Source organism: Somniosus microcephalus, chromosome 2 (genome assembly GCF_052327205.1).
Source record: "Somniosus microcephalus isolate GS21.2 chromosome 2, FLI_Smic_1.0, whole genome shotgun sequence".
NCBI classification, from domain to species: Eukaryota; Metazoa; Chordata; class Chondrichthyes; order Squaliformes; family Somniosidae; genus Somniosus; species Somniosus microcephalus.
Window position 1 is genome coordinate 255,187,116 of NC_140988.1, and position 144,179 is coordinate 255,331,294.

General features: G+C 46.2%; 1 protein-coding gene across 1 annotated transcript; it reads right to left on the reverse strand.

The window, feature by feature from the left end:
- Positions 1-17,676: 17,676 nt before the first annotated feature.
- ppwd1 (peptidylprolyl isomerase domain and WD repeat containing 1) lies at positions 17,677-67,415 on the reverse strand. Its single transcript, XM_085971181.1, has 11 exons — positions 67,164-67,415; positions 56,128-56,230; positions 53,712-53,815; positions 35,033-35,153; positions 31,133-31,580; positions 28,994-29,184; positions 26,796-26,985; positions 22,801-22,982; positions 20,706-20,787; positions 19,779-19,961; positions 17,677-17,932 (listed from the first exon to the last, which is right to left on the reverse strand). The coding sequence occupies exons 1-11, from the start codon at positions 67,282-67,284 to the stop codon at positions 17,789-17,791; spliced, it is 1,869 nt and encodes a 622-aa protein (XP_085827307.1). The 5' UTR covers positions 67,285-67,415; the 3' UTR covers positions 17,677-17,788.
- Between the last annotated feature and the right edge of the window lie 76,764 nt (positions 67,416-144,179).

The following is a 144,179-nucleotide window of genomic DNA, read 5'->3' on the forward strand; positions in this document are numbered from 1 at the left end:
AAAAAATAACTAAAAGATTGATTAAGAAAGGGAAGATAGATTATGAAAGTAAATTAGCAAAAAATATAAAAACAGATAGCAAAAGTTTCTATAGTTATATAAAAAGAAAAAGGGTGGCTAAAGTAAATGTTGGTCCCTTAGAGGATGAGATCGGGAAATTAATGGTGGGAAACATGGAGATGACAAAAACGCTGAACAAATATTTTGTATCAGTCTTTACGGTAGAGGACACTAAGAATATCCCAACATTGGACAAACAGGGGGCACTAGGGGGGGAGGAGCTAAATACGATTAAAATCACTAAGGAAGTGGTACTTGGTAAAATAATGGGACTCAAGGTGGATAAATCCCCTGGACCTGATGGCTTACATCATAGGGTCTTGAGGGAAGTGGCGGTAGGGATTGTGGATGCATTGGTAATAATTTTCCAAAACTCCCTGGACTCAGCAAAGGTCCCGGCAGATTGGAAAACTGCTAATGTAACACCCTTATTTAAAAAGGGTAGTAGGCAGAAGGCTGGAAACTATAGACCTGTTAGCCTAACATCTGTGGTTGGTAAAATGTTAGAGTCCATTATTAAGGAGACAGTAATGGGACATTTGGATAAACATAATTTAATAGGACAAACTCAGCATGGTTTCATAAAGGGGAAGTCATGTTTGACAAATTTGCTTGAGTTCTTTGAGGAAGTAACATACAGGGTGGATAAAGGGGAACCAGTGGACGTAGTGTATTTAGACTTCCAAAAGGCATTTGACAAGGTGCCACACAAAAGATTATTGCTAAGATAAAAAAATCACGGGATTGGGGGTAATGTTCTGGCGTGGGTGGAGGATTGGCTCTCTAACAGAAAGCAGAGAGTTGGGATAAATGGTTCATTCTCAGACTGGCAATCAGTAACTAGTGGTGTTTCGCAGGGGTCAGTGCTGGGTCCCCAATTCTTTACAATCTATATTAACGATTTGGAGGAGGGGACCGAGTGTAACATATCAAAGTTTGCAGATGATACAAAGATGGGAGGGAAAGTAGTGAGTGAGGAGGATATAAAAAACCTGCAAAGGGACATAGACAGGCTAAGTAAGTGGGCAGAGATTTGGCAGATGGAATACAATACTGGAAAGTGTGAGGTTATGCACTTTGGCAGGAAAAATCATAGAGCAAGTTATTATCTTAATGGCAAGAAACTGGAAAGTACTGTAGTACAAAGGGATCTGGGGGTCCTGGTGCACAAAACTCAAAAAGTTAGTATGCAGGTGCAGCAAGTGATCAAGAAGGCCAATGGAATGTTGGCTTTTATTGCTAGGGGGATAGAATATAAAAACAGGGAGGTATTGCTGCAGTTGTACAAGGTATTGGTGAGACCGCACCTGGAATACTGCATACAGTTTTGGTGTCCATACTTAAGAAAAGACATACTTGCTCTCGAGTCAGTACAAAGAAGGTTCACTCGGTTAATCCCGGGGATGAGGGGTGGTCATATGAGGAGAGGTTGAGTAGATTGGGACTCTACTCATTGGAGTTCAGAAGAATGAGAGGCGATCTTATTGAAACATATAAGATTGTGAAGGGGCTTGATCGGGTGGATGCGGTGAGGATGTTTCCAATGATGGGTGAAACTAGAACTAGGGGGCATAATCTTAGAATAAGGGGCTGCTCTTTCAAAACTGAGATGAGGAGAAACTTCTTCACTCAGAGGGTGGTAGGTTTGTGGAATTTGCTGCCCCAGAAAGCTGTGGAAGCTACATCATTAAATAAATTTAAAACAGAAATAGATAGTTTCCTAGAAGTAAAGGGAATTAAGGGTTACGGGGAGCGGGCAGGAAATTGGACATGAGTCTAGGTTTGGAATGGTCATGGCCCTGTGGGTAGTGGAGCGGGCCCAGGGGCCGTGTAGCCTGGTTCTGCTCCTATTTCTTGTGTTCTAATTCTGTGTTAGATTTCAGGAGATGGTTTTATTCCTGTTCCTGGCTGGGGTGGAGATCGCCTTTACAGAAGGTAAGTACTGTAGAAAATATAGGGACAGAGTGATCTCCTGGACGAGTTTCGATCGCCTAGATGGGTCGGAGAGGAATTTCCCAGATTTTTTCTCCCAAATTGGCCATTGGGTTTTTTATCTGGTTTTTCGCCTCTCCCGGGAGATCACATAGGTTCGGGTGGGATGGAGAGTGATAGAAGATTTGAGGTTAGGATCAGATCAGCCATGATCTTATTGAATGGTGGAGCAGGCTCGAGGGGCCGATTGGTCTACTCCTGCTCCTATTTCTTATGTTCTTATGTTCTTAGAGAGAGAGAGAGGGGGAAGGAGGGAGAGAGAGGGAAGGAGAGAGAGACAGAGAGAGAGGGAAGGAGAGAGAGAGGGAAGGAGACAGAGAGAGAGAGGGGGGGAAGGAGAGAGAGGGAAGGGGAAGGAGAGAGAGGGAAGGGGAAGGAGAGAGAGGGAAGGGGAAGGAGAGAGAGGGAAGGGGAAGGAGTGAGAGGGAAGGGGAAGGAGAGAGAGGGAAGGAGAGGGAAGGAGAGAGAGAGGGAAGGAGAGAGAGAGGGAAGGAGAGGGAGGGAAGGAGAGGGAAGGAGAGAGAGGGAAGGGGAGAGAGAGGGAAGGAGAGAGAGAGAGGGGGAAGGAGAGAGAGGGAGAGAGGGGGGGAAGGAGACAGAGACTGAGGGAAGGAGACAGAGAGAGGGAAGGAGAGAGAGGGAAGGAGACAGAGAGCGAGAGAGGGAAGGAGAGAGAGACAGAGAGGGAAGGAGAGAGAGAGAGAGAAGGAGAGAGAGGGAGGGAAGGAGAGAGAGGGAAGGAGAGAGAGAGGGAAGGAGAGAGAGGGAAGGAGAGAGAGGGAAGGAGAGAGCGAGAGAGAGGGATGGAGAGAGAGAGAGAGGGAAGGAGAGAGATAAGGAAGGAGAGAGAGAGAGGGAAGGAGAGAGAGGGAAGGAGAGTGAGAGACAGAGAGAGGGGGAAGAGAGAGTGACAGAGAGAGGGAAAGAGAGAGAGACAGAGAGAGAGGGAAGGAGAGAGAGACAGGGAAGGAGAGAGAGAGAGAGAGGGAAGAAGAGAGAGACAGAGGGAAGGAGAGAGGGAAGAGGGAAGGAGAGAGGGAAGAGGAGAGAGAGAGAGGGAAGAGGAGAGAGAGAGAGGGAAGAGGAGAGAGAGAGGGAAGGAGAGAGAGGGAAGGAGAGAGAGTGAGGGGGAAGGAGAGAGAGTGAGGGGGAAGGAGAGAGAGGGAAGGAGAGAGAGAGGGAAGGAGAGAGAGTGAGGGGGAAGGAGAGAGAGAGAGAGGGAAGGAGAGAGAGAGGGGGAAGGAGAGAGAGAGGGAAGGAGAGAGAGAGAGGGAAGGAGAGAGAGAGAGGGAAGGAGAGAGAGAGGGAAGGAGAGAGAGAGGGAAGGAGAGAGAGAGAGGGAAGGAGAGAGAGAGGGAAGGAGAGAGAGAGAGGGAAGGAGAGAGAGAGAGGGAAGGAGAGAGAAAGAGAGAGAGATGGAAGGAGAGAGAGAGAGAGGGAAGGAGAGAGAGAGAGAGAGAGGGAAGGAGAGAGAGAGGGAAGGAGAGAGAGCGATGGAAGGAGAGAGAGAGGGAAGGAGAGAGTGAGGGAAGGCGATAGAGAAGAGAGGAAGACACCCCGGGGAAGGGCTGGACTCAGAGCCTGGCGGGTGAAGAAGGGCGGCCGCCATTTTGTGAGGTCGGCGGGAAGTTTGTATTGCGGCGGCCGAAGGAAGGAAGAAGGTGAGCTCTCCCCCCCTCTCCCACCCCTTCACACCTTCCCTCCCTCACCCTGTCTCTCTCCCTCCCCTCTCTCTCCCTGCCGCGCTCTCTCTCCCCTCTCTCTCTCCCTGCCCCTCTCTCCCTGCCACTCTCTCTCCCTCCCCCTCTCTCCCTCCCCCTCTCTCTCCCTGCCCCTCTCTCTCTCTCTCCCTCCCTCCCCACGCTTTCTCTCTCTCCCTCCCTCTCGCTCCCTCTCCCTTCAACTCACCTCGGTACCAGAACGGAGTCAGTCCGACACCGGGAGGCCGGGTGCCCATCGCTCAGAAGCGAGCCCGGGGTTCCTCATGTTTAACCAGGTGGGCCTTTGGACCCGGTTGGCCGGGCGGCAGTTGAAGGCCTTTCGCTCCGGACTCCCGTGTCCGAGAGCCCGGCGGGTGAAGAAGGGCGGCTGCCATTTTGTGAGGTCGGCGGGAGAGGGGGGGGGAAGGAGAGAGAGAGAGAGCGGGGGAAGGAGAGAGAGAGAGAGGGGGGGAAGGAGAGAGAGAGAGAGGGGGGAAGGAGAGAGAGAGAGAGGGGGGAAGGAGAGAGAGAGGGGGGGGAAGGAGAGAGAGAGAGCCGCCGCTCCTCCGGTTGATGTGTTGCGGGCCGACCCCTGATGAGTGCCCGATCCGCTGAGCCGGAGCCCTCGCCGCTGCTCCCCTACTCGCTGTCTCTCGGGCCACGTGGTTCTCTATTTTCCCGCGCAGCCGGCCAGAGAGAAGAAAAACAAAAGAGATGAAGAGAGACGCGACTGAGTGAACGATCTAATTTAAAGCAGCCTCTCCCCCGCTAAAAGGTGAGAGCCGGAGGGAGATTTTGCGGGTGAAGAAGGGCGGCCGCCAGCACTTCAGGCCCGGCTGGTCTTTAATGGCCGCCACTCACCTCAGCTCAGCTCCCGCTCGGCAATTTGAAGGATTAGGCCCTACCCACAGACGCCATGAAACGCCCCCCAATTGGTCAACCATCACGTCACTCAATGCTAATGAGCGGTAGGATTGGTCAACCGCTAATGAGCGGATTTTTGAATGTTTTTTGTATGCTGTCCGAACAATTTTTGTCTGACCAAAAAGTAAATATGCCTATGACACTCCCCTGATCATAACCTTTCTTTTGATATAGCATATGTGTAGGTATGCTCTATAACTTTTGAGTGTATAGCGGACACACAGACAGACAGACAGACAGATAGACAGACAAACCAACTGTTTTATATTATACTAGCTGGAGTGCCCGGCAGTGCCGAGGGAACTCATGAACCCTGTGGCATGTTTATAAAACTGTTTTTTAAATTGTTGGGATTGAAGAACTCTTCCTAAGCACCCAGGAGTGATATTGCATTATTCACAAAGTTTCAGTGTATGAGTTGAATAGGGAAATAAAAGATTCTATCTGAGGCATTTAGAGGTCAGTTTAGAAATCAACAGTGAACATTTATTCCAATAATGTAGAACAATAGAACATTTGACAATATGCTGGAGTTACAACCAAAGACTGAGTGAATACTCCCTCTGGTAAAGGTTTGCAAACCCAATAGGGTAGGTATTGTACAGAGTGATTCTGTAATCTTGTAGTAGGTATACAACCTCTCAGATCTTGAAAAGTGCTGTTGAGTGCTTCAAGTGCCCTCTTGTGGGCCTTTGTACACTCATCCCACACAATGAGTTTAGACTTTTGAAGCAGCTCAGCAGCAGCAGTTCCTTTGGCAATGTGACACACTGGGTGTTGTTGTCTTGTCAGATCCAGAGGGAGAGCAAAGGTTGAGTGGGCAGTGCGACCTCCTTGGAGAAGAGTTGCAGCGATTCCTGATGAGGCAACAGCCAGTGCAATGAATCTCTTAGAGCGAAGGATGGCCACAAAGAGATTTGTAGCCTTTTGGGGAGTAAGACAGAGCAGCTTCTGTCATCATTGCATGCCAATGAATGTCATCCTGAATGAGTCCTCTCCTGCGGCAAGCTTTTATAAAGGAGGCACAGAGATGGCCAGTGAGAGTTTTGAGGTAATTAAATGATGTTGGGCCAGCAACCTCATGGAGGAGTAGACGAAGGTGAAAGCACTCTGCATTATTGGAGAGCCCGTTGATAGACAACATTTTCTGTTTCCTGAGGGTGTTAAAATAAACAGATTCCTTGATACACCAACTGTTGAACATGCCACGTACAACTGGCCATGTGAAAATCAGGGCGTGAGTAAGTTGATGCCAGCAACCTTCAAAGTCTGCCCCTGTGCCTTGTTGATTGACATTGCAAAAGAAATTGTCACAGGAAACTGTTGCCGTTTGAATTGAAATGGCAAGTCAGTTGGTATCATTGGAATTCGAGGAATGAGAACATCCTCCCCTCTGGCACAGCCTGAGATGATGGTAGCCTCAATGAGATTTGGCATGAGCTTTTTGACTGCCAGTCTGGTTCCATTGCACAACTTTGGTGGATATATGTTTCTTAGGAGGATGATGGGGGTGCCTTCCTTCAGTACCAGTTTGTGAGGAGGCGTTCCTGAAGGCTGCAATGAGTTGAGGAACTCAGTGGGGTAGTGTACCGCATCAGCACTGTCACAAACAATATCGACGCTTTTATAAATTTGCTCTTGGCCAGGGAGTTTTTGAAGAAGGAGCATGTTTATGTTTTTGACAGTATCATTCCTGGGTGCAAGTATTGACCATTCACACAGCCACTTGGGATCTTTGAAGTGATTGAGGAGGTCTGGATACACCTGTGAGATCAACTCATCAACTGTTTTGACTTGACTGCCAAAGCCTGGAGGAATTGTAATTTGACCACTGCTGTCAATTGGCAAGTTTCCTTCTCCCAATTGTAGCAAAAGTTGCGCAAAGGATTCTGTCATCTCGTCACCATGCATATGAACACATGTTTGTGGTCAAATGGACTGTTTGCACATTTGGCCACAGATGGGCTGCCTTGAGACATGCATTGAGTTCATCTGCTGGAGTTCCTCTGGGGACAACTGGCAGGATTTGGCGGAAATCACCTGCCAGCAACAGGGTGGTGCCACCCATCAGCCTATTGTTGCCTCTCAGATCTTGAAGAGTTCTGTTGAGTGCTTCAAGTGCCCTCTTGTGGGCCATTGTACACTCATCCCACACAATGAGTCTACACTTTTGAAGCAACTCAGCAGCACCAGTTCCTTTGCTAATGTTACACACTGGGTGTTCTTGTGTTGTCAGATCCAGAGGGAGAGCAAAGGTTGAGTGGGCAGTGCGACCTCCTTGGAGAAGAGTTGCAGCGATTCCTGATGAGGCAACAGCCAGTGCAATGTATTCCTTAGAGCGAACCATGGCCAGTAAAAGATTGATCAGGAATGTCTTTCCTGTTCCACCAGGTGCATCGAGGAAGATAATGCCACCTGCATTGTTTTCCAGCATATCCACAACCAACCTGTATGTCTCTTTCTGGTCTGGAACCAATTTAGGTTCAGTGACGGTGACAAAGGAGGTCAGTTCCTCAACATTGTAGGTGGTTTCCCTGAGGACCTCTCTGCTGAGACCTGGAGAATCATTCCTATTGGGAGATGGAAGGTTCAACTTAGTCAGAGACTTGCCAGCCAATGCCAAAGTCTTGTCCTCCAGAAGGATCAATACCTGATTGTACATTGCATCAGTGAAGTTCAGCATCATTGTGGGGTTGGCTGTCTTGAGTTGGTGTAAGATGTCTTCTGTGAGGCTGTCTTTGTGATCTTCCCACAACTGCATCGGGTTGGAAGGGCTGCAGAGGGCAATTATAATGGCAAAGAGATTTCGTAGCCTATTGGGGGAGTAAGACAGAGCAGCTTCTGTCATCGTCACATGCCAATGAATGTCATCCTCAATGAGTCCTCTCCTGCGGCAAGCTTCTTGAAAGGAGTCACAGAGATGGCCAGTGACAGTCTTGAGGTCATTGAATGATGTTGGCCCAGCAACGTCATGGAGGAGTAGATGAAGGTGAAAGCACTCTGTGTTGTTTGGATGGACCGTGTAGACTCTGCCAAGTGCATCTGATGAGTACACCCCTGTATGACCAGGAACTTCCTTCTGACCTGCTCCAGGGCGCCGAGCCCGCCATGTCTTGTTTGGCTGCCAGGTGTAGTACTTGGGCACCTGATGATACAAAAGTGTCTTGGCAAAGTCATTCGTTTGGCACAACTCAAAGAATGCTGTAAGTTTTGTCTTTGGAGGTTCCTCGGCATGTTGGCTGGCATTTCCTGGTCGGAATAAAACCCTTTGTCCATTTTGCAAGTGAACATCCAATTTAGTGACAGTGGGGTAATGGTTGTGGATGTCAAATCCAAAAGTTCGCCAGGCTGCCTCATTGCTGCAGATGTAACGGCCCTGGTGTGCCATCAATAACTCAAAGACAAGGAGTTTAAAGGATTCAACTGAAGGCTTTTAATCACTAAGAACATTGCAGGTCTTTCCACATCAGGTTCGTCTGATAGAATGACTCATACAGTTCTTGAGACCTTTATATGACAAAAGACAGGGGCATAGCCAATACACACAATAGGAAAAAGGGGGTGGTACACACAATACAAAGCAGGTAAAACACAGGGGCTGATGAAGGCATATATTTCATCACAGGCCCATCAGATGTGTGGTGATCTCATCATTTTGATTCTGCTGTCCAGCCGGTTGAAGATCAAAGACAGCTTGGTCACTGCCCTTATGGATGTACTTGCACACATATTTGATAGACTTAACTGAGTGGCAGTACTCCACATTGATGTGACATTTGAAGAGCCTGGATAGGAGTGGACAGTAAGGAACAATCCAACGGTTGTCAACTTCAAATGTCTGTCTTTGCTGTGTTCTCTGATTTGACGGACCAGGTTGACTTGAGCCGCTAGATTTTTGAGTTCGCATTCTTATCTCAGTGCTGAAACCTCCACTCTCTTTGCCCCTTCTCCTGTACAAAGGATAGCCATCATCCCCATGCTGAGTTTCTTCGCGGAGTGGCTTTGGGTACCCTTTTGTACATGCATTGTTTTTCATGCAGGGAGAAGAAGGGTTGTGTCGCCCACAAGGACCATGAATAATATTTTTTACAACAACATCAAAGAGGATTGGATCCTGGTCCTTATCGGGTAGCTCTGCAGAGATGAAGGAATCAACTTGATTGGGGTGGATCTTTGCCTGAAGCCAGAGTAAAAGATGAACATGAGGAAGTCCTCTCTTCTGCCACTCAATGCTGTACATGTAGCAATGGTGTGCACTAAAAAGTTTGCCCACAGTCAGGAGTTTGAGCAGTTTTTTAACTTTGAGGTTGAAGACCCGTGCTATGAGCTCATGCCTTTCAGTACCAGCTTTGGGTGGGAACTCCTGCCATTGGGGATTGCAAGTCATGGTGATGAAGAGGTCAGGCCTGCCATAGTTTCTGACATAGGTCATGGCATCTTGCGTGTGCTCATGCATGTACCTAGGACCTCCAACGAAGGTGGATGGTAGGATGACCAGTTGACCAATGTCCTCAGTGTTGCTATCATTGGCCACAGCATCTCGTAAGTGTATATAGTCTGTGACTTTCAAATGATTTTGGTTATTCCGGAACCAATGAAGCCGCTCTCCTATTTTTGCATACATGTCAGTGAGGAACTGGTGGAGAAGTTCTCCACACTGAAGCAGGTGGTTTGAAGCAGTTTGTCACTCCATCAGCCTGTATGAATAGAATTCCATGGCAGAAACCATCTTTTGCCTTTGGGCTGTAGGTGGCACACCAGTTTTGGGGTCAACATGTGGGATCTTGTTATAGGCATCGTATCCATCTTCCCCATGGCAAAACAAAAGCGGGTATTGCAGAGGATCATATGACCTGTGAAGCTCAGAAATTCTTTTGAGTGGACCACCTCTCATATGCAAGACAATGTCCCGTTGTTCAAATTCTTGGCCCACAATGACAATGGCTACTTCATTGGTGGTTGGAGCATCGAAGCGTCGCTCATGTTCACCTGCAGGAGACTTGTCAGCTTTGATGACAACTTTGAGGTCTTCATTTGTTGTTTTTTCAATGGCTGTTTTGAAACTCTTTTTACATATGGGCTTTGCTGATGAAGCATGTCCTGTAACCCAAGCAAAGTTTGAAGCTTGATTTGGTGTTGTTGTGCGGGGAGAACAGCAGCTTCCCTGCAGCGATTGGCTTGCTCTTCGTCATCACCCAAGAAGTAGATTTGGAGAAACTGAGGTCTTTCGTTTGGTAGAGGAAGTAGTGAGCCAGCTGTATGGTACAGATGTCCATGAACTTTAAAAGTTGGGCAAAATCCTGATTCACGCACTCTGTTTGCACCAAAAGAGGTCATTGCAAAGCAGTTGTTGTACTTTCTGATGTGAGTGAGGAAATGTGTTGAAGCTAGATTTAGGCCGAACAGAAGTGAGTGTAGGGGTTCAGGCGGAGCTGTTAGTGTTGGAAGTTTAACCTTTCCTCCATTGCAGCATATCCCAGCAATTTCCCCTTCCCACTTCAGAGCGCCACAGTGAGGGCAAATGACGGTCATCTTGCCAATGATGACTGTGGGGTCTGCTTCATAATTGATGGTGGGTGTATAGGAGAAGGCTGCTCCGAGCCAATGACTCCAAATGTCAGCTCTGGCAATGCCCCTGCGTCTATTGTCGGCCTGGCGACGTGCCTGACTCTGGTCAGTAGTCTCTGAGGCTCTGGCTTGGGTATGTCTTGCCTGGTCAGCAACTTGACGTGCCTGAGTCTGGTCAGGAGTCTCTGAGGCTCTGGCTTGGGTATGTCTTGCCTGATCAGCAGCTTGACGTGCCTGAGTTTGGTCAGTAGTCTCTGAGGCTCTGGCTTGGGTATGTCTCGCCTGGTCAGCAACTTGACGTGCCTGAGTCTGGTCAGGAGTCTCTGAGGCTCTGGCTTGGGTATGTCTCGCCTGGTCAGCAGCTTGACGTGCCTGAGTCTGGTCAGGAGTCTCTGAGGCTCTGGCTTGGGTATGTCTTGCCTGGTCAGCAGCTTGACGTGCCTGAGTCTGGTCAGGAGTCTCTGAGGCTCTGAGAGCCTTTTTTCGGTATGCATCAGAAGTGCTGCGTCCAACTCTGCTACGTTTTCTTGGAGGCATGCTGTTATGAAAAAAGAAAAAATAATAATTATATATATATAAATGAGTTTGTCTGTCTGTGTGGGAAGGAGAGAGAGAGGGAAGGAGAGAGAGAGAGAGAAGGAGGGAGAGAGAGGGAAGGAGAGAGAGAGAGAGGGGGAAGGAGAGAGGGAAAGGGGTGGGGGGAAGGGGTGTTGGGGGGAAAGGTAGTGTTTGGGGGGAAAGGTGGTGTTTGGGGGGAAAGGTGGTGTTTGGGGGGGGAGGGGTGTTGGGGGGAGGAAAGGGGGGGAGGGGTGTTGGGGGGAGGAAAGGGGGGGAGGGGTGTTGGGGGGAGGAAAGGGGGGGAGGAAAGGGGGGGAGGGGTGTTGGGGGGAGGAAAGGGGGGAGGGGTGTTGGGGGGAGGAAAGGGGGGGAGGGGTGTTGGGGGGAGGAAAGGGGGGTGGAGGGGTGTTGGGGGGAGGAAAGGGGGGAGGGGTGTTGGGGGGAGGAAAGGGGGGTGGAGGGGTGTTGGGGGGAGGAAAGGGGGGTGGAGGGGTGTTGGGGGGAGGAAAGGGGGGAGGGGTGTTGGGGGGAGGAAAGGGGGGAGGGGTGTTGGGGGGAGGAAAGGGGGAGGGGTGTTGGGGGGAGGAAAGGGGGGTGGAGGGGTGTTGGGGGAGGAAAGGGGGGTGGAGGGGTGTTGGGGGGAGGAAAGGGGGGAGGGGTGTTGGGGGGAGGAAAGGGGGGTGGAGGGGTGTTGGGGGGAGGAAAGGGGGGTGGAGGGGTGTTGGGGGGAGGAAAGGGGGGTGGAGGGGTGTTGGGGGGAGGAAAGGGGGGTGGAGGGGTGTTGGGGGGAGGAAAGGGGGGTGGAGGGGTGTTGGGGGGAGGAAAGGGGGGAGGGGTGTTGGGGGGAGGAAAGGGGGGGAGGGGTGTTGGGGGGAGGAAAGGGGGGTGGAGGGGTGTTGGGGGAGGAAAGGGGGGTGGAGGGGTGTTGGGGGGAGGAAAGGGGGGAGGGGTGTTGGGGGGAGGAAAGGGGGGGAGGAAAGGGGGGTGGAGGGGTGTTGGGGGGAGGAAAGGGGGGTGGAGGGGTGTTGGGGGGGGAAAGGGGGTGGAGGGGTGTTGGGGGGAGGAAAGGGGGGAGGGGTGTTGGGGGGAGGAAAGGGGGGTGGAGGGGTGTTGGGGGGAGGAAAGGGGGGTGGAGGGGTGTTGGGGGGAGGAAAGGGGGGTGGAGGGGTGTTGGGGGGAGGAAAGGGGGGAGGGGTGTTGGGGGGAGGAAAGGGGGGAGGGGTGTTGGGGGAGGAAAGGGGGGGAGGGGTGTTGGGGGGAGGAAAGGGGGGTGGAGGGGTGTTGGGGGAGGAAAGGGGGGTGGAGGGGTGTTGGGGGAGGAAAGGGGGGGTGGAGGGGTGTTGGGGGGAGGAAAGGGGGGAGGGGTGTTGGGGGTAGGAAAGGGGGGGAGGAAAGGGGGGTGGAGGGGTGTTGGGGGGAGGAAAGGGGGGGTGGAGGGGTGTTGGGGGGAGGAAAGGGGGGTGGAGGGGTGTTGGGGGGAGGAAAGGGGGGTGGAGGGGTGTTGGGGGGAGGAAAGGGGGGTGGAGGGGTGTTGGGGGGAGGGGTGTTGGGGGGAGGAAAGGGGGGGAGGGGTGTTGGGGGGAGGAAAGGGGGGTGGAGGGGTGTTGGGGGAGGAAAGGGGGGTGGAGGGGTGTTGGGGGGAGGAAAGGGGGGAGGGGTGTTGGGGGGAGGAAAGGTGGGGAGGAAAGGGGGGTGGAGGGGTGTTGGGGGGAGGAAAGGGGGGGGAGGGGTGTTGGGGGGGGAAAGGGGGTGGAGGGGTAAGGGGGGTGGGGGGGAGGAAAGGGGGTGGAGGGGGAGGAAAGGAGGGTGGGGGGGTGGAGGGGGAGGAAAGGGGGGTGGGGGGGTGTTGGGGGGAGGAAAGGGGGGTGGAGGGGTGTTGGGGGGAGGAAAGGGGGGTGGAAAGGGGGGTGGAGGGGGTGTTGAGGGGAGGAAAGGGGGTGGAGGGGTGTTGGGGGGAGGAAAGGGGGGTGGAGGGGTGTTGGGGGAGGAAAGGGGGGTGGAGGGGTGTTGGGGGGAGGAAAGGGGGGTGGAGGGGTGTTGGGGGGAGGAAAGGGGGGTGGAGGGGTGTTGGGGGGAGGAAAGGGGGGTGGAGGGGTGTTGGGGGGAGGAAAGGGGGGTGGAGGGGTGTTGGGGGGGGAAAGGGGGTGGAGGGGAGGAAAGGGGGGTGGGGGGGAGGAAAGAGGGTGGGGGGGAAAGAGGGTGGGGGGGAAAGGGGTTGGGGGAAAGGGGGTTGGGGAAAGGGGGGGTGGGGAAGGGGGGGTGGGGTGAAAGGGGGTGGGGTGAAAGGGGGTGGGGAAGGGGGGGTGGGGTGAAAGGGGGTGGGGTGAAAGGGGGTGGGGGGAAAGAGGGTGGGGGCAGAAGGGGGGTGAGGGAAAGGGGTTGGGGGAAAGGGGGTGGGGTGAAGGGGGGGAAAGGGGGTGTGTGGGGTGAAGGGGGAAAGGGGGTGGGGGAAAGGGGTTGGGGGGAAAGGGGGTGGGGGGGAAAGGGGGTGGGGAGGAAAGGGGGGGTGGGGTGAAGGGGGGTGGTGGGGTGAAGGGGGGGGGTGAAGGGGGGAAAGGGGGTGGGGGTAGGGGGGTGAAGGGGGGAAAGGGGGTGGGGGTAGGGGGGAAAGGGGTGGGGGGTGAAGGGGGGAAAGGGGGTGGGGGAAAGGGGGTGGGTGAAGGGGGGAAAGGGGGTGGGGGGAAAGGGGGCGGTGGGGGGAAAGGGGGGGAAGAGGGAGGGTGGGGGAAAAGGGGGGGTGGGGGGGAAGAGGGAGGGTGGGGGGGAAAGGGGGGCTGGGGGGGAAAGGGAGGGTGGGGGGAAAGGGGGGTGGGGGGAGGAAAGGGGGTGTGGGGCCTTGTTGACCCGGAGCCCTGCTCGCTGTTGGTCGGGCTCTCGGGCCGTGTGGTTGACACCGCGGGGAAGGCCGTGCGCGGCGGCCCCCGCTCCGGACCGCCGCAGCAGCTTGCCTGCGGCCGAGCCGAGGGGGGGGAAGCCCGAGAACCCGGCCCACGGCCGCAAATGGAGCCGAGCCCCGGGACTGGGCCGAGGGGGGGAAAGGCCGAGTCCCCGGCCCGTGGCCGATACATCTCCCTGTCTGGGCCGGGGGCCTGGGACTGGAGTTGCGCTGCCGGTGGTTGGAGAAGCCTAGGCCCCGGGCCCCCGCACTGACATGGCCCAGCCGAGCCCAGCGCCCCGGGCAGCCCGCGCTCTGCAGGCACCCCTCGGCCACAGGCCACAAAGCACCGAGGGAAACGAAAATGGAGGGAAGGAGAAGCCTACTCTTGGAAGGTGAGCCACTGCCGCTCGTTCTCCGTTTGTCTGTCGGCCATCTTTGTCGGGTTTTTTTTGTGATCAGGCTGCTCTTTGTAGATTGTGTGTTTTAAAGGGAATTGATTTTGGGATGTTCTACCTTTTAATACCTTGAAACATGAAACTTAAAGTACTTATAAAACATTTTTGGTTAAAGCTTTGTATGGGGTGAGCCGTCGCCTTAAACTGTTGCAGTCCGTGTGGTGAAGGTACAGTGCTGCTCGGGAGTTCCAGGATTTTGACCCAGCAATGATGAAGGAATGGCAATATTTCCAAGTCAGGATGGTGTGTAATTTGGATGTGGTGGTGTTCCTATGCACCTGCTGCCCTTGTCCTTCAGTTATCATGGGTGACTTTAATCTACATATAGATTGGGTTAACCAAATTAGTAACAATACTGTGGAGGAGGAATTCCTGGAGTGTATACGGGATGGTTTCCTGGACCAATATGTTGAGGAACGAACTAGAGATCAGGCTATCTTAGACTGGGTATTATGTAATGAGAAAGGAATAATTAGCAATCTTCTTGTGCGAGGCCCCTTGGGCCAGAGCGATCATAATATGATAGAATTCTTCATTAAGATGGAGAGTGAAGTAGTTGACTCGGAGACTAGGGTCCTGCATTTAAATAAAGGAAACTACGATGGTATGAGGCGTGAGTTGGCTAGGATGGATTGGGGAATGTTACTCAAAGGGTTCATGGTGGATAGGCAATGGCAAACATTTAAAGATCGCATGGATGAACTACAGAATTTGTTCATCCCTGTTTGGCATAAAAATAAAACAAAAAAGGTGACTCAACCGTGGTTAACAAGGGAAATTAGGGATAGCATAAGATCCAAGGACAGGACTTATAAATTGGCCAGAAAAAGCAGTCAACCTGAGGATTGAGAGCAGTTTCGGATTCAGCAAAGGAGGACAAAGGGATTAATTAAGAGGGAGAAAATAGAGTATGAGAGTAAGCTTGTGGGGAACATAAAAACTTACTGTAAAAGCTTCTATAGATGTGTGAAGTCAAGCGTAGGTCCCTTGCAGTCAGAATCAGGGGAATTTATAATGGGGAACAAAGAAATGGCAGACCAATTAAATACATACTTTGGTTCTGTCTTCACAAGGGAGGACACAAATAACCTCCCAGAGATGTCAGGGAACATAGGGTCTAATGAGAGGGAGGAACTGAATTAAATCAGTATTTGTAGGGAAATGGTGTTAGGGAAATTGACGGGATTGAAGGCCAATAAATCCCCAGGGCCTGATAATCTACATCCTAGCGTACTTAAGGAAGTGGCCCTAGAAATAGTAGATGCATTGCTGGTCATCTTCCAAAATTCTTTAGACTCTGGAACAGTTCCCATGGATTGGAGGGTAGCTAATGTTACCCCACTATTCAAAAAAGGTGGTAGAGAGAAAACAGGGAGTTATAGACCGGTAAGCCTGACATCAGTAGTGGGGAAAATGCTAGAGTCCATTATAAAAGATGTAATAGCAGAGCACTTGGAAAACAGTGAGAGGATCGGACAAAGTCAACATGGATTTACAAAAGGTAAATCGTGCTTGACTAATCTACTGGAATTTTTTGAGGATGTAACTGGTAGGATAAGGGAGAACCAGTGGAGGTGGTGTATTTGGACTTTCAGAAGGCTTTCGATAAGGTCCCGCATAAGAGATTAGCATGTAAAGTTAAGGCACATGGGATTGGGGGCAAGGTACTGACTTGGATAGAGAAGTGGTTGGCAGACAGGAAGCAAAGAGTTGGAATAAACGGCTCTTTTTCCGAGTGGCAGGCAGTGACTAGTGGGGTACCGCAGGGATCGGTCCTTGGACCCCAGCTATTCACAATATATATAAATGATCTGGACAAGGGAACTAGATGTAATATCTCCAAGTTTGCAGACGACACAAAGCTGGGTGGGCGTGTGTGCTGTGAGGAGGATACCGAGAAACTCCAGTATGATTTGGACAGGTTGGGTGATTGGGCAGATGTACTATAATGTGGATAAATGTGAGGTTATTCACTTTGGTGGCAAAAAGAGGAAGGCAGATTATTATCTGAACGGCAATAGATTGGGAGAAGGGGAAGTGCAACGAGACCTGGGTGTCCTTGTGCACCAGTCGCTGAAGGTAAGCATGCAGGTGCAGCAGGCGGTTAAGGCGGCAAATGGTATGTTGGCCTTCGTAGCAAGAGGGTTCGAGTACAGGAACAAGGATGTCTTGCTGCAGTTGTACAGGGCCTTGGTGAGACCACACCTTGAGTATTGTGCGCAGTTTTGGTCGCCTTATCTGAGGAAGGATGTTCTTGCCATGGAGGGAGTGCAGCGAAGATTCACCAGACTGATACCTGGGATGGCAGGAATGACGTATGAGGAAAGATTGGGTCGATTGGGCTTATACTCACTGGAGTTTAGAAGAATGAGGGGATCTCATTGAAACTTATAAAATTCTAACAGGACTAGACACAGGAACGATGTTCCTGATGGTCGGGGAGTCCAGAACCAGAGGTTACAGTCTAAGGATAAGGGGTAAGCCATTTAGGACAGGGTAAATAAAAGTTTTAATTTTGTATTTCTCAGCTCACAATCCCACGGGTAATATAACAGACAGTACCCAATATCCAATCTCTTGTTTAACTGCAATCAATTGCTGAACCATGGTTGTTGACCATGAATTAGCCTGTGAAAAATCATCAATGGGCTCCTTAACATCCCAGTACAATTTCCATCAGTGATCAGCAACCACCATGATACAATTTGGGAGACATCTCACACCCATCTTCATTTGTCCTTTATTGTGCCATTCACAAAATTGCAACTTCAACCCAGTATCACATTGCCAAAACTGATTGAGAAGCAGAGTCTCCAATCCAGGTAGGATACTGATCTGTAAGTACATCCACTTCTGGTTATGAGTCTTCCATGCAAAATCCCCTCATGATAGTTAATAAATGCAGGCAGATAACCTACCCTGGTAGGATTTCATTCGTCACATCTCCATATAGTTCTTAATTAATTTTTTATGTGGTTCTCTTGTAATTGTATGAAGTATACCTATCTCTAAACCCAAGAAAATAACAACAGTAGAATTATACATGATAGGAAAGGTGATTACATGAAAGCATCTTGCAGCAATATTACTAGTTCTTTGCTATAAGCCGCAGCGCCAGAGAACCATCCTGAGGCAGGTTGTAACACTTCACTACAGAGGGGACACAAACCAGGTCTGTGCCTACTATTTGCACATATGGACACTGACTTAAATCATTTCACTGCAGATGGTTGCCTAGTGCAGAGGCTGTTAAGTTGTTGTACTTTAATAGGACCCATGACTTTACTGTATGAAAACAAAGTAATTTTGGTTTCTCAAAATCGCTTTGCATTTTTGTTGTAGGAGGAAAAAACATTTAATTCTAACTCAGTCAACATCACACATTGGAGCAGGTTGTGAGTAGAGGACCAAAGGTAAAATGATCATCAGGTCAATTGAAAGTCACAGATGAAAAGGAAGCAGCACCACAAGCATCACTGTCTAAAGGACGTGATTTTCCATTCTGTGTTATTTATTGGCATGGCACAGATAAACATTCAAATGCCTTTGTAAAAAAAGTTTATTTTTTAAAAAAGTTACAAAATTACTTTCACAAAATGGAAACATGCAATCTTCAATTACATCTTAAATTTTGTTAAACTGGTACTTCTGTTTTATTTTATAGTAATATTGATAATGCTGATATCTTCATAGGGCTTGTCTGTTTTTGGGTTACACTTCACATTGGCAATCCTCTGGACCACTTCCATTCCTTTTGTCACACGGCCAAAAACGGTATGTTTGTTGTCAAGCCATGGCTAGAAATATCAAAACAGAAATTGAAGCACTTTCTTCCCCTTCCCCCCCGGAGGGCTATTAAATTCTATGCATTAACATTTCAAAACAAAAATGATCCATAACTTAATTTAATATAGAAGCTTCACAAATCATACCACTTAAAGCCCCACATAAACAATGGTCAAGTTTATATAAGCAAGAGATCAAATAAGATAGCAATTGGGGTGGGGAGGTGCGGGTTGGGGGAAGAAAAAGGACATAGCCAGAGGCTCTATTTTACCAAGATATTTTCTGAACTTTGAGCATGTCACACTGACACAGCAACAAAGATGCTCTGCATTGTGTTTTTGGGTCCTTTCTTACTCTTTACTATTTTGGCTCTTATATCACTCTCACAGGCAAGCCTCAACTCCCCATACCTTTAAGAATGTTTATCACACCTTCAAGATCTAGGTTAGCTTTTAGCAATGTGCCTGGGATATCGAACAACACACACTCACAATAGCAAATACTGCAGATGCTGGAAATAACAGAAAATGCTGGAAACACTCAGCAGGTCAGGCAACATCGTGGAGAGAGAAACTCAGAGTTAACAGTTCGGGTCGATGACACTTCATCAGAACTGGAAAACGTTAGAGAAGTAACAGATTTTTAAGCAAGTGTGGGGCAGGGACAGGGAGGTGGGGAGGAAAGAACAAAGGGAAGGTCTGTGATACGCTGGAAGGCAGGAGAGATTAAAGGACAAAAGGGATGATGGTGCAAGGCAAAACGAGGTGGTAATGGGACAAGTTAAAAAATAAAAGATGAGTCTAGATGAGGTGTAAATGACGATGGTAGAATTATCAACAGCTGTAATGTGAAGAAAAAAAAGGGGAAAAAACATATAGGGGCCGAGGTTATAGTCTGAAATTGTTGAACTCTATGTTAAGTCCAGAAGGCTGTAAAGTGCCTAATCGAAAGATGAGGTGCTGATCCTCGAGCTTACGTTGAGCTTCGTTGAAACAGTGTAAGAGGCCGAGGGTGGAGAGGAGCAGAGAATTAAAGTGACAGGCGACCGGAAGCTCGGGGTCAGGCTTACGGACTGAACGGAGGTGTTCCGCAAAGCGGTCACCCAATCTCGGTTTGGTCTCCCCAATGTAGAGGAGACCACATCGCGAGCAGTGTGAACAACACACTGTTTGGTAATTATCTTTAAGCTATGGAATTTATCTTATGCCTCCAAAGGATCTCACATAAAATCTCATTTCAAGTTTAAAATATTAAGTGAGCGTATTAACGAACTAGCAAATCATCTAAATGATATAAAATTATATATTTACAGTAGAAATTCTATAATCTAAGTTTGAATAGAAAAAAGTTACAATTTAATTTTAAGTTATTCTTTTATAATATACACAGTGCTTGCAATCTTTTCTGACTATGAGTTAACTAGTTTTCCATTTCTTTTCCCACGAAGATTCCAATTGGTTTGACTACTACCAACAGCCACTTGTATATCCTTTTGCTGCTATATGCTTTTAGATTTTCACAAATGGACTTAAAAATAATTGGCCAATACACATTCTAACTGTATAGGACCAGAAAATACCACTGCAATCCATCTAGCTGGTCTCAGTGACAGTAGCAGACAAGTAGTTACATAACCCAACATTGCTATGAAGCACTGGAATCAGGAAGTAAGTTTCCCAAGTGTTTTTAGAGTGGCAACGGTCATTTTAAATTAGGAAGTGTATCTGTATCATTTTCTTCAAGAGGGTGTATTTTTCACAGGTTAGGGTTTTTCAGATATTCAATTAAATCTAGCATTATTAAGCAATAACATTCAATTCTGAATAAAAGCAAATGAGATAAAGTGTAAAGACTTACTGTAGGTACAACAGTTACAAAGAACTGGGATCCATTACTGTTAGCACCTGCATTGGCCATGCTGAGTGTATAAGGTCGATCATGCCTCAAGGTTGGGTGAAATTCATCTTCAAATTCTCCTCCCCAAATACTTTCTCCCCCCATCCCTGTGCCAGTTGGATCTCCAGTTTGAATCATGAAACCCTATGAAAAGATACATGAATTCAAATCATCTTTGCAGATGCTTTAAATATACAGTCTTACATTTACTACGTCTTTAACTTGACTGATTCACCACCCAATAACAAAATGGAGTAATTTTGACATTTTGCTTTTTAAATCTAGTCAAGCTTCATTACAACAAATGCCCCACTGCAATATTTCTGTTTTCATTATAATTAGCAGAAATGTTTTGACAATGAACCACTGAGAACTTTAGTCTCTTGAGGTTTTGTCTGCTTTGATGCAACTTAGGACTATTGATTTTAGTGCTTTTAAATTTGTGTGGTTTAAAAGGAACTGATGCATCAAAGTCTCCTTGGTCTTATTCTGCTCTCTCACTCAATTACACAATACACCTGAATTGCACTAATTTCTGGATCCCCAAATCATATAGTTTTATATTAAACTTTTTATTGTCCATACTATTTTAAAATGAAAATTGCATACAATCAAGTAGTTTAACTGTACAAATCACCCAATCAAGCAATGTCAGCATCCAGCGTCAACACATTGTATTTTAGGTTAAACTGTTAGGCTTAGTCCACCTTGCCCCAGTAGTCATAGAAATTCATCCAAGAATTGGAAAAATGTTAAAATAGAACCACCGTCTCCCCGCAGGAAGTTCTATATCAATAGTTTGCATATTTCATTTTAATAAAAATAAGGCATCAGTTTTCTAAATTACAGCATGGAGTTTAGCAACACAAAAGATCCAGTCAAAAATACCTTAATGATACGGTGAAATACATGTCCATTGTAATATCCATTTCTGCTGTGTACACAGAAATTCTCCACAGTTTTTGGACACCTGCATACAAGAAAATAAACAGTACTGGTTACTTTTGCCAGAAGCATTGCATTAAAAGGAAGAGGGACCAGAATTGATGGGGCATCTCATTGAAGCAGACAAAATTATTACAGGGCTTGATAGGGTGGATGCTGGGAGAATGTTTCCCGTGGCTGGGGAGTCTAGTGCCAGGGGCCACAGCCTCAGGATAAAGGGTAGGCCATTCAGGACTGAGATACGAAGAAATTTCTTCACACAGGTGGTGAATCTTTGGAATTCTCTACCCCAGAGGGCTGTGGAGGCTCAGTCATTGGGTATATTCAAAACAGAAGTCGATAGATTTCTGACTAGCAAGGGCATCAAGAGATATGGCGATAAGGCCGGTGAATGGAGTTGAGGCAGATCAGCCATGATCTCATTGAATGGCAGGCCAGGCTCGAAGGGCCAAATGGCCTACTCCTGCTCCTATTTCTTATGTTCTTACGTTATGATCATTTAAAAATGGAAAAGTGCTCTTTACTTCGCCCCCGCCCACCCACCTCACAAAAAAAGGTGTAAATAACTCTAATTTTACTACTCGAGAAGATCAATTACAATTGTGCTGGATTCTCACGATGCCAGTTTTTCCATAGAAACATAGAAGATAGGAGCAGGAGTAGGCCATTCGGCCCTTCAAGCCTGCTCCGACATTCAATGAGATCATGGCTGATCATCCAAATTCAGTACCCTGTCCCTGCCTTCTCCCCATATCCCTTGATCCGTTTAGCCTTAAGAACTATATCAAACACCTTTTTGAATATATTTAATGATTTGGCCTCAACTGCCTTCTGTGGTAGAGAATTCCACAGGTTCACCACTCTCTGGGTGAAGAAATTCCTCCTCATCTCAGTCCTAAATGGCTTACCCCTTACCCGTAGACTGTGACCTCTGGTTCTGGACTCCCCCGCCATCGGAAACATCCTTCCTGCATCTAGTCTGTCTAGTCCTGTTAGAATTTTATAAGTTTCAATGAGATCCCCTCTCATTCTTCTAAATTCTAGCGAGTATAAGCCTAATCGACCCAACCTCTCTTCATACGTCATCCCTGCCATCCCAGGTATCAGTCTGGTGAATTTTCGCTGCACTCTCTCCATGGCAAGAACATCCTTCCTCAGATAAGGCGACCAAAATTGCACACAATACTCAAGGTGTGGTCTCACCAAGGCCCTGTACAACTACAGCAAGACATCCCTGCTCCTGTACTCGAATCCTCTCGCTATGATGGCCAACATACCATTTGCCTTCTTAACCGCATGCTGCACCTGCATGCTTACCTTCAGCGACTGATGCACAAGGACACCCAGGTCTCGTTGCACCTCCCCTTTTCCCAATCTATTGTCGTTCAGATAATAATCTGCCTTCCTGTTTTTGCCACCAAAGTGGATAATCTCACATTTATCCACATTATACTGCATCTGCCATGCATTTGCCCACTCATCCAACCTGTCCAAATCACAGAATCACAGAAACCCCACAGTGCAGATAGAGGCCATTTCGGCCCATCGAGCCTGCACCGACACATATCCCACCCGATCCCTGTAACCCCTACATCAACACATATCTCACCTTATCCCCGTAACCCCACGTATTTAATCCCCCTAACACTAAGGTCCCATACTGGAGTTTCTCGGCATCCTCCTCACAGCACACTCACCCACCCAGCTTTGTGTTGTCTGCAAACTTGGAGATATTACATCTAGGAGGAGCAATTGCTTTTTTTTTTTTTTTAAATACAAATTTAAGGAGGGAAAACTTTAGATTGTAAGTATAATCCTCTTCTGGCCCAGCACAGAACATGGTTTTAAGTTAAATCAGAACAGACTTTCCATGCATGACTTCTTAAAGCAAACATTTAACTTGATAACACTCTGCAGTCCACAAAGTTGAAAATTGCTATATAATTTACCAGCTTTTTTTTTTTAAGCGCAAAAATGAACCCAGTTGAGTGTGTCAAATTTCACAATAAAATAGCTCTAAATACACCAGTAAACTTACTCAACAGGGAAGAGCTTAACATGCACATCTCCCATAGTGGTGTGGATAACTGCACTGTCTGAAACACGCTTAGGGCCATCTGCTTGTGTGGCAGCCATGACCTCCTCCTTGGAGGGTTTCTCATTGAAGACATCTCGATCAGACTCCGCACTCTTCGTGTCCTCTGGTTCCCTCTTTGTAAACTTTAAATAATAAAGTCATACAAGTAACAGCTTAGTTACAGAACACAGTTAAAAACAGTAAATTCACTATTATGTATAAAACAACTACTTGTGTTAGAGCTTTAGGATATCCAAACTGCAGCCTGTGGACACATGGCTCTGGAGTGTCAACATGATTTTATGAAAGGAAAATCGTGTTTGACAAACTTACTAGAGTTCTTTGAGGATGTAACAAGCAAGGTGGATAAAGGGGAACCAGTAGATGTAGTGCATTTGGATTTCCAGAAGGCATTCGATAAGGTGCCAAATAAAAGGTTACTGCACAAGGTAAGAGCTCACGGGGTTGGGGGTAATATATTAGATTGGATTGAGGATTGGCTAACTAACAGAAAACAGAGAGTTGGGATAAATGGGTCATTTTCAGGTTGGCAAACTGTAACTAGTGGGGTGCTACAGGGATCAGTGCTGGGGCCTCAACTATTTACAATCGATATTAATGACTTGGAGGAAGGGACCATGTGTATTGTAGCCAAATTTGCTGATGATGCAAAGATAGGTGGGAAAGCAAGTTGTGAGGAGGACACAAAGGCCCCGATTTTCGGGCAGCTGTCGGACGGCTTTTCATGCGGCCGTGGTCCGAAAATCGCGGAAAAAGCGGGTCGGGACCCCCCCCCCCCCCGCCTATTCCCCGCCCCGTCCGACTTTCGGACCGCCGTTTCCACGCGCCCCGCATCAGTCCCGCCCGCCGCTGGCGGGACTGCTCGTCGGCACACTAATCACCAATGATCACCTTGTTAAGGACGATTTTCCCGTGCCGTTGCGACTTTGGGGCTTTCCCCACCTGAAACCCGCCTGCGGGGAACCCCGCCGATGAGAGCTGGCGTGAAAACAGCTGGCTTGCTTGCTTGCAGCAGCAGGTCGCTGAGGGCAGAAGATCTTTAAAGAGGGCTGCAGGACCTTGTTGATCAAGGCTTGGGGGAACTATTTGAAGCCTTAGGAGCAGCTGCAGAAAGTTGGAGCCTCACACACTTCTTCAGTGTGAGCTCGTGGGAAGCCCTTCTCACCACCCTAACTCAGGACCTCCTCAACCGAGGCATCTGCTAGAAGCATGGGAGGCCTTTGGCACCTTCCCTTCCTGGCATTAGAGGATCTCCAACAGCAAAGGTGGCAGCAGCAGAACCAGGAACAGCAGGATGATTACCAGGAGCACCAGGCTGCTGCTCACTTACCTGAAGCTGCACAAGCCAGAAGGGGCCAGCGCTTGGAAGTGGCTTGAGAGCACCTTGCTGCGCTTTAGGGGGCCATGGGGACCCGTATCTGCACTGGCAGTCCTACTCAGAAGGACTTCCATGAAGATCTGGTTTCTCTGTTCAACAGATGGCCAACGCTCAAGAGATGTCATTCTCTTATGAGCACTCACCATGTTTTCCGTATGCTGGCGAGTTATCTCCTCCATGGAGGTTGCCAACCTTTCCATGGTGCTGCGTTCATGCACCAATGACTCCACAAAGGCTCTGCTCATGGTTGCTATGGACTCCTCCATTCGCTCCACACTCGAAACGACCCTGGAGACAAAACCTGCCAGACTCCTGCATCTGTGCATGGAGATCCATCACCTCTTCTCTTGCGGATGGACCCACAGGCAGAGGGTCGAGATGCAGCGCAGCTGAGCTGAGCTGGCAGAGCCCTGCGCCCTCCGATGAGGACTCTCCACTGCTGTCCCTGTCTCCAGAATCTGCTGAGGCTCACTTGTCAGCTGTGAAACACCAGGTGACAATACTACTCTATGTCCCAAAGGTCCCCCCCGAGGTGTGAGTGTCTGCGCTGGTGCTGGGTGCGCTTACTTCTGCTGATGCTGCACCCTCAGAGGTTGGAGCTTCCTCTGAGGAGTCTGGCTGCACAGCCTCTTCCTCCTCCACAGTGAGGACGGGGGCTCTGGATGGTACTGTGGGGGAGTAAAGGAAGGAGTTACAGATGTAATGCCAAGGTTCCTCTGGTGACTCCCAGCGAGTTGGCATCTGCTGACACCTGCATCCATGCAGCATTGTTCTCAGTGGGAGGCCTCTTCCTCCCTGACCTAGGGAAGAGGACCTCCCTGTGGGCCCTAACCCCGTCCAATAATGCCTACAGTGAAGCCTCGTCGAATTTGAAGGCAGCTCGGGGTCTGGCACTGGCCACAGCTGCTACAGGCTCCTCTGCCATCCTGTATGGTTCGTTTGGAAGCCTTCAGAGGATGCAGTGCTTGCCATGGACCTTGAAAGCACCACGAATGATGACATCATACTGTGGGGATTTCTGACTCGATTTAGACAATTAGCAAGGCTTCCCACATGCTGGGAATTAATTGGCCAATTGAGGGAAAATTGCGTGGGGCTGGCTGACACTTTTTTATGTGCCAAAGAGTCTGCAAAGGGATGTAGATAGATTAAGTGAGTGGGAAAAAATTTGGCAGATGGAGTATAATTTGGGAAAATGCAAGGTTATTCACTTTGGTAGGAAGAATAAAAAAGCGAATTATTATTTAAATGGAGAGACTACAAAATGCTGCCGTACAGAGGGATCTGGGGATCCTCGTACATGAAACACAAAAAGTTAGCATGCAGGTACAGCAAGTAATTAGGAAGGCAAATGGAATGTTGGCTCTTATTGCAAGAGGGATGGAGTATAAAAGTAGGGAAGTCTTGCTACAACTGTACAGGGCGCTGGTGAGACCACACCTGGAGTACTGCGAGCAGTTTTGGTCTCCTTATTTAAGGCGGAATATACTTGCATTGGAGGCAGTTCAGAGAAGGTTCACTAGGTTGATTCCCGAGATGAAGGGGGTGTCTTATGAAGAAAGGTTGAGCAGGTTGGGCCTATACTCATTGCAGTTTAGAAGAATGAGGTGTGCTCTTATTGAAACATAAGATTCTGAGGCGGCTTGACAGGATAGATGCAGAGAGGATGTTTCCCCCCGTGGAGGAATCTAAAACTAGGGGGCATAGTTTCAGAATAAGGGGTCGCCCCTTTAAAATAGAGATGAGGAGGAATTTGTTCTCTGAGGGTTGTGAATCTTTGGAATTCTCTACCCCAGAGAGCTGTGGAGCGGAGTCATTGAATATATTCAAGGCGGAGATGGACAAATATTTGAGCTACAGGGGAGTCAAGGGTTACGGGGAGCGGGCGGGAAAGTGGAGTTGAGGCCAAGATCAGATCAGCCATGATCTTATTGAATGACGGAGCAGGCTCGAGGGGTCAAATGGCCTACTCCTGCTCCTAGTTCTTATGTTCTTATGAGCCCGGGCAATCCAGCCCTTGAAGCCCAAGCAACTCGTCTGATTTGTGTGTGTTCCTTAACCACTGGTATGGCCAGTTTGAATTTTATGGGCTAATCATTACTCTGTTGCCTCATTGTTAGATTAAATCCTAAATCAGAGCATCAATGTCTGGTAGTGTGAGTATGTAAATTAATGTTAATATTGATTTAAATCCTAAATCAGGGCATCAATATCTGGTAGTGAGAGTATGTAAATTAATGTTAATATTGATTTAAACTTTGTATGTGGCCCCCAACAAAAAGCTTGGACACCCCACCCACAAAGGATCCACATCACATTGCCATTTCATCCCATACATATGGTACATCAAAAGTAAAAATTGGAAACAGTTATGAAATAAGAAATGCATGCAACAGTCAGTTAAAAAAAAAGCTATTCTGCATCATGGAATCATAACAATTTTAACACAGGTGTGCAATGAAACCCTTTTCTGAAGTGTTGGAAAGGAAAAAAAAGTTAAAACTTGTAATACTACTGAAATTACTGACCAATTTGCATATCATGAATTCCCACCTACCATATAAAATCGATTCTTTTTAAATGCTGTACAGAATACAGTTGGGTCTTGTTGAACATTTTGTAGCACAGGGTTGTCAGAAGCTTTCATCTCCATGGTCATTACAACCTGTGCCTGTTTGGCTGCACCTTGGAACAAGGCCAGCTGCACCACCCGGATATTTTCTAGTTTACCCAAGATTCGTACACATCTTAAAAGAGGGAAAACAGTTTTTATTTATTTTTCAAATGACACCATCACAATACATTCATATTACCATAGCACTTAAAAGCATGGCAAAATATTATCCCTCACCACCTTTAGTTTCAGTGCATTATTTTAAACCCCTCTATAAATGTCCTGTTATTACTTCTGTGCATCTTACTTGAGCTGTGACTTGGAGAGGAAGCAAAGAAACATAATGCAATAGGAAGGACACAATCAAAAACAAACATTCCAATTGGCTAACCTGAACCAAGGAACAAAATCTTGTGTTTTTCTTTCCTTTGAAGACCACTTTCACTAAGGTGGGGCTAATACTCGTGTCAATTCTGTTCTGGACTTTTTTTTTAAAATTCTCTCTTTACCCTGCATTGTCACACCTCCACTGGCTCCCTCTGCTCCTGCAAATTGATTTCAAGATCCTCATGTTCAAATCATTCTATGACCTCGCATCACTTACCGCACCAATCTCCTCTGGTTGTACATCCCCACATGCAGCCTCTGCTTTCCCAACTCCAGTTCGCTCTTCATTCCCCTCCCTCCACTCAACCATTGGTGGCCACGCTTCAGCCACTATGCTCCTGCTCTTTGAATTCTTAACGGAAATATCTCCTCACTTTCAAAAGCCTTTTAAAAATCTATTTGCCATGTTTTTGCCCACCAACTTTTCTGTTTCCTTTCTCCCTCCTGCTCAGTTTCCACTTTTTCCTCTCATGCAAAATGCTTTTAGGTCTTTCTGTATTTGAGGAGCACTAGGAACATGGGAACAGGGGTAGGCCATTCAGTCCCTCAAGCCTGCTCTGCCATTCAATTAGCTCATGGCTAATCTGTATCTTAAGTCCATTCACCTGCCTTTTTTCCCAGATCCCTTGACATCATAAGAACATAAGAAATAGGAGCAGGAATAGGCCACTTGGCCCCTCGAGCCTGCTCCGCCATTCAATAAGATCGTGGCTGATCTTGGGCTCAAAGCCACTTTCCTGCCCACTCCCCATAACCCTTCACTCCCTTATCTTGCAAAAATCTGTCTATCTCCACCTCTCTGGGGAGAATTCCACAGATTTACAACCCTCAGAGAAGAAATTCCTCCTTATCTCAGTTCTAAAAGGGCGACCCTTTATTCTAAAACTATGCCCCCGAGTTCTAGATTTCCCCACGAGGGGAAACATCCTCTCTGCATCTACCTTGTCGAGCCCCCTCAGTATCTTATATATTTCAAATAAGATCACACCTCATTCTTCTAAATTCCAATGAGTATAGGCCCATCCTGCTCAACCTTTCCTCATAAGTCAACCCCCTCATCTCAGGAATCAACTGTGTGAATCGTCTCTGAACTGCCTCCAATGCAAGTATATCCTTCCTTAAATACGGAGACCAAAACTGTACGCAGTACTCAAGGTGTGCTCTCACCATACCCTGTATAGTTGTAGCAAGATTTCCCTGCTTTTATACGCCAACCCCCTTGTAATATAGGCCAACATTACATTTGCCATTTTGATTACTTGCTGTACCTGCATGCTAATCTTTTGTGTTTCATGCACAAGGACTCCCAGGTCCCTCTGAACTGTAGCATTTTGTAATCTCTCTCCATTTAAGTAATAATTTACTTTTTAATTTTTCCCACCAAAGTGGATAACCTCGCACTTTCCTGCATTATACTCCATCTGCCAAGTGTTTACCCACTCACTGAGCCTGTCTATATCCCTTTGCAGATTCTTTGAGTCCTCTGCACAATTTGCTTTCCTACCCATCTTTGTATCATCTGCAAACTTGGCTACATTACACTCGGTCCCTTCATCCAAGTCATTAATGTAGATTGTAAATAGTTGAGGCCCCAGCACCGATCCCTGTGGCACCCCGCTAGTTACCGTTTGCCAAATTACCCATTTATCCTGACTCTCTACTTTCTGTTAGTTAGCCAATTCTCTATAGGATCAGACTAGTTGCATCCATTATAAGGATAATATTCAATATTTTTTAATTTCGTGGCTATATACCTGTTTGTTTCTATATTTATTACTTTGATTCCCAGCATTGTACCATAAAGTACAAAATGTCCAGTTTCATCAAAAATGATGTTGGTTAGCCTTATTCCATCCACTTTTTCCAGTTCTCTTTCAACAGCCATACGCCGGCCAAACTCCATGTCAGGAAGCTGTTGTCTCATCTGTTGTAATTCTGTGAACATCTTAAAAACATTAAAATAAGAGTTCAATTCATGGATCACTGAATTCTATTACAGAATAATTGTAAATGAAGATTCTTCAGAAATCTTAATACAGGAAACTTTCGTTTAACCGGAGGTTAAATGTCCGGAAAGCTCTATCTACCGGCAAAATTCAGGAGCCATTTCCTATAAGTTTTTTTACTTCTTGTTGCTTTTTTTTTTTCCAGTCAGGCTCTGCAAGGTCTAGCTGAAGCTGTTGCTTAGCTACAGAGACGCTTTTAAGCTGCGGCCGACTGTTTTGAAGCTGTTGCTAAGCAACAGGGTTTGTTGATTCACACGGAGCTCAAAAGCTCCGTATGTTTTAACATTAGCGCTGGTTTCTACGGCAGTTTTGATGGTACAGCACCAGCTCGGTCCCATCAGTGCCGGATACCAGAAAGTTTCCTGTATGAACTACAGACCTGGTAGAATGTACTGAATAGATCTACAGAACTTTCAGGGGTTGGGGGAAAAGCTGCCGAGACTTCCCTTCAGCAGGCAGTGATGAAAATAAAATATCACATGTAAGCTTTTAACTTCAACACTTCTGGGGATTAATGACCCAGTTATGCTGCAAGTGCCAGTGTACAGCAATCTATAGATGCCAGTGCCGAGTTAAACTGCTGGTTCCACATCTCGCTGATCAGAAAAGCAGAATTGCACACACAGGCACTGGGCTCTGCTCACTAGCATCCAAATGCTGTTTTTTTTTATGTTAGCAAAGAGCTGACAGGACTGTCGACTCTGCTGCATGACAGTTAGAAATAAAGCCCAGGAGACCACCTGGGAACTTCTTAAAGTTTGCTTTGCAGCAGATACAGTTGCACTAAAGACAGTACCAAGCTGAGACTACCTCAAGGTGGTCTCGCACTGCTTGCCAAAATGGAAGTCCCATCTGTGCTGCAATTTCACCCCTGAATTATACGAGATGATCAAATGGAAAACATTAAAGCAGAGAACAGGAGCCAGGGCAAATTTACAAAGCAAATGATAGCTCCCAACCTGCATGCAGAAATAAAAGCTCCATTTGTCAACAGGGGTATCCTCACAGACTAAACATGAACTCAGTGGTGCACTTATTACAACAATTTGCATGCCATTGATGTAGAAACACATAGGGAGGTGCTACATATGCAAGGTGGAGAGAAGCAGTCAGACATAGCGCAAGTACTGGAAAAATCAAAGATAGTGACTGAAGGGAGGTTGTAAGTATCAATGAAGACTTCGAAGGTGGGAAAGAGTATTAGGAAGAGAATTCCAGCGTGCAGGGGAAAGATAGCTGAAGCCTTCGCCACCAATTATGGCCCAGCTGGAAAAGGGATGCAAATTAGACCAAGGTCAAAAGAATGGAGGGTGCAAAATGGAACACAGAACACTAAATTTATTCACTGCAAGATTATTGCTTGCAACAAGCAGCTGCTTTAAATGTGTGCTCCAAGAGATCCAACATGGTTATCAGATGATAATATGGTCACTGCTGAAGTTCATGTGTATGGACAGTGGGCAAGGACAGGACTGGACTTAGCTCAAATGCCCTCTTGTGGTTGAGCAGCATGCCAACACACACTGTCCAGGCTCATGGATGAAATTGATAAGGGTCTAACATGAAATTACTTTGGACAATCCTAACCCCATGTCTGGCAAATGCAAGAGCACAGCATAGTGCTGCATAAAATCCAGGACAAATGGGGCCTAAATTGGCAATCTCAGAGACAGTTATGGATGGTTGCTGAGAGATGGAAAAAAAAAGTTAAGTTGCATTATGGATAGCTCAAACACTGGAATGAAGACAGCTTTAGGACAGATTGTACCCGACCCCAGTACATGCAGTGCTGGCACCAGGTGACAAAAGCAGCCCATCCCCCATTACCGACATGCCTCATAATGAGGGGAAAAAAAGTTAGATTCTTAAAAATAGTTTTTCACTTACTGCAAGGGATTCATCAAACACCCTCATGAGCTTTCCAGTCAAAAACCTGAAAATCCGTACTTTGCGGTCAGATCCAATGGTAGCCATTTTTTTCCCATCGGAGGAGAATGTGATGCTTATTGGATATGATTTATATTTTGCAAACTCATACAGGTCTGTATCTGTCTTGTACTCCCACTCCACATTTTTGGGGAACTTGTACTCAGTTGGTGGCCCAGTCCAGTATTCCAACATTCCTGATTTGTCAGTCGATACTACAACCTTGTAGATAGAATTTAAGTTGATCTCACTGAGAGAACAACTATGCAGTTTTTCAAATACATGGAGTGGCTGGTTGCTTCCTCTGGCATCATATACAAAAATCTTTCCCGTGACTTTTTCCGAACATGCCACAGCAGATATAGCATCTCCTGGTGAGTAAATCCACCCACACTTACCAGGATGGTACCTGCATAAATAAAAGTAAGTTATAACTCTTCACTTAATTCTAAACTCATTATTGGTTTTCTCATCTACTTATTGATTATATACTATTGAAATTTCAGTATTCCAATCTTTAAACACATATCTGGAGAAGCAAAATACGTCAGAAAAGGCACAATATTTTACCAATGTTCAGACTAGTGGAAATAATTAAAACAAATACCTAGCATCAAAAACAGACTTACAAAATAATTTGAGAAAAGATTGTTAGCAATGTTTAGTGCCACTAGACATTTCTACCCTGCTTTTAAGTCTTGAAGCACTACTTTAATGCCAAGACCTTTTACTATACCTTAAGCCCCTGAAATATAAATGCAAGTTAATCAAAATCTGTGGGTCAATCCTGGAGCTACCCCATTTAATACTGCTGGACAGCAATAATGTACTTAAATTGCTTATCCTAAATTACACCAGTTTTAACTCCCCAGACTGGTGATATGAATTGACAGACACCAAAGAAGGGTAAAATAGGATACTTGAGCCAAAGGCAAAATACTGCAGATGCTGGAAACCTGAAATAAAAACAGAAAATGCTGGAAATACTCAGTAGGTCAGGCAGCATCTGTGGAAAGAATGAACGTACGTTTCAGATCGATGACCTTTCGTCAGAAGTGAAAATGTTACAAATGTAACATGTTTTAAGCAAGTACAGAGGCAGGGAAAGGGGAAGGCAAGGAATGAACAAAAGGTAAGGTCTGTGATAGGGTGGAAGGCACTGATTAAATGACACAAGGGATGCTAATAGGACAAATAAAGAAGCAAAAAATGGGTCTAGAGGAGCTGTAAATGGCAACAGCAGAGTCATTACCAGAACCTGTTGTCCCCAAAAAATGGGAGCCATGGCAGAAGGTTTTAAAGTGCCTAACAAAGAGGTGCTGTTCCTCGAGCTTCATTGGAACAGTGTAGGAGGCCGAGGACAGAGGTCAGAGTGGGACAGAGAATTAAAATGGCAAGCGACCGGAAACTCAGGGTCACGCTTGCAGACTGAACGGAGGGGTTCAGCAAAAAGATCAGTCAATCTGCGTTTGGTCTTCCGAATGAAGGGGAGACCACATCGTGAGCAGCGAATACAGTATACTAAATTGAAAGAAGTACAAGTAAATTGCTGTTTCACCTGGAAGGAGTGTTTGGGGCCCTAAACGGTGGGAAGAGAAGAGGTGAAAGGGCAGGTGTTTCATCTTCTGCACTTGCATGGGAAGGTGCAGTGGGAAGGGGAGTGGGTGCTGGGGATGACGGAAGACTGAACCAGGGGGTCGCAAAGAGAACGGTCTGTTTGGAATGCTAAAAGGGGAGGGGAAGATCTGTTTGGTAGTGGCAGAAATATCGTAAGAAGATCCGTTGAATGTGGAGGCTGGTGGGGTGGAAGGTGAGGAAAGGAGAGCCCTATTATGGTTCTGAGAGGGAGGGGAAGGGCAGAAGTATGGGAAATGGGATGGGCACAGTCGAGAGCCCTGTCAACCACGGTGGAGGAGAATCCTCGGTTGAGGAAAAAGGAAGACATATTGAAAGTGCTGGTATGGAAGTTGGCATTGTCAGAACAGATACGACGGAGACGGAGAAACTGGGAGAATGGGAATAGAATCCTTACAGGAAATGGGTTCGGAGGAAGTGTAATTAAGGTAGCTGTGGGAGTCAGTGGGCTTATAGCAGATATTGGTTGACAACCTATCCCCAGAAATGGACACAGAGAAGTCGAGGAAGGGAAGGGAACAGTCAGAGATGGACCATGTGAAGGAGAGGGCGGGGTGGAAATTGGAAGCAAAGTTGATAAAATTTTCCAGTTCGGGGTGAGAGCAGGAAGCGCCACCGATACAGTGATCAATGCACTGCAAAGAGAGGTCAGGGAGGAGACCCAAGTAGGACTGGAGCAAAGCATGTTCCACATATCCCACGAAAAGGCAGGTACAGCCAGGACCCATATGGGTTCCCATAGAGACACATTTATTTGGAGGAAGTGAGAGGAGTCAGGAGAAGTAAGACCAAGTTCAACCAGGCAGATACATAAGCCACCTGTTTTTTTTGTAGGGAGCCGAACTGCAGAAGAGAGAATAGAAAAAAAAGAGAATGGGGCTATAGATAGACATAGATATAGAGTGACAGAGGATGAGAGATGGCAATAGATTGGGAGAAGGGGAAGTGCAACGAGACCTGGGCGTCCCTGTGCACCAGTCGCTGATGGTAAGCATGCAGGTGCAGCAGGCGGTTAAGGCGGCAAATGGTATGTTGGCCTTCGTAGCGAGAGGGTTTGAGTACAGGAACAAGGATGTCTTGCTGCAGTTGTACAGGGCCTTGGTGAGACCACACCTTGAGTATTGTGTGCAGTTTTGGTCGCCTTATCTGAGGAAGGATGTTCTTGCCATGGAGAGAGTGCAGCGAAGATTCACCAGGCTGATACCTGGGATGGCAGGAATGACGTATGAGGAGAGATTGGGTTGATTGGGCTTGTACTCGCTGGAGTTTAGAAGAATGAGAGGGGATCCCATCGAAACTTATAAAATTCTAACAGGACTAGACAGACTAGATGCTGGAAGGATGTTCCCGATGGTCGGGGAGTCCAGAATCAGGGGTCACAGTCTAAGGATAAGGGGTAAGCCATTTAGGACAGAGATGAGGAGGAATTTCTTCACCCAGAGAGTGGTGAACCTGTGGAATTCTCTGCCAAAGAAGGCAGTAGAGGCCAATTCATTAAATATATTCAAGAAGGAGTTGGATATATTTCTTAAGGCTAAAGGGATCAAGGGATATGGAGAGAAGGCAGGAACAGGGTACTGAATTTGGATGATCAGCCATGATCTCATTGAATGGTGGAGCAGGCTCGAGGGGCCGAATGGCCTACTCCTGCTCCTATCTTCTATGTTTCTATGAGAGGATGGGCAGAGAGAGAGAGAGAATGGAGATAGAGAAAGAATGTGGAAAAGAGAAAAAGAATATAGATTTTGATGCAGGATTTTAAACATGCAACCATTTTTTGCTGTGTTGACCAACATTTGTACAAAGGCAGTGGCCAACCATAAAAATGGGTAGCCATGACCACTATAATTTAGCAACAATACCTAACTATCAGCTGCTGATAGTTTGTATTGGGAAATCTTTTCCCTGTTGGTAACAAAGTATAATTGTTCCAAGTTATTTTGAACTCTAAGCAACCACCATGATTAATTTTGTGAAACAGCTGTTCCATTTCATTCCTCTATTCTTAAAAAAAGTGCACTGGTGGCTAACAATTTTTTTTTATTAAAAGAGTAATTTTCTGTTCTTAGATTTTAATATGGACAAGCAGCATCAGGAAGCATACGCCACGCTGAGTTTGTGCAACTTCCATTTTAAAAAGTATTAAAGCATTACTGTAATACTACTAAAAGCATTGTTTTTAAACAAGGAAAAAGATACAGTAGTCTATAATTTTTGTTTCCTTACCCTAATTTGAGCATGTTAATCATATCAAAGTTCACTACATCAAAAATCTTCATTGCCTGGTCATCACCAATAGAACAGAATAGAGCTCCTTCTGCACTAACATCAATAGATTCAATAACTCCTGCATTTAAAAAAAAGATGAAACACAAATGAGCCTGTAGTACTAACTCATGCAACATCTACTGAAGTCATTTGGCAGCTGACTGTTCAGTTGTTTTTCTTGTACCTGCAACAATTGTACCTATTACTGATCATTTCACAAGATTATTTCCTTTTAAAAGTCAGCATTTTTCAAACTCGGCTCAACATTAGCTACCACTCCACAATTTCACCCCCACTGCTTCAGCTGAAGTCCATTCCATGTATTGATCACTGCAAAAAACTTCTTGATATCAGTTCTAAATTTGCCTTGTACTAGTTTGAACTTGTGTACGCTTGTCCTATTCTTGCAATTTAGCTTGAAGTAATATTCCAGATCTATCTTTTCCATACCAGTTAATATCTGACATATCTACATGATTAGCCCTCAATCAAATCTACCAAGTCCCCATGATCTCTCTCACCCTCAGTTATTTTTTTTTTATTCGTTCATGGGATGTAGGCATCGCTGGCAAGGCGATGCCTACATCCCTAGTTGCCCTTGAGAAGGTAGTGGTGAGCCACCTTCTTGAACCGCTGCAGTCCGTGTGATGAAGGTACTCCCATAGTGCTGTTAGGGAGGGAGTTCCACGATTTTGACCCAGTGACGATGAAGGATCGGCGATAGACTTCCAAGTCAAGATGGTGTGTGACTTGGAGGGTGTTAGATCCGTGTGTTAATGGAGACACGGAATGCAGGAGTTGATTTAACAAGTGTTTACTGAACAAAGTCTGGAGGTGAACTAACTACACAAGACGCTATACAGGCTTATATACCCGAGTGGTCACTACTGGTACTACAGTACACAGGGGCTTCAAAAACATAGTTCCTCTTAAAAGGTACATACACTACAGTTCCTCCCTTTTTAGATAAATAGTACATAACATTTTAAGTAATCATTAAATAACATTTTTACAAGAACAATAATCTACACATTTGCTGAAGTTAATCAATTACAAATTCAGTCTCTCTGGAGGCTTCCTGACTCGGTCCGGATAACGTCTCGGTGGTGTAGTAGGTTTCGGTGGTGTAGTAGGTTCTTTTGGCAAGGTCGATTCGGCTTCAATGCCAGTGTCGGGTTCATCTGGTTCCAGTATCACCGGATCGGAGGTAGATACTATGGGTATCTCTGCTTCATCACTAGGCGTATAGAGTTGTGGTGTAGGTTGTCCTTTCTCGGATGACTATGATCTGGTCAGCATGGCGCCTTATTATGCTTTCTCCAATGTCCACAGTATACATCAGCGGTCCTAGTCGTGTGCAAATAGTTCCAGGCTGCCATTTCTCGGTACGGTAGTCCTGGGCCAAAACTGGTTGACCTATCTGGAAGGTTCTAGTTGGCCTTTCATTCATGCTTTGAAATTGCCGGTTCTCTACGTCCCTTCTGACGTTTGGCTTGACCAAATCCAGCCGGCATCTTAGTCTACTATTGAAAAACATCATGGCGGGGGTTTGGTTTGTAACCACGTGTTGCATTCCTGTACGCAAACAGGAAGTTATCTACCTTATGTTGTAGATTTATGTCTTCATTACCCATGGCCTTTATGGCCTTCTTGAAGGTCTGGACAAACCTTTCAGCTAATCCATTGACGGCGGAATGGTATGGGGCAGACGTGTAGTGCTTAACCCCATTGTTTTTTTAAGAACTTCCTGAATTCTTCGGATACAAATTGCAGTCCATTATCAGAACAGATCTGTTCAGGCAGCCCATTCCTGGCGAATATGGTCCTTAATACTGTGATGGTTTTTTCCGTGGTGGTGGAGGACATCTTTATTACCTCCGGCCACTTGGAGTGTGCATCCACCGCGATTAAGAACATTGAGTCCATAAATGGACCAGCAAAGTCGATATGTACCCTTTGCCATGGAGATGAGGGCCACTCTCATGGATGTAGAGGGGCTTGTGGTGGGGCGTTTTGGACCTTCTGGCATCCTAGACAGCTCTTGGTCATTTCTTCGATGTCTCCATCGATACCTGGCCACCACACAAACGCTCTGGCTAAGTTCTTCATTTTCACTCCACCCAGATGCCCCTCGTGAAGCTCCTTTAGCACTTTATCCTGGAGTTTGGGTGGAATCACCACTCTGGATCCACACATCAAGGTTCCTCGGCACACTGACAGCTGTTCTCTTCTTTGCGAGAATGCTGGCAACAGTGGTTCGCCATGTGCTGGCCATCCCTTCACCGTTAAATCGTAGACTCGAGAGAGAGTCGGGTCATTTCTCGTTTTCTTTTCAATGGTAGAATTTGTCACCGGTAGACATTCCACTTTGGTCGAGTGGAACATCTTCACTGGGTCCACTGTAGGCGCCTCTTCTACCGTTGGCAACGGTAGGCGCGATAACCCGTCAGCATTCCCATGCTGTTTTGTTCCTTTGTATTCTATGTCATATTGGTGTGCCCCTAGGAAAAGGGACCACCTCTGTTGCCTTTGCGCTGTCATAATGGGAACGCCCTTTTTAGGGTTGAATATGGAGACGAGGAGTTGATGGTCAGTCAACAAGGTAAATTTTTGTCCGTGTAGGTAATGGTTGAATTTCTTCACCCCCCCACACCAGGCTGAGTGCCTCCCTGTCGATCTGGGCATAGTTACGCTCAGCTGAGTTCAATGAGCGTGACGCAAAAGCTATCGGCCGCTCCGAGCCATCAGGGAATCTATGCGATAATACCGCTCCCACGCCGTAAGGGGATGCATCGCACGCCAGTCTGATTGGCAGTGATGGGTTGTAATGAGCCAACACTTCCCTGGACGTGATCAAGCCTTTGAATTTATGGAAGGCACGTTTACAGTCTTCGCTCCATTTCCAAACTACTCCCATTTGTAGCAGTGCGTTAAGAGGGTGCAGAACCGTTGACAAGTTCGGTAAAAATTTATGATAGTAATTTATTAATCCCAGGAACGACCTTAATTGCAAGACATTTTCAGGCGCGGGGGCTTTTACGACCGCTTCAATTTTTTCAGGTGACTTATGCAACCCTTCTTCGTTAATGACATGGCCACAATATATTTGTTTCAGGAAAAATTCGCACTTGGGGCAATTTGCTCGTAGGCCCCGTTCTCTCAGCCTCGTGAGCACCTGCTCCAAGTTAGCAAGGTGCTCGTTGTCGTTTTCTCCTGTTACAAGGATGTCGTCTAGGTAGCATTGAGTCCCCGGAATCCCTTGCAGGACTTGCTCCATAGCTCTTTGCCAGATAGCCGGAGCTGATGCCACTCCGAAAACCAGTCGATTGTACTGGTACAGGCCTTTGTGTGTGTTTGTCGTGAGATACTTTTTAGAGGCCTCCTCAACCTCCATCTGTAGATATGCCTGTGCTAAGTCAATTTTGGTGAAACGTTTCCCTCCGGATAGTGAGGCGAAAATATCTTCTATTCTCGGAAGAGAATACTGTACCGTGTGAAGAACCGGGTTTACAGTCACCTTGAAGTCCCCACAGATGCGAATTTTTCTCTGTTCTTCAGATTTATCATTATTCAACGTTTTCTTCATGACCGGGACGATGGGTGTTGCCCACTCGCTCCAATCTACCTTGGATAACACGCCTGCTTTTTCCAAATTCTCCAGCTCTGCCTCGACGGCTGGACGAATTGCGTATGGCACCGGCCTTGGCTTAAAAAACTTGGGAATTGCCGCATCTTCCACTTTTATTGAGGCGGTGGCACCTTTCAGGGTTCCTAGTTCCTGTTGAAACACTTCTTTGGCGTTAGCCAAGATTTCTTTTAATTGTCCAGGTACGACGTCATCATCATTTTTTTTCTTACTGGTCACCGTCAGTGCCTGAATGGAGTGCCAGTCTAAACGTATCTTTCTGATCCATTCACGTCCCAACAACGGTGGACCACCATCTTGCAGAACGTATAAATACAACTTCTGTATTTCCTTGCCGTTGTATACAACAGGCACCCTTATTTTCCCTCTGGGGTATACTTTCTGCCCCGTATATGTCTTCAAGATAATGGATGTGTCTTTCAAAGGTATATGCGGAAATAGCCGCTCGTAATCCCGTCGACTCATGACGGTCAGAGCTGATCCTGTATCTAGCTCCATTTTGACTGGGGACCCCGCTATCGTGAGGGTAACCCAAATGGTCTGGTAATCTTCTTTGGCAATTACATTATGTAATTTGAGACAGCTTAGTCTCTTGTTTCCGGAGTCGCTATCGCTCTTCTGGTCTTCGGAGCTACTGTCCGTCATCATTTGTACCTTTCTGTACTTTTCCTTATTGACCGTTTTACTGTCAGCGGATTTTTTTCCAGATCTGCATACACGTGCAATGTGTCCCATCTTACCGCATTGCCTGCATGATTTGTCCTTGAACCAGCAGTCCTTCTGGTCATGGGTGGATCTGCCGCAGCGATAACATCTCTCGAAACCCCGTGTCATTTCATGGGTGCCGAAGTCCTGTGGCTTTTGCTGTATCTCTGCAGCTCCTCTTGCTGCTGCTTCGTATGATACAGCCACACTGAAAGCCTTGTCCAGTGTCAAATCTTTCTCAGAAAGTAGTCTTTTCTGTGTTCCTTCGCTTAGGAGACCGCAGACAAATTTGTCTCGTAGAGAATCTGCCAGTCCTGCCCCGAATTGGCAGTGCTTTGACAGTTTTCGTAATTCGGTGAGGTAATCAGCGTTACTTTCATTCTTGTGCTGATTCCTCCTGAAGAATTTGAATCGTTCCGCTATCAGCAGCGGTGTTGGGTTTAAGTGCTCCTGTAAGGTATCAACAATCTCCTTAAAATTCTTGTCCATCGGTTTGGCTGGAGTGATCAAGTTTCGTAACAGCCCATATGTCCTTGCGCCCATCAGATTTAGAAGTACCGATGCCTTTTTATCATCCGCTACTTCATTCGCCTTGCAATATACCTCCACTCTTTCCACATATGTGGTCCAATCCTCTATATCACTATCGAAAGCAGTAATATTGCCAGTCTTCGGCATCCTGAAAATCAAAAATGGCACCTCCCGCGCTTTTCCTTCTTCCCCGCCGAGTCAAGATGGCGCCTCCCGCGCTTTCCCGCCGCTGCCAACGCTGTTCTCCGCGGTTCCCGTTGCGACCTGCAGCTTTTCGCGGTATTTCTATTTTTCTTCTTTTTTTTTAAATAGATCTTTTAAACAGTTTCTCCGTTACTTGGAGAACCGTTCCCGTCGTGGAGCGTACCCTCTGGGACTTTCCCCTCCCTCTGCTCAGTCCGAACGCCGACCTGCTTTGCAGCACCGGCCGCCTCCTGAGTGTTCCACCCTCTGTCTCTCTTTGCTTCTGCTTTCCGACTCGCTGCAGAGCCACCCGATCGAGCCCCAGCCCAGGAAGGATCAGTGCACTACCTGCCACCAGCCCGTTTAGCTGGTAAAACCACAGTTTTTTTATTTTTATTTTTTTTACTTGCTTCTGGCTTCGACCTTCGTCTGAGGAATCGATCTCCTTGAGGTGCTGCCAAATTGCAGGGAAGTTCGTTTCTAACTCGTCGCCACTGTTAGATCCGTGTGTTAATGGAGACACGGAATGCAGGAGTTGATTTAACAAGTGTTTACTGAACAAAGTCTGGAGGTGCACTAACTACACAAGACGCTATACAGGCTTATATACCAGAGTGGTCACTACTGGTACTACAGTACACAGGGGCTTCAAAAACATAGTTCCTCTTAAAGGTACATACACTACAGAGGGGAATGTGGAGGTGGTGGTGTTCCCATGCGCCTGCTGCCCCTGTCCTTCTAGGTGGTAGAGGTCGTGGGTTTGGGAGAGGCTGCCAAAGAAGCCTTGGCGAGCTGCTGCAGTGCATCTTGTAGATGGTACACACTGCAGCCACGGTATGCCGGTGGTGGAGGGAGTGAATGTTTAAGGTGGTGGATGGGGTGCCAATCAAGTGGGCCGCTTTGTCCTGGATGGTGTTGAGCTTCTTGAGTGTTGTTGGAGCTGCGCTCATCCAGGCAAGTGCAGAATATTCCATCAAACTCCTGACTTGTGCCTTGTAGATGGTGGAAAGGCTTTGAGGAGTCAGAAGGTGAGACACTCGCCGCAGAATACCCAGCCTCTGACCTGCTCTTGTTGCCACAGTATTTATGTGGCTGGTCCAGTTAAGTCAATGATGACCCCCCAGGATATTGATGTTGGGGGATTCGGTGATGGTAATGCCGTTGAATGTCAAGGGGCGGTGGTTAGACGCTCGCTTGTTGGAGATAGTCATTGCCTGGCACTTGTGAGGCATGAATGTTACCTGCCACTTATCAGCCCAAGCCTGAATGTCGTCCAGGTCTTGTTGCATGCGGGCATAGACTGCTTCATTATCTGAGGAGTTGCGAATGGCACTGAACACTGTGCAGTCATCAGCAAACATCCCCATTTCTGACCTTATGATGGAGGGAAAGTCATTGATGAAGTAACTGAAGATGGTTGGGCCTAGGGCACTGCCCTGTGGAACTCCTGCAGCAATGTCCTGGGGCTGTGATGATTGACCTCCAACCACCACAACCATCTTCCTTTGTGCTAGGTATGATTCCAGCCAGTGGAGAGTTTTCCCCCCCAGATTCCCATTGACTTCAATTTTACTAGGGCTCCTTGATGCCACACTCGGTCAAATGCTGCCTTGATGTCAAGGGCAGTCACTCTCACCTCACCTCAGGAATTCAGCTCTTTTGTCCATGTTTGGACCAAGGCTGTAATGAGGTCTGGAGCTGAGTGGTCCTGACGGAACCCAAACTGGGCCTCAGTGAGCAGGTTACTGGTGAGTGCTGCTTGATAGCACTGTCGATGACACCTTCCATCACTTTGCTGATGATTGAGAGTAGACTGATGAGGTTGGATTGGATTTGTCCTACTTTTTGTGGGCAGGACATACCTGGGCAGTCGGATAGCTGCCAATGTTGTAGCTGTACTGGAACAGCTTGACTAGAGGCGCGGCTAGTTCTGGAGTACAAGTCTTCAGCACAACAGCTAGGATGTTGTCAGGGCCCACAGCCTTTGCTGTATCCAGTGGGCTCAGCCGTTTCTTGATATCACGTGGAGTGAATCATAGAAAAATAGGAGCAGGAGTAGGTGGATGGTGGAAAGGCTTTGGGAATTCAGGAGGTGAGACACTTGCCGCAGAATACCTAGCCTCTGACCTGCTCTTGTTGCCACAGTATTTATGTGGCTGGTCCAGTTAAGTTTCTGGTCAATGGTGACCCCCCAGGATGTTGATGGTGGGGGATTCGGCGATAGTAATGCCTTTGAATGTCAAGTGGTGGTGGTTAAGACTCTCGTTTATTGAAGATAATCATTGCCTGGCACTTCTGTGGCACGAATGTTACCTGCCACTTATCAGCCCAAGCCTGAATGTCGTCCAGGTCTTGTTGCATGCGGGCATGGACTGTTTCATTATCTGAGGAGTTGTGAATGGCACCGAACACTGTACAGTCATCAGCGAACATCCCCATTTCTGACATTTTCCCAATGCGCAGCACCTTACGCTTAACTATACTAAATCTCACCTGCTACTGCTCCACCCACTAACATATTTTATCCAATTCATGTTGTATTTCCTAAACTGCATCCTCCAAATTTGGGCACCTCTCCAAATTTGGCATAATTTATTGCCACGTGTATGAAGTAATAGAAGGGGAACTCTTCCAATATCTAGATTCTAGCAATAATTTATTTTCATTTCATCTACAATGGAGGTAATCTTCAGGTTGCACAACAATCATTAATTGCTTTGGAGAGATCACTAGAAGCCTTTAGTTGCAAAATTGCCACTGACAATACATGACAAATAACAAATGCCAATACAGAAGCATTTTTATATAAAGTTTCATTAAAGCTCTTTTTATTTGCTATTATTTTATTTTCTGTGTATTAAGTGCATAAAAAGTGAATGAAGGGAACTGTGGCAAAGATAGTTGCCACACAAAATTGACCCTAGTGGGTGCCAAGACACCAGATATGTATTTGTTTGTGTGCCAATGGGCAAACACACCAACTTGCCACAGTCAAACACAAGTTAAGTTTTCTTGGCCCTGGCTCTGTTGTACTTATTTAAAAAATGTATGTTTAGAACAAATACAACACTCTCAAAGATACAGTATCTCTGCATATTCAGGAAAGATAGGCAAAAAGGAAAAGGAGGTGGGGTAGCATTGCTGGTTAAAGAGGGGATTAACACAATTGTAAGGAAGGATATTAGCTCTGATGATGTGGAATCTGTATGGGTAGAACTGAGAAATACCAAGGGGCAGAAAACGTTAGTGGGAGTCGTATAAAGACCTCCAACCAGTAATGCGGAGGTTGGGGATGGCATTAAAAGGGAAATTAGAGAAGCGTGCAATAAGGGTACAGCAGTTATCATGGATGACTTTAATCTACATATAGATTGGGCTAACCAAATTAGTAACAATACTGTGGAGGAGGAATTCCTGGAGTGTATACGGGATGGTTTCCTGGACCAATATGTCGAGGAACCAACTAGAGATCAGGCCATCTTGGACTGGGTATTATGTAATGAGAAAGGATTAATTAGCAATCTTGTTGTGCGAGGCCCCTTGGGTCGGAGCGATCATAATATGATCGAATGCTTCATTAAGATGGAGAGTGAAGTAGTTGACTCAGAGACTAGGGTCCTGAATTTAAATAAAGGAAACTACGATGGTATGAGGCGCGAGTTGGGTAGGATTGATTGGGGAATGTCACTCAAAGGGTTGACGCTGGATAGGCAATGGCAAACATTCAAAGGTCGCATGGATGAATTACAGAATTTGTTCATCCCAGTTTGGCATAAAAATAAAACAAAAAAAGTGACTCAACCGTGGTTATCAAGGGAAATTAGGGATAGCATAAGATCCAAGGAGAGGGCATATAAATTGGCCAGAAAAAGCAGTAAACCTGAGGATTGGGAGCAGTTTAGGATTCAACAAAGGAGGACAAAGGGATTAATTAAGAGGGGGGGGGGGGGAAATAGAGTATGAGAGTAAGCTTGCAGGGAACATAAAAACTGACTGTAAAAGCTTTTATAGATATGTGAAGAGAAAAAGATTGGTGAAGTCAAGCGTAGGTCCCTTGCAGTCAGAATCAGGGGAATTTATAATGGGGAACAAAGAAATGGCAGACCAATTAAATACATACTTTGGTTCTGTCTTCACAAAGGAGGACACAAATAACCTCCCAGAGATGTCGGGTAACATAGGGTCTAATGAAAGGGAGGAACTGAAAGAAATCAGTATTTGTAGGTAAATGGTGTTAGGGAAATTGACGGGATTGAAGGCCGATAAATCCCCAGGGCCTGGTAATCTACATCCTAGGGTACTTAAGGAAGTGGCCCTAGAAATAGTAGATGCACTGCTGGTCATCTTCCAAAATTCGATAGACTCTGGAACAGTACCCATGGATTGGAGGGTAGCTAATGTTACCCCACAATTAAAAAAGGTGGTAGAGAGAAAATGGGGAATTACAGCCTGACATCAGTAGTGGGGAAAATGCTACAGTCCATTATAAAAGATGTAATAGCAGAGCACTTGGAAATCAGTGACCGGATCGGACAAAGTCAACATGGATTTACAAAGGGTAAATCGTGCTTGACTAATCTACTGGAATTTTTTTGAGGATGTAACTGGTAAAATAGATAAGGGAGAACCAGTGGATGTGGTGTATTTGGACTTTCAAAAGGCGTTCGATAAGGTCCCGCATAAGAGATTAGCGTGTAAAGTTAAGGCACATGGGATTGGCGACAAGGTATTGACTTGGATAGAGAACTGGTTGGCAGACAGAAAGCAAAGAGTTGGAATAAACGGCTCTTTTTCCGAGTGGCAGGCAGTGACTAGTGGGGTACCGCAGGGATCTGTCCTTGGACCCCAGCTATTCACAATATATATTAATGATCTAGACGAGGGAACTAGATGTAATATCTCCAAGTTTGCAGATGACACAAAGCTGGGTGGACGTATGTGCTGTGAGGCAGATACCGAGAAACTCCAATATGATTTGGACAGGTTGGGTGATTAGGCAGAAGCATGGCAGATGCAATATAACATGGATAAATGCGAGGTTATCCACTTTGGTGTCAAAAACAGGAAGGCAGATTATTATCTGAATGGCAATAGATTGGGAGAAGGGGAAGTGCAAAGAGACCTGGGTGTCCTTGTGCACCAGTCGCTGAAGGTAAGCATGCAGGTGCAACAGGCGGTTAAGAAGGCAAATGGTATGTTGGCCTTCGTAGCGAGAGGGTTTGAGTACAGGAACAAGTATGTCTTGCTGCAGTTGTACAGGGCCTTGGTAAGACCACATCTTGAGTATTGTGTGCAGTTTTGGTCGCCTTATCTGTGGAAGGATGTTCTTGCCATGGAGGGAGTGCAGCAAAGATTCACCAGGCTGATACCTGGGATAGCAGGAATGACGTATGAGGAGAGATTGGGTCAATTGGGCTTATACTCGCTGGAGTTTAGAAGAATGAGAGGGGATCTCATTGAAACTTATAAAATTCTAAAAGGACTAGACAGACTAGATGCGGGAAGGATGTTCCCGATGGCTGGGGAATCCAGAACCAGGGGTCAAAGTCTAAGGATAAGGGGTAAGCCATTTGGGACAGAGATGAGGAGGAATTTCTTTACCCAGAGAGTGGTGAACCTGTGGAATTCTCTACCACAGAAGGCCGTAGAGGCCAATTCATTAAATATATTCAAGAAGGAGTTAGATATATTTCTTAAGGCTAAAGGGATCAAGGGATATGGAGAGAAGGCAGGAACAGGGTACTGAATTTGGATGATCAGCCATGATCTCATTGAATGGCGGAGCAGGCTCGAGGGGCCGAATGGCCTACTCCTGCTCCTATCTTCTATGTTTCTATATATTTAACTCAATTTCACCAGAAAAGAAAAGCTATTAATCTCAACTAGATCATTAGGTGCAGCAATAAGGTGGGGCTGAAATGCCAAGATTAAAGGAGACAGAAGCAACCCATACTAAGGGCATAAGGCATCTACATGGAACAGTGTTGGACAACAAAGGGAATACAAGGAGATAAAGAAAAAGGGCTGGCACATATTTATCCCAGCAACCACCATCATACAATTTAAATAAAATAGGTGGTTAATATGCTCTACTAAACCAGTCATCAGGCAAGTAGTATTTTTTTTGGCTAGACAGTGAAATTTAAATAAATAAAATTGTATTAGTGCTGGGAAACTGATACTGAAGGATTGCTCTTTAACAGACTGCAACTGGTTTTCTTCTTCACTACACAAACCATGTTGGCTTAACAAAACATTTTTCAGATAAAAATTAAAATACTAGTAGAGCTCCTGTGGTATTGCGCCTGCAGCTTTTGATGTCTACCATAGTCCCACAGCATTAATCCTAAACAATAGTTTGCCTGTTGCTGCAATACAGCAAATGTACTCAAGCAATTTACCACGTGACTGGATCTTAACCAATACTGAAGGAGACACTCTTCAGATATATTCGTAATATAATTTACAGACCACTTTACAAAGCTTGTCTAAGATACAAGTCACTGTTAGTCCCTCTCCAAACCTGTATTGCCATTATAATGTATTTAATTGTTTACTACCGCTCGCAATTAAACTCTGATTGACTGGAGGTTGTGTTTACTGAACAATTAGACTTTCTGGCCTCAATGCGAAACAGTTCCACTTCAGCAGCAGAATAATACATTGTGCATTGCATGATAAAACCACTGCCAATATAAAGGATTGGTAAACAAGACTGGCCATACACACAGCATATCAGGACTTCCTGTCTCTAATTCCCACCCCTCTTCCAATCCTGCGTATCATGGAAAATTAAGGGGAAAAAAACACCCAGGGTAACCAATTAAGAACATAAGAGCTGTGAATGTAACTATAATTTGCATGCAACTTCAAAGCATTAACTCCAACTTTAAGGTAACTTCCCTGTAAAAACAACAATGTAGGTTACCACATCCCAGTGCAAACACAATGGGCCTGAATTTGCGTTCGGAGGCTTCCCGCGGGCGGATGCCTCCGAACTGCAATGAAAGTACGAACCTACCTGATGGTCCTGGATCCATGGAGACTCACGCTCCTGGGCCTCTACGCGTATGCATGCAGTTCGCAAGCGCTCTTGGGCCGGCCCAACCAATCAGAATTGGTTATGCTTATCGCAATTTAATTTACGTACGGAATCCCCTTAAGTACAATCGGAATCGCTCAAAAAATACATTTTTACAGCAGTGAAATAAAAATCATTACTTTTTTAGTTCATCAAAATACAATTTAGTTAAACATTTAAAACAAAAAAATTATTTTTTGAAAAGTAAATTTAAACATTTCTCAAGGGGCCAAAAATAAACTTATTTTACAGGTTTTTGAATGTTAAAATGATTTTTAAAAATTTATTTTAACATTTATTTTCAACCTTACACGGGTAAAATGCCTTACGCCTGCTTTTGCCAGGTGCAAGAGTTTCGTGGGCATTCGCCGGGCAGTAGTTGGTCAAATAGCCCAACTCTCCGCCAGTGGAAGTCCATTTCCCGGGATGTGGAGGATGTGTCATTCCGGGTTTTCGCACATGTGTAAACCCGGAACTTGCGAGGCACTTACGGCCACATATGCACCGTGTACGCGGTCATAGGCCCTGGAAAATCTGGGCCATGGTTACAAACGACTTTAGAATCCTGCATTGTTTAATAAAAATGTTGTAATGTATTCTAAATGCATTAATTTTATTTATGCTTTGCTCAGAACTCAAAAATGTCAGCAAAACAAAATGATTACTATTATCAGAAATTCTGGAAGGACCAACATTATTCAAGTTTTCAGACAAGTTCTGAATTTATTTAAACAGAACCAGTTAGTGATACATTAGTATTAATACACTAGATATATGGCAAAGGAAAGATGTAAATCGGCTAAATGTTTTAAGTTTTTTGGCTTATTTAATAAAAACCTATACTAAAGAGCTGCTCCCTAATCTTAGATGGAGAGATTTAGTTATATAAAATAGTCAGTAAAAGTTACCACTGTTAAGTCTGTGTGTTATATTGCGAATTACTACACAGACCACAAGAGTAAACTTTAACAGGACTTTACTGGTTGAAGGTCAGGGCGGAACTGCCCAATAAATCATTACACAGCACTTATATACCGGTGTGGTCACCGCCGGTGTTGCAGTATACAGCAGCCAAGATAAAGTAGTGCAACTCTTAAAATAGTTCTCTTAAAAGGTGGAACGGTTACATACACTACAATCCTCCCTTTTTAGCTTACAATATACCTATTCCCCATTAAACATAACATCATAACATATATACCCAACTTCATGTAAAAAACAGTTCACAGATTCAGTCTCTGCGGGAAACAGTTCACAGATTCAGTCTCTGCGGAAAACAGTTCACAGATTCAGTCTCTGCGGAGGCGCCTCCTGACTCGGTCCGGATAACGCCTCGGTGGTGTAGTAGTTCTCGGTGGTGTAGTAGGTTCACGTTGCTGGGGTGACTCATCCAATAGTCCTTCACTGGACTTAACAGCTTGAATTTTCGTAACTTCAGAACCAGCCTTGCTGACTTCTAAAGGCTCGAGTCCCTTGGGAAGTTTTCCTACTTCCCTACTGATTTGGCTCAGTTCAGAGGGACCACGTGCGTGACCTGGAAGGGGTGATAATGGTTCAGATGAGTCATCATCTTCATCATCATGGGACAACTCTCATGAATATACTAGATTGCTGTCCTCCTCAGTATCTACGTCCTCCAAATGGTTTATTATTTCTATTTTTGGAGCTTCAACTGTGAGTGTGGCTGCGGTCTGTGCATTACTTGATTTGCAGCTATATTCACCAGAGTCTTTGAGTGTGAGATTTGTAATGGTAAGTTCTATCACATTCTTATTTTGTTTAAATTTGTAACGGTCAGAAGATTCGATTAAGCTCTGGTCTTTGTACCATCTGACCATCTTGGGAGTAAGTGTAAACTCACAGCTCAAAGTAGCAGAATGCTTCTCTTCCACTGTAATGTTCTGTAGTTCTTTGACTACCTTTGACGGAGGCTCTTTAATAGTCAGCCTTGCCTCAGATTTTGATTTCCCTGCAATAAACTGCAGCAAGCCGGTTAACTTACAAGTTGTTTTTTTTCCCCCAGAGTGAGACGATGAATAGTGCCACGATGCTCAATGTCCACATCTTCAGAAGCATGAGGAATTTCACCATTTAGTATCCATTTTGGAGACTTCACGTCAGCAACTGAAAGCTCACACTCAAAAATAGCGTCACTTGGCTCTGACACTTCCACATCACATATGGGTTTAATGATGGCAATTGATTGCTCTTCTACATATAACTTTGCTGTGCTTTGGTCATCTATGGCGTCGCACATGTAGTTGCCTTCATCTTCAAAAACGACATTATTAATAACGAGCTTCCTGTACACATCTTCACTCACAATCTCATATTTATTACTGGGGTGAATCTCTTTGTCTTTGTAATACCACTTGACAGCAGCATTTGACCTGGAAACCTTGCATTCGAAAATGACACGATGTTTCTCCATGTTAATCTTCTCTCTCAAGGGTTTCACAATTTTAACTGGCAATTCTTTAATTCGAAGCAAAGCTCTGGAAGTAGCGCTTTCAGCAACAAACTTGATCTCTGCAGCATCTTCAGTTTTTGCCTCTGCCCCCAATTCCCTGAGTGGCTTATTACTGCTGACACTGCTCACAAAAGGGTGCTCTTTCTTCTTAGCTTTCAACTGATCGATGAATTCGACATATTCCCTTTCTTGCTCAGCTTTGATTCGTTTGGCCTCCTTGCGCAGACGGTTTGCGTGTTCCTGCTCCATTTTCTCAATCAGCTGCTTCAGCTGTCTTTCCAGATTCTCCCACTCTGTGTCAAAGAACTTTTTCTTTGCATTCATCTCTTGCTCAAAATGGTGAATCAATTGTTCCAACTGCTGTTGTAGTTTGAAATTGAGTTGAGTTCGAGCCTGGTGTTCCTCAGAAATGTGCATGTCTGTAGACTGGACAGACTCAGAATTCTCTGTCAAACTATGTTGTTGTTGTTCGGTGGAAATCTGTTCTGATACTTTGTTCTCTTCTGAAGCATTTATGCACTCCTTCGTTTTTCCATCATTAGTCTGCAAGTCCATTTTAGACTTGTCTTTTGCACATGGGCTGGTCTTACCATCATCAGTTCCAGAGTCTGAGCTGATTGTCTTCACCGAGTTCTCACTCTCTGCTTTGTCCCTGTCACTGTTGCATATGCCCTCATCCAATATTCTGGACAATCGTGCAGGTTTGACATTTTTCTTTCCGGAATCTACCGTTATTGCTTTTAGGGAGTGCCAGTCCATATTTATTTTCCTGATCCACTCCCGTCCCAGAAGTGGTGGACCTCCCTCAGGTAGTACATATAAGTCCATTCCTTGGTGTTCTTTGCCCTTGTGTCTCACCTTGACTTTTATCTTTCCGATGGGGTATACTCTTTGCCCCGTGTATGTTTGCAATACTATCTTCGTATCCCGTAGGGGAATGTGTGTGAATAACTTTTTGTAATCTTGTTTATTCATGACCATCAACGCCGATCCGGTGTCCAAGTCCATCTTCACGTGGACTCCTGCTATCTGCAGTGTGACCCAAATAGTTTGTCGGTCAGCTTTCTTACTCACATTGTGAATTCTCAGACTACCCAGTTCCTTGCTGTTGGAGTCTGAATCCGAATTCTGTTCATCCGAACTCTTCTCAGCCACCTTGTGTACCTTGCTGCACTTTTCCTGCGGTGACTTTTTTTTGTTGCTGGTCTTCTTTCCTGACCGGCATACTTTAGCTATGTGACCAAGCTTGCCACATTTTCTACATTCCTGGTTTTTAAACCAGCATTGGTTCTGATCGTGTGTTGTCTTCCCACAACGATAACATTTCGTTGTACCCGAAGCCATTTGATCCACGCTGAGTACCGCTGCCTTCAGCTGCATTTCCGCAGTGCCTCTCGCTGCGGCTTCGTGCGATGCTGCAATAAGGACAGCCTTATCAAGTGTAAGATCGTTCTCTTCGAGCAGTCGCTTTTGTGTTCCTTCCTTCGACAACCCACACACGAACTTGTCTCTCAGTGCCTCTGTCAGATTTCCCCCAAACTGACAGTATTTCGCTAGTCTACGCAGTTCAACCAAGTACTCCGCGTTGCTTTCCTCTTTCAGTTGCGTTCTCGCATAAAATTTAAATCGTTCCGCTAACATCAGCGGTGTGGGGTTCAAATGATCCTTCAGGACAGCAACAATATTAGCGAAAGTCTGATCCGCCAGTTTAGCTGGTGATAGAAGATGCTTCAATAGCCCGTATGTCTTCGCACCCATTGAGTTTAGTAAGGTTAGTGCTTTATCATCATTTGATATTTTATTTGCCTTACAATATATCTCTATGCGTTCTACATACGTGGCCCAATCTTCCACATCGGGATCGAAATCGTTGATGTTACCACGCTTAGGCATCTTCGCAATCTTTTTGAGAAACAACAACGAATTTTTTTCTTTAACTTTTTTTTTTTTAAATGGCGGTTTCCCGCGCTTGTCTTCTTCCCCACCTACTTTCAAAATGGCGGTTTCCCGCGCTTGTCTTCTTCCCCGCCTACTTTCAAAATGGCGGTTTCCCGCTCGTCTTCTTCCCCGCCTCCGAAAATGGCGGTTTCCCGCGTTTGCCTTTCTCCCCCGCGGCTGTCTCTTGTCACTCCCGCTCGCTCGGTCTCAGTCTCCCTCGCTCGGTCTCCCTCGCTCGGTCTCGTTCTCCCCCGCTCGGTCTCCCTCGCTTGGTCTCGTTCTCCCCCGCTCGCTCGGTCTCGTTCTCCCTCGCTCGGTCTCCCTCGCTCTCCCGCTCGCTCGGGCTCTGTCTCTCCCGCTCGCTCGGGCTCTGTCTCTCCCTCAGCGGTTTTCAATCGTGCCTCCCAGCCCCTCTCGCAGTCCGGTCCTTTCCTCCCCCGGCTGCGGCTGAGTTCTCCGCGGTTTTCTTTTATTTATTACCTCCCGCGCCTTACGATCCCGGTCGCAGCGCCTCGCGGCCTCGGTAGCTGCCCGGCCTTTATCCCGTCGTGGTCGAGCTGTCTCTCGACGCTGTTGCGTCTCCCAGCCCGCTTGTAGCCCGGTCTCTCACACCGGCTGCGTTCCCGCTTGTAGCCCGGTCTCTCACACCGGCTGCGTTTGCCTGCACCGCGGCTTCTGTGCCCTACGCTGCCCCAGTCTCAGCGCCTCTGGCCCCGACTTCTGTCCGGCTCCTTTCCCCGGCCGTGGTCGAGTTCTCCGCCCTTATATCCTCCGTTTTTTTAAAATTTTCTCCCCTACTCACAGTCAACGTGGCCGACTTGCTTCTCGTCGCTGATCGGCTCACTCACCACCGTGATAGAAGGGACGATCACTGCCTGTTGCTGATGGAAGGCTTCGTGTCAGAATTCTTCCTTCTTCCTTTGCTCTGCAGACTCGAGTCTTCTCTCAGCAGAATGACGAGGGCGGATGCCTCTTCTCGACGCCCGTTAAACTGCCTTGGATGTATCTCTGCCGCAGGGTAAGATCGAACTCGTCGCCACTGTTAAGTCTGTGTGTTATATTGCGAATTACTACACAGACCACAAGAGTAAACTTTAACAGGACTTTACTGGTTGAAGGTCAGGGCGGAACTGCCCGATAAATCATTACACAGCACTTATATACCGGTGTGGTCACCGCCAGTATTACAGTATACAGCAGCCAAGATAAAGTAGTGCAACTCTTAAAATAGTTCTCTTAAAGGTGGAACGGTTACATACACTACAACCACCGCCTGTAGTGGGTAACAAAATATTTATTTAGCTTCCAGAAACCAATTAAGATACTTACTTCACTGTTTGAGCTGGTAGCATCTGTCCAGTATTTTCAGTGGCAATATGAACTCTTCCTTCACTTCAAAATCCCAGCCTCGCTACAGAGTAACCTCTGAATTGCCATGTATAATGTCAAAGATCTGCTAACTTAGTGTTTTTTAAAAATTTGTTGGTATGATGTGTCTTTATTATTAACAGAAGCATTATTTCAGAACAAGGACTCAAAGCAGCTAATCCCATTAAGTAGTCGATTGAATTTTTATTAATTAAGTTACTGGAGTAGTCAATCTTGCTGTCGGTAAAAGCAATTCTAGCAATTACTTCAGTTAAGACAGCCTCAGTCTACATTTGTAGCATGAAATTCCTATAATGTTGATAGCACTAAATAAAATTTCTTCTAGATAAATGCATAAAAAGGAGTACCCACCTCCTTTTACTTCAACTCCCAGAGTAGAAATGGGATAACTCCACAAGATCCACTTACACTTGCATTGTATATGGAATTGTGCACCTGGAGCTCAACCCGTCAGCCAGGCTAGAGCAAGATAGAAGTTTCATGTTGGGTATTTTCTACCTGCATGTTAGCATAGAGCCACTAAAGTCTCAACATCGAACTGCCATTTGTTTGCTGCAGTTTTTTTCTTAACCTGTCCTCTATACTTAAAAGGATAAAAATGTGACTATCCAAAGAAAATTTTATATTTTGCATCGATATTAATTTTAAATTGCAAAATACATGTATAAAACTTAGAATACCAGAGCATTTTTACCTAAATGACTGCGAAAATGTTTAACAAACTCAATCCCTTCATCATCTTTCTTCTTCCAGAACTTGACATGTCCATCCTGACTGGCAGTTATGATGAAATCTGTCCTGTATGTTTACAAATCAAACAGTAATAGGTTAGTAAGCTTGTCAAACATTGGAAAATTTACCTCATTGTAGAACTGTACTATAGAAGGGGAAAACCTTCAGCAACTTAACTGCAAAAGAAAAATATCAATGCACCCAATTAACAATAATCAAAAAACACAAGTTAATTGCAGTTTTACCTATGCATCTTCGGCTCCAAAGTCTCTGCTGCCTATGTTTAGAATTTTTGAACAATTTACGTCAGGGTCAGAAATAATGACCATCAACACCAATTTGGGCCATGGCACCCAAAGAAAACACACACATAACTAGTTGTGGTTGTAACTGCTTGGAATTGTATCATAAGTGAATTTAATATATCTGTAATTGTATATTTTTTTTTAATCCTTTAAGATCAGGATGCTTTTTCCAATGCTGATTTAGAGCCAACTGTTGCATCTAAGGGGAAAGATGCTGAAAAGAAGTTCTGGGGTATTCTATACAACAATTTGCATTTATACAGCACTTCCAACATAAAAAGCTTTACATGGAACATGGAGTGTTGTTTGGGGGGGGGGGGGGAAAGAGAAGAGAGAAAGGAGAAAATATAGGAATAATAAGGGACAGGATGCCAAGACATGGAGGGAAGAGATTAGGAGAGGTGACCTAAAGCTCGGTTTTGAGACGATTGTAAAAGGGTGGAGAGAGGAGAACGGGGGGTTTGAGAGAGGGAATACCAAGAAGAAGGGCCAAAGTGGTCGAAGGCTCTGTAGGATGAAATTACAGGGGATGCACAAAAGGGCAGAGTTAAAGAACCGAAGGGTGCAGGGTGAGATACAAGGCTGAAGGAGTTTAGAGATAGTCCATAGAGGGATTTGAAGATGAAGACTTTAAATTTAATGCCCTGGAGGACTGGGAGCCAATGTAGGTCAGCAAAAATGGGTGAGTGGGACTTAAGTGTGCGACAGGATGAGGACGCAGGTTGGAGCTTACAGAATGTGGAAGATAGGAGGTGAAAAAAGACATTGGGCTGGATTTTCATTGAGGAGGGTAGGAGGCGGGACTACAACTTTCAGGGTTGTAGTCCCACCTCCATCGAGTTGTAGCCAACCCACGCGATTTTGACTTGATTGACCTTGTGGCCAATTAAGGGCCACTCAGCAACAGGTGACGTCACAGATTGATATTTCATCTGTCAAGACCTTTTGACAGATGAAATATCAGCGTTCGACAGCTGTTTGAAGCTGTCAAACACTGAATCTGTACTCCAAGTTAATTCCTTCCTCTCAGGATGATTTAGAGATCTCTCCAGAACAGAAAGCTGAATGCTGCAATTTTTGACAGATCACAGCCACTCTGCTTTCTGTGTCGGTGAGATGAGGGACACCCGAGACCTGAAGGAAGGAAGGTTGCAAAGGTAAGTAAAACTTCTTTAAACACTTTAAACACACCACACACACTTACCTCTGCTCTCATGCACCCATCACGCACCTGAACACTGGACATCTCGACCCCTCCAAGCCCTTCAGCTCGACGGCCCGCCTCGCTAACTTGGGAATCCCACACTTCAAGAATGAAAATAGGGATTAGGCTTAAAAACTGCCCATTAACTACCTGTTAACAGGCAGTTAATTGGCACTAATCCGCTTCCCGCCTCGGGGAGGCAGGTCCCAGTGCGGTCGGGTACCCGCCTCCTTTGAAACTGGCATGGAGGCGGGTTGGGGGCGGGATGGGTTCGTGCCCCCCCTGATTTCGGGATTTTAACCCCCCACACGCTTCCAATCCTGCCTCCACAGCTCAATGAAAATCCTGCCCATTAAGAGGGGCTTGAGCTTGGGACAGCAGTAAGCGAGAAGGTAGGCTGAGGAATAGTGGCAAGTGAGATAAAGTATTGACTGAGGTATAATGCTGGAAAAGGGGCTGATGAAAGGAGGTATGAGTGAATGGGGATGGGGGAGGGCAAGAGAAGACAGAGCAGAGCCTGGAAATGGCCGTAAAATGGAGTAGGGGGCTTGGGTCCATGCAACACCCAATATGTCCAAATGGAAAGAGGGTAATCTTAAATTACATAGATCAATAGCAGAGAGATACAAGGGAAACAAATCAAAACAAAGAAACACCAAGAGAATAAAATGTAATTGACTACTCAAACAATCATCTGATCATTTGGCTGCAGGAATACTTGTGTATTGTGCAAAACAGCAGAGAACATAACTTAATCCCACACCAAAACAAATTCCAAAATAAATACTCTACAACAATACACATCAAGTCACTTGAACTCCATATCAATTCCAGTTTTTTTTGGGGGAAAAAATGAAAGCAGGTCTTACCGGGTGCACTCCATGTGTGTTATGACATCTCTGTGCATGTAGCTACGCTCATACATTGAAGCACTGGGCAGGTTGTCCAGATACACATGTTCAAAATCAAGAACTGGAAAGAAAAACAAGGCAAATGTATTTCCAATTTTATCAGAATTATATAATTAATAATGACAGGTACACCAACCAAAACCCAAAGGGGCACAAGTAGCATCCATTCTATATTAGGACTCAGTTCAACCACCTTAAGAATATATTAAACAAATATTTTCAAAATAGCTTTATTCACTTGGGAAAAAAATGAGTCGCTCAGCTTTGTTAATTTGCTCCTAAATAAATCCATACCTGAAGGAAATGGTTACAAGTTAAAAGCTCAAAAGTTGAATATTTTAATCCATTTTCCACAAACCTCAAAAACTGCAATCTGCTGTAAAAAAAAAGGAACGGACCCTTTGTCGTAAGCCTAACTTAGACAAACTGTAGTTACCATCCAGATGGGAGGGGTACTGCTGCGCCCATTTGTGATGAAATGAAACTCAGGTTAAGAACTGGGTTAAAGATTGAAATTCCAAGGGCAAACACGGCCAGAGAAAATTGAATTATGGATCCTAAGTTAGGAAGAACCCTGCTGCACTTTTTGTGCTGCACTTCATAATCTAGCTCCAGAATCTTATTTTTTAAATTCCATCCCAGTTAGGTCCTCACAACAATGTGTTCCCAAGACTCTGCCAATACTAACCATAACCAATCCTGTCGGCCAAGCTTTCAGTCACCCCTCCGAAGCGCTCTCTTCCTGGCTTGATAACTATTTTCCTTCCACCTAACTGTGAAGTGCCTTGAGATTTTTATTTACATTAATTAAAGGGAAGGTATTGTTATAGCTCTAGGCTTGGTCCACTTCTATGTTTGCCTAAAGCAACATATTTCCGAGTTAAACTGGCCATTGACACCTAAGATTTTGTTCATGCAAATTTAAAAAGACAAATCAGAACCGCTGCTTCCTCTTATTACAACGATAACTTCCTTCAATATACTTATAGATAACTACACCACTGCCATCTGGTGGCAGCACATTACAACCACAAAGGATATAATGATAATATAGAATCATAGAATAGTACAGCATAGGAGGCCATTCAGCCCATCAAATCTGCGCTGGCTCTTTCGAAGAGCAATCCAGTTAGCCCCACTCCCCCACGCTTTCCCCATATCCCTGCAATTTTTTCTCCTTCAAGTATTTATCCAATTCCCTTCTGAAGACTGCTATTGAATCTGTTTCCACCACCCTATCAGGCAGTACATTCCAAATCCCAACCACTCGTTGCGTAAAAGTTTTTCCTCATGTCGCCTCTGGTTCTTTTGCCAATCACCTTAAATCTGTGCCCTCTCGTTATCACCCCTTCAGTCATTAGAAACAGTTTCTCTATCTAAACCACTCATGATTTTTAACACCTCTATCAAATCTCCTCTTGCCCTTCTCCGCTCCCAGGAGATCAACCTTGGATATTGAGCTGTATGAGGAGATTTGGAGGTGATAACTGAAAGTGTGGTCAAAAGGAAAACTTTTTAAAGTTGGGAGAGGAGCTTATTAGGAGCGATTAGGGAGTTCAAGAGGGTAGGCTGAGGCAGCTGACTACTCGATCACCACAGGTGGAATTGAGCAGGATTAAGAGACCAAGCAAAATACTGTGGATGCTGGAAATTTGAAATAAAAACAGAAAATGCTCGAAACACACAGGTCAGGCAGCATCTGTAGAGAGAGAAAGAGAGTTAACGTTTCAGGTCGATGACTCTTCGTCAGAACTGGAAAAAGTTAGAGATGTAACAGATTTTTAAGCAATTGTAGGGGCAGGGAAAAGGAGGAAAGAACAAAAGGGAAGGTCTGTGATAGGCTGGAAGGCAGGAGAGATTAAACGGCAAAAGGGATGATGGTGCAAGGCAAAAGGAGATGGTAATGGGACAAGTTAAGACACAAAAGATGACTTGATGAGGTGTAAATGGCAATGGCAGAATCATCAACAGCTGCCATGTAAGAGGAAAAAAAAGGGCCAAGGTTATAGTCTGAAATTGTTGAACTCGATGTCGAGTCCAGAAGGCTGTAAAGTGCCTAATCGAAAGGCGAGGTGCTGTTCCTCGAGCTTACGTTGAGCTTCGTTGGAACAGTGCAAGAGGCCGAGGGTGGAGAGGTCACAGTGGGAGTGGAGCGGAGAATTAAAGTGACTGGCAACCGGAAGCTCAGGGTCACGCTTACGGACTGAACGGAGGTGTTCCACAAAGCGGTCGCCCAATGTAGAAGAGGCCGCATTGTGAGCGGTGAATACAGTATACTAGATTGCAAGATGTACAAGTAAATCGTTGTTTCACCTGGAAGGAGTGTTTGGGGCCCTGGACAGTGGGAAGGGAGGAAGTAAAAGGGCAGGTGTTGCATCTCCTGCGCTTGCACGGGAAGGTGCTGTGGGAAGGGGAAGGGGTGTTCTCTGTCCTCAGCCTCTTATACTGTTCCAACGAAGCTCAACGTAAGCTCGAGCAACAGCACCTCATCTTTTGATTAGGCACTTTACAGCCTTCTGGACTCAATATCGAGTTCAACAATTTCAGACTATAACCTTGGCTCCTATTTTCTTTTTCTTTTTTCCCCCCTCTCACATGACAGCTGTTGATCATTCTGCCATTGCCATTTACACTTCATCTAGTCATCTTTTGTTTCTCAAATTGTCCCATTACCATCTCCTTTTGCCTTGCACTGTCATCCCTTTTGTCTTTTAATCTCTCCTGCCTTCCATCCTATCACAGACCTTCCCTTTTGTTCTTTCCTCCCCACCCCCCTCTCCCTGCCCCTGCACTTGCTTGAAAATCTGTTACATCTCCAACTTTTTCCAATTCCGAAGGGTCATCGACCTGAAGCGTTGACTCTGTTTCTCTCTCTACAGATGCTGCCTGACCGGCTGAGATTTTCCAGCATTTTCTGTTTTTATTTCAGATTTCCAGCATCCGCAGTATTTTGCTTTTGTATTAGTGTTTAATTCACTGCCACTTCTCTTCTAGGAATGCTCACCGTGAAAAAGTTCTGCTCTTCTCTCTGACAGGATTTCCGTTTGTCTCTTTTACCTTGTTCATCTTCATTGCTTTGTTTCCCTTCTTGTGTTTGATCAGGTATCTACCAAAACTTGCTTTCACAGCCACATCTCTTTCCTCAGCAACTGTCTCCGACTCCGACTTATTCCACGTGTATTCCAACTGAAATTCCACCCTTCATGTTTTGGATCCACCCAGGATTACAGATATCTCCGAGATATTCAGCATTCCTTGAACCACTGCTCTCGCCGCATCCCGAGATCCGCGCTCAACACCTCTCTCTTCAGCAGCACCGACTCACTCTATCTCAAAGCTGTCCTGGTCCGCAGTTCCATTTCATCCTTCGCCTCATCCGGCGCTTTAACAACAAATTTATTTTCTTCCTTTCAGGTGTCAAGGATCGTAAGCTTCAACAACTCTTGGACACCAACGCCCTCCGGAACATTCTTCCCTTTCACTTTCCTCTGACCCCATCCCTTCTTCCAATCTCACCCCCTGCCGTGTTTTCACTATCCCCTCTGACCTTCCCTTCTCTGACCCCGAACAATCAGTCCTCAGCAAAAGCCTGAGCTTCATCCACTTACGACCCCAACTCGATGAATTTCTAGTTTGGCAGGACGCTGAGCTCTTTTTCCGTTGCCTTCATCTCCGTGCCCACTTCTTTGGCCAGGAGTCTTCTTTCCACACAGCTGACGCTTTCTCCCGTTTTCAGAATTCTTGTTCTACCTGGACCCCTCCCTCTGGCCTCTTAACCTCTCTAGATCTTTTCATTGCAAACTGCCAGCGTGACATCGGCTGTCTCAATTTCTCTGCTCCCCTCACTCACTCCAACCTACTTACCTACCTCCCTCTGAACTTGCAGCACTCCATTCTCTCAAATCCAACCCCAACATTGTCATTAAACCTGCTGTTGTTGTTTGGCTGAATGCCAACTCTCCGACACCTCCTTCTACCTCCCCCCTGGACCACGACCCCACTACCGAACATCAAGCCATCGTTTCCAAGATTGTCACTGACCTCATCTCCTCTGGAGATCTTCACTCCACAGCCGCCAACCTCATAGTTCCCCAACCCTGCACAGCCCGCTTCTACCTCCTTCCCAAGATCCACAAACAGGACTGCCCTGGTAGACCCATCGTTTCAGCTTGTTCTTGCCCCACGGAACTTATCTCGACTCTATTTTTCCTCCCCTTGTCCAGTCTCTTCCCACCCGCCCTCTGCCACTTTAACAGTTTCCAGGCTCCAACCATCTCCTTTTCACTATGGACGTCCAATCCCCCTACACCTCCATCCCCCACCAGGATAGCCTGAGGGCGCTCCGCTTCTTCCTTGAACAGAGGCCTGACCAGTCCCCATCCACCACTACCCTCCTCCGCCTGGCTGAACTTGTTCTCACATTGAACAACTTCTCCTTTGACTCCACTCACTTCCTCCAAATTAAAGGTGTTGCTATGGGAACCTGCATGGGTCCTAGCTATGCCTGCCTTTTTGTGGGATATGTGGAACATTCTTTGTTCCAGTCCTACTCAGATCCCCTCCCTCACCTCTTTTTCCGGGCAATTGATGACTGTATCGGTGCAGTTTCCTGCTCTCGCCCTGAACTAGAAATTTTTCACTTTGCTTCCAATTTCCACCGTTCTCTTACCTTCACATGGTCCATCTCCGACTCTTCCCTTCCCTTCCTCGACTTCTCTGTCTCCATTTCTGGTGATAGGCTATTGACAAACATTCACTATAAGCCCACTGACTCCCAGTTACCTGGACTACACTTCCTCCCAACCCGCTTCCTGCAAGGTCTCTATTCCATTCTCCCAGTTTCTCCGTCTCCGCCGTATCTGCTACTGACGATGCCACCTTCCATACTAGTGCTTCAGATATGTCTTCCTTTTTCCTCCATCGAGGTTTCCCCTCTACCGTGGTTGACACAGCCCTTGACCGTGTCCGTTCTACTTCCTGCACTTCTGCTCTCACCCCTTCCCCATCCTCCCAGAACCACAATAGGGTTCCCCTTGTCCTCACCTTTCACCCCACCAGCCTCCACATTCATTGGATCATTTGCCGCCATTTCCGCTACCTCCAGCATGATCCCACCACCAAACACATCTTCCCCATCCCTCCCCTTTCACCATTCTGAAGGGACCTCTCCCTCCACAACACCCTGGTCCACTCCTCTATCACCAACAGCCCTTCTCCTTCCCACGGCACCTTTCCATGCAAGCGCAGGAGATGCAACACCTGCTCTTTTACCTTCTCCGTTCCCACTGTCCAGGGCCCTAAACATTCCTTCTAGGCGAAACAGCGATTTACTTGTACATCTTGCAATTTAGTATACTGTATTCGCTGCTCACAATACAGTCTCCTCTACATTGGGGAGACCAAACTCAGATTGGGTGACCGCTTTGCTGAACACCTCTGTTCAGTCCGTAAGCATGACCCCGAGCTTCCGGTCGCCTGTCATTTTAGTTCGCCGCTCCACTCCCACTCTGACCTCACCGTCCTCGGCCTCTTACACTGTTCCAATGAAGCTCGAGGAACAGAACCTCATCTTTTGATTAGGCACGTTACAGCCTTCTGGACTCAACATCGAATTCAACAATTTCAGACCATAACCTTGGCCCCTATTTTTTTCTTCGCACATGGCAGCTGTTGATGATTCTGCCAGTGCCATTTACACCTCATCTAGAGTCATCTTTTGTTTCTTAACTTGTCCCATTACCATCTCCTTTTGCCTTGCACCATCATCTCTTTTGTCTTTTAATCTCTCCGGCCTTCCATCCTATCAGACCTTCCCTTTTGTTCCAACCTCCCCTCCTCCCTTTCCCTGCCCCTTCACTTGCTTAAAAATCTGTTACATCTCTAACTTTTTCCAGTTCTGACAAAGGGTCATTGACCTGAAATGCTTACTCTATTGCTCTCTATAGATGCTGCCTGAACTGCTAAGTATTTGCAGCATTTTCTGTTTTTATTTGAGAGACTAAAGGTTGGGGGTCAAAGGACAGAAGGGCAAGGATAAACAAGCATATTTTTTCCATCTCTGGTTATGATGCTGGAGGAGTATAGAAAGTGCAGGGGTGCAATTAAAAAGGAAATTAGGAAAGCAAAGAGAGGGCATGAAAAAATTGACAAGTAAAATCAAGGAAAACCCAAAAGATGTTTTATAAATACATTAAGAGCAAGAGGATAATTAAAGAAAGAGTAGGGCCTATTAGAGACCATAAAGGTAATGTGTGTGTGGAGGCGGAAGATGTGGCTATGGTTCTTAATGAATACTTTGCGTCTGTTTTCACAAGAGAGAGGGGCGATGCAGACATTGCAATCAGGGAGGAGGAGTGTGAAATATATCCCAGGCTGTTAAGAGAAGCAAAAGAGGAAATAGCGGAGGCTCTGACCATCATTTTCCAATCCTCTCTGGCTACAGGTATGGTGCCGGAGGACTGCTAACGTTGTACCTTTGTTTAAAAAGGGAGAAAGGGATAGACCGAGTAATTACAGGTCAGTCAGCCTAACCTCAGTGGTGGGAAAATTATTGGAAAAAGTTCTGAGGGACAGGATAAATCTTCATTTAGAAAGACACAGATTAATCAAGGATAGTCAGCATGGATTTGTTAAAGAGGTCATGTCTGACTAACTTGATTGACCCTCCTTGTTACCTCCTCAGAAAATTCAATGAGGGCAGAGCGTTTGATGTAGTGTATATGGATTTTAGCAAGGCTTTTGATAAGGTCCCACATGGCAGACTGGTCACGAAAGTGAAAGCCCATGGGATCCAGGGCAAAGTGGCAAATTGGATCCAAAATTGGCTTAGAGGCAGGAAGTAAAGGATAATGGTTGATGGGTGTTTTTGTGACTGGAAGGCTGTTTCCAGTGGGGTTCCGCAGGGCTCAGTACTGGGTCCCTTGCTTTTTGTGGTATATATCAATGATTTAGACTTGAGTCTGGGTTCGGAATGGTCATGGCCCTGTGGGTAGTGGAGCGGGCCCAGGGGCCGTGTAGCCTTGTTCTGCTCCTACTGTGTTCTAATTCTGTTAGATTTCAGGAGATGGTTTTATCCCTGTTCCTGGCTGGGGTGGAGATCGCCTTTACAGAAGGTAAGTACTGTAGAAAATATAGGGACAGGGTGATCTCCTGGAAGAATTTCGATCGCCTAGATGGGTCGGAGAGGAATTTCCCAGATTTTTTTCTCCCAAATTGGCCATTGGGTCTTTATCTGGTTTTTCGCCTCTCCCGGGAGATCACATGGGTTCGGGTGGATGCAGAGTGATAGAAGATTTGAGGTTAGGATCAGATCAGCCATGATCTTATTGAATGGTGGAGCAGGCTCGAGGGGCTGATTGGCCTACTCCTGCTCCTATTTCTTATGTTCTTATGTTCTTATGAATGTAGGGGTATGATTAAGAAGTTTGCAGAGGATACTAAAATCAGCTGTGTGGTTGATAATGAAGAAGAAAGTTGTAGACTGCAGGAAGATATCGATGAACTGGTCAGGTGGGCAGAACAGTGGCAAATGGAATTTAATTCATAGAAATTAGGTAATGCATTTTTGGGGAGGGCTAACAAGGCAAGGGAATACACATTAAATGGTAGGACACTGAGAAGTGTAGAGGAACAAAGGGACCTTGGAGTGCAGGTCCACAAATCCCTGAAGGTAGCAGGCCAAGTAGATAATGTGGTTAAGGCGGCATACAGAATACTTGCCTTTATTAGCCGAGGCATAGAATAAAAGAGCACGGAGGTTATGCGTGAACTGTATAAAACACTAGTTAGGCCACAGCTAGAGTACTGTGTACAGTTCTGGTCACCACATTACAGGAGGGATGTGATTGCACTAGAGAGGGTACAGAGGAGATTTACCAGGATGTTGCCTGGACTGGAGAGTTTTAGCTATGGGGAAAGATTGGATAGGCTGGGGTTATTTTCTTTGGAAGAGGAGGCTGAGGGGAGACCTTATTGAGGTGCATAAAATTATGAGATGCCTAGATAGAGTGGATAGGAAGGACCTATTTCCCTTAGCAGAAGGGTCAATAACCAGGGGGCATAGATTTAAAGTAATTAGTAGGAGGTTTAGAGGGGATTTGAGGGGAAATTTCTTCACCCAGAGGGTGGGGGGGGAGGGGGTCTGGAATACTCTGCCTGAAAGGGTGGTAGAGGCAGAAACCCTCACCACATTTAAACAGTCCTTGATTGTGCACTAGAAGTGCCATAACCTACAGGGCTACGGACCAAGAGTTAGAAAGTGGGATTAGGTTGGATAGCTCTTTTTCGGCCGGCGCGAAATGGCCTCCTCCTGTGCTGTAAATTTCGATGATTCTATTTATTAAAGCAAAATTTAAAAACCCTATTAACTGCCTTCCTGGCTAAATCAGCTGAACATTCAGGAAGCTCCTGAGAGATCTGTTCTTTCAGACATTTATAGTATGGCATAAATGTTGTGTATCGGAACATCTGACCTCTGCTTGCCACTTCCCTCATAACTGACTCACAGAACCTAAATTATACATGTATCTAAAGAATTTAAATTCACTTCTATAGAGCTCTCAACATGGAAAAGACAGACGTGCATTTATATGGTGCCTTTTATGACCACCGGACATCTCATAGCACTTTACACCCAATGAAGTACCTTTGAAGTGTAGTCACAGTTGTAATGTAGGAAATGTGGCAGCCAATTTGCACACAGCAAGCTCCCACATACAACAATTTGATAATGACCAGATAATCTGTTTCAGTGATGTTGATTGAGGGATAAATATTGGCCAGGATACCAGGGATAACTCTCCTGCTCTCCTTCGAAATAGTGTCCTGGGATCTTTTACATCCGCCTGAGCAGACAGGACCTCGGTTTAACATCTCATCTAAAAGACGGCACCTCCGACAGTGAAGCATTCGCTCAGTACTGCATTGGAGTGTCAGCCTAGATTTTTGCGCTCAAGACTCTGGAGTGGGACTTGAACCAGCAACCTGAATCAGAGGCGAGAGTGCTACCCACTGAGCCACAGCTGACACTTAACAACAGCGTTATACACATGGGACAGCATTATTAAGTGACATGCATCAAAACGGATCAAATCATTAAGGCAATGCCCCATCCTCCTTTAATACCTCTCCTCCACTATCCACATCCATTGGACTAGCACTGCATGGCTTCTACCTATGTAATCATGGGCAGATCATCTCTAGCAATACCAAAACAAAATACTGCAGATGCTGGGAATCTGAAATAAAAACAGAAAATGCTAGAAATACACAGGTCAGGCAGCATCTGTAGAGAGAAAAACAGAGTTAACGTTTCAGGTTGATGACCCTTCATCTTTTTCCAGTTCTGACGAAGGGTCATCGACCTGAAACATCAACTCTCTGTCTCTCTCCACAGATGCTGCCTGACCTACTGAGTATTTCCAGCATTTTCTGTTTTTATTTCATCACCAGCAAGAGCTGCACTTCCCACCCTGCAATGTAATCTCTGGAATCTTCCAGATTCATCCTTGGTCCCCCCTCCTCTTCCTCATCTGCATAATGCCCCTCAGCAACATCATCTGTGGACAATGGGTCAGCTTTCATACGTATACAGAAGATACCCAGCTTTACCTGCTCACCATCTCTCCTGGCCCTTTGATTGCCTCTGTTCTGTCAGATTGCTTGCCAGATATCCAGTCGTGAAGGAGTCTGAACTTCTGTCAACTAAACATTGGGAAGACTGAAGCCATCACCAAAAACTTTGTATCCTCATTCTGACTTCATAACCCTGGCCACCATCTCAGGATGAACCAGACTTTCACAACCTTAGCACTCTGCATAACCACAAGTTGAGTTTCTGACCTCATATACTGTCAGTCACAAAAACTGCTTACTTCCAACTTCATAACATTGCCCACCTCCACCCCTACTTCTGCCAATCTGGTACTGAAGCTCTTATTCATGCCTTTTTCCATCTCCAAACTTGACTATTCTGGCCAGCTTCCCATCCACCATAAACATCAGCTCATCCAAACTCTATTGCCCATATCCTAACTCACACTCCTGTCCATGCTGACCTGCATTGGCTCCCAGTCCCCCAAAGCCACTAATTTAAAATTCTCAACCTCATGTTTAAATTCCTTCATGGCCTCCACCCTCCTTTTGCCCCACGGTTGTGCCTTCAGCCCTCTAGGTCCCACGATCTCAAAATATCACCCTAAACCTCTTGATCTCTCCACTTTTTCTCTCATTTCCACATCAGCTGTGTTACATCTCTAACTTTTTTCAGTCCTGACGAAAGGTCATCGACCCGAAACGTTAACTGTTTCTCGCTGCAGATGCTGCCTGACCTGCTGAGCATTTCCAGCATTTTCTGTTTTTATTTCAGCTGTGGCTCAGTTGGTAGCACTCTTGCCTCCGAGTCACAAGGTTCCAAGTCACAAGGTTGTGGGTTCAAGCCTCACTCCAGAGACTTAAGCACAAAATCTAGGCTGAAACTCTTGTGCAGTATTGAGGGAGTATTGCACTATTAGAAGTGTGTCTACCGCATGAGGTGTTAAACCAAGGCCCCCATCTGCCTTCTCAGGTGGACATAAAAGATGCCAGGGCACTAATCAAAGAGCAGGAGAGTTATCCCCGTGTCCTGGCCAATATTTATTCCTCAATCAACATCACAAAAACAGATTATCTGCTCATTATCACATTGTTGTTTGTGGGAGCTTGCTGTGCATAAATTTTCTAGTTGCCACATTTCCTACATTACAACAGTGTACACTTCAAAAGTACTTCACTGGCTTTAAAGCGCTTTTGGACGTCCTGAAGTCATGGAAGGTACTATATAAATGTAATTTCTATAAGGCGCTCCCTTGACTAACTTTCCTAATTTAATTATAAAGTGGAGGCTGTTGCTGTTGGGAACAGTATTCAATCTAATGTGGATCATGTGTCAGGCCGGCCTCTCAAACTGCGTTACGCTAGCGGACACTGAGCGACTGCAGCCGGACGGGCCCAGCTACCTTTCCGTTTCTTTACGTGCACAGCCTGGGAGGGGAGCGGCCCCACCCACTCCTCGTCCGCCGACTCCGACCCGCTTTCCTCTGCCGACTGCTCTCGCTTCTTCGTCGTCGCTGCCGCCATATTCTGGTAACATAATAACCTCTAACCTTTACCGCCAGACTGAGTCAAGCTGATTGGCATTTAAAAGAACCATAGAGCGGCTGAAGGGGCGGAACAACAAAGATCACGGCCCACGGAACCCGAGCGACGGTTCAGCGCGTCCCGGGGGCGGGATCTCGTGTATTAGCGCGGGCGGGGGGCGGGGCCTCGTGTATTAGCGCGAGGGGGCGGGGCCTCGTGTATTGGCGGGGGCGGGGTCTCGTGTATTAGCGCGAGCGGGGCATCGTGTATTAGCGCGGGCGGGGGGCGGGGCCTCGTGTATTAGCGCGGGGGGGCGGGGCCTCGTGTATTAGCGCGGGCGGTGGGCGGGGCCCCGTGTATTAGCGCCTGCAGGGGGCGGGGCCTCGTGTGTTAGCGCGGGCGGGGCCTCGTGTATTAGCGCGGGCGGGGGGCGGGGCCTCGTGTATTGGCGCGGGCAGGGGGCGGGGCCTCGTGTATTGGCAGGGGGCGGGGCCTCGTGTATTGGCGCGGGCGGTGGGCGGGGCCTCGTGTATTGGCAGGGGCGGGGCCTCGTGTATTGGCGTGGGCAGCGGGCGGGTCTTGAAGAAGCAACTTTTACTTTGTTTGGTCCCATCAACACTCTTTCCCTCGACCCGACCTAACCTCACACGAGACCCAGAGCCTGTACATTTCTATATTCAGGAGGTGCACAAAATTGGCCAAGTGTGACGTCCTGAACGTTTTGTTTCATTCCTAAAGGGGAAGTTCTGATGTCCATTGCTATTGACCCACAGCAGCATAGCTGAGGTTGGAAACTGGATGAACATAATTATATGAACTCCTGTCTAAACTCCATGGAACCGTGCTACGTTAGTATGCTGACCTTGCACTGTGTGTGTAGCACTGCAATAGTTCAATGAATTACGTAGAATTTACAGCACAGAAACAGGCCATTCAGTCCAACTAGACTATGCTGGCATTTATGCTCCATAGGAGCCTCCTCCCACACGTCTCCCTTTAACCCTATCAGCATACCCTTCTATTCCTTTCGCCCTCATGTGCTTATCTAGTTTCCTACATTACAACAGTGACTACACTTCAAAAGTACTTCATTGGATGTAAAGTGCTTTGGGATGTCCAGTGGTCATGAAAGGTGCTATATAAATGCAAGTCTTTATTTTCTTTCCCTTGAAATGCATCTACACTATTCACCTCAACTATTGCTTCTGTTAGTGAGTTCCACATTCTTACCACTCTTTGGGAAAAGAAGTTTCTCCTGAATTTCCTATTAGATTTATTGGTGACTATCATATTTATGGCCCCTAGTTTTGATCTCCCCCACAAGTGGAAACATCTGCTCTATGTCTACCCTAGCAAATCCTTTCATAATTTTAAAGACCTCTTATTATGTCCGTGTATGATTGAGACACGGACAGCAGGAGTTGAACAAAACAAGTCTTTACTGAATGAAGTCAATCGGAAACTGAAACTACAGAGGCTTACTAGCGCCTTTTATACAGGGGTGGTCACTGCCAGTACTGCAGTCTGAGACCAGTTATTCTCTTAAAGGTACATACACAACAATTCCTCCCCTTTTAGATAAACAGTACATAACATTCATTTAACAACTAAATGATAACTAATTACAATCACAATTACGGTTGCTAGATACATTGGTTGAGTTTAAGCAATTATAAGTTCAGTCTTTGAGGAGGCTTCCTGATTCTGTCTGGATAACGCCTCTTTGGGGTATCAGGTTCTTCTGGCAAGGTTGAGTCGGGATCAATGTTGTTTGGTTCATCTGCTTCCAATATCACGGATTCTGCGGTAGCTGCAATTGGTACGTCGATTTCATTGTCAGGTGTATCAGATCGTGGTGTGGAGTTGACGTTTTCCAGTGACTCTAGAATCTGGTCAGCATGGCGTCTTACAATGCTCTCTCCAACGTCCACGGTATACATGAGAGGTCCTTGCCGTGTACAAATCGTTCCTGGCTGCCATTTCTCAGTGCGGTAGGCCCGGGCCAAAACTGGTTGACCTATCTTAAAACTCCTGGTCGGCCTTTCATTCATATTCTGAAACTGTCTGTTCTCCACATCTCTTCGAACGTTTGGCTTAACCAAATCCAAGCGGCATCGTAGTCTTCGATTGAAGAACATCATGGCTGGAGTTTGGTTGGTAACCGCATGTGTCGCATTCCGGTAGGCAAACAAGAAGTTGTCCACCTTGTGTTGTAGGGGTAAATCTTCATTACACATTGCCTTGATAGCCTTCTTGAATGGTTGAACAAACCTCTCGGCCAATCCATTAGTGGCTGGATGATATGGGGCAGATGTGTAATGCTTAACGCCATTGTTCTTTAAGAACCTCCGGAACTCTTCAGACACAAACTGTGGTCCATTGTCAGAGCAAATCTGTTCAGGCAGCCCATTCCTGGCGAATATGGTTCGTAAAACTGTGATAGTTTTTTCTGTGGTGGTTGAGGACATTTTTATTACCTCTGGCCACTTTGAATGTGCATCCACCGCAATTAAAAACATCGAGTCCATGAAGGGACCAGCAAAATCAATGTGCACCCTTTGCCATGGAGATGAGGGCCACTCCCATGGATGTAGAGGAGCTTGTGGTGGGGCGTTTTGGACCTTCTGGCATCCTGCACAGCTCTTGGTCATCTCTTCGATTTCTCTATCGATTCCCAGCCACCACACAAACGCTCTGGCTAAGTTCTTCATTTTTACCCCACCCAGATGACCCTCATGAAGCTCATTGAGCACTCTATCCATCAACTTAGGTGGAATTACTACTCTGGATCCACACATCAAGGTTCCTCTGCACACTGACAGCTGTTCTCTTCTCGGCGAGAATGCTGGCAGCAGTGGTTCGCCATGTGCTGGCCATCCCTTCACCGTTAAATCATAGACCCGTGATAGTGTCGGGTCATTCCGTGTTTCCTTTTCTATGTTTGCATTCGTCACAGGGAGACATTCGACTATGGTCGAGTGGAATAACTCCATTGGATCCACTGCGAGGTCTCCTTCTTCCACCGTCGGCAACGGTAGGCGTGACAATCCATCAGCATTCCCATGCTGTTTAGTTCCTTTGTACTCGATGTCATATTGGTGTGTCCCTAGGAAAAGGGACCACCTCTGCAGCCGTTGCACTGTCATTATCGGTACGCCCTTCTGAGGGTTGAAAATGGAGACAAGAGGTTGATGATCGGTTAGTAGAGTAAATTTTTGACCGTGCAGGTAGTGATTGAACTTCTTCACTCCCCACACTAGGCTGGGGGCCTCTCTGTCAATCTGGGCGTAGTTACGCTCGGCAGAAGTTAACGAGCGTGACGCAAAAGCTATCGGCCTCTCTAAACCATCAAGGAATTTATGTGACAGTACCGCCCCAATGCCGTAGGGAGACGCATCACACACCAGTCTGATCGGCAGTGCTGGGTTGTAGTGAGCCAATACTTCTCTTGAAGTGATTAAATCCTTACTCTTCTGAAAGGCCCGCTTACAGTCATTGCTCCATTTCCATGCTACTCCCGTTCGCAGCAGGGCGTTCAGTGGGTGCAGAATTGTGGACAAATTCGGCAAAAACTGATGGTAGTAATTCACCAATCCGAGGAATTACCTCAGTTGCGACACATTTTCAGGCGCTGGGGCCTTAACAACCGCTTCAATTTTGTCCGGGGACTTATGTAACCCCTCTTCATCAATCACGTGGCCACAATACGATATCTGTTTCTTAAAAAACTCGCACTTGGGGCGGTTGGCTCGTAGCCCATGTTCCCGTAGTCTAGTGAGCACCTGTTCTAGGTTGTTAAGGTGTTCACTGTCATCTTCACCTGTCACAAGGATGTCGTCCAAGTAACACTGAGTCCCCGGAATCCCTTGCAGGACTTGTTCCATCGCTCTTTGCCATATCGCCGGAGCCGATGCTACTCCGAATACCAATCGATGATACTGGTAAAGACCTTTGTGAGTGTTTATCGTGAGATACTTCCTAGAGGATTCTTCAACCTCCATCTGCAAATATGCTTGTGCTAGGTCAATTTTTGTAAAACGCTTCCCTCCAGACAGTGAGGCGAAGATGTCTTCTATCCTTGGAAGAGGATATTGTACTGTGTGAAGGACTGGGTTCACCGTCACCTTGAAATCCCCACAGATGCGAACCTTCCTTGGCTCCTCAGACTTATTGCTTAACGTTTTCTTCATGACAGGAACGATGGGTGTTGCCCACTCGCTCCAGTCGACCTTAGATAACACACCTGCCTTCTCCAGATTCTCCAGCTCTGCCTCGACGGCTGGGCGAATTGCATATGGTACCGGTCTTGCTTTGAAAAACTTGGGAATTGCATTCTCTTCTATTTTTATCGAGGCGGTTATGCCTTTAAGAGTGCCCAGTTCTTGTTGAAATACCTCTTTGGCGTTAGCTAAGATTGTTGACAATCGTCCAGGAGTGACGTCTTCATCTTTTTTACCGTCCACCGTCGTTGCATGAATGGAGTGCCAATCTAAGTTTATCTTCCTGATCCATTCACGTCCCAATAACGGTGGTCCACCATTTGGCAGTATGTAGAGATACAATTTCCGTATTTTCTTGCCGTTGTATTCGACAGGCACCCTTATTTTTCCTCTGGGGTATACTTTTTGCCCCGTATACGTCGTCAAGACGATGGATGTCTCCCTCAAGGGTATGTGTGAGAATAGCCGCTCGTAGTCTCGTCGATTCATGACGGTTAGCGCTGATCCTGTATCCAATTCCATTTTAACTTGGGACCCTGCTATCGTGAGGGTGACCCAAATGGTTCGGTGATCCTCTTTTGCGATTACATTGTGAAGTTTGAGACAGCTTAGTCTCCTGTTCCCGGATTCACTATCGCTCATCTGGTCTTCGGAACTACTGTCCGTCATCTTTTGTACTTTCTTGTACGGTTCCTTAGTAGCCTTTTTGTTGTCGCTGGTCTTCTTCCCAGACCTGCAAACTCGTGCAATGTGTCCCATCTTTCCGCATTGCCTGCATATTTTGTCCTTGGACCAGCAGCCCTTCTGGTCATGGTTAGTTCTGCCGCAGCGATAACATTTTGCAAATCCCCGTGTCATTTCGTGGGTGCCGTATTCCTGTGGCTTTTGTTGAATTTCCGCAGCTCCCCTGGCTGCTGCTTCGTACGATACTGCCACGCTGAAAGCCTTAACTAGCGTCAGCTCTTTCTCTGAGAGTAACTTCTTCTGTGTTCCTTCACTCAGGAGTCCACAGACAAATTTGTCCCGTAGGGTATCTGCCAGTCCTGCTCCGAACTGGCAGTGCTTTGATAGCTTGCATAGTTCCGTAAGGTACTTAGCATTGCTCTCATCTTTATGCTGAGTTCTCCTGTGGAATTTAAATCTTTCTGCTATCAACAGCGGTGCAGGGTTTAGGTGTTCCTGTAGGACAGCAACAATTTCGTTAAAACTCTTCGCCTTCGGTTTGGCTGGAGTAATCAGTTCCCGCAATAGGCCATACGTTCTAGCGCCCATTAAGTTTAGCAATACCGATGCCTTTTTCTCATCGGCTATTTCGTTTGCCTCGCAATATACCTCGACTCTTTCCACATATGTGGTCCAGTCCTCTATTGTATTATCAAAGGCAGTGATACAGCCAGTCTTCGGCATCTTGAAAATCTAAAATGGTGCCTCCCGCGCTTTGCCTTCTTCCCCGATTTAACAAAATGGCGCCTCCCGCGCTTTGCCTTCTTCCCCGCTGATTAAGATGGCGCCTCCCGCGCTTTGCCTTCTTCCCCGCTGTTGCTAGCGCTGCTTTCCGCGGTTTCCGTTGCAACCCGCAGCTCCTCGCGGTTTCCTGCGCGTTTAATATTTCTTTTTTTAATTATTTTCCCGTCGTGGAACAACCCTGTGGGACTCTTGCCTCCCTCTTCTCGGGTCTGTACGCAGCCCGGATTCGTAGCACCGGCCGCGCCCTGTGTGCTCCACCCTCTCTCCTCTTCCCGACAACGCTGCTCGGCCCTGTTGCAAGCCACCCGCTCGAGTTCGCGACCGCCGCAGCCCAGGAAGGATCAGTGTACTACCTGCCACCAGCCCAATTAGCTGAAGCACTGTCGACAGGAACCAGGCCCCGCTTTCGACAGCTTCTCCAGCAATCTTCAACTCTGCTGACTCAGGGGCGGATGCCCACGGTCGACGCCCGTTTCTACTGCTTCTTTCTTCCTTCTGGCCTCGACCTCTGCTCACTTCGCTTCAGGAATGGATCCCAGGAGGTGGTGCAGACTGTAGGTAAGTTCGTATCTGCTCGTCGCCAGTATTATGTCCGTGTATGATTGAGACACGGACAGCAGGAGTTGAACAAAAGAAGTCTTTACTGAATGAAGTCAATCGGAAACTGAAACTACAGAGGCTTACTAGCGCCTTTTATACAGGGGTGGTCACTGCCGGTACTGCAGCCTGAGACCAGTTATTCTCTTAAAGGTACATACACAACACCTCTATTAAGTCACCTCTCAGCCCTCTCTTTCCCAGAGAAAAAAGCCCCAGCCCATTCAATCTTTCCTGATAGGTATAACCTCAGAGTTCTGGTATCATCCTTCTTCAGTGCCTCTATATCCTTTTTTTAATATGGAGACAAGAACTGTGCACAGTACTCTAGGTGTGGTGGCATCATTGGTGCACTTCAATTAAACAGGATGTACTTGGGATGGTTTTCTACATTAAAAGACGTTATATAAATGCAAGATGTTCAAAATGGCAACCCAGTTCTATAACATTGCGATGTTACAGAGGTGGAAGTAGGCAGTCTTTGTGATGGGGAGTATATGGGACGGAAACTCCGCTGAGGATGGAATAGCAGGCCAAGATTGCAAACAGTTTGGTTGAACCTGAGAGTGACCAGGGAGGGAGATAGATTGGTGGCAAAGGTACAGATTTTGTGGCAAGGGTAGAAGACAATGGCTTGGCTATTACCAAAATTTACTTGGAGGAAATTGCAGCTCATCCAAGACTGGATGTCGAAAAAGCAGTCTGACAACTCAGAGGAAGTGAAGGGGTCACAAGAGGTTGTGGAGTGGTAGAGCTGGATGTCATCAGCATACATGTGGTAGCTGACCCGATGGGCTGGATTTTGTGAATGGAGGTGAGTTGGAGGTGGGACAGCTGCTTGTCCTGTCAATGGCCAGCCTCCATCCTCGCCTGACCAACCAGAGGGATTTTTCCCTGATTGACCTTGTTAAGCCCGCCCTGTGGGCTCAGCAGGCCAATTAGAGAGGAAGTCACTGACAGATAACGTCAGACGTGCCATCTGTCAAGACTTCTTGAAAGAAGAAATGTCAGCATTTGACAGCTCTGTGAAGTTGTCAAACACTGACATTCTCTTTAGTTTGATGAGTCCTTGTGTTGAGGACTCATCAAACCGTTCAAATTTGTAAATTTCACATGGTTATTGGAACGGAGGTTCCAACAGCCATTCTGTGAAATTGACAAGCAGCATGTCGGCTCTCCTGATCCACCGCGGCTAAAGGCTGTATGAAGAAAACAAGGTAAGTGAACACTTTTTTAAACTTATCACTCACCTTGCATACTTACCACTCCACACTTGCACCCATCACTCACCTCTACACCTTACCTCCAGGTGCCTCCAACTGCCGCAGACCTCCTCCACGTCTCCTCCAGCCCGGTGGGGTTCACCGAGGTCGGGAAGCCTTCACCTGTGAAAGTAAAATGGCACTAATCCTTTTTTCTGCCTGTTAACTTCCTGTTAACAGGCAGTTAAAACGATTAAATGCCTTTTCCGCCTCCAGGAGACAGGATAACCAAAGCTGCACATCTTCCTGCCTCCTGGCAAAAGGGCACAGAGGCGGGATGGGGGTGGCTTTGCCATCCGCCCCCGCTTTCTCTGAGTTTACCGGCTGTCCCGCCTCCATGCTCGCCTCCTCGGGGCTTGGAAAATCCAGCCCATAGTCTGTGGATGACGTCTCTAAGGGGCAGTATGCAACAAACACATTTCTGATTTTATAGTGTTGGACTTAGGAAAGCATCAGTCAAATGAGCATTTCTTTTATATTATAGGTTGCTTCTTATTTGTTGCATCCTTGGTGAAAATGTGAATGGACTTTCTTAATAACTACAGTATTTATGAAATGAAAGATCATGGTTAGGAGACTGCAAGACTGTTACACAATATCTGTTCTACAATATTATGATTTCATATTGTTTACATAATTTTGATCTTACATGGCAATTATTTCCTGCAAATAACTGCTAGCTGTAGTGAAACATTTTGATCAAAGTACAGTGAAAGCTGTGAACAAGGACACATGAAGAATCCCATGACATGCATATTGTACCTTTAAAAAACTGAAGGGTGAAATGCCACTGTTAAGAATTAATTGTTTCTAAGAACATGAGACTAGATTAGTCTGCTTCCTGTTCTTTAATTGTTTGTTTGGCTGCATGTCAATTCAGATTTTTTAAGTTGTGAACTAATTGGTAACCTCGCATTTTCAATGTTGCGAAGAATAGTGGAAGGCCAGAGAATTGGGAAACTTTTAAAAACCAGCAAAAGACGACTAAAAAAATGATAAAGAGAGAGAAGATAGCTTATGAGAATAAGCTAGCAAGAAATATAAAAACAGACAGTAAGAGCTTCTACAGGTATATAAAAAGGAAGAGAGTAGCTAAAGTAAATGTTGGTCCCCTAGAGGAAGAGTCTGGGGAATTAATAATGGGGAACAGGGAAATGGCGGAGACCTTGAACAAATATTTTGTATCGGTCTTCACGGTAGAAGACACTAAAAGCATCCCAATAATGGATAATCAAAGGGCTATTGGGGTTGGGGGGACTTAAAACAATCGCTATCACTAGAGAGAAAGTACTAGGCAAACTAATGGGACTAAAGGTGGACAAGTCCCCATGGCCCGATGACATGCATCCTAGGCCTAGAAATTGAGTGGGCTTAGCGCCCAATTAGTGGCGCTAGAGGGCCTTGCGCCGGACTTATAGCCGTTTTGCAAATTGACTTGGGCCTTACCATCGGCGTTAGCTGGTAGCGCTGCGCCGGCACCGATGACGTCATCGGTGTGCGCAGCGTCCCGGTTGCCGTGGTAACCCGGCCCCAAGCCCAAATTCAGTTGCGCCCGCCTCGCCCGTGGCAGGCGCAACTAACGAATGTGAAAAGTGTTCTTACACGCCTTTGCGCCGGCGCATAAAGGTGGAGCGGTGGCCGGCCGCGTTCCCGGCGGCCGCCTGCCCGCACCTCCCTTCCCGGACTCCTGCATCACCCCCCCCGCGGCCCTGATGAGTGTGTGCTGCGAGCCCGGCACTTCCCCGAGGTGCCGGGCTCAGATGTCGGGGGAATCCGCCAGACAGTTGTCGGCTGCAGGCAGCTCCTCCTTAACAGAAGGAGGAGGCCTGCAGTTCCCCAGCCTGCCGCACTGCATCGGGTGCCGCAGCGGGGGATTAGCACCGGGAAACCCAATTCAACGCCCGTTTTCAGGCGCTAAAACCCTCCTTTAGCGCCCGCCGCCCTCTGGGGCCGGCGCAACCGAATTTTCGTCGGGCGCTGCCGCATTAACGCTGGCGCAAAATTTCTGGCGCTACAGCCCTGGTGAGCCCACAACCCAATTTCTAGGCCCTAGAGTCTTATTGTGGATGCATTGGTTGTAATCTACCAAAATTCCCTGGATTCTGGAGAGGTCCCAGCAAATTGGAAAACCGCAAATGTAACGCCCCTATTTAAGAAAGGAAGGAGACAGTAACCAGACAACTATCGACCAGTTAGCCTAACATCTGTCATTAGGAAAATGCTGGAGTCCATCATTAAGGAAGTGCTAGCAGGACATTTAGAAAATCATAATATAGTCAAGCAGAGTCAGCATGGTTTTATGAAAGGGAAATCATGTTTGACAAATTTGCTGGAGTTCTTTGAGGATGTAACGAGCAGGGTGAATAAAGGGGAACCAGTAGATATCGTGTATTTGGATTTCCAGAAGTAATTCAATAAGGTGCCACATAAAAGGTTAATACACAAGATACAGGAAACTTTCAATTAACCAGCCACTAAATAACCGGAAATGTCGGTTAACCGGCAAAATTCAGGAGTCGGTTCAGGTAGCTTTTTTTACTTTTAGTTACTTTTTTTTACTCATTTCTGGCTGTGCAAGCATCTAACTGAAGCTGTTGCTAAGCTACAGAGACACTTGCAAGCTGTGCTGATTGTTTTGAAGCTGTTGCTAAGCAACAGGGTTTGTTGCTAGATACGGAGCTCAGAAGCTCCGTATGTTTTAACTATAGCGTTCCGTTATCTGGAATTGTTGATGAACCGGCAACACATCGGTCCCGTCCGTGCCGGATACCAGAAGGTTTCCTGTAAGAGCTCACGGGGTTGGGGGTAATATATTAGCATGGATAGAGGATTGGCTAACTAACAGAAAACAGAGAGTCGGGATAAATGGGTCATTTTCAGGTTGGCAAACTGTAACTAGCGGGGTGCCGCAGGGATCAGTGCTGGGGCCTCAACTATTTACAATCTATATTAATGACTTGGATGAAGGGACCGAGTGTAATGTAGCCAAATTTGCTGATGATACAAAGATAGGTAGGAAAGCAAATTGTGTGGAGGACGCAAAGAATCTCCAAAGGGATATAGATAGGCAGGAATCTGGCAGATGGAGTATAATGTGGGAAAATGCGAGGTTATCCACTTTGGTAGGAAAAATAAAAAAGCAAATTATTATTTAAATAGGGAGAGATTACAAAATGCTGAGGTACAGAGGGATCTGGGGGACCTTGTACATGAATCACAAAAAGTTAGCATACAGGTACAGCAAGTAATTAGGAAGGCAAATGGCCTTTATTGCAAAGGGAATGGAGTATAAAAGTAGGGAATTTTGTAAATACAGCCCATACACATGTATAGATATGTCCATCTTGATGATATCATTGTTCAAGGTTTGAGAATAAAGTGCTTTAACTGTGCTAAAAATGTACCAGCTAGTACCTTTATATTATATGAACATAAAACAACGTCAGACAGGAAAAGACCAACTGGTTTATCCAGCCTGTCTATACAGTTATTTTCTTAATGCGTTGCTTATGCTTTACTATACTAATGGTTCAGATTTCATCAGAAATGTTTGCAGGAATACTTACATGGATAAATGTTTTACTTAATTAAAGAACAGCTTTTTGTTAGAATTGGATCACCTCCAAAATGGCCATTGTTAACAGACTGGAAAAGCAAAGGTCCCTTGCAGTCAGAATCAGAGGTGTTAGATCTGTGTATCTTGATGGACAACAAGACTGCAGGGAACGATTCAACAGGTGTTTACTGAATGAGGGTTACTCTAGAACGAACTGTACAGATCACTACTCAGGGTTTATATACAGGTGTGGTCACTGCCGGTACTACAGTATACAGGAGCTGTAAAAAGTAGTTCTCCCTTTAAAGGTACATACATTACAATTCCTCCCCTTTTAGATTAACAGTACCATAACACTCATTTAACAATTAAATATCAAACTAATTACAATTAACACTTTTAACATGCAACATTAACTGAAAATAGTCTATTTATAAATTCAGCCTTTGGGGAGGCTTCCTGATCCTTTCTGGATAGCGGCTTTCCCGAGTGTCTTGCTCTTGGTGCGGAGGCGATTCTGGCCCCCTGTCGTCGGTTGGTTCATCCGCTTCCGATGCTACTGTTTCTGGGGTAGATGCTACCTGTACGTCGGGTTCATCACCAGGTACGTATGGGCGAGACATGGGGTTGACTCGTTCCTGTGACTCGAGGATCTGGTCAGCATGGCGTCTCACAATGTTCTCCCCAACATCCACTGTGTACATTAGTGGCCCCTGCCGTGTGCATATCGTTCCTGGTTGCCATTTCTCTGTTCGGTAGTCACGGGCCAAGACTGGTTGCCCTACATTGAAGCTCCTTGTCGGCTTCTCATTGATGTGCTGGAATTGCTTATTCTCAACATCTCTTCGTACATTTGGCCTGAGCAAATCCAGATGAGATCTCAACCTTCGGTTAAAGAACATCATGGCTGGGGCCTGGTTGGTGACTGCATGTGTCGCATTTCTGTAGGCTAACAGGAAATTGTCCACCTTATGCTGCAGTGGAATGTCGTCATCGCACATGGCCTTTACTGCTTTTTTAAAGGTTTGTACGAACCTCTCAGCCAATCCATTTGTGGCTGGATGATACGGGGCGGATGTGTAATGCCTTACCCCATTCCTTTTCATAAATCTCCGAAATTCTTCAGACACAAACTGTGGTCCGTTATCAGAGCGAATCTGCTCTGGCAAGCCGTTCCTGGCAAAAATGGTCCGTAGGACTGCAATAGTTTTCTCCGTGGTGGTGGAGGACATTTTGATCACCTCAGGCCATTTCGAGTGCGCATCCACGGCTATTAAAAACATTGAGTCCATGAATGGACCAGCAAAATCAATATGCACCCGTTGCCATGGAGATGAGGGCCACTCCCATGGTAGAGGGGCATGTGGTGGTGCATTTTGCACCTTCTGGCATCCTGAACAGCTCTTTGTCAGGTCCTCAATTTGCTGATTGATCCCCGGCCACCACACATAAGTCCTAGCAAGGCTTTTCATTTTCACCCCTCCCAGATGACCTTCGTGAAGCTCATTGAGCACTCTCTCCCTTAACTTGGGTGGAATTACCACTCGGGATCCACACATCAAGGTCCCCTGGCATACTGACAGCTGTTCTCTTCTGGATGAGAATGCTGGCAACAGTGAGTCGCCATGTGCTGGCCATCCCTTCACCGTCAAATCACATACACGAGACAGTGTCGGGTCATTTCGGGTCTCCTTCTCTATACCAGCGTTAGTTACTGGCAAGCATTCAATTATAGTCGAATGAAATATTTCGACAGGATCCACTGCTGGTGCTTCCTCCGCAGTAGGCAGTGGCAGGCATGATAGCCCATCAGCGTTTCCATGCTGTTTTGTGCCCTTATACTCGATTTCATATTGGTGCGCCCCTAGAAAAAGGGACCATCTTTGTAGCCGTTGCACAGTCATCACCGGAACGCCCTTCTTTGGATTAAAGATGGAGACAAGTGGTTGGTGGTCAGTCAGCAAGATGAACTTCTGCCCGTGCAGATAGTGATTGAACTTTTTCACTCCCCACACTAGGCTGAGGGCCTCCCTGTCAATCTGGGCGTAGTTACGCTCGGCTGAGGTTAGTGACCGAGACGCAAAGGCTACTGGCCTCTCCGAGCCGTCCGGGAATTTGTGCGATAGCACCGCTCCAATGCCATAGGGTGATGCATCACATGCCAACCGAATTGGTAGTGCTGGGTTGAAATGAGCCAACAACTTTTTTGATGTGATCAATGCTTTGCTCTTCTGGAAAGCTCGTTTACATTCGTCACTCCACTTCCATGGTACCCCCGTTTGCAGTAGGGTGTTCAGTGGGTGTAGTACGGTAGACAAATTCGGCAAGAACTTATGATAGTAGTTCACCAGCCCGAGGAACGACCTCAGTTGCGAAACATTTTCTGGTGCTGGAGCCTTGACTACTGCCTCAATCTTTTCAGGGGACTTATGTAACCCCTCTTTATCAATAACGTGGCCACAATACGAGATCTGCTTCTGGAAAAACTCGCATTTGTGGCGATTAGCTCGTAGCCCATACTCCTTCAATCTAGTGAGCACCTGCTCCAGGTTGGCGAGGTGATCACTGTCATTTTCGCCCGTGACCAGGATGTCGTCCAAATAACACTGGGTCCCTGGAATCCCTTGCAGGACTTGTTCCATTGCCCTTTGCCAAATAGCTGGAGCTGATGCTACCCCGAACACCAGCCGGTTGTATTGGTAGAGACCTTTGAGTGTTGATCGTGAGGTACTGTTTCGAGGCTTCTTCTACCTCCATTTGCAGGTACGCCTGGGCCAGATCAATCTTAGTGAAGCATTTCCCTCCAGATAGCGAGGCGAAAATATCTTCAATCCGTGGAAGCGGATATTGTACAGTGTGAAGGACTGGGTTCACTGTCACCTTAAAGTCCCCACAGATGCGAACCTTCTTTGGTTCCCCAGGCGTATTACTCAACGACCTCTTCATTACAGGAATGATGGGTGTAGCCCACTCGCTCCAGTCCACTTTGAACAGTACTCCTGAACGTTCCAAACCTTCCAGCTCTGCTTCGACGGCTGGGCGGATCGCATAAACAACCGTAAAAAAAACTTTGGGCTTGCATTTTCCTCTATTTTGATCATCGCTGTTATGCCTTTTAGTGTTCCGAGTCCCTGCTGGAACACTTCTTGTGCGTCAGTTAACATTTTTGACAGTCGTCCAGGTGTGACGTCGTCATCCTTTTTGGCATCTACAGTCAGTGCTTGTATGGAATGCCAATCTAGCGTATCTTCCGGATCCATTCACGTCCTAGTAGTGGTGGTCCTCCATCTGGCAATACATATAGGTCCATTTTTGGTGTTTCCTTGCCATTATATATAACGTTCACCCTTATTTTACCTTTGGGGTAGAATTTTTGCCCCATGTACGTCTTCAAGACAATCTTTGTATCTCTCAAGGGTATATGTGAGAATAGCCGCTTGTAGTCCCTTCGGTTTATGACTGTTAGGGCTGATCCTGTGTCCAATTCCATTTTCACTTGGACTCCTGCTATCTTGAGCGTGACCCAGATAGTTTGGTGATCCTCCATTTTGATCACATTATGTAGTTTCAGACAACCCAGCTCCTTGCTTCCGGAGTCTGTATCACTCTTCTGTTCGTCTGAACTACTCTCCGTCACCTTATGTACCTTCTTGTACTTCTCCTGTGGAGATTTCTTGCTGCTGGTTTTCTTTCCCGACCTGCAGACTCTTGATATGTGTCCTACTTTTCCACACTGTCTGCACACTTTGTCCTTGAACCAGCAATCATTATGGTTGTGTGTTGTTCTGCCGCAGCGATAGCACTTCACTGTTCCGTATGACATTTCATTTGTGCCATATTCTTGCGGTCTCCGTTGTATCTCTGCCGCGCCCCGTGCTGCTGCTTCGTGTGATACTGCAATGCTGAAAGCCTTGTCCAGCATAAGATCCTTTTCTGATAGAAGCCGTTTCTGGGTTCCTTCACTTTGAAGCCCACACACAAACTTGTCCCTTAAAGTATCTGCTAGTCCCGTTCCAAACTGGCAGTGTTTCGATAGCTTGCGCAGTTCCGTTAAATACTCAGCATTACTTTCATCTTTATGCTGGCTCCTTTTGTGAAACTTAAGTCTTTCTGCTATCAGCAGCGGTGTGGGGTTTAAGTGGTCCTGTAGGATTGACACTATGTTTTCAAAATCCTTTTCTACTGGCTTCTCTGGGGTTACTAGGTTTCGTAGTAAGCCATACGTTTTTGCACCCATTGAATTCAACAATACCAGCGCTTCCTTGTCATCTGGCACTTCATTTGCCTTGCAGTATACTTCTATGCGTTCGACATATGTCGTCGAATTTTCGACTTCATTGTCGAACGCTGTGATACTGCCACTCTTTGGCATTTTTGGGTGTGGTTAGATTGGCTTAAAATGGCGTCTCCTGTGCTTTCCTTTCTTCCCCGCTGCGGCTTAAAATGGTGTCTCCTGCGCTTTCCTTTCTTCCCCGCTGACGCTGCTCGGCCCTTGAACACCGGCTGCGCTCTGCGCGCTTTCCTGTGCGCCTCTCTCCCCCGTTGATGCTGCTCGGCCCTTGAACACCAGCTGCGCTCTGCTCTCTCTCGCCTCTCTCCCCCGTTGACGCCGCTCGGTCCTGGACACCGGCTGCGCCCTGTGCGCTCTACCCTCTCTCTCTCCCCCGTCGACGCTGCTCGGCCTTTTTCTGTGCCGTCGGTCGGCTCTAGCCGCCGCTGTCCGGGAAGGGTCTGCGCAGTACCTGTTGCCAGCCCGTTTTGCTGGACCACCGTGACTGGAAAGCCAAGCCTGGCTCTCGACAGCCTCCCCTGCGATGCTCAAATCTCCGCTGGATGACTGGGGGGTTTCCCGTGGTCGACGCCCGTGCTTCTGGACTCGGCCTTCTTCCACTGTTCTCCAGGAGCGAATCCCTGGGAGGTGATGCAGAGTTGCAGGTAGGTTTGAATCTGCTCATCGCCAATGTTAGATCTGTGTATCTTGATGTTGTGTCCTTCAATAATTAGACAACAAGACTGCAGGGAACGATTCAACAGGTGTTTACTGAATGAGGGTTACTCTAGAACTAACTGTACAGATCACTACTCAGGGTTTATATACAGGTGTGGTCACTGCCGGTACTACAGTATACAGGAGCTGTAAAAAGTAGTTCTCCCCTTAAAGGTACATACATTACAAGGGGAATTTATAATGAGGAACAAAGAAATGGCAGACCAATTAAATACATACTTTGGTTCTGTCTTCACAAAGGAGGACACAAATAACCTTCCAGAGATGTCGGGGAACATAGGGTCTAATGAGAGGGAGGAATTGAATAAAATCAATATTTGTAAGGAAATGGTGTTCGGGAAATTGACGGCATTGAAGGCCGATAAATCCCCAGGGCCTGATAATCTACATCCTAGGGTACTTAAGGAAATGGCCCTAGAAATAGTAGATGCATTGCTGATCATCTTCCAACATTCGATGGAATCTGGAACAGTACTCATGGATTGGAGGGTAGCTAATGTTACCCCACTATTCAAAAAAGGTGGTAGAGAGAAAACGGGGAATTACAGACCGGTAAGTCTGACATCGGTAGTGGGGAAAATGCTGGAGTCCATTATAAAAGATGTAATAGCAAAGCACTTGGAAAACAGTGACAGGATCGGACAAAGTCAACATGGATTTACAAAAGGTAAATCATGCTTGACTATTCTACTGCAATTTTTTGAGGATGTTGTGGCGGAGCCACCAAGGGTCTCAGAACAATTAGTAATAATCCCTTTAACTACAGTGTAGTGCAGCCGCGGACTGCACCTTTAAACTGCCTGTTAACTGTACTGTATTGTGTTTTCCTGCACTCCACGTGATGACGTCATGACGCCGATCACGTGACCACCAGTGGCGCGAAGAACGCGATGATGTCATGACGTCAGCTTCCAGAATCTTCCAGCAGTCGTTGAGTGCCCAGCAAGCTGATTAGACCTGTGTACCGTTTCTCTTGTAGTTTCCCTGTTAACTTCGTTGTTCATTAAAACCTGTTGATTTGATTCATCGAGTCGAATACCTTTATTCAGATAGAAACCTCCGTTCCTACATTGGTGACCCCGATCTCATCGGACAACTTTCGTCGAGGATGAACACGAACGCCGTCGCCCTTAAACTGCCACAGTTCTGGGAACAGCAGCCAGCAGCATGGTTTTTCCAGGCAGAAGCACAGTTCGCTCTCCGGGAGGTCACAGCGGATTCGACCCGTTATTATTATGTGGTTTCCGCTCTCGACAGTGCCACGGCCTCGCGGGTCGTCAGCATCCTTGGCAGCCCACCGGAGGAGGGCAAGTACGAAGCGCTTAAAGCCCGTTTGCTACAGGTATTTGATCTTAATAAGTCGGAGCGGGCACGCAAGCTTATTTCCATGCCCGGCCTCGGGGACTCAAAACCGTCAGAACTGATGAGTCAAATGCTCACGCTGTTGGGCGCGGAACCCCAATGTTTTTTATTCCGCGAGCTTTTCCTCTGCCAGCTACCCGAACCGGTTCAGGTGGCCTTGGCTAACACTGCCATCACAGACGGTGCTGAACTCGCTGCAGAGGCAGACAAGATATTTACTGTTACTCAGCAATGTTGTGCAGACACGAGGCGCCTTTCCCCCACGCGAGCGAAGCCCAGCCCTCCCCCAGCAGGATGGTGCGCGTACCACACCCGTTTCGGCGCCAAAGCTCGATGCTGCCGGCCTTCTTGCAGTTTCCCTCAAGAAAAAAAAACTCCAACAAGCCCGCGCCCTCCCGAACGGACGACAAGGTCTGAAAAGCACGGCAAGTTAGCTATGGCGGTGGGCTCAGCGGGCAAACTCATTTACGTTACGGATTCCGTCACGGGCCGACGATTCCTGTGCGACACTGGCTCACAGTGCAGCATCCTGCCAGCTTCAAAGCTGGACCTACTATCCGGCAGCCATGGGCCTTCCCTCATGGCAATAAATGGCGCTGCCATGCGTACGTTCGGTAAACGGACGGTAAACTTAACCTTCGCCGGTCAGCGTTTTGTCTGCGACTTTATTACAGGTAAGGTCTCACAGGCCATCCTGGGAGCTGATTTTTTCTGTGCCAACGGTCTACTGGTCGATGTCCAACACTGCCGACTCATTAATGCGTCCACTTTCCACGCAGTGCCCGTGTCCTGGTCGCTGGCCTGTGCGGTTCCGTCGCAAGATGGGTTTACGCGCCTGCTCGGCAAATTCCCGGAGCTCACCAGGCCTACTTTTTCGGCTGCAGTCACACGGCACGGGGTGGAGCACCATATCTCCACAACCGGAGCACCCATTTACGCTCGGGCGCGGCGATTAGAAGCCGGCAAGCTGACAGCCGCAAAGGCTGAGTTCCAGACCATGGAGCGCCTCGGGATCATCCGGCGCTCGGACAGCCCTTGGTCCTCCCCACTGCATATAGTACCCAAACCAGGCGGCAGATGGCGACCTTGCGGGGATTACAGACGCTTAAACGACACCGGACAGGTATCCTATTCCCCACATCCAAGATTTTTCGGCACATCTGGCTGGCAACTCTATATTTTCTAAAGTGGATCTCGTTCGTGGATATCACCAAGTTCCGGTGCACCCTCCAGACGTCCCCAAAACGGCAGTCATCACTCCGTTCGGCCTTTTTGAGTTCCTCCGCATGCCGTTCGGTCTGAAAAACGCAGCTCAAGCATTCCAGCGGTTGATGGACTCTGTCTTACGGGATCTGCCCTTCATTTTTGTATATTTGGACGACATCCTAATAGCCAGCAAGGATACGACAGCTCACATGGCCCACTTACGTACACTTTTCGCCCGGCTCAGCCAACATGGCCTTATTGTCAATCCGGCCAAATGCACGTTTGGAGTATCCAGTATTGATTTCCTGGGACACAGGATTACCCCAGAAGGCGCCGCCCTGCTAGCCACCAAGGTAGAGGCAGTTACCGCATTACCGCGGCCTCACACAGTCAAACCCCTGCAAGAGTTCTTGGGGATGGTAAATTTTTATCATCGTTTCGTCCCCAAGGCAGCCCGGTTAATGCAACCTCTGTACGAAGCACTAAAAGGAAGGTCAGGCAAGGATGTTCTCACTTGGACTCCGCAAATGGACCAGGCGTTCCGCGATACCAAGGCGGCGTTGGCAGATGCAACTATGCTAGCACACCCACTCCCGGGCGCGACTGTTGCCCTCACTACGGATGCCTCCGACTACGCCATTGGAGCAGTTCAAGAGCAGTGGGTCGATGGGGGTTGGCAGCCGTTAGCCTTTTTCAGCCGCCAACTGCGCAAGAACGAGCGAAAGTATAGCACTTTTGACAGAGAGTTGCTAGCCCTGTTTTTGGCCATCCGGCATTTCCGTTTCCTTCTAGAAGGCCGTCCGTTCACTGCATTTGTGGACCGCAAGCCGCTCACCTTCGCCATGGCCAAAACGGCGGAACCTTGGTCAGCTCGGCAGCAGCGCCACCTCACGTTTATATCCGAATTCACAACGGATTTGTGGCACGTGTCAGGCAAGGATAATCTCGTGGTGGATTGCCTTTCCCGGGTTCCAGTCCAGGCAGTCCACCTGGGCATCGATTTTGTCGGACTGGCAGAGGATCAACTGGCAGACCCAGAGGTACAAGCGTTTAGGACCACGCCTTCCAGTTGGCAGGTTGCAGACATGCCGTTTCAAGCGGCAGGAACCACGCTCTTGTGCAACACATCCATGGGAGTACCCCGGCCCATTGTGCTGGTCGAATGGCGCAAGAAAGTATTCCAGGCAATCCACGGGTTATCTCACCTGGGGATGCCGGCTTCTCAACAGCTAATGTCCCGCAAATTTGTTTGGAAAGGCATGCATTTGGATGTCCGGGACTGGACAAACAATTGCGTCGAATGTCAAAAATCCAAAGTCCACCGTCACGTCAAGGCTCCGGTGGCCAACTTCCTGGTGCCTGAGCGCCGTTTCGACCACGTTCACGTGGACTTAGTAGGTCCCCTTCCCGGGTCACGTGGATTCACACACCTCCTGATGGTGGTAGACCGGACCACCAGGTGGCCAGAGGCGATTCCCTTGGCCGCTACCACCGCAGCAGACGTCGCCAGGGCGTTTCTTTCGTCGTGGGTGGTTCGGTTCGGGGTGCCATCAGACATCTCCTCGGACCACGGTCCGCAATTCACCTCAGAGCTGTGGAACGCAGTGGCACAAGGCCTGGGTACCAAGCTGCACCGTACCACCGCGTACCATCTGCAGGCGAATGGTCTGTGCGAAAGGTTCCATCGGTCTCTCAAAGCGTCCCTCCGTGCCAGCTTGAGGGGACCCAACTGGGTGGACAGGCTCCCATGGGTGATGCTGGGCCTCCGGACAGCCCCAAAGGAGGATCTTCAGTCTTCATCGGCTGAGCTGGTTTATGGCCAGACACTCAGAGTGCCAGGTGACATTCTCCCTCCACACAACGAACCATGGTCTGCAGCTCAACAGCTCCTGCTACATCAGGAGGCGGCCAGGAATTTCCTGCCCATCCCAACCTCACAGCATGACCTGCAGAGGCCTCACGTCCTGACAGAACTCATGAGTTCGGACTATGTCTTTATCAGACAGGACGGTCACAGAGACCCGCTCAAGCCGCCGTATACCGGACCGTTTCATGTCATCTCATCAGGGGAAAAGTTTTTCACAGTCGAAGTCGGTGGAAAGTCCGATACCATCTCTATCGACTGGCTTAAACCAGCCCACCTAGATCGGAGTGAGCTTGTTGTGGCTGCCCAACCGCCTCGCCGCGGCCGACCACCGTTGACCGCCAGACCAGCCGTGCACCAGCCCACCGTCGAACAGCCCGATTCGGCCTCAGACGCGCCTGCACCTCTGACTACCGTTTCTGCCTCGCCCGAGATGCCGTTTCTGCCGCAATCCGGCACTGGTTCGTCTACTAACGCTGCGTTTCCGCTGCCTGAGTTTCGTCGCCGTTCGGCCAGGATCATTAAACCTCCTGCTCGGTTGACAATGTCCGTTAAAGTGGATTCTGGGGGGGCGCCTGTGGCGGAGCCACCAAGGGTCTCAGAACAATTAGTAATAATCCCTTTAACTACAGTGTAGTGCAGCTGCGGACTGCACCTTTAAGCTGCCTGTTAACTGTACTATATTGTGTTTTCCTGCACTACACGTGATGACGTCATGACGCCGATCACGTGACCGCCAGTGGTGCGAAGAACGCGATGACATCATGACGTCAGCTTCCAGAATCTTCCAGCAGTCGTCGAGTGCCCAGCAAGCTGATTAGACCTGTGTACCGTTTCTCTTGTAGTTTCCCTGTTAACTTCGTTGTTCATTAAAACCTGTTGATTTGATTCATCGAGTCGAATACCTTTATTCAGATAGGAACCTCCATTCCTACAATGTAACTGGCAGAATAGATAAGGGAGAACCAGTGGATGTGGTGTATTTGGACTTTCAGAAGGCTTTCAATAAGGTCCCGCATAAGAGATTTGCATGCAAAGTTAAAGCACATGGGATTGGGGGTAATGTACTGACTTGGATAGAGAACTAGTTGGCAGACAGGAAGCAAAGCGTTGGAATAAACGGGTCTTTTTCCGAGTGGCAGGCAGTGACTAATGGGGTACCGCAGGGATCGGTGCTAGGACCCCAGCTATTCACAATATATATAAAAGATCGAGACGAGGGAACTAGATGTAATACCTCCACGTTTGCAGATGACACAAAGCTGGGTGGGCGAATGTGCTGTGAGGAGGATGCAGAGAAACTCCAGTATGATTTGGACAGGTTGGGTGGTTGGGCAGATGCATGGCAGATGCAGTATAATGTGGATAAATGCGAGGTTATCCACTTTGGTGGCAAAAACAGGAAGACAGATTATTATCTGAACGGCAAGAGATTGGGAAAAGGGGAAGTGCAACGAGACCTGGGTGTCCTTGTGCACCAGTCGCTGAAGGTAAGCATGGAGGTGCAGCAGACGGTTAAGAAGGCAAATGGTATGTTGGCCTTCATAGTGAGAGGATTCGAGTACAGGAACAAGGATGTCTTGCTGCAGTTGTACAGGGCCTTGGTGAGACCACACCTTGAGTATTGTGTGCAGTTTTGGTCGCCTTATCTAAGGAAGGATGTTCTTGCCATGGAGAGAGTGCAACGAAGATTCACCAGACTGATACCTGGGGTGGCAGGAATGACGTATGAAGAGAGATTGGGTCGATTAGGCTTATATTCACTTGAGTTTAGAAGAATGAGAGGGGATCTCATTGAAACGTATAAATTTCTAACAGGACTAGACAGGCTAGATGCAGGAAGGATGTTCCTGATGGTGGGAGAGTCCAGAACCAGGGGTCACAGTCTAAGGATAAGGGGTAAGCCATTTAGGACTGAGATGAGGAGGAATTTCTTCACCCAGAGAGTGGTGAACCTGTGGAATTCCCTACCACAGAAGGCAGTTGAGGCCAACTTATTAAATATATTCAAGAAGGAGTTAGATATATTTCTTAAGGCTAAAGGGATCAAGGGATATGGGGAGAAAGCAGGGACAGGGTACTGAATTTGGATGATCAGCCATGATCTCATTAAATGGCGGAACAGGCTCGAGGGGCTGAATGGCCTACTCCTGCTCCTATCTTCTATGTTTCTATGTGTAATGGATTTCAAAAGGGAAAGTCTTGCTTGACCAACCTCACTGAATTTTTGAAGAGGTAGCAGAGAGAGTAGACAAGGGTAATGCAGTAGATGTAATTTATCTAGATTTTCAAATGGCCTTCGATAAGGTACCACATAACAGACTAATGAATAAGGTCAGAGCATGTGGAGTTAGGAGACAAGTAGCAGAATGGATAACCAGCTGGCTTCAAGACAGAAAGCAGAGAGTAGTGGTAAAGGATAGCTATTCTGAGTGGCAGAAAGTGGGAAGTGGTGTTCCACAAGGATCAGTGCTGGGACCACTGTTGTTCACGATTTATATTAACAATTTAGACTTTGGAATCAAAAACACAATTTCTAAATTTGCAGATGACACCAAGTTGGGGGGTGGTGGTTGGGTGGGATAGTCAATACTGAGGAGGACTGCAACAAGTTACAAGAAGACATTAATAAACTTGAAGAATGGGCATATAATTGGCAAATGATATTCAACACAGATAAATGTGAGGTATTACATTTTGGTAAGAAAAATAGGGAGGTGACATATTACTTGCAAAATACGAATCTAAGTGGGGTAGAAGAGCCAAGGGATCTCGGAGTATGAATACATAAATCACTGAAAGTAGCGACACAGGTTAACAAGTCTATATAAAAAGCAAACCAAGCTCTAGAATTTATTTCTAGAGGGATTGAATTGAAAAGTAGAGAAGTTATGTTAAACCTGTATCAAACTTTGGTTAGACCACACTTCGAGTACTGCGTACAATTCTGCTCACCATATTATAAAAAGAAAGACTTGCATTTATATAGCACCTTTCACAACCACCAGACGTCCCAAAGCGCTTTACAGCTAATGAAGTACTTTTTGAAGTGTAGTCACTGTTGTAATGTAGAAAAAGGATAAAAAGGATATAGAGGCACTGGAGAGGGTGCAAAAAAGATTTACAAGGATGATACCAGAAATGCGAGGGTATATCTGCCAGGAAAGAATGAACAGGTTGGCTCTTTTCTCTTGAAAAGAAAAGGCTGAGGTCTTTAAAATTATGAAAGGTTTTGATTGAGTAGATACAGAGAGAGTGTTTCCACCAGCTCAGCTGCAAAAATGTTCCTTGAACTTCTCACTTGAGGATGAAGCAGCGACAATAGCTTGTTCTGGCAAGTTCCAGCTTGTAGGCAACATGTTGTTGTCAAAGACAAAACATCATTTCCATCTGAGACCACCAACATTAAAAACAGAAAATTGCAATAGAAAGTAAGCCTTTCAAGATCAGCAAAATCCTGTAACCAGTTACACTTTAGAACTAATTACTGTAACTGGTTAACCTTACGGCTCTAGTTAAAACATTCTAAACATCCCTGAAGGCAGCGGAGCAGGTAGATAAGGTGGTTAAAAAGGCATATGGGATACTTGCCTTCATTAGCCGAGGCATAGAATATAAGAGCAGGGAGGTTATGATGGAGCTGTACAAAACGCTGGTGAGGCCACAGCTGGAATACTGTGTGCAGTTCTGGTCGCCTCACTATAGGAAGGATGTGATTGCTTTGGAGAGGGTGCAGAGAAGATTCACCAGGATGTTACCTGGGATGGAGCGCCTCAGCTATGAAGAGAGGCTGGACAGGCTGGGGTTGTTTTCCTTGGAGCAGAGAAGGCTGAGGGGGGACCTGATTGAGGTGTACAAAATGATGAGGGGCATAGATAGGGTAGATAAAGAGGAACTTTTCCCCTTAGTGGGGGGGTCAATAACAAGGGGGCATAGATTCAGGGTAAGGGGCAGGAGATTTAGAGGGGATTTGAGGAGGAACTTTTTCACCCAGAGGGTGGTTGGAATGTGGAACTCAATGCCTGAAAGGGTGGTGGAGGCAGGAACCCTCACAACATTCAAGAAGCATTTGGATGAGCACTTGAAATGCCATTGCATACAAGGCTATGGACCAAATGCTGGAAAATGGGATTAGACTGGACAGGGATGGATGGGCGGCGCAGACACGATGGGCCGAAGGGCCTCTTTCTGTGCTGTAAAACTCTATGACTCTATGACTCTATGACATAAATATCTTGTTGCTCTGATCGTCATACTTTGCCTAATGACTGTTGTCCTGAAGATTATTTTTGCTTAAACCATCTATTTCTGGACCACCAGTGAAAGAATCATCCAAGAAAAACAAGTAATGCTGGGCCCATTCTTTCCCTTTTGCACTAGGCATCAATAATACTTTCATGTGGGAAATACTTTGGCAGGAACAAAACAGGTTTCTTCCAATTTTGTACTTTAGCCCTTTTTCCACCATCCAAAGGTAAATAACCAGGACCAAACCTGAATCCCAGACACATTTCACTACAGTCACTTTATTTAACTTGCTGGTACTTTAAATAGTTCAGCTACTTTGATGAGTACCACTTTAGGCTACAATCACATCATGACAGCAGTGGGCATAAGATTGTTAAGCAATAATGGATCCTTATCTGCCCCCCGCCCCTTGCCTTGCATTGCTGCTATTTATGGTAGTAAATCACTCAGTTCTGTGAGGCAAAAATGCTATTTTCCCCACTAAGCAATATGCCATAAAAAACCCAAATCTTAATGACTAAATGTACTTAAAAATATAAGAGAGCACAAAATAAGAAGAGAAATAGGCCCATCAATCTCACTTACTGACCATTTACAATTTGCTCTACCACAGATTCAACACAGCCAGATCAATCTCCCGAAATAGTAACAAACCACAGGTACATTTCTAAGAAGATAAAACCCTGAGAAATTTCTTCCCAAACTGGAAGGGAAAAACAGCGAAATTCTGGAACATTAATTCAACCGCACAACCCATACTTCCTGGGGGCGATTTTTTGCTGATTACTTTAGACGCTAAAGAGGTGGCTAAGATGGGGTCTTAAACTGAAACGTCATTTTAGCCCATGTTTAGCACAAGACACTATCTTGGTAAAGGAGTTGAAGCCAGCGCTAGGAACGGCCGCACGGAGACCTATTAATCAGCTGATTGCCACTTAAAATGCCTGCTAGTGCTCATTGAAGAGGCTGCACGGCATTTTGGCGAATAGAGCTTCAATTACACCCTTTCCTAACAGCGACCAGCAGTTTGGGAGTAAGCACAGCGTTGATGTCAATTTCAAGCGCTACTTCAAGGGATACTCACCACTTAAAGGGATACTCACCACTTAAAGGGATACTCACCATTTCATGTTCATTGCTGCTGGAACTGTGAAGGGGACCTCTGAAACACATCGGGAGACTTTCTGGGACACTTTGTCAAGACTTCACCAACACTCGAGCAACATTTATTCCAGAAATTTTCTGAGGACTTCACCTAAAAAGAGTGAGTGCTGTGCTACTACACCTTTTTGGACACCTTGTAGGAGTCACCAGGAGAAAGGGAGTTCCTGTTTTCACCCTTTGGCCAAAATAACCCCCAAAAACTCTCAACAGTTGTTTTTCACATGTTTCCAGCAGTTCACAAGATATCATGTACTATACAGTTTGAGAATTTGAATTTAGTTTTAAAAATACCAGAAATAAAAAGCTGGTATCAGTAAAAGTGACCGTGAAACTGTCGGATTGTTGTAAAAACCCAGCTGGTTCACTAATGTCTTTTAGGGAAAGAAACCTGCCATCCTTACCCAGTGTGACCTATATGTGACTCTAAACCCACAATGCGGTTGATTCTTAACTGCTATCTAAAGTGGCCTAGTAAGCCACTAAGTTTTATGAAATCGCAAAAGAAGGCCCATCACCACCTTCTCAGGGCTAATAAATGGCCATGCCAGTGACACCCGCATCCCAAGAATTAATCATTTAAAAAAATTACCCCTAGTATCTCTAAAATGATAAAGATGATCTAAAACCTGGACATACCACCAACAAGAATAGTAGAACTTGCTTTCCTTTAGAAATAGTCTTTAGTATCTTCTTACAAACACAGCTACAAGCTCTAAAAGTCTCTACACCATCTATGTCCCAAGTCAGGAGTGTGATGGAATACTGACCACTCTCTTGGATGGGTGTACACACAACAACAACTCCTCTCAAGGAGCCCAAACCCATCCAGGACAGAGCAGTTCACTTGATCAGCACCCCTACCATTAGACTCAATATCCAATTTTTTTCTATCAGCACACTGTGGCTACAATATGTACTATCTTTTTTTTAATTCAGTCATGGGGTGTGGGCATTGCTGGCAAGGCCAGCATTTATTGCCCATCACTAATTGCCCTTGTGAAGGTGGTGGTGAGCTGCCTTCTTGAACTGCTGCAGTCCGTGAGGTGAAGATACTCCCACACTGCTGTTAGGGAGAGAGTTTCAGGATTTTGGCTCAGCGACGATGAAGGAATGGTGATATATTTCCAAGTCAGGATGGTGTGTGACTTGGAGGGGAACTTGGAGGTGGTGGTGTTGCCATGCGCCTGCTGCCATTCTTCTGGGTGGTAGAGGTTGTGGGTTTGGGCGGTTTTGTCAAAGAAGCCTTGGCGAATTGTCGCAGTGCATCTTGTACATGGTGCACACAGCAGACACATTGCGCCAGTAGTGGAGGGAGTGAATGTTTAAGGTGGTGGATGGGGTGTCAATCCAGCGGGCTGCTTTGTCTTGGATGGTGTCGAGCTTGTGTTGTTGGAACTGCACTCATCCAGGCAAGTGGAGAGACTTCCATCACACTCCTGACTTGTGCCTTGTGGATGATGGAAAGGCTTTGGGGAGTCAGGAGGTGAGTCACTTGCTGCAAAATACCCAGCCTCTAACCTGCTCTTGTAGCCACAGTATTTATATGGCTGGTCCAGTTGTGTTTCTCGTCAATGGTAACCCCAAGGATGTTGATGGTGAGGAATTAGGCAATGGTAATCCCCTTGAATGTCAAGAGGAAGTAGCTAGACGCTCTCTTGTTGGAGATAGTCATTGTCTGGCACTTGTGTGAGACGAATGTTACTTGCCACTTATCAGCCCAAGCCTGAATGTTGTCCAGGTCTTGCTGCAGGTGGGCACGGACTGCTTCACTCTCTGAGGAGTAAGGAATGGAACGGAACACTGTGCAATCATCAGCGAACATCCCCACTTCTGACCTTATGATGGAGGGAGGATCATTGATGAATCTTGGGGGTACGGTAGCATAGTGGTTATGTCACTGGGCTAGTAAGCCAGTGGCCTGGACTAATAATCCAGAGACATGAGTTCATAGTCCCACCACGGCAGCTGGGGAATTTAAATTCAATTAATTAAATAAATCTGGAATACAAAGCTAGTATCAGTAATGGTGACCATGAAACTACTGGATTGTCGTTAAAACCCATCTGGTTCACTAATGTCCTTTAGGAAAGGAAATCTGCCGTCCTTACCTGGGCTGGCCTATATGTGACTCCAGACCCACAGCAATGTGGTTGACTCTTAACCACCCTCTGAAGTGGCCGAGCAAGCCATTCAGTTGTATTCAAGAAGGCAGCTCACCATCACCTTCTCGAGGGCATTTACAGATAGGCAATAAATGCTGGCCTTGCCGGTGATGACCACGTCCCATGAATGAATAAAAAAAGCAGCTGAAGATGGTTGGACCTAGGACACTGCCCTGAGGAACTCCTGCAGCGATGTCCTGGGCTGAGATGATTGACCTCCAACAACCACAACCATCTTCCTTTGTGCTAAGTATGCCTCCAGCCCCTGATTCCCATTCACTTCAGTTTTACTGGTGCTCCTTGATGTCACACTCAGTCAAATGCTGCTTTGATATCAAGGACAGTCACTCTCACCTCACTTCCATAATTTTGCTGATGATTGAGAGTAGGCTGATGGGGTGGTAATTGCCGGATTGAATTTGTCCTGCTTTTTGTGGACAGGACAAATTTTTCTACATTGTTGGGTAGATGCCAGTGTTGGAGCTGTACTGGAACAGCTTGGCTAGAGGTGCGGCTAGTTCTGGAGCACAAGTCTTCAGCACGACAGCCGGGATATTGTCGAGGCCCATAGCCTTTGCTGTATCCAGTGGGCTCAGCCGTTTCTTGATATCACTTGGAGTGAATCAAATTGGCTGAAGACTGGCTTCTGTGATGGTGGGGATCTTAGGAGGAGGCCGATATGGATCATCCACTCGGCACTTCTGGCTGAAGATGGTTGCAAACGCTTCAGCCTTGTCTTTTACACTCACGTGGTGGGCTCCGCCATCATTGAGGATGGGGATGTTCATGGAGCCTCCTCCTCCCATTAGTTGTTTAATTGTCCACCACCATTCACGACTGGACGTGGCAGGACTGCAGAGCTTTGATCTGATCCGTTGGTTGTGGGATTGCTTAGCTCTGTCTATAGCATGCTGCTTTCGCTGTTTAGCATGCATATAGTCTTGTTTTGTAGCTTCACCAGGTTGGCATCTCATTTTTAGGTACGCCTGGTGCTGCTCCTGACATGCTCTTCTACTCTCCTCATTGAACCAGGGTTGGACCCCTGGCTTGATGGTAATGGTAGAGTGAGGGATATGCCAGGCCATGAGGTTACAGGTTGTGGTCGTATATAGTTCTGCTGCTGCTGATGGCCCACAGTGCTTCATGGATGCTTAGTTTTGAGCTACTAGATCGGTTCTGAATCTATCCCATTTATCTACAGGATGCACTGCAGCTATGATTACTTTAACAGCACCTACCTTCCCTGTGATGACTGAGAAGGACAAGAGCAGCAATATTGTGGGAACACCAACAGCTCCAAGTTCCTTTCCAAGTGCCACACAGGAGGCGTATTAAGAAGATGGAAGCCCATGGATTTAAGGGGAAAGTGACAGTATGGACTCAAAATTGGTCCAGGGGCAGGAAGCAGAGGGTGGTGGTGGATGGATGTTTTTCAGACTGGGAGGTGGTTTGCAGTGGTGTTCCCCAAGGGTCAGTTTTGGGTCCATTACTCTTTTCAATTTTTATAAATGACCTAGACTCAGGTGTGTCTTGTTTTGCACACTTTGTACAAAAATAATAAATTACAGGACAACGGAGTATTACAGTTTAAACTCTTTTAATGAAGCATCAGGTCTGTGATCTCTCATACATACACCGTGTGGACAAGATGGAGTCAGGACCCCTACTGGGTCTTCTAAACAATAGCAGTCCTTACAGATGCCTGCAGGCCAATGACAACTCAGCAGGTGATCACATGTGAATATAATAGGTATTCTTTACAGATGCCTGCGGGCCAATGATAATTCAATATGCAAATGTTACATCCCCTTTCTTTTAAAAGAAAAATGTTATGCATTACTTTTAAACCTTTCTTCTACATAATGTTCTCAGTAGCATCAACATATAAGTAAACTCAACATTTAACTAGCACTGAAAACATCTCAACGTTTCAATAATGATGTACAGGTTTTTTTTTAGGGCAGCGATCCACCTACACCCTTTGACAGTTCACAAGTCAAGGATAACTCTAGGCTTGACCTCGCGTCGGAATGATGGTGTTGTTCCTTGGTGTTCAGGAGGTGCCTGCGATTGTGGCGGTACACCTGTCCTTCTGGGGTGCGGGCGTGATACGATCGCTCAGTGTCAGCTGGCTGGATGACGACTGCTGGCTTCCAGTACTCATGCTCCTGGATTCTGACAGATTCTCCATTGTGCAGCAGCAGCAGTAGTCTAGCTGACCTGTCATAGTATCTCTTTTGGTGTACACGTTTTGCATGCACTTGCTTGCAGCTGATGACCTGCCAGGGCCTGTCTGGGATACGGTGAGGTACCATGGGCTCTTTGACATTTGATGGGCGGCGTTCTAGACAAATGGAACATTTTCCAACAATGCCCTCAATGTGTTTGCACATTCCGGGCCAAAACATAATGTCACGTGCGCTTTGTTTGCATTTTTTCATGCCCATATGTCCAGCATGAATTTTTGTCAACATCTCTTCTCTGAGACTGGTAGGAATGATGATTTTCTCCCCTTTGAAGATGATTCCGTTGATTTGTGACAGTTCGTCTCTGTGGTTCCAGAATTCAGATATGCTCTGAGGGCATTTCCTCCTTTCCTCAGGCCATCCTTCATGTATGACTTTGCTCAGCAGTGGGAGTTCCTGCTCGGATCTCCTTCAGTTTTGAGTCACTCACAGATAAGCTGTTGTATACCATGTGCACCTGCACATCCATGCCTTCACTGAGGCTGCTGTCCTGGTAGCTAAGAGACTTTCTGGAGAGCGTGTCTGCGACAGGAATGTCTTTGCCTGGACGGTGAATGATTGTGAAGTCGTACTTCTGTAGCTGAAGGATCATTCTCTGTAGCCTTGGTGGGGCTGCGGCTAGTGGTTTCCTCATAATTGACTTGAGGGGCTTGTGGTCGGATTCCACAATGACTTGTCGGCCATAGACGTACTGGTGGAAACGCTTACATCCAAACAGGATTGCATATAGCTCTTTCTCGATTTGAGCATAGTTGATTTCACTGTCTGTGAGAGATCTGGAAGCGTAGCCGATGGGCTTTCCTTCTTGCAGTAATACTGCGCCTAGTCCATACTTTGACGCGTCCACTTGTAGTCTGAGCTCTTTGTTGGGGTCGAAGTAGGTAAGAACTGGTCCTGGTTCTCTGGTGATTAGGTCTTTCATTTTCTGAAATGCTGTGTCATGTTGTTTGTCCCACAGGAACTCATTGGATTGTTTGAGCAACTGACGCATGGGTGCGTTGATTTCGGAGAGGCTCAGGGCAAACTTGGCTAAGTAGTTAACCATGTCTAGTACTGTCTCTAGCTCTGCACGGTTCTTCGGTGGCTCCATCTTCTTGATGGCGGCGATTTTCTCTGGATCCGGCTTAGGCCTAGAAATTCACTAGCCTTAGCGCCGCTTTTGAGGCGCTAGAGGGACTAGCGCCAGAGTTATGGCCAGTTGAAAAATTCCCTGGGGCCCTAAAGCGGCGTTGCACCGGTAGCGCTGCGCCGGCACCGATGACGTCATCGGTGTGCGCAGCGTCCCGGTTGCCATGCCGACGGGCCCCAGCGCCGAAATTCAGTTGCGGCCGCCTCGCCCGTGGCAGCCGCAACTAAGACTCTGGCAACAGAGTCCAACATGTGTTTGCGCCGGCGCATTAAAGGCCCCGCGGCGGCCGGCCGCTTTCCCGCCGGCCGCCTGCCCGCAGCTCCCTCCCTGGACTTCTCCCCCCCCCCCCCCCGGAACAGATGCAAGCCCGGCACTTGTCCGAGGTGCCGGGCTCATTTTTAAACAGATTTGCGCGGGCCGCGGCCGGGTGCAGGCAGCTCCTCCTTAACGGAAGGAGGAGGCCTGCACTTCCCCAGCCTGCCGCACCGCATCGGGTGCCGCAGCGCCGGAATTGCGGCGCTAAACGGCAGTTAGCGCCCTTTTCCAGGCGCTAAGACCCTTCAGTAGCGCCGGCAGCCGTTTGGGCGCGGCGCTACTGAATTTTTGGCGCGCGCAGGGGGACTTAGCGCCGGCACTAACTTCCGGCGCTAAAGCCCTGGCTAAGCCAAAACCCAATTTCTAGGCCTTAATGCCATCAGTTGAGAGGCGATGCCCGAAACAACTGATCTCGGTGGATCCGATTATGCTTTTCTCGGGGTTGAGCCGGATACCTTTCTCCCGTGGTCTTTGTAGCATCTCACGGAGGTTCCTGTCATGTTCCTCTCTATTCCTGCCATAGATGAGGATGTCGTCTACGATTGCGACTACTCCGTCGAGGCCTTCATAGGTTTCGTCGATCTTTCACTGGAATTCATCCTGAGCTGAGATAAATGGTAAACGCAGAAATCGGTAGCGTCCAAATGGTGTGTTGAACGTTGTTAGCTTAGATGACTCTTCCGTGAGCTTGATATTCCAGTATCCTGATCGTGCGTCCATTACACTGAAGTAACGTGCTCCCACTAGCTTGGGTGTGATGTCAACTAGCGTTGGTAGAGGGTAGTGAGGGCGCTTGTTAGCCTTGTTCAAATCTCTGGGGTCGAGACAGACTCTGAGCTTGCCTGTACGTGGTTTCTCAACCACTACTAACGCGTTGACCCACTCTGTCAGTTCTGTTTCCCGGACGATGATTTCTGTATTCTCCATGCTCTGCAGCTCCTCCTTCAGGCGACTACGTAGAGCAAGGGGTATCCTTCTTGGTGGGCAAACCACAGGGGTTGCTGCTGGGTCAAGGTGAATAGTGCATTCACCTGTGAATAGTCTGATTCCTTTGAAAACGTCAGCAAACTCCTCCATGACTGTCTGCTTCTCAACTGGTGCTGTCAATGATAGCACTAGCTTGACGAGGTCCATGTCTAAACATGCCTTTAGACCTAGCACTGGAGGTGCTTGAGTGTCAATAATGTAAAAGTTCAACATCATGTCGCTTTCTTTCTACTTGCATTTCATCACGCATGTGCCTTTTACAATGAGCTGCTCACCCCCATAGCTGGTCAGTCTGCGTGAGGTGGGCTGTAGCTCACACTCATCCTTCAAGCTGTGATACTCACTCAGAGGAATTACATTAACCTGAGATCCAGTGTCTAGTTTAAACTTTCGCTCTTTGCCCTGTTTTCCTATCTCAATATCGGCAAAAGCTTGCTCAGTCTCTGAAATCTGTTTTTTCTGTGACACAGAATCAATAAACAGTTCCTCTGCATTTGGCTCTCTATCTGGCATTTGGCTGTCACTCACTGTGTGTACTGCTTTTCCGAAAACAGTCTTGCAAACTTTAGCAAAGTGGTTCCGTTTACCACATTTAGTACATTTCCTTCCTTTGGCAGGGCAGTACTCCTTTTCTCCATGCCAGTTGTTTCCACAATATCCACAGTTTTTGAAGCGTTTTATGTCTGTGTCGCCCATTTTTAGAACTCTCGCTGTTTTTTCTGTTCTGAAACACGCTCTCTGGGCAGTGTTCTTTGGTGTGTATCTATTAACTGCGTGCACTGTCTGTTCACTCGAGCTGCTCGTGGCACCGGTTATGGTTTTCAACTGTGCTTGGGCTATCTCGTGCGATCTAGCTATGTCTATAGCTTTGTCCAGCGTTAGCCCGGACCCAACATTCAAAAGTTTCTCTCTCACTTTAGCTGAATGTATTCCAAACACGATGCGGTCTCTGACCATCTCATCTTTATCTGCATATACACAGTCTTTTACCAACAGTTTTAACTCAGTCACGAACTGTTCAAACGACTCACTAGCTCCTTGTACTTTCTCCTGAAACTTGTACCTAGCGAATATCGTATTTGTCTTGGGCATCACATATGCTTCAAAACGGTCAAAATAACTTTTCAGTACCTTTGCTTCACCTGCGGTGAGAGACCATGTGTTAAAAATGTCTCTCCCTTTTTCTTCGATCCACAAGAGTAGGTAGCTGCATTTTTCTTCCTCCCCTTTGCTTTTCAGTGGACCCGAAAACATCAACTCCACGTGTTGCTTGAACTTGCACTATTCTCTATGTAAGTTCAAGGAGTCCCAATTCATTCAAGGTAAGGGAGCTCCAACGATGTCCATTTCAAATCCCTGTTCTGACACCATGTCTTGTTTTGCACACTTTGTACAAAAATAATAAATTGCAGGACAACGGAGTATTACAGTTTAAACTCTTTTAATGAAACATCAGGTCTGTGATCTCTCATGCATACACCGTGTGGACAAGATGGTGTCAGGACCCCTACTGGGTCTTCTAAACAATAGCAGTCCTTACAGATGCCTGCAGGCCAATGACAACTCAGCATGTGATCACATGTGAATATAATAGGTATTCCTTACAGATGCCTGCGGGCCAATGATAATTCAATATGCAAATGTTACAAGTTGTAGGGAGCAACATTATAAAGTTTGCAGATGATGCGAAACTTGGCAACGTAGTAGATCATGATGAGGATAGTTATAGGATGACATTGACAGGATGGTGAAATGAGCAGAAGCATGGCAGATGGAGTTCAATGTGGAGAAGTGTGAAGTGATGCACTTTGAAAGGACTATTATGAAAAGGCATTATACTATAAATGGCACGATTTTGAAAAGTGTAGATGAGCAGAGAGACCTTGGTGTCCATATACACAAATCCTTAAAGGTAATAGGGCAAGTTGATAAGGTGGTTAAAAAATCATATGGGTTACTTAGGTTTATAAATAGAGGAATAGAATATAAAAGCAAAGAGATCATGCTAGAACTTTATAAATCACTGGTTTGGCCTCAGCTGGAGAATTGTGGGCTCCACACTTCAGGAAAGATGTAAACGCCTTAGAAAGGGTATAGAGGAGTTTTACCAGGATGTTACCAGGGATGAGGGACTTCAGTTATGAGGAGAGGTTGGAAAAGTTAGGACTGTTCTCCTTGGAACAGAAAAGATTAAGAGGTGACCTAATAGAGGTTTTCAAGATGATGAGAGGGTTTGATTGTATAGATAGAGAAAATTATTCCCTCTGGCGAGTGGGTCAATAACTAGAGGTCATAGATATAAAATCATTAGCAAAAGATTTAAAGGGGAGATGATGAGAAATTGTCTCACTCAAGAGAGTTGTCGGGATCTGGAACGCTCTACCTGAAAAGGTGGTGGAAGCTGATTCCATAAATAATTTTAAAAGGGAGTTGGACAGGTACTTGAGGATGAGGAACGTACAGGGTTACAGACAAAAAGCGGGGACTAAGCAGGACTCCTCTTTCAAAGAGTCAGCACAGGCACAATGGGCCGAATGGCCTCCTTCTGTGCTGTAAGTTTCTATGATTCTAAGTCACACTCCATCCTGACTTGGACTTATACTACCATTCCTTCATCATCATGAGTCGATATCCTAGAATTTCCTATCTTACAAAACTGTGGGAGCACCAGCAGCATAAGGGCTGCAAGGAAAAGGCCACCAACACTTTCTCAGGGTAACTAGAGTTGGGCAATACATAACAATTTTTTTTTAATGTGAAAGGAGTAAGGACACAATCCCATTGCCCTCTTAAGGATCAAACTTCTCATGTTGATTAGGGAATTAAGAAAGTAAGAATCCTGGGTATGGTGGTCTCAGAATTCACCTAAATTCTTGAAACTTGTGTATTGGTCTCCTTGGAGGTCCAACAGTTACTGGTATGCCACAGATTGTGTTGGCCTAGATCTTTTGACACTGGATTTTAGGTACTATTTTCCTTCCATTGTTCACCTAAATCTGTGGTGGAAGATGTCCCTTTTTGAACAATATTTATCAGTTACCACAAACTTGTAAATATATCAACGGTAATCAAAATTAATTTATTATACTCACATACCAATGTCTGAAAGAGTTTAGGTGCATAAAAACGACATCTCATTTGCATTATGCTATTTTCAGGATCCCTTTCTCTGCAAATTATTGACTTGTGCAAAAATGATTTAAGATGTTATCTCATACTGAGAAATTTCTGTAGTTTCCTTACCTAAAATAAATCAGTCTCAAACTTCTATAAGAAGCACCACAACATACTTAGAAGTGGTAATTTCCTCTTCAAAACTGCAACTTGCTTATTATCAGCCTGATAGACGAGTGCCACTTGCATTGTATCTGTATAATATTTATTCCAAATCATAGGTCATCAGATTTGTATGTAAAATCTACAAGCATGATCAAATCAAACCAACTGCTAATTTTGACACAAATTAAAGGCTTCATATCTGATCAATCACACAGGTAAATCATTTAATTTTGGGTGTATGGTGTGGATTAACTTTACTGTTTCCATTCTCTTTCATCCTTTGACCATAAACCCTAATGCAGAAAGTGTTTGACATTTTTACAATCAACCTCAAACCTTATTGTTTACGTATATTTAATTGGTATAGTCTTCAAAAGAAACTTCAAGAACAGATGCTGTTTTGCTTATACCTATATGTCTGGCAAGAATCCATTTTATCATTTTCTGTAATATTATCTGTAGAAGAGGTTGAATCCGCCCTAATTGCAGATTTTTGGCACATTCCTGGCTGCCATCCAGTAGAGTCTGAATATGTAAGTGTTCTCTATACGAATGTCAGCTTCTGCCATCTCTATCTGGTCTTGTGTTTTGATCCTAACCTATATATATTATTCTTATGTCATCCTCACATCCTGCTTTTGAAATGATTTCAGTTTGAAAATTGCAACAAAATCTGTAACATCCTTTTGAATGACACCTACTTGATCTTTTAATTTTTACCCGTATGGCTTACTTCAGGAACGTTTTAGTGGTTCAAAGTGCAAGTGTCCCATTATTTTTAAAACTGGATTATTTACATTACCAATACATATATATGAAATCCAACAATCAGTAACCTCCATTTTTTATTGAGTATTAATTGTTGGTCGAAGAATACTCCCAGATGGAAAACTTTTAAGCCCTTCAACTAATCACAAACAATTAAATTGCTTTAAAAGAATCCCTTTGTCCCTCACTCGGTCTCTTGTTATGCAACTAGATTAAAGGTACAATTATAGTGCCATTCTTGTGCAACATAAAGCTGTTTTGGATGCGCATTGATGTAAAAAGTGGCAGCATAACTGGGATGTCAGGTCTCACTGAATTGCCTGGGAACTTCTAAAACTTCCCATTCAATCATTTCAGGATTAGGACAAAGCAGACACTCTGCCTGCTCTATCCTAACATCAAATTGAACTTGGTATTGCACAAGCATTGACGCATATATGCACATAGAGAGCTCCATTCTTATTGCAGCTTGGTGTTGTTCAGGCAGAGTTTGGTGTGCAACATAACAATGGTTTGGCGACTATGTATCCTAGCCAACAGGTACTGGTTTTGCCTTGGTAGCTGCAGCCTCATTTACTGTTGTGCAATGCTGCATTTTAACAGATATCTTGTTGTTTGTTCAATAATGAAATATTTGATTGCACCAAATATAGTGCTGTAATATTTTACATCTCTTAAGATTGTGCACGGGTGCTGGATGGGAAAAATTAGGGCTGGATTTTGTCTTCAGTGGATGTTAGCAAGTTTCCACCAACAGTAACAGTCGGAGTTGGCAGGTGCTGATTCCTCCAACACCCCACACCCAGACTACCCTCGGACAGGCTTGTTCACCTGCTTCATAAGGCTGTTCAAAATGCCCTCTCCTTTGCGTAGTCTGGTAATACCCAGTTGCCATCACTCTCCATGAGGTTGTACACAGCCTCCAAAAATTGGTGCTACAATCCACGAGCATAACGTCAGAACAGTGGCAGTGATGCTTTGTTTGGACACATTGCCATCATTCCTCAGGCATTGCTACATTCCTTGATGCTATTGCTGACTTCTTTAAAGATGTTGCCAACCCTAAGCACAGTGCAAACCACAAATTTGTTATTAGCTTTCTAAACAATTTTCCACCTCCCACCAATAGTGCCTCAAGGGTTGTTTGTGTGCCACCAACAATTACACAAACAACTTGGACATACATAAGAACATAAGAACATAAGAAATAGGAGCAGGAGTAGGACATTCGGCCCTTCGAGCCTGCTCCACCATTCAATGAGATCATGGCTGATCTTCTGCCTCAATTCCATTCACCGGCATTATCGCCATATCCCTTGATGCCCTTACTAGTCAGAAATCTATCGACTTCTGTTTTGAATATACCCAATGACTGAGCCTCCACAGCCCTCTGGGGTAGAGAATTCCAAAGATTCACCACCTTCTGTGTGAAGAAATTTCTTCTCATCTCAGTCCTGAATGGCCTACCCTTTATCCTGAGGCTGTGCCCCTTGGTTCTAGACTCCCCAGCCAAGGGAAACATTCTCCCAGCATCCACCCTATCAAGCCCTGTAATAATTTTGTATGCTTCAATAAGATTCCCTCTCATTCTTCTGAATTCAAGAGAATACAGGCCTAGTTTACTCAATCTCTTCTCATACGACAGACCTGCCATCCCAGGAATCAATCTTGTGAACCTTTGTTGAACTCCCTCTATGGCAAGTATATCCTTCCTTAGGTAAGGAGACCAAAATTGTACACAGTACTCCAGGTGTGCTTTCACCAAGGCCCTATATAATTGGAGTAAGACTTCTTTACTCCTGTACTCAAATCCTCTTGTAATGAAGGCCAGCATACCATTTGCCTTCCTAATGGCTTGCTGCACCTGCACATTCACTTTCAGTGACTCATGTACAAGGACACCCAGGTCCCTTTGAGCATCTGCATGCCCCAATCTTTCACCATTTAGGAAATACTCTGCCTTTCTGTTTTTTCTACCAAAGTGGATAACTTCACATTTATCCACATTATATTCCATCTGCCATGTTCTCGCCCACTCACTGAGCCTGTCGAAATCCCCTTGAAGCCTCTTCACATCCTCTTCGCAACTGACACTGCCACCTAGCTTTATGTCATCAGCAAATTTGGAAATGTTACATTTAACCCCCTCATCCAAATCATTGATATAGATTGTGAATAGCTGGGGCCCAAGCACCAATCCTTGCGGTACCCCACCAGTCACAGCCTGCCATCCTGAAAAAGACCCATTTATCCCTACTTTTTGTTTTCTGTCTGTTAACCAATTCTCAATCCATGATCGTATATTACCCCCAATTCCATGTGCTCTAATTTTGTTCACCAACCTCTTGTGTGGGACCTTATCAAAGGCCTTCTCAAAATCCAAATACACCACATCTACCGGTTCCCCTTTGTCTACTCCACTAGTTACATCCTCAAAGAACTCCAATAGGTTTGTCAAAAAGGACTTCCCTTTCATAAATCCATGTTGATTCTGCCCAATCTTACTATTAGTTTCTAAGTGCCCAGTTATTGCATCCTTCATAATAGATTCCAGCATTTTCCCAACTACTGATGTGAAGCTAACATGTCTGTAGTTCCCCGTTTTCTCTCTCCCTCCTTTCTTAAATAGCAGGGTTACATTTGCTATCCTCCAATCTGCAGGAACCATTCCAGAATCTACAGAATTTTGGAAGATGACAACCAATGCGTTCACTATCCCAATTGCCACTTCTTTCAAAACCCTAGGATGTAGGTCATCCAGTCCTTGAGATTTATCGACTTTTAGTCCCATTAATTTTGCTAGTACTGTTTTTTTACTAATAATAATTTCTTTAAGTTCCTCATAATCGCCACACCCTTGGTTTTCTCATATTTCTGGGATTTTTTTGTGTCTTCCTCCGTGAAGACAGAAACAAAGTATTTATTTAATTTCTCAGCCATTTCCTCATTCCCCATTATAAATTCTCCCGTCTCTGACTGTAAAGGACCTACATTTACCTTCGCCAGTCTTTTCCTTTTCACATACCTATAAAAGCTTTTACAATCCGTTTTTATATTTTTTGCTAGTTTGTGCTCATATTCCATTTTCCCTTTCTTTATCAATTTCTTGGTCCCCCTTTGCTGATTTCTAAAATGATCCCAATCCTCAGGCTGACTCCTTTTTCTGGCAACTTTATAAGCTTCCTCCTTTGACTTAATACTAGCTTTAATTTCTTTTGTTAGCCATGGTTGGATCGCTTTTCCTTTTGGGTTTTTATGCCCTAGAGGAATATATGTTTGTTGCAAATTATGCATTATTTCCTTGAATGTTAGCCATTGTATATCCACCTTCATACCTTTTAGTGTAGTCTCCCAATCTACCTTGGCCAACTTGTCTCTCATACCCTTGTAGTTTCCTCTGTTTAGATTGAAGACCTTAGTTTCAGATTGGACTACATCACTCTCAAACTTAATATAAAATTCAATAATGTGATGGTCACTTGTCCCTAAAGGCCCCTTTACCACAAGATTATTGATTAGCCCTTTCTCATTACACAGTACCAGATCCAGAATAGCCTGTTCCCTGGTTGGTTCCTCCACATACTGATCCAGGAAACCATCTCGCATGCATTCCAAGAATTTGTCCTCCACACCATTAGTGGTAATTTTATTTGCCCAGTCAATTTGTAGATTAAAGTCCCCCATGATTACCGTATTGCCCTTGTTACATGCACTTCTAATCTCTTGATTGATACTGTACCCAATGTAGAGATTCACGTAATTCTGGTAAACAGGATTGAGTGCAAACCAATATGGTGGGTATATTGTGTTTAATCAGAGTTTAGGACGGAATATAACACACTAGTAATACAGCAAAAACATACGACCGTGACAAGCAGCTTTTACTGGACCCGATCAGACAGACGGCTGGCATGCGTGAACAGTTCTCTGGCTTCTGGCCTCTCCCTCTCTCTCTAGGGCCTTCGATGGTGAGCATGGGATCACTCTCAAAAGTGCATTCGACCAGCCCAACTTCTCTTTTTAACTTCTGTTCGGCTCTCTCTTCCACAGTCTGTGTGCAAGCCCTTGGGGTGTTACTTTTTATTCTCTTTTTAGGGGTGGGCCTGAGGCCTAGTTATTGACAAGACCATTTAACCTATAGAGGTTCCTCCAAAGCTTCATCAACCAATGACAGCTCAAGTTCTTTGTCTTGGTTCTTGGATGAAAGTCCTCCCCAAAAGAGGGTCTCATTACTTCATCCAATTTATCTTTCTTGTTTTTACATTTTGAAGGTTCCTCCATTGGAATCCATCTTATCTCTTTTGACTCTATACTCTTTAACCCAGCAAATACAAGGCTCGGCCCTGTCCTTCTTAATCATGGCCCCAGCTAGAGCTGTCGCACATTAACCAGTCGCTATCTCACCATTCTGACCGTCACAATTCCCTCCCCTTTTCTGCTGTGAGCTTTACTATGAGAAATACATAGCAACTTGCAGCTGCTTGGGCTATCTCATCTTCATCTAACAAATGGCCCATTCTAAGATGGATACCTTAGCCTCCTCAAATTCCTTTCATTCTATGTCTTTTCCTAATTAACTTTTAATTATCTTCACAAGCAATTCTGCTAAACAAACTCCAAATTCTATCTGTGGAGATTATAATATGGTTATTAGTAATAATGGAAGAAACATAGGTTGGGCCTTCACTGGCCAAATTAAAGATACATTAACAAAGTCAAAGCCCTAACTTACAAACAACAGATAACTAGCCTGGCAGGGCCATCCTATGGGCGCCCGTGTGGAATGTTTATGTTTCACTTAATCTAACTGATTAAAAAGACTGTCTCAAAATCTAATGCAAGCTTTCCAGGAAAACAAAACTTATCATTCAAACACAGTACTTTTCGTGTAGCCATATACATTTTTAGGCACCCCTAGTTTCTAACAGTCCCCACCTCATTTATGAACCTCTACCAACCGTGCCAACTCTAAATTATTGGTTCGACGGTTCAATCGACGTGTCAAGCATCTCAAATAACATGACATTATAATTAGAACTATTAAGACCAGGCATTGAGCAATTATTAGGGCTGCTGATACCATTCTTGCCCAGGGATGCTGACTGGCATTATAAGCTACTTCCCACCACCTGTGGTCCCCTAACTTGTTTATTGCTTTCTCAATTTGGGCATTGTCTTGCTGCATTTTAACCAAATGTTTCTGCGAGGTACTACTTCTTTCAATGATAGACTTTAAACTGAGGGATAGTGGTGGAATTGGATGTCCAAATTTTACCACTGCCTCTAGGGCCTCCTGCTGCTTAGTAATATTTACTTGTATTTGGGTTATATTGTGAGTTCCTACGGGAATCAAATGGGCGTTTCCTACTCTAGTCATTTCAAGAGGTCTTAAGCAGAAGGTTGGCCATCTGACCTGACAGATATCTAGCCCGTGGGTATATTGGGTAGCAGAGGTGGTCACACAATAAGAGGGGGGCTTTTGGCAGTTACAAAAGACTAAAGACAGAAGAAGCCCTAGAGGAGTATAAAAAGTGCAGGGGCATACTTAAAAAAGAAATTAGGAGGGCGAGGAGGGGCCATGAAATAACACTGGCGAGCAAAATAAAGGAAAATCCTAAGATGTTTTATAAGTATATTAAGGGCAAGAGGATAACCAGGGAAAGGGTAGGGCCCATTAGGGACCAAAGTGGCAATCTGTGTGTAGAGCCAGAGGATGTAGGCGGGGTTTTAAATGAATTTTTTGCATCTGTGTTCACTATGGAGAAAGACGATGCAGACATAGAAATCGGGCAAGGGGACTGTGACATACTTGAACATATTAGCATCGAGAGGGAGGAGGTGCTAGCGGTTTTAGCGGGCCAAAAAGTGGATAAATCCCCAGGCCCGGACGAGATGTATCCCAGGCTGCTGTGGGAGGCAAGGGAGGAGATTGCAGGGGCTCTGACACTAATTTTCAGAACCTCTCTGGCCACAGGGGATGTACCAGAGGACTGGAGAACAGCTAACGTAGTACCATTATTCAAGAAGGGTAGCAGGGATAAACCAGGGAATTACAGGCCAGTGAGTCTAACATCTGTGGTGGGGAAATTATTGGAAAAAATTCTGAGGGACAAAATTAATCTCCACTTGGAGAGGCAAGGATTAATCGGGGATAGTCAGCATGACTTTGTCAAGGGTAAATCATGTCTAACAAATCTGATCGAATTTTTCGAGGGGGTGACTAGTGGGGTGGATGAGGGAAATGCTGTGGATGTGGTGTACATGGACTTCAGTAAAGCTTTTGACAAAGTCCCGCATAGGAGACTGGTCAAGAAGGTAAGAGCCCATGGGATCCAGGGTGCCTTGGCGCGTTGGATCCTAAACTGGCTGAGTGGCAGGAGGCAGAGGGTGATGGTCGAAGGTTGCTTTTGTGACTGGAAGCCTGTGTCCAGTGGGGTACCTCAGGGATCGGTGCTGGGTCCCTTATTGTTTGTGATCTACATAAATGATTTGGATGAAAATGTAAAAGGTATGATCAGTAAGTTCGCAGATGACACGAAAATTGGTGGGGTGGTAAATTGCGAGGAGGAAAGCCTCCGGCTACAGGACGATATAAACGGGTTGGTCAGATGGGCGGAAAAGTGGCAAATGGAATTTAACCCTGAAAAGTGCGAGGTGATGCATTTTGGACGGACAAATAAGGCAAGGGAATACACAATGAGTGGTAGGACCCTAGGAAGTACAGAGGGTCAGAGGGACCTTGGTGTACATGTACATAGATCCCTGAAGGCAGCGGAGCAGGTAGATAAGGTGGTTAAAAAGGCATATGGGATACTTGCCTTCATTAGCCGAGGCATAGAATATAAGAGCAGGGAGGTTATGATGGAGCTGTACAAAACGCTGGTGAGGCCACAGCTGGAGTACTGTGTGCAGTTCTGGTCGCCTCACTATAGGAAGGATGTGATTGCTTTGGAGAGGGTGCAGAGAAGATTCACCAGGATGTTACCTGGGATGGAGCGCCTCAGCTATGAAGAGAGGCTGGACAGGCTGGAGTTGTTTTCCTTGGAGCAGAGAAGGCTGAGGGGGGACCTGATTGAGGTGTACAAAATAATGAGGGGCATAGATAGGGTAGATAAAGAGGAACTTTTCCCCTTAGTGGGGGGGTCAATAACAAAGGGGCATAGATTCAGGGTAAGGGGCAGGAGATTTAGAGGGGATTTGAGGAGGAACTTTTTCACCCAGAGGGTGGTTGGAATGTGGAACTCAATGCCTGAAAGGGTGGTGGAGGCAGGAACCCTCACAACATTCAAGAAGCATTTGGATGAGCACTTGAAATGCCATTGCATACAAGGCTATGGACCAAATGCTGGAAAATGGGATTAGACTGGACAGGGATGGATGGGCGGCGCAGACACGATGGGCCGAAGGGCCTCTTTCTGTGCTGTAAAACTCTATGACTCTATGACAATAACGTCCCTGGCTTAAATAACTGACCAGAGTGTGGTTATTGCCCCATGTTTACACTTGGATAGTGCAAGTAGGTGATTCTTCATCTACAGTAAACCCACATGCTGGTATCCGAGTCTCAAGACTGTCACATCTACACATCCATGATCCTTTATTCTTCGTGCAACAATCCAAATTAGGGGCCTTCCAGGCCATGCCCTGCTTAATCAAGTAATGTGGATATTCTGCATACTGTTTGTGTATCTTCCCTTCCATAGATCCTATTGATTCGACCTTGAACACTTCCCACTTATTTGTCTTGTTTAATCGGGGCAACCATAGGACTACTGATATGAGAATGCTTTTGGGGTCTAGATAATAATTATTCTCCCCACCTGGGCATGGTAATTTGGCATAGTAAGCTAACCCATGTTTCCTAGCAGTACACCATGGTTCAGTCTTGTTAAACCATTTCTCTAAATGTCTGTCATTCACAAAGTTGGGTATCTGATTATTTTCGATGTCCGTCAGACCCTTCTGTGCCTGATCCAGTAGGAAACTCCCATACATAGCACAAGTGATACCCTTAGAAAACTGGTAGAGGTACTTACTTCTTTCAGATTCTTTGATTATCTCATTAACCTTGTCCTGAATCTCTTGAAAATTGTGTACCATTTCTAAGGTTGTTTTTAGTGCTTCTTGCAATTCTTGAATTTGGTCTGAACCTCCCTTATTTATTTTGGTTAGAATTCCCTTCAATTGTCCCCTCATAGCCTCATCGTGTTCCCACATAGATTCTATGTCTATTCTATTCCATGCTGCTGTGCCTGCCGTGGCTCATATTCCTAGCCATTCCCCTAACCCTTGCTTCCTTCTCGACTTAGTCGTACCGTTTTCTCCACCTACCACTGGTTCGTACCATTGTCCATCAATTGGGGGCCAAGATTCGTCACTGTCTTTTCCCGCATTCCTTTCTACAAAATCCTTAACTATTTATCTCACCAGATAACTGTAAAATAGCTCATGTGCGTAGTTGCACAGGCCCTTTGGCATTTGGGCTGCTGAAAGATTAAATATCACTGGGACAATCTCATATCTAACATCATTATACAGGCTCTCATGGGTTCGAGTTACTACTAAACCATTATCGGGACCTTCTGTTATTTTGGGACAGTTTTCTTTCTTGTTACTGGTTTTATTTACCGTGATCTCCTCTCTATTTTGTGTTATTACAACTACCACATCACTACTAACATACCATCCCGCACAACATCGTGGGTTATTTCCCGTATTATTTTCTTGCCACTTGGCTTTCCACTGATATTCACCCTCATGTCTCGGCCAAAAGGATGGCCAATTCAAATCATAGTTCTTAATGTCCCAGTTTTCGCTCTTTACTTCATAGGGTATTCCCATCAGTCCAGTTTTAACCAATGCTGTGGATACCTTCCAGTACCATCCCGGGGCTTTGCCTTCCGGTGCCTCTGGGCTGTATCCCTCAGTGCTGCAATGTAGTTGCACCCGAACTCCATTTCCTTCAGGAACCAAAAGGTGGTGCTTCCAAGTGGTAACCGTCGGTAGATGTACCACACATCCCTCGCATATGAATTTTACTTCACATATTTCCTTCAAAATTCGACATGATATACCCTCGCCATTGGCATTGTAGTATTCCACCCAGTTCATAGAGATTGGAGAGGTGTTCGAGTGTCTTATGAATATGATGACCCCCAGCAGGAGGGTTCGCTGACTGATGCAGCGTGCAACCTGTTTCATTATCATTCTTAACTGGTTCTGTAAGGCAAAATATGCAATATTTATTCTTTCACAGTTTTCAACTGATTGATATGGTACCATTTAGCCATGTTGGCCCTCCCCTTTTTCCCAGGAAATTGGACCAGATAAACCGAAGGACTGGCCCTGTCAATAATCGAGAAGGGGCCATTCCACTTTGGTTTGAAGCAATGTTGCTTCTTCCCATAATTTATTACCATTACAACATCTCCCACTTGATACTCAAATGGTCGGACCTTCTTGTTGAAGTATTTCTTTGCCTGATTTCTTTGATTTGCCTGTTTGTGTAGCTACAAACATGTTAGTTTGTTCTATGTTCTCTACCACCATTTCAAGCCATTTTTGGTTGGCAATTCCCTGTACTAAGGGTGTGGATGAAGGGGTTAACAGATGGGCTGGCATTCACATTAGTCGCCCGGTCATAGCCTGGTAGGGTGAGATACCCGTTGTGCTATGCGGGGTGGATCTAATAGCCTTTAGACACATTGGCAACATACTGGACCATTTGTTGGGGTGATCTGCACAAAATTTGTTTAACATAGTTTTCAGAATTCGGTTTCCTCTTTCCACTACACCAGATGATTGTGGGTGATGGGAGATGTGAAGTTTATGCGAGATACCCATTATCCGTTGCAATTTGGTAAAACTTTGGGCGGTAAAGTGTGATCACTGATCACTATCAACTTGAATTGGCACTCCCCACCTGCAGATCACCTTACCCAATAAAAGGCGAGCTGCTGTCAATGCGGTGTTTGTTTTACATTGAAAAGCCTCCATCCATTTAGTAAATTTATCAACTATAACCAGACAATACCGCAAGCCAGAAGGTCCTGTAGCGCCATCCTATGGGCTCCTGTGTGGAATGTTTATGTTTCACCTAATCTAACTGATTAAAAAGACTGTCTCAAATTCTAATGCAAGCTTCCCAGGAAAATGAAACTTATCATTTAAACACAGTATTATTCGTGTAGCCATATACATTTTAGGCACCCCTAGTTTCTAACACCTACATTACCACTACTGTTTGGTGGCCTATACACAACTCCCACCAATGTTTTCCGCCCTTTGCTGTTTCTTAGCTCCACCCAAACTGATTCCGGTTCTACATCACGATCTGCCAAGCCAAGATCTTTTATCTCTTCCGTACCGATCTCATCCCTTATTAACAGCGCTACGCCACCTCCTTTTCCTTTTTGTCTGTCCTTCCTAAATGTTGAGTATCCTGGAAGTTTAAATTCCCAGCTTTGGTTACCCTGCAACCATATCTCTGTAATAGCAATTACATCATACCCATTTACTTCTATTAGTGCCATTAATTCATCCACCTTGTTGCGAATGTTACATGCATTTAGATAAAGTGCCTTCAACTTTGCCTGTTTAATATTTTCCTGCACATTGATCCTCTTTACTGTTCGTGTGGAGATGCCGGTGTTGGACTGGGGTGGACAAATGTAAGAAATCACACAACACCAGGTTATAGTCCAACAGCTTTATTTGAAATCACAAGCTTTTGGAGCGCTGCTCCTTCGTCAGGTGAAGTGGAGAGATGTATAAAAACACAGCTTATATAGTCAGAGAATAATGTCAGATGTTTACAGGTAATCTTTCTAACTGCCATTTATCACACCTCGGCAGAGAGATAATCACAGCAATCAAAGGTGTAAATGGTGTCCAAACAGGTCAGTCAGGAAAACATTACATCAAAGAACAATGAGGTGGGGTCACAAGGGGTCAAATGTTGCAGATGCTGGGGTCTGTATGAAAAACGAAAACAGACAAAAAACATTTTTTTTGCTGGAAATCACAGCAGATCCGGCCGCATCTGTGTGGAGAGAACAAGCCAATGACGACTCGAGTCTGGATGACCCTACGTCAGGTGGGGTTACATGTAGCGTGACATGAACCCAAGATCCCGGTTGAGGCCGTCCTCATGGATGCGGAACTTGGCTATCAGTTTCTGCTCGATGATTTTGCGTTGTCGTGTGTCTCGAAGGCCGCCTTGGAGAATGCTTACCCGAAGATCGGAGGCTGAATGTCCTTGACTGCTGAAGTGTTCCCCGACTGGAAGGGAACACTCCTGCCTGGCGATTGTTGCGCGGTGTCCGTTCATCTGTTGTCGCAGTGTCTGCATGGTCTCGCCGATGTACCATGCTCCGGGGCATCCTTTCCTGCAACATATGTGTTAAATCCATGAATCTTGATGTATGGTGTCCTTCAATAAATAGACAGAGACTGCAGAGGAACAATCAACAGGTGTTTACTGGATGAGGGTTACTCTAAAACTAAAAGTACAGATCCCTACTCAGGGTTTATATACAGGTGTGGTCACTGCCGGTACTACAGTATACAGGAGCTGTAAAAAGTAGTTCTCCCCTTAAAGGTACATACACTACAATTCCTCCCTTTTTAGATTAACAGTACCATAACATTCATTTAACAATTAACACTTTTAACATGCAACATTAACTGAAAATAGTCCATTTATAAATTCAGTCTTTGGGGCGGCTTCCTGATCCTTTCTGGATAGCGCCTTTCCTGAGTGTCTTGCTCTTGGTGCGGAGGCGATTCTGGCCCCCTGTCGTCGGTTGGTTCATCAGCTTCCGATGCTACAGTTTCTGGGGTAGATGCTACCTGTATGTTGGGTTCATCACCAGGTACGCGAGACATGGGGTTGACTCGTTCCTGTGACTCTAGGATCTGGTCGACATGGCGTCTCACAATGTTCTCCCCAACATCCACTGTGTACATTAGTGGCCCCTACCATGTGCATATCGTTCCTGGTTGCCATTTCTCTGTTTGGTAGTCGCGGGCCAAGACTGGCTGCCCTACATTGAAGCTCCTTGTCGGCTTCTCATTGATGTGCTGGAATTGCTTATTCTCAACATCTCTTCATACATTTGCTCTGAGCAAATCCAGACGAGATCACAACCTTCGGTTAAAGAACATCATGGCCGGGGTCTGGTTGGTGACTGCATGTGTCGCATTTCTGTAGGCTAACAGGAAATTGTCCACCTTATGCTGCAGTGGAATGTCGTCATCGCACATGGCCCTTACTGCCTTTTTAAAGGTTTGTACGAACCTCTCAGCCAATCCATTTGTGGCTGGATGATACGGGGCGGATGTGTAATGCCTTACCCCATTCCTTTTCATAAATTTCCAAAACTCTTCGGACACCAACTGTGGTCCGTTATCAGAGCAAATCTGTTCTGGCAAGCCGTTCCTGGCAAATATGGTCCGTAGGACTGCAATCATTTTCTCCGTGGTGGTGGAGGACATTTTGATCACCTCAGGCCATTTTGAGTGCGCATCCACGGCTATTAAAAACATTGAGTCCATGAATGGACCAGCAAAATCAATATGCACCCATTGCCATGGAGAGGAGGGCCACTCCCATGGGTGTAGAGGGGCATGTGGTGGTGCATTTTGGACCTTCTGGCATCCTGAGCAGCTCTTTGTCAGGTCCTCGATTTGCTGATCGATCCCCGGCCACCACACATAAACCCTAGCAAGGCTTTTCATTTTCACCCCTCCCAGATGGCCTTCGTGAAACTCATTGAGCACTCTCTCCCTTAACTTGGGTGGAATTACCACTCGGGATCCACACATCAAGGTCCCCTGGCATACTGACAGCTGTTATCTTCTGGATGAGAATGCTGGCAACAGTGAGTCGCCATGTGTTGGCCATCCCTTCACCGTCAAGTCATATACCCGAGACAGTGTCGGGTCATTTCGGGTCTCCTTCTCTATATCCGCGTTAGTTACTGGCAAGCGTTCAATTATAGTCGAATAAAATATTTCGACAGGGTCCACTGCTGGTGCTTCCTCCGCAGTAGGCAGTGGCAGGCGTGATAGCCCATCAGCATTTCCATGCTGTTTCGTGCCCTTATACTCTATTTCATATTGGTTCGCCCCTAGAAAAAGGGACCATCTTTGTAGCCGTTGCGCAGTCATCACCGGAACGCCCTTCTTTGGATTAAAGATGGAGACAAGTGGTTGGTGGTCAGTCAGCAAGGTGAACTTCTGCCCGTGCAGATAGTGGTTGAACTTTTTCACTCCCCACACTAGGCTGAGGGCCTCCCTGTCAATCTGGGCGTAGTTATGCTCGGCTGCGGTTAGTGATCGTGACGCAAAGGCTATTGGCCTCTCTGAGCCGTCTGAGAATTTGTGCGACAGCACCGCTCCAATGCCGTAGGGTGATGCATCACATGCCAACCGAATTGGTAATGCCGGGTTGTAATGGGCCAATACCTCTTTCGATGTGATTAGTGTTTTGCTCTTCTGGAAAGCTCGTCTACATTCGTCACTCCACTTCCATGGCACCCCAGTTTGCAGTAGGTTGTTCAGTGGGTGTAGTATTGTAGACAAATTCGGCAAGAACTTATGGTAGTAGTTCACCAGCCCGAGGAACGACCTCAGTTGTGACACATTTTCCGGTGCTGGAGCCTTGACTACTGCCTCAATCTTTTCAGGGGACTTATGCAACCCCTCTTCATCAATAACGTGGCCACAATACGAGATCTGCTTCTGGAAAAACTCGCATTTGTGGCGATTAGTTCGGAGCCCATATTCCTTCAATCTAGTGAGCACCTGCTCCAGGTTGGTGAGATGATCACTGTCATTTTCGCCCGTGACCATGATGTCGCCCAAATAACACTGGGTCCCTGGAATCCCTTGCAGGACTTGATCCATTGCCCTTTGCCAAATAGCCGGAGCTGATGCTACCCCGAACACCAGCCGGTTGTACTGGTAGAGACCTTTATGAGTGTTGATCGTGAGGTACTGTTTCGAGGCTTCTTCTACCTCCATTTGCAGGTACGCCTGGGCCAGATCAATCTTAGTGAAGCGTTTTCCTCCAGATAGCGAGGCGAAAATATCTTCAATCCGTGGAAACGGATATTGTACCGTGTGAAGGATTGGGTTCACTGTCACCTTAAAGTCCCCAAAGATGCGAACCTTCTTTGGTTCCCCAGGCGTATTACTCAACGATCTCTTCATTACAGGAACGATGGGTGTAGCCCACTCACTCCAGTCCACTTTGGACAGTACTCCAGAATGTTCCAAACCTTCCAGCTCTGCTTCGACGGCTGGGCGGATCGCATAAGGCACTGGTCTGGCCTTAAAAAACTTTGGGCTTGCATTTTCCTCTATTTTGATCGTCACTGTTATGCCTTTTAGTGTTCCGAGTCCCTCCTGGAACACTTCTTGTGCGTCAGTTAGCATTTTTGACTGTCGTCCAGGTGTGACGTCGTCATCCTTTTTGGCATCTACAGTCAGTGCTTGTATGGAATGCCAATCTAGCTGTATCTTCCGGATCCATTCACGTCCTAGTAGTGGTGGTCCTCCATCTGGCAATACATATAGGTCCATTTTTGGTGTTTCCTTGCCGTTATATATAACGTTCACCCTTATTTTTCCTTTGGGGTAGACTTTTTGCCCCGTGTACGTCTTCAAGACAATCTCTGTATCTCTCAAGGGCATATGTGAGAATAGCCGCTTGTAGTCCCTTCGGTTTATAACTGTTAGGGCTGATCCTGTGTCCAATTCCATTTTCACTTGGACTCCTGCTATCTTGAGCGTGACCCAGATAGTTTGGTGATCCTCCATTTTGATTACATTATGTAGTTTCAGACAACCCAGCTCCTTGCTTCCGGAGTCTGTATCACTTTTCTGTTCGTCTGAACTACTCTCCGTCACCTTATGTACCTTTTTGTAGTTCTCCTGTGGAGATTTCTTGCTGCTGGTTTCCTTTCCCGACCTGCAGACTCTTGATATGTGTCCTACTTTTCCACACTGTCTGCACACTTGATCCTTGAACCAACAATCCTTATGGTCGTGTGTTGTTCTGCCGCAGCGATAACACTTCACTGCTCCATATGACATTTCATTTGTGCCATATTCTTGCGGTCTCCGTTGTATCTCTGCAGCGCCCCGTGCAGCTGCTTCGTGTGATACTGCCATGCTGAAAGCCTTGTCCAGCGTAAGATCCTTTTCTGATAGAAGCCGTTTCTGGGTTCCTTCACTTTGAACCCACACACAAACTTGTCCCTTAAAGTATCTGCTAGTCCCGTTCCAAACTGGCAGTGTTTCGATAGCTTGCGCAGTTCCGTTAAATACTCAGCATTACTTTCGTCTTTATGCTGGTTCCTTTTGTGAAACTTAAATCTTTCTGCTATCAGCAGCGGTGTGGGGTTTAAGTGGTCCTGTAGGATTGCCACTATGCTTTCAAAATCCTTTTCCACTGGCTTCTCTGGGGTTACCACGTTTCGCAGTAAGCCATACATATTTGCACCCATGGAATTCAACAATACCAGTGCTTTCCTAGCTTTTGGCACTTCATTCGCCTTGCAGTACGCTTCTATGCATTCTACATATGTCGCCCAATCTTCGACTTCATTGTCGAACGCTGTGACACTGCCACTCTTCGGCATCCCTGGGTGTGGTTAGACTGGCTAAAAATGGCGTCTCCCGCGCTCTCCCTTCTTCTCCGCTGGCTCAAAATGGCGTCTCCCGCACTCTCCCTTCTTCTCCGCTACGGCTCAAAAATGGCGTCTCCCGCGCTCTCCCTTCTTCTCCGCTGCGGCTCAAAAATGGCATCTCCCGCGCTCTCCCTTCTTCTCCGCTGCGGCTCAAATGGCGTCTCCCGCGCTTTCCTTTCTTCCCCCGCAGACGCTGCTCAGCCCTTGAACACCGGCCGCGCTCTGCGCGTTTTCCTGCGCGCCTCTCTCATTGACGCCGCTCGGTCCTGAACCCCGGCTGCGCCCCGTGCGCGCTATCCTCTCTTTCCCCGTCGACGCTGCTCGGCCTTCCCCTGTGCCGTTGGTCGGCTCCAGCTGCCGCCGTCCGGGAAGGGTCTGTGCCGTACCTGCTGCCAGCCCGTCTCGCTGGAGTCTCCGCCAGATGGTCGACGCCCGTGCCCCTGGAATCGGCCTTCTTCTGCAGAGTTGCAGGTAGGTTCGAATCGACTCGTCGCCAATGTTAAATCCGTGAATCTTGATGTATGGTGTCCTTCAATAAATAGACAGAGACTGCAGACGAACAATCAACAGGTGTTTACTGGATGAGGGTTACTCTAAAACTAAAAGTACAGATCTCTACTCAGGGTTTATATATAGGTGTGGTCACTGCCGGTACTACAGTATACAAGAGCTGTAAAAAGTAGTTCTCCCCTTAAAGGTACATACACTACAGTATGAGGTAGACAACGTTGGCCGAGTCACATGAGTATGTACCATGCACCTGGTGGGTGGTGTCCTCACGTGTGATGATGGTATCTGTGTTGATGATCTGGCATGTCTTGCAGAGGTTGCTGTGGCAGGGTTGTGTGGTGTCGTGGTCGCTGTTCTCCTAAAAGCTGGGTAATTTGCTGCGAACGATGGTCTGTTTGAGGTTAGGCGGCTGTTTGAAGGCGAGTAGTGGAGGCGTGGGGATGGCCTTAGTGAGGTGTTCGTCATCATCGATGACATGTTGAAGGCTGTGAAGAACATGGCGTAGTTTCTCCGCTCCGGGGAAGTACTGGACGATGAAGGGTACTCTGTTGGTTGTGTCCCGTGGTTGTCTTCTGAGGAGATCTATGCGATTTTTCGCTGTGGCCCGTCGGAACTGTCGATCGACGAGTCGAGCATCATATCCTGTTCTTACGAGGGCGTCTTTCAGTGTCTGTAGGTGTCCATCGCGTTCCTCCTCGTCTGAGCAGATCCTGTGTATTCGCAGGGCTTGTCCATAGGGGATGGCTTTTTTAACGTGGTTAGGGTGGAAGCTGGAGAAGTGGAGCATCGTGAGGTTGTCCGTGGGCTTGCGGTAGAGTGAAGTGCTGAGGTGTCCGTCTTTGAAGGAGATTCGTGTGTCCAAGAATGAAACTGATTCTGAGGAGTAGTCCATGGTGAGTTTGATGGTGGGATGGAACTTGTTGATGTTATCGTGTAGTCTTTTCAGTGATTCTTCGCCGTGGGTGCATAGGAAGAAAATGTCGTCGATGTATCTGGTGTATAGCGTTGGTTGGAGGTCCTGTGCAGTGACTCGAACTTGTGCATGAAGATGTTGGCGTATTGGGGTGCGAATTTGGTCCCCATGGCTGTTCCGTGTGTTTGGGTAAAGAACTGGTTGTCGACGGTGAAGACATTGTGGTCAAGGATGAAGCGGATGAGTTGTAAGATGGCATCTGGAGATTGGCTGTTGTTGGTGTTGAGTACTGAGGCTGCCTCCGATCTTCGGGTAAGCATTCTCCAAGGCGGCCTTCGAGACACACGACAACGCAAAATCGTCGAGCAGAAACTGATAGCCAAGTTCCGCACCCATGAGGACGACCTCAACCGGGATCTTGGGTTCATGTCACGCTACATGTAACCCCACCTGACGTAGGATCATCCAGACTCGAGTCGTCGTTGGCTTGTTCTCTACACACAGATGCGGCCGGATCTGCTGTGATTTCCAGCAAAAAAAATGTTTTTTGTCTTTTTTTGTTTTTCATACAGACCCCAGCATCTGCAACATTTGACCCCTTGTGACCCCACCTCATTGTTCTTTGATGTAATGTTTTCCTGACTGACCTGTTTGGACACCATTTACACCTTTGATTGCTGTGATTATCTCTCTGCCGAGGTGTGATAAATGGCAGTTAGAAAGTTTACCTGTAAACATCTGACATTATTCTCTGACTATATAAGCTGTGTTTTTATGCATCTCTCCACTTCACCTGATGAAGGAGCAGCGCTCCGAAAGCTTGTGATTTCAAATAAAGCTGTTGGACTATAACCTGGTGTTGTGTGATTTCTTACATTTGTCCTCTTTGCTGTTGGCCTTTGTTTCTGCTCCCTACTAGTTTTGCTGACTACTTTTCTAACTTGTACTTCCAGCTTTGTTTTTCTCTGTTCTGGGCCCACACTTAGGTTCCCAGCCCCCTGACAAACTAGTTTAAATCCTTCCCAACAGCACTAGCAAACCCCCGTGAGGATATTGGCCCCGGTTCTGCCGAGTTGTAACCCGCCCAGCTTGTACAGGTCCCACCTTCCCCAGAATCAGTCCCAATGCCTCACGAACTTAAATCCCTCCCTCCTACACCATCTCTCCAGCCACGCATTCATCTGGTCTATTCTCCTATTTCTGCTCTTGCTAGCACGTGGTACTGGGAGTAATCCTGAGATTACTACCTTTGAGGTCCTGCTTAGTAATTTATTTCCTAGCTCCCTATATTCTGCTTGCAGGACCTCATCCCTCTTTCTACCTCAGTGACATCCTTGACCCTGGCACCAGGGAGGCAACATACCACCCTGGAGTCACGCCTGCGACCACAGAAATGCCTATCTGTTCCCCTTACGATAGAATCCCCTATCACTATTGCTCTCCCATTTTTTCCTCCCATCCTGTGCAGCTGAGGCACTCGTAGTGCCATGGACTTGGCTCTTGCTGCATTCCCCTGAGAAACCATCTCCCTCAGCAGTATCCAAAATGGAAAATCTGTTGGAGAGGGAGATGGACCCAGGGGACCCCTGCACTACCTTCATAGTTCTTTGTCACCCATTCCCTTTCTGCCTGTGCACTCTTTACCTACGGTGTGACCACCTCGTGAAATGTGCTATCCACGAAGATCTCAGCCTCACGGATGCTCCACAGTGACTCCAGCCGCAGCTCCAGCTCCGAAACGAGGATTTCGAGTAGCTGCAGCTGGAGACACTTCCTGCACACATGTTTACTTTATGCAAACATAGCAATTATATTAGAAGTAAATGCTAATTACTTTACAATGAAATTTCCACCCAGATTTAGTGCAGTGACTGACAGCCATGCTGTAGAATACTGCCGGAGCAAAGTTCTAGCTTATCAGAATATGTCATCTGATTATCAATCATTGATCTATGTGAACACACACTTGCAGATTGATCTTCCCCGTTAGGGATTGAAAATAAATCCAAAGTTAACCTCACAATTCAGTTTCACCATCTCAAGTGAAGTATTAATTTGTGCCATTTTGAATAGAACAGTTTACAGAATTCTTGACTGCGTTGTCACTTTCTCTGAGCTTGCATGTCAGTGCTGTCTGAGAGATCATTATCACTGTCCAGAAAATATCACCAAGCTCCATGAAGATACCACAATCATCCCAGAAAATGGTATAAGTGGCAGTTCCTTAAACAATTCTATCACACTGACAGAAAGCAAGATTTTATTTTTTTTATTTATGCAGTGTCCCTGTGGTAAATTAAATTTTGCCTCAGTTGCCTTAACTCCATTTTTAAACTTGTAATTTTTTTAGTGCTAGATTCAGAATTTTGTCTCAGCAGCCTGGAACTAGCCTAGTTGCAGTGGTGATTTGAAGTGTTAATTAGTTATTCAAAGGGATGATTGTTATGTACAATCTCAACCATTTCAGGCTATTGTGAGAAGCTGCTCTTTGCAACACCTGAGGCTTGTTCCATTCCATTTGCACATGGGGAGCTTAGCTAGGCAGATACATGAGAACCTTTTGTTCCCACAACAAAAGGGGAGCTTCTCACTTTAGGGTAATACCATTGAATGACATAGATTTAAGGAGGGGGGAGGAACAATTCTCAAAGAAGTCTCCCTCTCTCTCCCTCATTCTTCCTCCCTCAAACTAAGAGTGGCTTGTGTTTTTGCAGCAGCAGCAAGAAACTGTCTGTTTTAAAAGTCTGAACCAACTTAGTCTCGAAAGCCCAGCTGGAGAAAGTGTTTTCTGTGGAGAAAGTGAGCCCATGTTTAGAGAGAAAGTAAGTTGCATTGTTATTGTTTTCTGTAACTGAGAAACATAGGAAAATGGATTATTCTTGCTGTGACAATGTATACTGTTCATGAACCAGCTGATGGTTTGAAGCTGTGCCTCGTCTCAATCTGCCTTCTTCAAAGAGAGGAACATTCACATTGTACCACTTGTCATATGTCAGTTGCTGGTATGCGGAGTAAGGATTCTTTCTGTGTTATGACTCCTGGGTCACAATATCATTTATCTAGATATTGGGCAGGAAGAGTGGCAGTTGATTCCTGGGATGTGAGGAGAGATTGAGTAGATTGGGCCTATACTCTCTGGAGTTTAGAAGAATGAGAGGTGATCTCATTGAAACATATAAGATTCTGTGGGGGATTGACAGGGTGGATGCTGAGAGGTTGTTTCCCCTGGCTGGAGCGTCTAGAACTAGGGGGCAAGTCTCAGGATAAGGGGTCGGCCTTTTAAGACTGAGATGAGGAGGAATTTCTTCACTCAGAGGGTTGTGAATCTTTGAAAATCTCTGCCCCAAAGGGCTGTGAATGCTCAGTTTATTCAAGGCTGAGAGAGATAGATTTTTGGACTCAAGGGGAATCAAGAGATATTGGACTCAGGCAGGAAAGTGGAGTTGAGGTTGAAGATCAGCCATGATCTTATTGACTGGCGGAGCAGACTTGAGTGGCAATATGGCCTACTCCTGCTCCTAATTCATACGTTCTTATGTTCTAAGAGGTACACTCTGGATTATAGGGAATGCAAGGTCTACTTACAGAACTGGCCCAAGCAAATATCTAGCGTAAAAACTAGAAAACTGTGACAATCCTGTACCTTATTGATTATCAGATTTTTGAAATATGATTTAGATATCTTTGACTATATTTTCTAATAGCTTCCATTATTCCTAAAGGCAATATAGAAATATTGCTAATATCATCAGCTGGGCTCAGTTGGTAGCTCCCTTATCTTTGAGTACAGACCTGAGCATGTAATCAAGCCTGACACTTCAGTGCAGTACTTAGGGAGTTCTATATCTTTGGAGGTGTTGTTCTTCAGATGGGATATTAAACGGAGGTTCAATCTGCCTATTTAGGTGGCTGTTAAAGATCCTGTAGCACTATTTAAAGAAGATCAGTGGATCTCCTGGCGTCATGACTAACATTTGTCCCTCAACTGACTAGTCAATCACTATATTGCTGTTTTTAAGGATCTTGCTGTGCACAAAACGGCTGCCACATTTGCTTACATTGTCATTGCACTCCAAAAAATAATTTATTTTATGTAAAGTACTTTGGGATGTTTCTGAAAGGAGAGATAGGGAGCAACCTTCTATTTTAATAGTGTTCTACTATTCCAGAGATATAATACATTGACTTTTGAAAGGCTTATATAACCACGTGATTAATGGCCTTATAAATGTCAGGATTTCTTCCACTAAATTTACCATAATTAGGATCAAGATGTGTTTCTAGATAACATGGAATTGCTACCAATAAAAATCAGGGGTGGGATCCTGTAATACATCCGATCCTTGTTTCTCCAGGAATCAACATCCGATTTAATAGGGTACTCATCATGGATCCTTTTCTTCCTGCAAAAGATGAGTTAAACATTGCAAATCATCTAATGATAAATTAATGAGCTTGGCTCATTAAAGAAAGTCGGCCTAGAAATTGGCCTCCTTAGCGCCTCCCGTTATTGCCCCCGGGGGGCGATAACGGGGCGCTACCAACTTACTGACTGGGTGCGGCGAAATGAACGACTTCTGCTAATTTGGCCGAGAGGTTTGCAGCGGCGGTAACACATTGCACCACGATCTCCTGGGCCCGGAGATCGTGATGTCATTGTCCTGCGCATCACCCCGGTAGCGCCCTGGACCCGAACTTTGGTTCCGTCCCCTGCAGCATCGCCGGGCGACAACACCGACAGCTGCAGGAGGTGTTGTTCGGGAGGTCGGGTGCCTTGGGCGCAAGTTAAAGGGGATGTTGGTGCGGTAAGTATAAAAATTGTTGCAATGCATTATTTCAATTTTTTCCATTTTTCTTCGGCCGCGATCGATCAGCCCGGCACTCTGCTGGAGTGCATGGGGCTGATCGGGCTGATCGCGGCTGCTGTCGGGGACTAGCTAACTGGTCCCAATGCAGAACCTGCAGCGATGGCCCTTCCCTTTAAGGGAGGGAAGGAGCCTCGGATCTCGGCAGCGCTGCACGGTACATTGTGCTACACTGCACCACTACTGCCTCATCTGCATCCTTTAGCACTCCAGGAAGGAAGTGGAGTGCTTGATTTAGCGCTCCACTTCCTTCCTGGAGCGCTGACAGCTAATTTAGAGAAAGCTGAGAATCATTAGCGTCTGGCGCTAATTTTTCCAGCTTTCAAAAGTTAGCGCCCCAAATGGGGCGCTCCTGAATTTCTCCCCCAGTGGTCTTTTCAAGGGTTATTCATTTAATTCCCATTAGATTAAACTTATTTCCATACACATAACAATACATACACTCCCCGCCCACCCGGAGCCATGTAACGTCCTGGGAAAGGTGAAAAACGAGAAAATTCCCAGGCCAATTAGGGGACAAAAAACTTGAAAATTCCTCTCCACCCCCTTAAAACTAGTCCAAGAACTCACATTGGCCCTGCTTTACGTTACAGGATACCTATCTCGTACGAGATGATTTCTGCCCCACTAATACGCAATAGTTACGTTCTTCTAAAGTGAATCATTCGTTACCCCTTGTTAATTGTACCATTAGTAGTGAGTCTCCTGACTTTTAAAAAAATCTGATACACTTTGTGAGCAACGTACCTTTTTTTTAGTAAATAAAATCCTGTAATAATCGTACATGCACAGGGCAAGTTTCTTTTAAATCTGATACACTTTGTGAGCATCTGACCTTTACTTTATTTGTAATAAAAAGATAAGCTAATCACAAAGTATATCATCAGATTAAATAAAATGTGTGTTTGCATGATGATAAGTATATGCCCATCTGTGCCTATTACCTGCATTCAACCAATTAATCACCGAGTGCTGGATTTAACTTTGTATCAAGACAAGATACTTTGAGCATGAAAATGTTTTAATTAATTACAGCCATCTATGAGTTGAAGATGCAAAAAAAAAAGGCAACACAAGCTGCCTTCTGTACATAATATCACAGAGTAATTTCCTATTAGAGATTTTCTCATGGTTGTTTTGCAACATAGGCCTTTATTTTGGTCTGTATAACATACCCACAATTCACTTTTCTCAGACTACATTGTAAGAATTATTCTTGTTTTCCAAAAACTTTGAAAGACTTTTTTTGGTTGAAGGATTAATGGTGTCGAATGGGCAAAAATGCCTTACTGACACACGCTCTTGGGCTGCCTCCTGGCTTAATGGTAATTATTTTATGTATGACCTTACCTGACCCCAGTAGGCTGCCCTCCACACCTGTATCTGTGCAATTAATTTCTAAACTCCAGTCCATCCTTTCAATATTGTTTTACTGCTTATACATAAGTAGAGAACTTTTACATTTTTATACAATTTTCGCCATATGTGAATATATTTTAATAACAAACTCTTAATAATTCTTTCAATATTAGAGTCAGTCTGTTACTAGAAAACATTTACGGCAATGATGTAACTCTATATAATGTTAATCTCCTTATCTTTAGTCTAATAACTTATTGGTTTGGCATTTTTGTAACACAGTTTGAGAATGCAGCACTCATATTAACAAGACTTCCAACCTGAGAACATTTTGAGGGTGAAAACTCAGTTATGTGACAAAGAAGGAAGGTGTAGCCAAATTGACTGGATGTTTAGAGACTGCTTTAGTCCCTCAGAAGTTTTTGCTTGTTACAAGCTTTTCACTTATTGTGTTACTTTCATAATATATCAGGATAGTAGATTATGAGATAAATCTGTGACGACGTTCGGGCATGGGCTGATAAGTGGCAGGTAACATTCGCGCCACAGATGTGCCAGGCAATGACTATCTCCAAGAGTCTAACCACCTCCCCTTGACATTCAACGGTATTACCATCGCGGAATCCCCCACCATCAACATCCTGGGGTTACCATTGACCAGAAACTTAACTGGACCAACCACATAAATACTGTGGCAATAAGAGCAGGTCAGAGGCTAGGTATTCTGTGGCGAGTGTCTCACCTCCTGACTCCCCAGTGCCTTTCCACCATCTACAAGGCACAAGTAAGCAGTGTGATGAAATACTCTCCACTTGCTTGGATGAGTGCAGCTCCAACAACACTCAAGCTCGACACCATCCAGGACAAAGCAGCCCGCTTGATTGGCACCCCATCCACCACCTTAAACATTCACTCCCTCCACCACCAGCGTACTGTGGCTGCAGTGTGTACCCTCTACAAGATGCACTGCAGCAACTCGCCAAGACTTCTTTAGCAGCACCTCCCAAACCTGCGACCTCTTCCACCTAGAAGGACAAGGGCAGCAGGCACATGGGAACACCATCACCTCCAAGTTCCCCTCCAAGTCACACACCATCCTGACTTAGAAGTATATTGCCGATCCTTCATCGTCGCTGGGTCAAAATCCTGGCACTCCCTCCCTAACAGCACTGTGGGAGTACCTTCACCACACGGACTGCAGCGGTTCAAGAAGGCGACTCACCACCACCTTCTCAAGGGCAACTAGGGATGGGCAATAAATGCCAATGATGCCCACATTCCATAAACTAATAAAGAATATTTAAAACAGGCAGGTACTTATTCATAAATGAGGGTGACCTCTTCAAAACGGAGGTGAGCTGGAAGGTCTGCACTCCCAGCATAAGTTAACCGAAAGTGCAGTGGAGCTGGTGGAAAATTGAGCAGTGTCCAGATCTGCTGGGTTTCAACCCAGGCCAAGAGTTTCTGTGGGGGTTTGTTTGGGGTGGAACCACCATCTGCCACAAACATAGCCTCTTACATCAGAGGGGACAGGACCAGGGGAGTGATTCCCACACTGGAAAAATTCCTTGCCCTTGGTCTCTCTTAACACCCAACAACCTGGATGCTGGGTTATACAGGTCATTGGAGCAACCTGGGGGTCCAAGCCTAGTGTAGTGTATGTACTTTGCAGAAGGAACTATATTCTACAGCCCCTGTATACTGCAGTACCAGTAGTGACCACCCCTGTATATAAGCCTGTGTAATAACTTTTGCATAGTAGTTCCAGTTTGTCTCCACTCAGTAAAGACCTGTTATAACCAACTCCTGCAGTCCGTGTCTCAATTACACACGGACATAATACTGGCGACGAGTAGATCCGAACTTACCTACAGTCTGCACCACCTCATGGGGATCCATCCCTGAAGCGAAGTTGTCAGAGGTCGAGGCCAGAAGAAAGAAAAAAAATCAAAGAGAAGAAACGGGCGTCGACCGTGGGCAACCGCCTCTGATTCATCGGAGTTGAAGATTTGCAGGAGAGGCTGTCGAGAGCGGGGCTTGGTTATCCTGTCGAAGGTGTTCCAGCTAATCGGGCTGGTGGCAGGTAGTACACTGATCCTTCCTGGGCTGCGGCGGGCTAGAGCTCGATCGGGTGGCTTTTCAACGGGGCCGAGCAGCGTTGTCGGGAAGAAGAGAGAGAGAGAGAGGGTGGAGCACACAGGGCGGGGCCGGTGCTACGAAGCCGGGCAGTGTACAGACCCGAGAAGAGGGAGGAAAGTGTCCCGCAGGGTTGCTCCGACGACGGGGAAATAAAAGAAATTAGAAGCGCAGAAAGCCGCGAGGAGCTGCAGTTTGCCACGGAAACTGCGGAGAGTGGCGTTAGCAGCAGCGCGGGGGGAAGTGCGCGAAGACCATAGGGTGTCGCCATCAAGGCATAAAGCGCCAGCAACAGCGCTAGCAGCAGCGGGGAAGACGGAAAGCGCGGGAGGCACCATTTTGTTAAATCGGGGAAGGAGGCAAAGCGCGGGAGGCGCCATCTTAGATTTCCAAGATGCCGAAGACTGGCAATATCACTGCCTTCGATAATGCAATAGAAGACTGGACCACGTATGTGGAAAGAGTCGAAGTATATTGCGAGGCAAACGAAGTTGCCGATGAGAAAAAGGCATCGGTACTACTAAACTTAATGGGCGCAAGAACGTACGGCCTATTGCGGAACCTGATTACTCCAGCCAAACCGATGGCGAAGAGTTTTAACGAAATTGTTGATATCCTACAGGAACACCTAAATCCTACACCGCTGCTAATAGCAGAAAGATTTAAATTCCACAGGAGAAATCAGCATAAAGATGAGAGCAATGCTGATTACCTTACGGAACTACGCAAGCTATCAAAGCACTGCCAGTTCAGAGCAGGACTGGCAGATACCCTACGGGACAAATTTGTCTGTGGACTCCTGATTGAAGGAACCCAGAAGAGATTACTCTCAGAGAAAGAGCTGACGCTAGATAAGGCTTTCAGCGTGGCAGTATCGTACGAAGCAACAGCAAGGGGAGCTGCGGAAATACAGCAAAAGCCACAGGAATACGGCACCCACGAAATGACACAGGGATTTGAAAAATGTTATCGCTGCGGCAGAACAACCCATGACCAGAAGGACTGCTGGTCCAAGGACAAAATATGCAGGCAATGCAGAAAGATGGGACACATTGCACGAGTTTGCAGGTCTGGGAAGAAGACTAACGACAACAAAAAGGCTACTAAGGAATGTTGTATCCGTGTGTTAATGGAGACACGGAATGCAGGAGTTGGTTTAACAGGTGTTTACTGAACAAAGTCTGGAGGTGAACTAAAAGATACAAGACACTATACAGGCTTATATAGCCCGAGTGGCCACTACCAGCATTACAGTACACAGGGGCTCTTAAAGGCACATACACCACAATTCCTCCCCTTCTAGACAACCAGTACATAACATTTTTAAGTAATCATTAATTAACATGTTTACAAGAACAATAATCTACACATTTGCTGCAGTTAATCAATTATAAGTTAGTCTCTCTGGAGGCTTCCTGACTCGGTCCGGATAATGCATCGGTGGTGTAGTAGTTTTCGGTGGTGTAGTAAGTTCTTTTGGCAAGGTCGATTCGGCTTGAATGCCAGTGTCGGGTTCATCTGGTTCCAGTATCACCGGATCGGAGGTAGATACTATGGGTATCTCTGCTTCATCATTAGGCGTATAGAGTTGTGGTGTAGGTTGTCCCTTTTCGGATGACTCTATCATCTGGTCAGCATGGCGCCTTATTATGCTTTCTCCAATGTCCACGGTATACATCAGCGGTCCTAGTCGTGTGCAAATAGTTCCAGGCTGCCATTTCTCGGTACGGTAGTCCCGGGCCAAAACTTGTTGACCTATCTGGAAGGTTCTAGTTGGCCTTTCATTCATGCATTGAAATTGCCGGTTCTCTACATCCCTTCTGATGTTTGGCTTGATCAAATCCAGCCGGCATCTTAGCCTTCTATTGAAAAACATCATGGCGGGAGTTTGGTTTGTAACCACATGTGTTGCATTCCTGTATGCAAACAAGAAGTTATCTACCTTATGCTGTATTTTTATGTCTTCATTACCCATGGCCTTTATGGCCTTCTTGAAGGTCTGGACAAACCTTTCAGCCAATCCATTGGTGGCGGGATGGTATGGGGCGGACGTGTAGTGCTTAACCCCATTGTTTTTTAAGAACTTCCTGAATTCTTCGGACACAAATTGCGGTCCATTATCAGAACAGATCTGTTCAGGCAGCCCATTCCTGGCAAATATGGTCCTTAATACTGTGATGGTTTTTTCCGTGGTGGTGGAGGACATCTTTATTACCTCCGGCCACTTGGAGTGTGCATCAACCGCGATTAAGAACATTGAGTCCATAAATGGACCAGCAAAGTCGATGTGTACCCTTTGCCATGGAGATGAGGGCCACTCCCATGGATGTAGAGGGGCTTGTGATGGGACGTTTTGGACCTTCTGGCATCCTAGACAGCTCTTGGTCATTTCTTCGATGTCTCCATCGATACCTGGCCACCACACAAACGCTCTGGCTAGGTTCTTCATTTTCACTCCACCCAGATGCCCCTCGTGAAGCTCCTTTAGCACTTTATCCTGGAGTTTGGGTGGAATCACCACTCTGGATCCACACATCAAGGTTCCTCGGCACACTGACAGCTGTTCTCTTCTTTGCGAGAATGCTGGCAACAGTGGTTCGCCATGTGCTGGCCATCCCTTCACCGTTAAATCGTAGACTCGTGAGAGAGTCGGGTCATTTCTCGTTTCCTTTTCAATGGTAGAATTTGTTACTGGTAGACATTCCACTATGGTTGAGTGGAACATCTCCACTGGGTCCACTGTAGGCGCCTCTTCTACCGTTGGCAACGGTAGATGCGATAAACCGTCAGCATTTCCATGCTGTTTTGATCCTTTGTATTCTATGTCATATTGGTGTGCCCCTAGGAAAAGGGACCACCTCTGTAGCCTTTGCGCTGTCATAATGGGAACGCCCTTTTTAGGGTTGAATATGGAGACGAGGGGTTGATGGTCAGTCAACAAGGTAAATTTTTGTCCGTGTAGGCAATGGTTGAATTTCTTCACTCCCCATATCAGGCTGAGTGCTTCCCTGTCGATCTGGGCATAGTTACGCTCAGCTGAGTTCAATGAGTGTGACGCAAAAGCTATCGGCCGCTCCGAGCCATCAGGGAATCTATGCGATAATACCGCTCCTACGCCATAAGGGGATGCATCGCACGCCAGTCTCATTGGCAGTGATGGGTTGTAATGAGCCAAAACTTCCTTGGACGTGATCAAGCCTTTGCATTTATGGAAGGCACGTTTACAGTCTTCGCTCTATTTCCAAATTACTCCCGTTTGTAGCAGTTCGTTAAGAGGGTGCAGAACAGTTGACAAGTTCGGTAAAAATTTATGATGGTAATTTATCAACCCCAGGAACGACCTTAATTGTGAGACATTTTCAGGTGCTGGGGCTTTTATGACTGCTTCAATTTTTTCAGGTGACTTATGCAACCCTTCTTCGTTACTTATGTGGCCACAATATGATATTTGTTTCTGGAAAAATTCGCACTTGGGGCGATTTGCTCATAGGCCCCGTTCTCTCAGCCTAGTGAGCACCTGCTCCAAATTGGCAAGGTGCTCGTTGTCATTTTCTCCTGTTACAAGGATGTCGTCTTGGTAGCATTGAGTCCCCGGAATCCCTTGCAGGACTTGCTCCATAGCTCTTTGCCAGATAGCTGGAGCTGATGCCACTCCGAAAACCAGTCGATTGTACTGGTACAGGCCTTTGTATGTGTTTATCGTGAGATACTTTTTAGAGGCCTCCTCAACCTCCATCTGTAGATATGCCTGTGCCAAGTCAATTTTGGTGAAACGTTTCCCTCCGGATAGTGAGGCGAAAATATCTTCTATCCTCGGAAGAGGATACTGTACCGTGTGAAGGACCGGGTTTACAGTCACCTTGAAGTCCCCACAGATGCAAATTTTTCTCTGTTCTTCAGATTTATCATTATTCAACGTTTTCTTCATGACCGGGACAATGGGTGTTGCCCACTCGCTCCAATCTATCTTGGATAACATGCCTGCCTTTTCCAAATTCTCCAGCTCTGCCTCGACTGCTGGACGAATTGCGTATGGCACCGGCCTTGCCTTAAAAAACTTGGGAATTGCCGCATCTTCCACTTTTATTGAGGCGGTGACGCCTTTCAAGGTTCCTAGTTCCTGTTGAAACACTTCTTTGGCGTCAGGTATGACGTCATCATCATTTTTTTTCTTACTGGTCGCCTGAATGGAGTGCCAGTCTTAACGTATCTTCCTGATCCATTCACGTCCCAACAGCGGTGGACCACCATCTTGCAGAACGTATAAATACAACTTCTGTATTTCCTTGCCGTTGTATACAACAGGCACCCTTATTTTCCCTCTGGGGTATACTTTCTGCCCCGTATATGTTTTCAAGATAATGGATGTGTCTTTCAAAGGTATATGCGGAAATAGCCGCTCGTAATCCCGTCGACTTAAGACGGTCAGAGCTGATCCTGTATCTTGCTCCATTTTAACTGGGGACCCCGCTATCGTGAGGGTAACCCAAATGGTCTGGTAATCTTCTTTGGCAATTACATTATGTAATTTGAGACAGCTTAGTCTCTTGTTTCCGGAGTCGCTATCGCTCTTATGGTTTTCGGAGCTACTGTCCATCATCATTTGTACCTTTCTGTACTTTTCCTTATTGATTTTTTTTTGTCAGTGGATTTTTTGTTTCCAGATCGGCATACACGTGCAATGTGTCCCATCTTTCCACATTGCCTGCATGCTTTGTCCTTGAACCAGCAGTCCCTCTGGTCATGGGTGGATCTGCCGCAGCGATAACATCTCTCGAAACCCTGTGTTATTTCATGGGTGCCGAAGTCCTGTGGCTTTTGCTGTATCTCTGCAGCTCCTCTTGCTGCTGCTTCGTATGATACAGATACACTGAAAGCCTTGTCCAGTGTCAAATCTTTCTCAGAAAGTAGCCTTTTCTGTGTTCCTTCACTTTGGAGACCGCAGACGAATTTGTCTTGAAGTGAATCTGCCAGTCCTGCCCTGAATTGGCGGTGCTTTGACAGCTTCCTTAATTCGGTGAGGTAATCAGCGTTACTTTCATTCTTGTGCTGATTCCTCCTGAAGAATTTGAATCGTTCCGCTATCAGCAGCGGTGTTGGGTTTAAGTGCTCCTGTAGGGTATCAACAATCTCCTTAAAATTCTTGTCCATCGGTTTGGCTGGAGTGATTAAGTTTCATAACAGCCCGTATGTCCATGCGCCAATTAGATTTAGAAGGAGCGATGCCTTTTTATCATCCTCTATTTCATTCGCTGTGCAATATACCTCCACTCTTTCCACATATGTGGTCCAATCCTCTACATCACTATCGAAAGCAGTAATATTGCCAGTCTTAGGCATCCTGAAAAAAAAATGGCGCCTCCCGCGATTTCCTTTTTTCCCTGCCGAGAAAAAATGGCGCGTCCCGCCCTTTGCCGCCGCTGCCGCTTCTGACAACGCTGTTCTCCGCGGTTTTTATTTATACAGATATTTTTAATAGTTGGAGACTCGTTCCCGTTGGACTCTCTGTGACTTTTCCCTCCCTCTGCTTGGTCCGAACGCCGACCTGCTTTGCAGCGCTGGCCGTCTCCCGAGTGCTGCACCCTCCGTCTCTGTTTGCCTCCGCCTTCGCTGCTCGGCCCCGCTGCAGAGCCACCCGATCGAGCCCCAGCCCGCCGCCCAGGAAGGATTATTGCAGTACCTGCCACCAGCCCGGCTAGCTGGTGAAACCACAGTTTTTTTTCTTCTTCGACTTTCGTCTGAGGAATCGATCTCCTTGCGGTGCTGCCGAATTGCAGGTAAGTCCATTTCCAATTCGTCGCCACTGTTGTATCCGTGCGTTAATGGAGACATGGAATGCAGGAGTTGGTTTAACAGGTGTTTACTGAACAAAGTCTGGAGGTGAACTAAAAGATACAAGACACTATACAGGCTTATATAGCCCGAGTGGCCACTACCGACATTACAGTACACAGGGGCTCTTAAAGGCACATACACCACAAGGAACAGTACAGGAAAGTATAAAAGATGACGGACAGTAGTTCCGAAGACCAGATGAGCGATAGTGAATCCGGGAACAAGAGACTAAGCTGTCTGAAACTTCACAACGTAGTCGCAAAAGAGGATCACCGAACCATTTGGGTCACCCTCACGATAGCAGGGTCCCAAGTCAAAATGGAATTGGATACAGGATCAGCCCTGACCGTCATGAATCGACGAGACTACGAGCGGCTATTCTCACACATACCCTTGAGAGAGACATCCATTGTCTTGAAGACGTATACGGGGCAAAAAGTATACCCCAGAGGGAATATAAGGGTGCCTGTCGAATACAACGGCAAGGAAATACAGAAATTGTATTTGTACATACTGCAAGATGGTGGACCACCGTTATTGGGATGTGAATGGATCAGAAAGATAAGTTTAGACTGGCACTCCATTCAGGCACTGACGGTGGCTGGTAAAAAGGATGACGACGCCACACCTGGACGATTGTCAAAAATCTTAGCTAACGCCAAAGAGGTATTTCAACAAGAACTGGGAACTCTTAAAGGCGTAACCGCCTTGATAAAAATAGAAGAGAATGCCATTCCCAAGTTTTTCAAAGCAAGACTGGTACCATATGCAATTCGCCCAGCCGTCGAGGCAGAGCTGGAGAATCTGGAGAATGCAGGCATGTTATCTAAGGTAGACTGGAGCGAGTGGGCGACACCCATCGTTCCTGTCATGAAGAAAACGTTAAACAATAAGTCTGAGGAGCCAAGGAAGGTTCGCATCTGTGGGGGCTTCAAGGTGACGGTGAACCCAGTCCTTCACACAGTACAATATCCTCTCCCGAGGATAGAAGATATTTTCGCCTCACTATCTGGAGGGAAGCATTTTACAAAAATTGACCTAGCACAAGCATATTTGCAGATGGAGGTTGAAGAGTCCTCTAGGAAGTATCTCACGATAAGCACTCACAAAGGTCTTTACCAGTGTAATCGACTGGTATTCGGAGTAGCATCAGCTCCGGCGATATGGCAAAGAGCGATGGAACAAGTCCTGCAAGGGATTCCGGGGACTCAGTGTTACTTGGACGACATCCTAGTGACAGGTGAAGATGACAGTGAACACCTTGCCAACCTAGAGCAGGTGCTCACTAGACTAAGAGAACATGGGCTACGAGCCAATCGCCCCAAGTGCGAGTTTTTTAAGAAACAGATATCGTATTGTGGCCACGTGATTGATAAAGAGGGGTTACATAAGTCCCCTGACAAAATTGAAGCGGTAGTTAAGGCTCCAGCGCCTGAAAATGTGTCGCAACTGAGGTCATTGCTCGGATTGGTGAATTACTACCATAAGTTTTTGCCGAATTTGTCCACAATTCTGCACCCACTGAACGCTCTACTACAAACTGAAGTAGCATGGAAATGGAGCGATGAATGTAAGCAGGCCTTTCAGAAGAGTAAAGACCTAATTACTTCAAGAGAAGTATTGGCTCACTACAACCCATCACTACCGATAGGACTGGCGTGTGATGCGTCTCCCTACGGCATTGGAGCGGTACTGTCACATAAATTCCTTGATGGTTCAGAGAGGCCGATAGCTTTTGCGTCACGCTCGTTAACTTCAGCCGAGCGTAACTACGCCCAGATTGACAGAGCGGCCCTCAGCCTGGTGTGGGGGGTGAAGAAGTTCAATCACTACCTGCACGGTCAGAAATTTACTCTACTAACTGATCATCAACATTTTGTCTCCATTTTCAACCCTCAGAAGGGCGTCCCAATAATGACAGCACAACGGCTACAGAGGTGGTCCCTTTTCCTAGGGGCACACCAATATGACATCGTCGCGCCTACCGTTGCCGACAGTGGAAGAAGCACCTGCAGTGGATCCAGTGGAGATATTCCACTCGACCATAGTCGAATGTCTCCCTGTGATGAATGCAAACATAGAAAAGGAAACACGACATGACCCGACACTCTCCTGGGTCTATGATTTAACGGTGAAGGGATGGCCAGCACATGGCGAACCACTGTTGCCAGCATTCTCGCCGAGAAGAGAACAGCTGTCAGTGTGCAGAGGAACCTTGATGTGTGGATCCAGAGTAGTAATTCCACCCAAATTGAAGGATAGAGTGCTCAATGAGCTTCATGAGGGTCATCTGGGAGGGGTAAAAATGAAGAACTTAGCCAGAGCGTTTGTGTGGTGGCCGGGAATCGATAGAGAAATCGAAGAGATGACCAAGAGCTGTACAGGATGCCAGAAGGTCCAAAACACCCCACCACAAGCCCCTCTACATCCATGGGAGTGGCCCTCATCTCCATGGCAAAGGGTGCACATTGATTTTGCTGGTCCATTTATGGACTCGATGTTTTTAATTGCGGTGGATGCACATTCAAAGTGGCCAGAGGTAATAAAAATGTCCTCAACCACCACAGAAAAAACGATCACAGTCTTACGAACCATATTCGCCAGAAATGGGCTGCCTGAACAGATTTGCTCCGACAATGGACCACAGTTTGTGTCTGAAGAGTTCCGGAGGTTCTTAAAGAACAATGGTGTTAAGCATTACACATCTGCCCCATATCATCCAGCCACCAATGGATTGGCTGAGAGGTTCGTTCAAACATTCAAGAAGGCTATCAAGGCAATGTGTAATGAAGACATACCCCTACAACACAAGGTGGATAACTTCTTGTTTGCCTACCGGAATGCGACACATGCGGTTACCAACCAAACTCCAGCCATGATGTTCTTCAATCGAAGACTACGATGCCGCTTGGATTTGGTTAAGCCAAACATCAGAAGAGATGTGGCGAACAGGCAGTTTCAGAATATGAATGAAAGGCCGACCAGGAGTTTTAAGCTAGGTCAACCAGTTTTGGCCCGGGACTACCGCACAGAGAAATGGCAGCCAGGAACGATCTGTACACGGCAAGGACCTCTAATGTATACCGTGGATGTTGGAGAGAGCATTGTAAGACGCCATGCTGACCAGATTCTAGAGTCACTGGAAAACGTCAATTCCACACCACGATCCGATACACCTGGTGATGAAACCGAAGTACCAATTGCATCTACCTCAGAATCGGTGATATTGGAAGCAGACGAACCAAACAACGACGTTGATCCCGAATCAACTTTGCCAGAAGAACCTGATACCCCAAAGAGGCGTTATCCAGACAGAATCAGGAAGCCTCCTCAAAGACTGAACTTATAATTGCTTAACTTCAGCTAATGTATCTAGCAACTGTAATTGTAAATATGTTATTTAATTATTAATCGAATGTTATGTACTGTTTTGCTAAAAGGGGAGGAATTGTAGTGTATGTACTTTGCAGAAGGAACTATATTCTGCAGCCCCTGTATACTGCAGTACCAGTAGTGACCACCCCTGTATATAAGCCTGTGTAGTAACTTTTGCATAGTAGTTCCAGTTTGTCTCCACTCAGTAAAGACCTGTTATAACCGACTCCTGCAGTCCATGTCTCAATTACACACGGACATAATACCTAGACTCCTCCTCTCCCAGAACACTGACAGCTTTACTAAAAGCTGCAGTCTTAGAGAGGGGCTGATTGGCAAGAATTTGAAAGCTGCCAAGTAAGCAACTTGTCAGTGCAGTGGTTTCCACTGACCCAAGTTGTTCATAGTGGTGCAGCCACCTGCTGCTGGTATGTTAATTAGGAGACATCCCTCTGGCCCTGAATACTCTGGCAGGGTTAGGAGTGGAGATCACTGCTGCCAGCTCACTTCACTTCCACTGGCAGAGTCCACCCAAGGATTTTCAACACCATCGTATTTATTATTGGGCCCGAATTTTCTATGGGCTGGTCCAAGACCAAAACTGGGAAACTTGGTCACTGTAGCATGTATTGCATCTGAATACAGGAAACTTCGGTTTATCCGGAGGTTGTATGTCCGGAAACCTCGATCTAATGGCAGAAATCAGCAGCCGTTTTGGTTAGGTTTTTTTTCTTCTCCTAGCATTTTTTTAACAGTCAGGCTCTGGAAAGCGTCTCTGTAGCTTAGCAACAGCTTCAGAGATGCTTCCAAGGTATGGGCCGAGTGTTTACAAGCTGTTGCTAAGCAACAGTGTTTGTTGTCAGATAAGGAGATGAAAACCTCCATATCCTTCAACATTAGCGCTGGTCTATCCGGAAGTTTTGATGGATCGGCAGCAGCTCGGTCCCGTCGGTGCCGGATATCGCGAAGTTTCCTGTACAAACAGTTCCTTTCATGATCCTGTGGCACAGAGCAGAGCAGTATCAAAGCTGCATGTAGCTTCTATGCAATTGTAGCATGCTATGCATTCACTATTTCCTTCACTCTCTTATTTTTTATCTATTTTCCTCCTCTACTAAACATTGTCGCAAAGTGAAGACTGGGTAGGGCAGGCAGGCAAACTGCTTCAGGGTACTGTTTAAATGATTAATTTTATAGTTGGGCAATCTGCCAACTAGTAGAGCCAGTTCTGTTGTCCACTCTTAAAAGCTCATGGGCAGTTGGAGTGAGAAATACTACAGTGAACCTATTGCATCAGCTCACGTTCAAATTGGTGGCCTGAGCAAAGAAGGTAGAGTAGCACAAGGCAAAAAATTCTAAATGAATGACCAGAGCTCTTTTAAATTTCTCTGCTCACATTTTTTATTAAAAATGGCCCTTAATAAAGTCCGAAATGACAACCTTTGTGACTGTGATCATGGTCCACTTTCCCTCCTGATCTTTTTCGACTTCTCTGCAATCTTTGACACGGTTGACTACACCATCCTCCTCCAATGCCTCTCCTCTGTTGTCCTTGCTTGGTTCTACTCTTATGTATCCAATCATAGCCAGAGCACCTCCAGCAGCAATGGCGTTTCATTCCACTCCCACACCATTACTACCAGAGTCCTCATTTTCCTCATCAGTTGAGTGTGTTTTCTAGTAGAAGGAGTGAAAAATGATGGGACTGGAGTGAAATCTTCCTTCGTCCTGCAATCTTCAGGTTCTAAGTCATCAGAAAGAGGAAATTTTCATCCCATCAGTCTTGGATGGATTTGAACAGGTTCCACACTTAAAAGGCTCATGTCTAGCCTTTGGTAACACCAAGTTTTTCTGGTTTATTCTTTGTGAGCCATCTCATGCCAGGAATGACATAGGTAGAAAGTCTGGAGAAGGTTAACCTGTGGTTACAGGGAGAGAGGAGGAAATGAGTATTTAATATTTGTCAAAAAATAAAAATGTCCTGGCTTCCTCCTTCACTCAGTGACATTTTCTGCTGGTGGTGCTCTCAGTTATGATGCACGGAAAGCACATTGTAGATTTCTGCATCTCTTTAGCATATTTTGTCAACTAAGCAAGTTGGACAGTAGAGAGCAGCAGCTTGGAGGGAAGGAGGGAGATTCCTCAGGTAGGGAAGTAACCAAAAGGTTAGTGGAACATGAAGCAGCCTGCCCTACATTAAAAAAAATATAGTACCAAGAAAGTATAGTACCAGCACATAAAGCATTCAAATAGCAACAGCGCTGGTTTGAATATATACCTCATGCTACAGTAAATACAATATCTGAATATGTGGACAGGCTTGAGAATTACCTATTTTGCTGTCACAGTAAATCTTTCGGGGGCAAAATTGGTTCGCGCCCCCTTTGGGGTGCTAACTTTGTTGGGGTGCTACTTTTAGTGCCCCCGCGCCCGAAATTCAATAGTAGCGCCCCAAGAGGGAGGCAGGGCGCTACTGGAAGCGCCCCGCCTCCCTCTTGGGGTGCTGTGAGTGAATATTGCGGCGCTGTGCGTCGCAGCACCATGCGCACCGGCATGTTGAGCCGCGGTAACATAGAAACATGTAAACATAGAAGATAGGAGCAGGAATAGGCCATTCGGCCCTTCGAGCCTGCTCCGCCATTCAATGCGATCATGGCTGATCATCCAATTTCAGTACCCGGTCCCTGCTTTCTCCCCATACCCCTGGATCCCTTTAGCCTTAAGAAATATATCCAACTCCTTCTTGAATATATTTAATGAATTGGCTTCTACTGCCTTCTGTGGTAGAGAATTCCACAGGTTCACCACTCTCTGGGTGAAGAAATTCCTCCTCATTTCTGTCCTAAATGGCCTACCCCTTATCCTTAGACTGTGACCCCTGGTTCTGGACTCCCCGACCATCGGGAACATCCTTCCTGCATCTAGTCTGACCAATCCTGTCAGAATTTTCTAAGTTTCAATGAGATCCCCTCTCATTCTTCTAAACTCCAGCGAGTACAAGCCCAATCGTCCCAATCTCTCCTCATATGTCATTCCTGCCATTCCAGGTATCAGCCTGGTGAATCTTCGCTGAACTCCTTCCATGGCAAGAACATCCTTCCTCAGATAAGGCGACCAAAACTGCACACAATACTTAAGATGTGGTCTCACCAAGGCCCTGTACAACTGCAGCAATACATCCTTGTTCCTGTACTCAAACCCTCTCGCTACGAAGGCCAACATACCATTTGCCTACTTAACCGCCTGCTGCACCTGCATGCTTACCTTCAGCGACTGGTGCACAAGGACACACAGGTCTCGTTGCACTTCTCCTTCTCCCAATCTATTGCCATTCAGATAATAATCTGCCTTCCTGTTTTTGCCACCAAAGTGGATAACCTCACATTTATCCACGTTATATTGCATCTGCCATGCATTTGCCCAATCACCTAACCTGTCCAAATCATCCTGTAGTTTCTCGGCATCCTGCTCACAGCACACACGCCCACCCAGCTTTGTGTCGTCTGCAAATTTGGAGATATTACATCTAGTTCCCTTGTCTAGATCATTAATATATATATTGTGAATAGCTGGGGTCCAAGGACCGATCCCTGCGGTACCCCACTAGTCACTGCCTGCCACTCGGAAAAAGACCCGTTTATTCCAACTCTTTGCTTTCTGTCTGCCAACCAGTTCTCTATCCAAGTCAATACCTTGCCCCCAATCCCATGTGCCTTAACTTTACACGCTAATCTCTTATGTGGGACCTTATCGAAAGCCTTCTGAAAGTTCAAGTACACCACATCCACTGGTTCGCCCTTATCTATTTTACCAGTTATATCCTCAAAAAATTCCAGTAGATTAGTCAAGAACGATTTACCTTTTGTAAATCCATGTTGACTTTGTCCGATCCTGTCACTGTTTTCCAAGTGCTTCTTAAAGGGGAGGGGCCTAGCGCAGCGCAACCCGAGGCCCAGCTGGGCCACCAGAGATTGGAGTGCCGGGCTGACGGAGTGCAGCTGGCACCCCACAGGGGGCTTCACAGGAGCCAGGGACAGCAACGGGGGCAGGTACTGGCAGGCGGCCAGCAACAAAAATGGCCACCCAGCACCTCCCCTTTAATTTGTGCCACCCCGGCCACATGCACGCCTCCCTGACCCTGTTGGACATAGCATCTGGCGGTAAGTCGGGGCGCTACTGAAGATCGCAGCCGGGGTGCTGTGCACAGCGATGACGTCATCGCCGGAGGTGCAGCGCCGCGGGGCGCAAATGGTCGCCACTGCCGCTAACCACCTGCTGAATTTCACAGGAGTCCGTTAGTGGCGCCGCGCCCGGGCGCTAGCTGCTTTGCATCCCGTTAGCGCTCTCTTAGGGTGCTAATGGGAGGCGCATATCAACCAAATTTTTCCCCATTCAACTTTCCGCCTTTGCTCAGTACACTGGTGCTGGAGTCACTTTAGCTTAGAAATGACTGTTGCTGTATTAACAGATAATTGCTTAATATACTCATTTGTTTGTCAGTTGTTTTATTGGAGGCTTCAACCCGTTCGCCTGTGTTAAAATAATGGACAGAAGAATGACATGTGAACATGTCAAGTTTTCGTCTGCTAATGTGATCAACTGTAACTTCTAAGCTACTCTTTCTAAAAGCTTCAGTGCAAAGCAATTGTTTTTTTTTATTTGGAAAGACATGTTCCATTAAATGTGACAGGCTACCTGGAACTAGTCCACCTTCCTTCAATTTTCCACTTTGCTAGTGTCCCACGCTACAAGCCTTGGCCCTTTACCTTGCATTCTCCAAATTAAATTTAGCTCGATTGTCCTCCAATCAGCTGTGTAATAGAAACAAATGCAACTCTGAAACAGATCCTTAGAGCATTCTGTTTCCAAATTCAAAGGAATTTGCCTGTATCTGTAACTTTTGATGTATAATTTTATGTGAAAGCAACTTCCCAATTGTTCTTTCTCCTCAAATTAGCCATGTACATTCAAGCTATCCCCCCCTTGATTAGAGGGGGTGTGGTGGTACCATCTAGCCTGCAGACATTTATACAGATACTATTGATGGTGCTCCTTTGTTGACCTCCTCGGAGGCACACAAATGATGCTTGAAAAGACCGCTTCCCAGCTGCCCTCCCCACCCCCCAGCTAGTTTCCCTCCCTTTTCCCCAAACAAGTTGAGCCAGGCTGGCAAAACTTGCCCTGTAGGAGAAGCCAGAGTGTAAATGTTACCTGAGATCTAGTTGACTCGGCCATCTCTAAAGCCTCTGTTATTTTAAACTGAATAAAGCATTAGCAAAGTAGCTTTGAGCTATGGCGTTTATCTGGACTATAAAAGCTATGATGAAAAGGCCCTGAGCTATAGGAGGACACAGTATGATTAACTGC

Coding starts and splice junctions, on each gene's coding strand:
- ppwd1 (XM_085971181.1), bottom strand. CDS start 67,284: ATGGCGGCAGCGACGACGAAGAAGCGAGAGCAGTCGGCAGAGGAAAGC. Junction 35,154..53,711: donor ACATTTTCGCAGTCATTTAG/GTAAAAATGCTC, acceptor TTTTAAATGCAG/GAGTTATTGAATCTATTGAT. Junction 19,962..20,705: donor TATTTCACCGTATCATTAAG/GTATTTTTGACT, acceptor ATCTTTTCATAG/GGTTTCATGATTCAAACTGG.